General features: G+C 45.5%; 2 protein-coding genes and 2 long non-coding RNA genes across 12 annotated transcripts in view; 1 reads left to right on the top strand and 3 right to left on the bottom strand.

Moving 5' to 3' along the window:
- Positions 1 to 7,134, bottom strand: part of LOC141100182 (uncharacterized) — a 7,161-nt gene extending 27 nt beyond the window's left edge. The window contains exons 1-4 of one of the 4 annotated variants that reach the window (XM_073588481.1): positions 2,392 to 5,020; positions 2,219 to 2,313; positions 500 to 525; positions 1 to 104 (exon numbers count right to left, since the gene is read on the bottom strand). The exon at positions 1 to 104 is cut by the window's left edge and continues 27 nt beyond it. In XM_073588481.1, the coding sequence (XP_073444582.1) occupies positions 2,825 to 4,663 (1,839 nt within the window). In that variant the 5' untranslated portion in view covers positions 4,664 to 5,020 and the 3' untranslated portion in view covers positions 1 to 104; positions 500 to 525; positions 2,219 to 2,313; positions 2,392 to 2,824. Of the gene's footprint in view, positions 2,314 to 2,391; positions 5,021 to 7,045 lie in introns of those variants that run through there. The other 3 variants (XR_012234624.1, XM_073588480.1, XM_073588479.1) reach the window with 3 other exon arrangements.
- A 19,698-nt stretch (positions 7,135 to 26,832) lies between these two features.
- Positions 26,833 to 121,117, bottom strand: LOC141100188 (uncharacterized). Of its 6 annotated transcripts, none has more exons than XM_073588496.1 (8): positions 121,003 to 121,117; positions 102,893 to 103,005; positions 99,732 to 99,920; positions 99,523 to 99,646; positions 96,183 to 96,280; positions 95,984 to 96,086; positions 83,526 to 84,551; positions 26,833 to 29,262 (listed from the first exon to the last, which is right to left on the bottom strand). In XM_073588496.1, exons 2-8 carry the CDS (start codon positions 102,962 to 102,964, stop codon positions 29,165 to 29,167), a joined length of 1,710 nt encoding a protein of 569 aa, XP_073444597.1. In that variant the 5' UTR covers positions 102,965 to 103,005; positions 121,003 to 121,117; the 3' UTR covers positions 26,833 to 29,164. The 6 variants fall into 6 exon arrangements, with proteins under 6 accessions (XP_073444597.1, XP_073444599.1, XP_073444598.1 ...); XM_073588498.1 differs by having other exon boundaries at positions 83,526 to 84,548; XM_073588497.1 differs by having other exon boundaries at positions 120,998 to 121,111.
- Positions 121,118 to 135,426: 14,309 nt separating this feature from the next.
- Positions 135,427 to 138,064, bottom strand: LOC141100210 (uncharacterized). The gene is made up of 4 exons (XR_012234637.1): positions 137,893 to 138,064; positions 137,720 to 137,814; positions 135,974 to 135,999; positions 135,427 to 135,597 (listed from the first exon to the last, which is right to left on the bottom strand). It is a non-coding gene; the product is annotated as an uncharacterized lncRNA (long non-coding RNA).
- On the top strand, positions 138,032 to 140,666 carry LOC141100213 (uncharacterized). The gene is made up of 3 exons (XR_012234641.1): positions 138,032 to 138,300; positions 140,186 to 140,325; positions 140,416 to 140,666. It is a non-coding gene; the product is annotated as an uncharacterized lncRNA (long non-coding RNA).
- Positions 140,667 to 144,179: the final 3,513 nt, after the last annotated feature.

Raw genomic sequence — 144,179 nt, 5'->3', positions numbered from 1 at the left:
AGCACAGAGCGGTGCTAGCTTCTCCGGCGCATGAGCAAATGCGACGTGGAGTCTCCCAAGTTCTGAAAGTAGTAGTTGAGTTGGCCATTGAGCTTCTCCCGCAGCTGTAAAGGAAATGGAGGAAGACATTAATGGCGCACACATGGTCCGAGCCCGGCTGCCATGGCTCTAATACATCACAGTTTATGAGTGTGGCATTATGTCACCATGCATGACATCACCATTAGTCACCACGGTCATGTGATGTGAAAGCGCGCTATTAAAGGTCAGGGAGTCCAAGCGCATGCGGAGGACAAGCTTTGGCTTTTCCGGTTCTCGTCCTTACATGTCAAGCATCCCAGTAGCACCAGGCAGCACAGACTTAGAATGGGGCCTATCGTGGCATCCGGTAAGTGGCGGCAGAATGTGCAGCGACTAATAGGGGACAAGTCCTATAATTGGAGCATATACCAAGCCCCCGAATACCACACGCATGTGTGACTGTGACTGCGGCTCTTACCTCTTGGTGTAGCCGACTTTTATTCTCTTCCAGAAGGTGATCGATGGAGGAATACGGCATCCAAACCAAAGGAGACAAGGCGGACAGAGGCCATGGTGCAAAGTATACAGGATGGAAAAGATTAAAAATCATGGTAGCTTGCCTTTAAAAACAGTGCCTCCTTAGTCTACAGGTTGTGTCAGATATTACAGATGAGCTCCAAAGAGAATGTTTTCCAAATTCTGTACGGGTCTTTTACAATTGTGCCTCATGTAGATAATGTATGTATGTGTTATAAGGGACAATGTAACACAAGCTTTTTTCTGCTGTGTGATACAAGTCAACAATCGTGAGTCTCCAAACTCCGTCTGATGCCGGATTCCAGACCGCTGACCTTTATCCTATAGCCCACGTGGTCCTTACCAGCTACGGGTCTCCTGATCCAAACACGCTAGCCTCATATGTACAGTATTAGATGAGACTGTTCAGTTTGTACACAAGTGGATTTTGGGGCAGCAAAGTGGCTCAGTGGCTAGCATGCAGTGGCTCAGTGGTTACCCTTGCAGAACTGAGGTCCTGGATTCAAATCGCAACAAGGACAACACCTGCAAGCAGTTTGTATGTTCTCTGTTTTCTATCACACTCCACAGACATCCCGATAGGGAATGTAGATAGTGTGCCCCGATAGAATCAGCAATGACATCAGTAAAGCTGGGGAATTAATGGTGCTATATGGGGGGGGATGAGGAACCAACCAGACCCTAATATTCCTGCCCTCCTGACCGCAGCGTGTAACTGAGACCTACTCTGGCTAAGTGAGGCTTAAAGGGAACCTGTCACATGGTTTTGGCCCTGTAAGCTGCGGCCTACGGCTATCAGGGCTTATCTACAGTATTCTATGATGCTGTAGATAAGCCCTAGATCTAACCTGAAGGAGAAGACAAACAAGTTTTATTATACTCACCTGGGTGCGGTTCGGTCTGATGGGTGTCGCAGGTCCGGGTCCACCGCCTCCCATCTCCATGCGATAACGTCCTCTTCCTTGCTTCGTGTCGCAGCTCCTGTGCAAGCGTACTTCTTTGCCCTGTTGAGGGAACAGCAAAGTACTGCATTGCGCAGGCGCCGGGAAATGTCAGAGATGTCCCGCTCCTGCGCACTGCAGTACTTTACTCTGCCCTCAACAGGGCAGAGCAGTGCGCCTGTGCCGAGGTAGAAGTAAGGAGGAGGACGTCATCGCATGAAGATGGGAGGCACCGGATAACGACACCCACCGCGCACAACCCTGCCCCACGGTGAGTATAATAAAACTTGTTTTTCTTCTGTTTCAGGTTAGAGCGTGGGCTTATCTACAGGCTTATAGAATGCTGTAGATAAGCCCTGAAAGGCAGTGGCCGCAGCTTATAGAGCCAAAAAAAGACGTGACAGGTTCTCTTTAACAAGTTGGATCAGTGATGTTTCTGCCCATTGCCATTTCCTGCGGTGCCTTTAATACATTCTCAACCACTGAGGTGCATGTACGTTACAGGCGAGGAGCGGGTGTACGGAGCGGCTCAAGATCAGGGACAGACGCTAAAGAGATGCTTCCATCCTCCATCTGGCCATGTATGGAGCATACGCTGGGGTCTAAGGCTCAGGCACAATGTACTCATCTCCGCCCCACACCACGAGCTGTCAGCCCTGCACCCCACACCACGATCAGTCCTGCACCCCACACCATGAGCCATCAGACCTCAGTCTCACCTGCTATGTTCGGGAATATGTGCAAGAGCGTCGTACGACTGGCTGTTGTGTCCCAAATCCAGGTGATACTTGAAGGTACAAGTACCCAAAGTCGCCTACAATCAGGAGACATCTGGTCACTCACCAAAAAATATCATAGATACATAGAGACGAGAGCTTGTACATGGCATTACCTGACTTTTCAGGTCGTCCGCAGTCTCCAAAATAGCCAATGTGGCTAATTGAATCAGCAGGTCTTTCCAACCCACAACTTCCAGGAGACGCAGCACCTGGGAATAAAGGCAACAGCTTGCTAGAGGCAGAATACGGATCATACGGCAGAGTGGCAAATGGTGGAGACACAGAAATGCGCGCTAATGAATGTGCGCCTTCTGCTCCTTAGGGTTCACGTTGCAGATTGTGGTGCAGATTTTTGCAAGCAGATTTGGCTAAATTTACCTGCGGATTTAGTGCGTATTAGCCTGCGGTTTGACACCTGTAATGGAGCAGGTGTGAAACCGCTGTGGATTCCGCACAAAGAAGTGACATGTTGCAAATTTTAAACCACAGCAAATCGACGCGGAAAAACACATAACATATGTAGTGCGCTTTTCATTTTTCAAAGACTTAAATGGTACTGTACAACGCAGCAGAAACTGTTGCGGATCCGCAGGGCCAAATCCGCAGCAGAATCCGCAATGTGTGCACACACCCTAAATGTGCACCGAGAGGCAGAAATGTGTGCTCTGGAATGCGTGGACACACAGCATCTGGGAATAATGGCAACAGCTTACTATAGGTAGAATATGGATCATATGGCAGAGTGGCAAACGGTGGAGAGGCAGAAATGTGCGGAGATGCTGCACCTGTGAAAAGCGTGCCCAGCACCTGTGAAATGCGCACATGCTGCACCTGTGAAAAGCGCGCCCAGCACCTGTGAAATGCGCAGACGCTGCACCTGTGAAAAGCGCGCCCAGCACCTGTGAAATGCGCAGATGCTGCACCTGTGAAAAGCGCGCCCAGCGCATGTGAAATATGCGCCCAGCACCTGTGAAATATGCGCCAAGCACCTGTGAAATGCGCAGATGCTGCACCTGTGAAAAGCACGCCCAGCACCTGTGAAATGCGCAGACGCTGCACCTGTGAAAAGCGTGCCCAGCACCTGTGAAATGCGCAGACGCTGCACCAGTGAAAAGCGCACCCAGCACATGTGAAATTTGCACCCAGCACCTGTGAAATATGCGCCAAGCACCTGTGAAATATGCACCCAGCACCTGTGAAATATGCGCCAAGCACCTGTGAAATGCGCAGACGCTGCACCTGTGAAAAGCGCAGACGCTGCACCTGTGAAATGCGCAGACGCTGCACCTGTGAAAAGCGTGCCCAGCACCTGTGAAATGCGCAGACGCTGCACCTGTGAAAAGCGCACCCAGCACATGTGAAATATGCACCCAGCACCTGTGAAATATGCGCCAAGCACCTGTGAAATATGCACCCAGCACCTGTGAAATGCGCAGACGCTGAACCTGTGAAAGGCGCGCCCACCACCTGTGAAATGCGCAAGACGCTGCACCTGTGAAAAGCGCGCCCAGCACCTGTGAAATGCGCAGACGCTGCACCTGTGAAATGCGCTCCCAGCACCTGTGAAATGCGCAGACACTGCACCTGTGAAAAGCGCGCCCAGCACCTGTGAAATGCGCAGACGCTGCACCTGAGAAAAGCGCGCCCAGCACCTGTGAAATGCGCAGACGCTGCACCTGTGAAAGGCGCGCCCAGCACCTGTAAAATGCGCAAGACGCTGCACCTGTGAATAGCGCGCCCAGCACCTGTGAAATGCGCAGACGCTGCACCTGTGAAAAGCACGCCCAGCACATGTGAAATATGCACCCAGCACCTGTGAAATATGCGCCAAGCACCTGTGAAATGCGCAGATGCTGCACCTGTGAAAAGCGCGCCCAGCACCTGTGAAATGCGCAGACGCTGCACCTGTGAAAAGCGCGCCCAACACCTGTGAAATGCGCAGATGCTGCACCTGTGAAAAGCGCGCCCAGCGCATGTGAAATATGCACCCAGCACCTGTGAAATATGCGCCAAGCACCTGTGAAATGCGCAGATGCTGCACCTGTGAAAAGCACGCCCAGCACCTGTGAAATGCGCAGACGCTGCACCTGTGAAAAGCGTGCCCAGCACCTGTGAAATGCGCAGACGCTGCACCAGTGAAAAGCGCACCCAGCACATGTGAAATATGCACCCAGCACCTGTGAAATATGCGCCAAGCACCTGTGAAATATGCACCCAGCACCTGTGAAATATGCGCCAAGCACCTGTGAAATGCGCAGACGCTGCACCTGTGAAAAGCGCAGACGCTGCACCTGTGAAATGAGCAGACGCTGCACCTGTGAAAAGCATGCCCAGCACCTGTGAAATGCGCAGACGCTGCACCTGTGAAAAGCGCACCCAGCACATGTGAAATATGCACCCAGCACCTGTGAAATATGCGCCAAGCACCTGTGAAATATGCACCCAGCACCTGTGAAATGCGCAGACGCTGCACCTGTGAAAGGCGCGCCCAGCACCTGTGAAATGCGCAAGACGCTGCACCTGTGAAAAGCGCGCCCAGCACCTGTGAAATGCGCAGACGCTGCACCTGTGAAATGCGCTCCCAGCACCTGTGAAATGCGCAGACACTGCACCTGTGAAAAGCGCGCCCAGCACCTGTGAAATGCGCAGACGCTGCACCTGAGAAAAGCGCGCCCAGCACCTGTGAAATGCGCAGACGCTGCACCTGTGAAAGGCGCGCCCAGCACCTGTAAAATGCGCAAGACGCTGCACCTGTGAATAGCGCGCCCAGCACCTGTGAAATGCGCAGACGCTGCACCTGTGAAAAGCACGTCCAGCACCTGTGAAATATGCACCCAGCACCTGTGAAATATGCGCCAAGCACCTGTGAAATGCGCAGATGCTGCACCTGTGAAAAGCGCGCCCAGCACCTGTGAAATGCGCAGACGCTGCACCTGTGAAAAGCACGCCCAGCACATGTGAAATATGCACCCAGCACCTGTGAAATATGCGCCAAGCACCTGTGAAATGCGCAGATGCTGCACCTGTGAAAAGCGCTCCCAGCACCTGTGAAATGCGCAGACACTGCACCTGTGAAAAGCGTGCCCAGCACCTGTGAAATGCGCAGACGCTGCACCTGTGAAAAGCGCACCCAGCACCTGTGAAATGCGCAGACGCTGCACCTGTGAAAAGCGCACCCAGCACCTGTGAAATGCGCAGACGCTGCACCTGTGAAAAGCGCGCCCAGCACCTGTGAAATGCGCAGACGCTGCACCTGTGAAAAGCACGCCCAGCACCTGTGAAATGCGCAGACGCTGCACCTGTGAAAAGCACGCCCAGCACCTGTGAAATGCGCAGACGCTGCACCTGTGAATAGCGCGCCCAGCACCTGTGAAATGCGCAGACGCTGCGCCTGTGAAAAGCACGCCCAGCACCTGTGAAATATGCACCCAGCACCTGTGAAATATGCGCCAAGCACCTGTGAAATGCGCAGATGCTGCACCTGTGAAAAGCGCGCCCAGCACCTGTGAAATGCGCAGACGCTGCACCTGTGAAAAGCACGCCCAGCACCTGTGAAATGCGCAGACGCTGCACCTGTGAAAAGCACGCCCAGCACATGTGAAATATGCACCCAGCACCTGTGAAATATGCGCCAAGCACCTGTGAAATGCGCAGATGCTGCACCTGTGAAAAGCGCTCCCAGCACCTGTGAAATGCGCAGACACTGCACCTGTGAAAAGCGTGCCCAGCACCTGTGAAATGCGCAGACGCTGCACCTGTGAAAAGCGCACCCAGCACCTGTGAAATGCGCAGACGCTGCACCTGTGAAAAGCGCACCCAGCACCTGTGAAATGCGCAGACGCTGCACCTGTGAAAAGCGCGCCCAGCACCTGTGAAATGCGCAGACGCTGCACCTGTGAAAAGCACGCCCAGCACCTGTGAAATGCGCAGACGCTGCACCTGTGAAAAGCACGCCCAGCACCTGTGAAATGCGCAGACGCTGCACCTGTGAATAGCGCGCCCAGCACCTGTGAAATGCGCAGACGCTGCACCTGTGAAAAGCACGCCCAGCACCTGTGAAATATGCACCCAGCACCTGTGAAATATGCGCCAAGCACCTGTGAAATGCGCAGATGCTGCACCTGTGAAAAGCGCGCCCAGCACCTGTGAAATGCGCAGACGCTGCACCTGTGAAAAGCACGCCCAGCACCTGTGAAATGCGCAGACGCTGCACCTGTGAAAAGCACGCCCAGCACCTGTGAAATGCGCAGACGCTGCACCTGTGAATAGCGCGCCCAGCACCTGTGAAATGCGCAGACGCTGCACCTGTGAAAAGCACGCCCAGCACCTGTGAAATATGCACCCAGCACCTGTGAAATATGCGCCAAGCACCTGTGAAATGCGCAGATGCTGCACCTGTGAAAAGCGCGCCCAGCACCTGTGAAATGCGCAGACACTGCACCTGTGAAAAGCGCGCCCAGCACCTGTGAAATGCGCAGACACTGCACCTGTGAAAAGCGTGCCCAGCACCTGTGAAATGCGCAGACGCTGCACCTGTGAAATGCGCAGACACTGCACCTGTGAAAAGCGCACCCAGCACCTGTGAAATGCGCAGACGCTGCACCTGTGAAAAGCGCGCCCAGCACCTGTGAAATGCGCAGACGCTGCACCGCTGCACCTGTGAAAAGCAGACGCTGCACCTGTGAAAAGCACGCCCAGAACCTGTGAAATGCAGACGCTGCACCTGTGAAATGCAGACGCTGCACCTGTGAAAAGCGCGCCCAGCACCTGTGAAATGCGCGGCGAGAAGTAAAATTTGTGCTCATGAATGCGCGCTGCCCCTTCTGCGCGCTCTTGAATGCGCGACTTACACCTTCCCAGCCTGCCCCAGGATCTGGATGTGAGCGCTCTCATAAATGCACCGCCCTCACTGCTGTGGTAAACCAATCAGCGCTGCAGCCATGATGAACCAATCACAACTACAGCTCACAAACACTGCCACCCCCCGACACGCCCACTACACAACTAAACTGCAAAACAAATACTCGCTGCCGGACACTCCATGCTTCCCACATGGCAGTATACTACTTCCGGCTTTGAAGCCTGTGGTGGCTCCGCCCCTTCCCCAATACTTCTCCATGGCAACGTTTAGTCTGTTTTTTACCAAGCCAAAGTCACGTTCCTCTACCTGAGATTTCATTCAGCGTGCTATGTAGTAAATGGCTGAGGACCGGGCTATAGATATATATAAAGATATATATGAGATAGAGAGAGATGTAGAGATATATATCTACTAGATGGTGGCCCGATTCTAACGCATTGAGTATTCTAGAATATGGCCAGCGGGAGACTGACATTCAAAAGATGGTCCAGGACGATCCACCACGATCGGCGATCTCACAGCGGGGGCCTGGTCGCTACTGGGTGTCACACTGAGGCTAAGTACCCACGCTACAGAAATGCTATGGAAATTTCCGAATTTCCGCAACTCCCGCCGCAGGAAAAACGCATGCGAATACTAATGTGTTTTCCCGCTGAAAACATGCGATTTGAACATAGGCGTAGCTAGGGTTTTGGTTCAGGGCGGGCGAAACTTCTGAGTGGGCCCCTAACCAGAGAACCTCAGCAGATGACCGCGCTGTTGCCAAAAATAATAATAATCTTTATTTTTATATAACGCTAACATATTTACAGTTTTGCACACATTATCATCACTGTCCCCAATGGGGCTCACAATCTAAATTCCCTATCAGTATGTCTTTGGAATGTGGGAGGAAACCGGAGAACCCGGAGGAAACCCAAACAAACTCCTTGCAGATGTTGTCCTTAGTGGGATTTGAACCCAGGACTCAAGCGCTGCAAGGCTGCAGTGCTAACCACTGAGCCACCGTGCTGCCCATATATAATTATTATTATTATTATAATCGCCGCAATAATGGAAAAGAGAGTGTCACATGACGCTCCCTCTCCAATCATTATCCACTTCCTCTGACACACTGCGGGTGCGCAATGACGTCACTTCATCACGTCCCCGCTGTATGCCGGTCTGACTGCAGCACAGCTCCTGACATCAGAGCAGAGCTGCCGCCGAAATCAGCGTGGGAGCGAGGAGGAGAGGCGAGTATAGTTTTTTTTTTATTTATATAGTGAGTCCTGGTTGCATGATTATGATACCCCGTATGGGGGGGCAGCATGATACCCTGTATGATGGGGGGCAGCATGATACCCCGTATGATGGGGGTAGTATGATACCCCTCATGAGGGGGGGCAGCATGATACCCCATATAAGGGAGGGCAGCATGATACCCCATGATGGGGGCAGCATGATACCCTATGAGGGGGGCTGCATTATATTCTGAAGGGACTACATTATATTCTTTGGGGGGGCTGTATTATACCATATGAAGGGGGCTACATTATAGAGAAAGAAAGAACAGAGAGGGAGGAAAAAAACAGAGAGAGAAAGAGAGGAAAGAATAGAGAAAGAAAGAACAGAGAAAGAAAGAAATAACAGAGAAAGAAAGATTAGAGCGAAAGAAAGAGGGGAAAGAAAGAACAGAGAGAGAAAGGAAGAGGGGAAAGAAAGAACAGAAAGAAAGAGAGAGAAAGAAAAAAAAGATTAGAGAGAGGGAGAAAGAGCACAGAGAGAAAGAGAGGAGAGAAAGGAGAGAAAGAAATAACAGAGAAAGAAAGATTAGAGCGAATGAAAGGGGAAAGAAAGAACAGAGCGAAAGAAAGAACAGAGAGAGAGAAAGGAAGAGGGGAAAGAACAGAAAGAAAGAAGAGAGAGAAAGAAAAAAAAGATTAGAGAGAAGGAGAAAGAACACAGAGAGAAAGAAAGAACAGAGAGAGAAAGAGGAAAGAAAGAACAGAGAAAGAAAGAACAGAGAGAAAGAAAGAAATAACAGAGACAGAAAGAACAGAGGGAAAGAAAGATTAGAGAGAGAAAGAAAGATTAGAGAGAAAGAAAGAGGGGAAAGAAAACAGAGTGAAAGAAAGAACAGAGAAAGAAAAAAGATTAGAGAGAGGGAGAAAGGTCAGAGAGAGAAAGAAAGAACAGAGAAAGAAAGAACTGAGAGAGAGAAAGAAGAAAAGATTAGAGAGAGGGAGAAAGAAAGAACAGAGAGAAACAGAGAGAAAGAAAGATTCTATAAAGATACTATAGCAGCCCAGCTCCCATTGTAGTGCCCACCTGAGCCTCCCGATGCAGGACATATCATGATCTGCTCACATGGCCGACATCCCGAGTCCAAGGCGATCCCGCTGTCTGCGCTGTCGGAGGACACGGTGATGGATCTGAAGCATTCCTTGAAGTGCCTCCATGGTTCCGTCACAATCTCCTCACGAAATTACCTCATTTCCTGTCAGCTTCCAGCACGTCACTTCCGGTGGAACGTCACATGCAAATTTTAAAGTGCTCCTCGGGGCTCTGCTGTGTACGCCTGTGTCCGCGGGAAAAGTAAGCTCCCGACCGGGGCAGACTCTCTCTCAAAATCGAGACGGTTGGGAGCTATGAATGCTTTCCACCATACACCTTTTACACGCATAGCTCTGCACACCTCATACACACAAACGGTTCTGCTTTCTATGCTTCGTACACACACGGCTCCACTCAGTACACACATGGCTTCACTCTGTAGACCTTGTACACATGCGGCTCTGCTCCGTACACCTTGTACACACGCAGTCACGTTTTGTACACCTTGTACACATGCGGCTTTGCTCCATACACCTCCTACACATGTAGTTCCGCTCTGTATACCTCGTACACACGCGGCTCCGATTCGCACACCTCGTAAACACGCAGCTCCGCTCCATACACCTCGTACACACGCGGCTCCGATCCGCACACCTCGTACACACACGGCTCTGCTACATGCACCCTGTAAAACCCCTCCTGACCCCACACATAAACTTCTCCTCATCCAGCGCACCATGTCAACCAGCACAGCAGGGTCCTGCATAGTGCATACAGTCAGTGAGGCCCGTGATCATGTGACCTCGACTCCTCCCCTCCTGTGACCTCATCACAGGTCCTGTGGCCGAGAAGAGAACATAGCGGCAGAGAGCAGGGAGATGATCGATTCTCCCTGCTCTGCTGCAGATACAGTTTACAGTAGCGTAAATCCAGGTGGGCCTCCTCAGAGCGCGGGGCTCGGGGCCACCGCCCCCTCGGCGCCCCCCCGGTAGCTACGCTACTGGATTTGCAGCATTGCTTGGAATGTGATTGACAGGTTGGTCACACTTGTCCAATAAAAAGAAGGCGAGCAGCATCCCGTCCAGGTGAAAAATCGTGTCAAGATTTATTCTGCCAGTGAAAAAATACAACGTTTCGGCCATATTGTGGCCTTTTTCAAGTACCACAATATGGCCGAAACGTTGTATTTTTTCACTGGCAGAATAAATCTTTGACACGATTTTTCACCTGGATGGGATGCTGCTCTCCTTCTTTTTATTGGACATTTGTGTTCACTTGGGTTCGTGAACTTGGAGCTTGCATCCATAATGCTCCTGATGTGCTGTCGGCTGTCTTTTGCTGTATTAGGTTGGTCACACTATGCAGCATCAATAGTAAAAGATTTAATGTAAAAAATAATTTAAAAAAAGGTTATTCTCACCTTCCGACGGCCCCCGATCTCCTCTCCACGCTCTCGGCATCTTCCGGTCCAGGTAATGCTTTGCGCGAAGGAACGGAGATGACGTCACTCTCACGAGAGCGCGACTTCATCAGAGGTCTTTCGCGCAAAGCATTACTGGGACCGGAAGATGCCGGGCACGTGGGGAGAGGAGGGAAAAAGTTCGGTGGCCATCAGAAGGTGAGTATATCACTATTTTTTAGTTTAATGCTATTTTTTACAGGTTTATGGTACCCAGGGCCTGGAGGAGAGTCTCCTCCATCCGCATATTGAGCACTGCGCCAGTTATCTCCCCGGCTGCGTTGCCGCTTACCTCCATGCGGCAGGAGATTACCCACGGCAACCGTCGGGAGATCAGCGGCTAGAGCCGCAGATCTCCCGACGGTAGCGGTGGCATGCGTCGTTCGAATTCCGCGCCAATTCGCGACCGGACTGCGCCCAATCAGTGACGCAGGGTTTCCGTTACAAACAGACAGGCAGACAGAATTAGACAATTATATAGTAGATTGCAGTGCATGTGTCATGCATTCGTTGTTTGCATATATTTTGGCCCTTACATACAGAGTGCTGCTGTTCTCTTTGTACATTGTGCAGTCACTGCAGCTGAGCGTTTTAAAGCCGAGCAGCTGCTGCACTGAGGGACCCTTGTCATGAGGAAATGAACTTAATTCCTCCCAGCTGCCTCCGACCGTCAATCATAGTGGTGGGGCAGGCTTCAGAACATAGTGAGTGGCTGGACCCCAAAACTGACTGACAACCGGCTCAACGTAATACATTTATCCCTATAAGACCTGAAAGTTTGAATCACCCCCCCTTTTGCCTCATTCAAAATAAAACAATAATGCAAAAAATAATACAAATATTTAGTGATAACTCAGAATAGCCCAATCTATCAAAATGTAAAAAGAATTAATCCGATCGATAAACAGCGTAATGAGAAAAAAAATCATAACGACAGAATTACGTTTTTTGGTAGCCGCAACATTAAAATAAAATGCAATAACAGGCGATCAAAACATGGTATCTACCCCAAAATGGTATCAATAAAAAACAGCTAGGTGCGCAAAGCATAAGTCTCAGCCAGCCCCAGGTAACGAAAAATGTTAACATTTCGGGCCTTGGAAAATGGCAACTTTTTTTGTGACAAATTTTGAATTTTTTTCCCCACTACTTAGGCTAGGTTCACATTTGTGGTTGAGTCCGCAGCATAGCATCCGCATTCCCAAATGCATGCAAACGCATTTTTACACTGTATTTTTTATCCACATCATCTTACGCATAACATTAAAAAAAGCAGCATTTATATGCGTGTGTATGCATTTTTGTATGCATTTGCGTTTTTTATGCGCAAGTGTTAGAAATGTCCAATTTCTTCCAGTAGCTTTTCCTTGACATCAGACACCCAGTAGGCGTGTCTCATGGGATTTCAAAATATATATATATATATATATATATATATATATATATATATACACACATATACACACACTGCACTGAGGAAATCCTCGTCTTTGGCTGCTGTATCTACCTGCATGATGGATCTTGACCTGGATTGCTTCCTAGAAGATCTGGATTTACAATTGAAGTTGGCTGCGGTCTTTGCTTGTCAAGAACACAGAAGAAGAGAAAGACTGAGAAGACGTCGTCGCTATTGGCAACACCCCATCCTTAAATTCCGAGAGAGCCGTGGAGCCTACCACTCCTTGTACACCAAGCTGCAGCAAAACCTGGAGAAGTTTTTTGACTACACGAGGATGTCGCAGCTGAGCTTCCATGAGTTGCTGCTACGTGTCCAAGGAACCATCGCCAGGCAGGACACACTGCTCCGGTGAGCAATTCCTGCTGAGACACATGAGCCAGACGACCCTGGGAAGATTCTTCTCCACTGGACTGCTCCTACTCTTCATCACTGCCAGGTACCTGTAAAGAAATTGAATGATTTAACACATGTGGAGTATTGCCAGTCAATACATACCAATCAGTAAAGCGAATGTGATTACATAACCTTTGTCCGGTCCACCCTGGGAAGAAGTCTGTTTTTTACTTGAGGACATGGTTGAAGAGCAGGCAGCAGCCAAGTGAAACACTACAGAATATTGAAAAAAAAAAAGAAGAAAGATTAAGCTTGTAAAGATCAAAAAACAATGTAGACCCCAAAAAAAGAAAAACAATACTTACATTACAGGCAGTAGTCCAACACCACAGCAGTCAGCACAGGCCAGGGACAGATGTCAGCAACAGGAGGCAACCACAGCACCAGGAGGCGACCACAGGAAAACCGCTGCACCAGGAGACACCCGCTGCACCAGAGAGAACCGGCCAGTCTACAAGGAACAGAAAAGGCATTCAGAGAGACAGACATTTCCAAAGCTTCTATACCTACATAGACAGTCTTGTCCTCACCACGACAGAAAGCTGCACGAGTAGCCAACCACTGTACCAGGCCAAGCCACACGTCTAAAATTAAACGCTTTATCAATTTTACCACACGCAGAATGGTATAAATGCCCCCCCAACAAGAAATTCATGAGTTGCTGGTTTTTGTTCATTCTGTCTCCCTAAAATTGGAATAAAAAGTGATCAAAAAAGTCACATGCCCGAAAATTGTACCAATTAAAACGTCAACTTGCCCTGCAAAAAACAAGACCTCACATGACTCTGTGGGCCAAAATAAGGAAAAATTATAGCTCTCAAAATATGGTAATGCGAAAACTATTTTTTCCAATAAAAAGCATCTTTTAGCATGTGACAGATGCCAAACATAAAAACCCGCTATAAATAGCAAATCAAACCCCCTTTTATCACCCCCTTTGTTAAGGAAAAATAATAAAATAAAAAAAAGTATTTATTTCCATTTTCCCATTTTGGTTAGGTTTGGGGCTAAAGTTAGGGTTAGGGTTGGAGCTAGAGTTAGGGTTAGGGTTTGGATTAGGGTTTGGATTAGGGTTGTGATTAGGGTTGAAATTAGGGTTAGGGATTAGGATTAGGGGTGTGTTAGGGTTAGGTTTGTGGTTAGGGTTATGGTTAGGGCTGGGATTAGGGTTAGGGTTGGAGTTATAATTGGGGGTTTCCACTGTTTAGGTACATCAGGGGCTTTCCAAACAAGATATGGCATCCGATCTCAATTCCAGCCAATTGTAATCTTTTTAGAGTAGTGTAATTAGAAATCTGTAGTTTGAAAGATGGAATTTGAAAGATGGCAGACCACGTCTGGTCAGACTCATGCCTTTGAATATATGTGCACCTAAGGGCTCACAGCTGTGAGGGGATGTGGGCGTGTTTGGTCAGACCACATGTTCATCGTTAAGCAAGGTCATAAAAAGGGGGAGAGGGGTTTCACTGACCACTCGGAGATATGCATGGAAAAGACAAGAGGAATGGAATACATTATGGATACCAAATGATGGGTAAGCAGAACATACCACAGAAAGCAAATGCAATTACATGGACAATCAGGAGCCAGAAAAAGCTGTATGAGTGTATAGGTGTGTAGATGAGTGTATATGACTGTATAGGAGTGTATATGAGTGTATGTGTGTTTTTAGATATGTATAGGTGTGTATAGGAGTCTATAGGTGTGTATATGAGTGTATAAGTGTGTATAGGAGTGTATATGTGTGTATACTGTATATATTACTGGCTGAAATCTTAGGCCTGGACAATGTTTCTAGGGTCTTTCACGCATTTCTGTTTGAAGCAATGATGTAGCTTCCTATTACATTAGGTAACGTCAGTGCGTAGGACTGACAAGATGTCATCGCAACATCCAGCAGTTGCCCCCCAGACCATGTTGTATTGGAGGGCAGCAAGGAGCATTCTGGAATAGAAGGTGAGAAGGACTAGTTAAAGACTCCCGAAAATAGCTTTTCTAGTGCAAATGCAGAATTTTTCTTCTTTTGTTCATGTTCTCCATCCATGAGATATGGTCCTGTCTTCTGTGTCTATAACTAAATAGTCATATTATGCAAGTGGGTGTGGTTCAAAACTCCTCTCACAAGGATCGTCCCAGGTTGCACTAACAAGTCCGATTTTAGGGAGCAGAGGAGGCTCAGGAGTGGAGAGATGCATTAACAAATGAAAAACGCCAGATGCTGGAGAACAGTGATGTATACACCAGGTAAGAAATTAAAATAGTTTACGGTAAATGATAGGTTCTCTTTAAAGAGAATCATTATGAAAAGTCGTAGTTACTCACCGGTTAACCTCCCAAAGGGGAGGGCCGCATATTGGAAATGCTGAACTGACCCATCTAACTGAACCGCCGCTCTGAGGAAGCGCTGATGAGCTGCATGAATGGGTATATGGTAGTAAGCATCTTTTAAATCTAACACTACCATAACGCAATTTTTAAACAGCATTTTTATTGATTAATTAATTGTCTCCATTTTAAACGGGCGTATGACCAGGAATTCGTTGAGGGACTTAAGATTTATTATAGTCCTAAATGAGCCGTCTGGCTTGCGGACCAGGAACAGAGGGGAGTAGAAACCTTTTCCCCTTTCTCCTTCTGGAACCATAGTTAGGACCTTCTTGCGGCAAAGATCATGAACCTCGGCCTCCAGGTCAGCTTGTTCTGATGTGGAAGTCCTGAGCGGGGTGACCTTAAAACGATCTTAGGGGACCCGGGTGAACTCTAGTCATAGACCCGCAGCTATCACCCCCAGTATCCAGCTACTACAAGAAATCCTAGACCAGGCTGGGTAGAAGGCAGCTAGTCTCCCCCCTACCGGAGCAGCTAGTCATTGGGGCGGCTTTTTAGTGTCACGGGCTGGACCTTCCTGGCGCCCCCCACCTCCGAACATGAAACCTGTACCTCTCCTTTTCTTGTCATCCCATCTGCCCTGGTCCCTGGACGGCCTTCTACGGAAATATCCTTTCCTAGTAAAGGGACGTCTATAAGAAGGGTTTGGCAGACTGGGGAACTTCTTTTTATCATCCCCGGCCTTCTCTAAAAGTTCATCCAAAACGGGGCCAAACAGATATTCCCCCTCGCATGGAATGGAGCAGAGTCGTGACCTGGCCTGGATATCTCCTGGCCAGCATTTTAACCAGAGAGCCCTTCGTGCTGCGTTAGATAAACTTACGGTCCTCGTCGCCATTCTCGCAGAGTCTGCTGAGGCATCAGCCAAAAAAGCGGCAGCACTTTGGATGATTGGTAGGGTTTTCCGGATGGATGCTCTTGAGGCTCCGTCCTACAGTTGGGAATCCAGTTGATCTAGCCAGACCATCATGGATCTGGCCGTACATGAGGCAGCTATCGCTGGTCTTAAAGCGCCTGCTGACATCTCCCATGTTCCCTTTAGAAAGGAATCCGCTTTCTTATCCAGCGGGTCTTTTAAGGAGGCCATGTCATTGAATGGTATGGAGGATTTTTTGGAGGCGTTGGCTACTGCCGCGTCCAGCTTAGGGGCCTTATCCCATCTGTTTACCACTGGATCATCGAACGGGTACCTCCGCTTGAAGGCAGGTGGCAAGGAGCCCCTTTTTTCAGGACTTTTCCATTCCCTATCTATCAGGCTCTGGACTTTGTCATTTAAAGGAAAGGCCCTGCGCTTTCTGGGATCTAGACCCCGAACATCACGTCCTGTGCGGAAAGTTCTGGTTTTGCGTTTGCTACCCCCATGGTGGACCTTATTGCTTTAACCAGCCTATCCATTTGATCTAAGGGGAAGCAGAATTGGCTTGAGTCTTCCTCTGAAGAAGACGAAGTGGAGGCCGGGGAATCTGAGGAGTCATCGTTCCTAGGGGCGGCTGAGGACTCCGTACCCGAGAGACTAATTTCTCTTCCTTTAGAAGAATCCCTATTAGATAGGGCCTTCATTTCCGACCTGATAATTTCCCTCAGGCTTGTGGTGAAGTCCGGAGTTTGTTCCGCTACCTGTATGGACGGGGGAGAGTGTAAGGGCCTGTCAATCTACCCCTGGGCTCTCGTCCCTATCCAACCCCTACCGTTTGTCGCACACATGGCTGACACAACTTTTTAGGGTGGCCGTCTGGCAAGGCGCAACTACAGAGGGCACATTCCCTGTGCTTCTGTTTTCCCGTAGCTTTGCTCCCCTGCGAAAAAAACATAAGGGAACACTGCATCAGGGTACATTCACGGAGATCTCTTACCCATGCAGATGAGGCAGGTACCGGATCACGGAGGGTCCTTTATCCTGGAGGAACTTCTGTGGCTCTGTTCGCGCGGACGTTTCTGCTTTTTTTGCTGGCCACTCGCATGAGGCTTCACCGTGGCCTGTTTCTGTGGGCGCTCCTGCACCTCGTACTGCTGCTCTATGGGGGCTTCTGTCGTCTCCATTGCTGGGCCTTCAGAATCACCCCAGCAGCGTCACCTCCTGTCTTTTAAGGCCTCCCAGCCGGGTCAGCAAGGTTCTGGCGTGGCACCCCCCCTGGGACCCCCCGCGACCTCCCCCCCACCTGTACCGGCCACCCCCTCCCCACCCCGGGCACCGCGCGCCACCGTGCACCCGCGGCGCGCACTGGAAAGCCGGCCGGCACCCGACTTCCGGTTTCGGCGTTCCCGGCCCCGCCCCTTCCGCCGCGTCACTTCCGCCACTCATCAGAGCCCGTGGGAGCGCACGGAAGGAGCCGGCACGGCGCCCCCGGCTCCGGTATACCCGCCGCCCCACGCGCGCCGACCTGCCACCGCCGCCCGAATAGGAGAGGGGGACCGGACCCCCGGGGGAGAACGCACCAGGAGGGGCCCAGGGCATACATACCTGGTGCCCGCAACATGGAGGCGGCTGTCCACCGGACTCTGTGCTCCACCTGCTCCGACCACTGCCGTGGCGACCTACCCGGCCCCACCATGGCGCTTCCAGGGACCCGAGCGTAGGAGAACCCCCCGCTACCTGGGTCGGTCAGCCGGCCTGGAAATCCCTCGACGACTCCATGATGGACGATCTGAAGGAAGTCCCGTCCTCTAGGAACAGGAAACCAACTGATGCGTGGGAGAGGTGCCGCCTTTTTGTATCTGTAGGTTTCCTGTTCCTAAAGGGCGGATCCCCTCTCTCAGGTGGTGCTGTCATGGACGACCGAAGAAAAAATGGCTTATTTAAATCAGGTTTCTACAAAGCTATGTTTCCTTTTTAGCCAAGAAGCTATATCTTTACAAAAAGCCCTTAAGTTTAGTATGGCCATAATTGTACCAACTTGGAGAATTATTTTTGCCCAGTCATATTTACTGCACAAAAAAAAAAACACATTTTCTCCTCACTTGAAATTTTATTTTCCATTTTTTTTCCTTTACCAAATAATGAACTGCAAACTGGGAATGATACCATAGTTTGCAGATTATAAGATGCACCAGATTCTAAGACACACCCCAAATTTTGAGGAGAAAAGTAGGAAAAAAACTTTTTTAATAAAATGGTGGTACCTCTTATAATCTATCCGTCTTATTGCTTACTGGGGGTGGTGGCCAGCGCTGGTTTTAGGCAAAGTAGGACCCTAGGCAAAGTTTAAAATGGGGCCCCAAATGCTAACATATTGCACATCACACAGAAGCATTTCGGTTGCAGTTACATGCGCTGAGTTCAGGCCGCTAAATGAGTGTGATCGACAATATTGAAATCGTCCAACGCTTGTTTCCCGGCCTCTTTACACCGTCTGAGAAAGAATGATGGGGACAGAACAATCACTATTAGATCAATCTGTCTCCATACAAAATCATGTTGTTATCAGCAGCACATCTACAGTTTACACCGCCGATGTGCTGCTGAGAACAATGATTTTTGTTCCAGCATAAACAATCCAATCACTCGATGAATAGGCAAGCATTTTGCATGTTTAGTATAATACACCCATAGTCCTCCATATATTATAAAGTGCACGACAGTGCTCCATATTGTAAAATGCACACCCCATAGTCCTCCATATAATATAATATGCCCCATAGTCCTCCATATAGTATAATACACTCCCTATAGTCCTCCATATATTAAAATACACTGCTCAGTCCTCCACATAGTATAATACACTCCTCATAGTGCTCCGTATAGTATAATGCACCGCCATAGTCATCCATGCAGTACAATTCACTTCCCATAGTATAATGCACCGCATAGTTCTTCATATAGGATAATGTATTCCCCATAGTCCTTGATACAGTATAATGCAGCCCACATATAGTATAATGCAGCCACATCACGAAGTATAATGCAACCATCCCGCAGAGTATAATGCAACCACCCCACAGAGTATAATGTAACTCCCCATGAAATATAATGCAGCCCCCCTCATATAGTATAATGTAGCCCCCTTCATAGAGTATGATGCAATCACCCTTCATAGAATATAATAAATATAATACAGCCCCCCATAGAATATAATGCAGCCCCGAATAAAATACAGTTCACCGCCCCATAGAATATAATGTAGCCCCATCCAAGAGTATGATGCAATCCTCCCTCATAAAATCTAATAGAGCCCCCCATAGAATATAATACAGCCCACCACCCCATAGAATATAATGTAGCCCCTCATAGAATATAATGTAGCCCCCCACATAGTATATAACACAGCCTCCCCCATAGAGTATAATATACCCCCAATAGTATATAACACTGCCCACATAGTATATAACACAGCCTCATAGTATATAACATAGCCCCATAGCCCACATAGTATATACCACAGCCACATAGTATATAGAACAGACCACATGGTATATAGCACAGACCACATGGTATATAGCACAGCCCACATGGTATATAGCACAGCCCACATGGTATATAGCACAGCCCACATGGTATATAGCACAGCCCACATATAGTATATAGCACAGCTCACATGGTATATAGCACAGCCCACATGGTATATAGCACAGCCCACATGGTATATAGCACAGCCCACATGGTATATAGCACAGCCCACATGGTATATAGCACAGCCCACATCTCCCCCCCCCCCAGAATGGCCCCACAGTCCACTACTCATTGTTATATTTTAAAAAAACAACACACTCCTCACCTCTCCTCATGCCCGCGCTGCTCCCGACTCCTGTCTCAGCGGCTGCGCTGCCTGGCACACGTCATCGCGCACCCGCCGTGTCAGAGGCAGAGCGGGGAATGATGGGAGAGGAAGCGCCAGCTGACACTCTCTCCTCCATCTATGCTTTGAACTGTACCGGCAGACGCCAGTATAGTTCAATGCGGCTGGGGGAGACGGCGTTAGGGGTAGGCGGGCCCCCCGCCTCACAGGGGCCCCATAGTGGCTGCAAGATGTGCTTCTAGCTGGTGAACCCAGGGTGAGCGGGGGCCCCAGGCAGCTGCCAGGTCTGCCTGCCCCTAACGCCGACCCTGGTGGTGGCTGCGGTGAAGCGGAATCCCAGGGTTGCTGCTGGATGAGGCAAGAGTGGTGCGCTGCTGCTGGCTGGGATGAGGGGGTGTTGCGATATCCGCTGCTGGGGGTAAAAATGGCTGTGGTGCGGGGGGCTTTGACGGCATTTTGTGAAAGCCCGGAGCCGCCTGCACATCCATTACGGTGATGCGGTAGCCCCCGGGAAAATGGCCGCCAGGGGCGGCGCATGCACATATTGAGATCTCGGCAATGAGATCTCGGGTGTCGAGATCTCAATCTGAGCATGCGTCGCCCCGAGCTACCATTTTCTCCGAGGCCACTGCATCGCAGTAATGGATGTGCGGGGAGCTCAAGGCTTTCACAAAATTCCGGCAGAGCCCCCCGCACCACAGAGCACCGCAGCCATTTTCACCCGCAGCTACGCACATTGGAACATCCCCTCATTCCAGCCTGCAGCAACGTACCACTCTTGCCTCCTCCAGCAGCAACCCTGGGACCCTGCTCCACCGTGGCTGGTAAGGTATATCTGCATTATAAGACGCACTACCATTTTCCCCTCCAAATTTGGGGAGAAAAAAGTGGGTCTTATAATTCGGAAAATACGGTATGTTTCAAAATTACAACTCTTCATATATAAAACAAGCCCTCATATGGCTGTGTAATGAAAAATATATATATATATATATAAAAATCGCTAGGTCTTGATGGAGTAAAATAATCTGTCACATTGATAGAGTTCTCACAAGTCTACTACTTTGTGACAACATACAGTTTTAGACTCATTGATTCTATGCTTAGCTAAAGAAAACAATTTGAGCTGCACCACAGAAGACCGTTGCTTCAAATCCGATGATGGATCCAAGGAGTATCGTTTCTCCTTATGGAAACTGACATGTCTGGCATACTAGTGTGAGGAGACCATGCAATGCTCCTCTGGTAATGCATATTACCTCTAAAGAGAGGAAGAAAACTAGAACTCTACTGTCACCTATTGGAAGTAGCAATCCTAAAAGTCATTATTGACCCTTTAACGAGCCTTGTCGTATGACTTAGGATGCAAGCCAAACCAATTATATATTGGTAATGCATTTATACTTTGGGCTTTAAAAGTTGCGTAAAAATGAATAGTCACTACAATGTAAAAAAAATACAATACTCCACTCTACTCCCGCAGTGAGCATTTTGAAGTGCTGCACTGCAAGGGGGTGAAGAGCAAGAAGAGACATAAGGGGGTTACCTCCTGCTCCCTGTCTGGAACCACATAGCGGGGCAGCAGGGTTGCCAGGGGGAAGACTTACTGACTTGGACCCACTGCACCATGTGACTGTCAGGAGAAGTGGGGGAAGAGAAGAGGCGGTGGACCGGAAGCAGAGCAGGATGAGGGCTCGAAAGCAGAGTGCGCCAGAGCAGCACGCGCCACAGCGTGAGCAGGCTGCAGCACCGCATACCAGAAGAGAGGATTCCCGGTCAGAGTACTGAGACCGAATGACGTGATATAGATAGCGTTGCCTGTGAGTCCTCCTTTCAGCATCACCCTGAGAGGGGACTGCAAAGACTTAACCCCCGGAGTTCCCAGTTTCCAGGAGAGGAGAGACTACAAGTGCCGCTGTTGACGGTGCCTACGTTGGAGAAGGCGACCCTTCAATCAAGGCTTCATCGGACTGATAAGTTGCAAGAATACCCGTTTAACCATTTTTGTTCTGCTTGACTGTTTGATAACTCTGCTTAGCTTTAGTATATCGTTAAATCACCTTCACGCTTTCAGTTTAACCCCCACTGCTTCTCCCTGCGAGGAGATACTGTCCCTTGTAAATAAACCCTTTAACTTTTGGTCTGTTTCTGATCCGTGGTGAGATCATCAGCACCTGCACATTATTACAGCACCTAGCATCTAGTGACATTATTGCACCCTCAATGTTGAGACGTCAGACGTCAAAGGACAATGAAGAAGGAAGATGAGTAAGGTGGCGCTCTCTATTTCATTATTACTTTCAATTTTATCGGCATCCAGGATGCTGATACAGCGTTGGGGGGGATGCGGCTCCTGCACTGGCACCAGGCCTCAGCAGCTGCATGGTCTGCCATCGTTGCCTGTATGCCAGTGGAGCACAGTGAGCAGCGCTATTCTATTAATTGAGAATATTATTTGGTATTCTATTCTGAGGGATGTATTGTGTTTATCACTATAATATATATAAAGGGCACAGTGCATGGCAATGCTACAACTAAAAACTGGAAGGCAGGCACTACAGTGATGAGATGGGCAATACTCCAAACATACAGGGAATCAAACCGAATGACATTCTGAAGAAGGAAAATATGGCATGTATAGGGATAAAAGAGCCCTGACCAATATATGTGGTATGTTAAGAAATAACAGAGTTTTATTAGCAGCAAGAACAGACCATAAAAACAATTAAAATGTATCCACTTTTGGATAATCTATGAGTGTGACAATCAGTAGATCCGACACTTATAGTGAGGTAGAGGATCCCACCTTCCTTTATTTATTTTCCTCAAGTTATACTGAACTGCCACGCACACACCCCAGGACAAAAAATTAACCAGCGTCCACCGTTACTGAACTAATATGGAAATAATAATTTTGAGGCCCTAATGTTTGGAAGTCAGGAAGGAGAGGGCTCCAGTTCTTCCAGAACTTAAGGTGATCTTATCATACCAGGCCAACATTTCCCCCAGAGAAATCCTTCAAACCACAAAGAAATGAAGGTCGCAAAACTGGTGCCGTGTGTGTTACAGAAGGGCAGATACGCAAGGACACCACTTATCAATGCGACTCCTGACAATTCTGACAAACCTGGCCTGTGTGTAAAAGAATGCTTCAAATTGTACCACACATGCACTCATGCATGTCAACCTGATGTTCTGACAAACCTGGCCTGTGTGTAAAAGAATGCTTCAAATTGTACCACACATGCACTCATGCATGTCAACCTGATGTTCACTACACAACTTGCGTATACCAACCTGATGCATTGTACTCTACTCACGTATGACAACCTAATGCACTTTCTGTCACTTACATATGACACGGCATTATAAAATTTACATACCAGGAATCACTAGATCAGTTCCACATGGGGGTCACTTGTTTGTTTTCCACTGTTTAGGCACATCAGTGGCTCTCCAATCGCAACATGACATCCGCAGACCATTCCATTAAAGTCTGCATTCCTAAAAGTCACTCTTTCCCTTCTAAGCCCTGCCGTGAGCCCAAACGGTAGTTTTCCCCCAAATAAGGGGTATCGGCATACTCAGGAGAAATTGCATAACATTTTGCGGTCCATTTTTTCTGGTTACCCTTGCAAAAATATTAAGGCTAAATGAAAAAAAATTTTGATTTTTTTTTTATTTTCATGACTAAATTATAAACTTCTGGGAAGCACCTGGGAGTTCAAGGTGCTAGGTACACATCCCGATAAGTTCCTTAAAGGGCTCTAGTTTAAAAAAGTGGGGTCACTTGGGGGGTGTTTCCACTATTCAGGCACATCAGGGGCTCTCTAAATACGACATGGCATCCACTCTCGATTCCAGCCAATTTGGAGTTCAAAAAGAAAAACTGTGCTACTTCCCTTCCGAGCCCTACTGTGCGCCCAAACTGTAGTTTTCCCCCACATATGGGGTATTGGCATGCTCAGGAGAAATTGCACAGCAAATTTTGGGGTTAATTTACCTGTTACCCTTCCGAAAATTACAAATTGGGTCTAAAGTAAAATCTTTTAAAAGGTTAAATGTTCATTTTTTTGCCTTCCACATTGCTTCAGTTCCTGTGAAGCACTTGTAGGGCTAATAAACTTCTTGTGGTTTATAGCAACTTGAGGGGTGGAGTTTTTAGAATGGTGTCAATTTGGGGTATTTTCTGTCATATGTAGCCCTCAAAGTCACTTTACATGGGATGTGTTCCCTTAAAAAAATGGTTTTGCAAATTTTGTTGGAAAAATTGCACCAAAAAAAGTTTCACAAATAGTGCTGATTTAAAATTCCAACCTCTCCAAAACTGAACTTCTGCTCCCGCTGTCTACTAACCTCCCTAAATCTGACATTTCCCTCTCCGTGGGTGGCACCAGAATAACACCCCGGCAGCAGGCGCAATGTCTGGGTGTTACGTTTGACATCAATCTCTCCTTCACATCCCATGTAAAATCTCTTGCCGCTTACACCTAAAGAACATCTCTAGAATCCGCCCTTTTCTCACCATGGAAACAGCAAAAATCCTCACTGTCGCCTTGATCCAATCCCGTCTGGACTACTGAAACGCTCTATTAATTGGCCTCCCCCTCACTTGACATTCCCCTCTCCAGTCTATTCTTAATGCAGCAGCCAGGCTCGTCCATCTACCTATTCGGTATTCAGACGCATCCGCTCTTCGCCAGTCGTTACACTGGCAGCCCATTTATTATAGGATCCAATTCAAAGTACTTGTTCTCACCCACAAAGCTCTCAATAGTGCAGCCCCCTTACATCTCCTCCCTCATTTCTGTCTATCGGCCTAACCGACCTATCAGGATCCTGACAGCGCCGGCGTACAGCCTCCGCTGAGCAGGGACTCACCCGCACTGTAGGGACCCCTGGGGACCAGAATAGCCAGAAAGTATAGGTGAACAGGACCTTAGGGATGAAGTTTACTAAGCCGGCACGGGACCTACGGTCATGTGACTGCAAGGGGGCGGGGCTTAGCGTCCTGCTTTCACAGAAGACAGCAAACACAGTCAGGCAAAACGGAGGTCGTTCACAGTACGGACAGCGAGGTACAGAAGGGGTAAACAGACGGGAGGTCAGACAAAGCCAAAGGTTATACACAAGAGGGCGACGCGGTACCAAGGGGACGAGCAGAGAGAAGTCGGGTCACAAGCAGAGAGTCATACACGAGAGATAGCGCAGTAAAAGAGGGACAGGCAGAACTCGTAACAGGGACAGAGCCAAATCAAAACCAAGCAAGCACGCAAGATACCAGGCACAAGGCACACGTACGCACAAGGTCAACTAACTCAGCCGAGGGCAGGAGTATAACTGACACCGGAGCTAGGTCCAGTGAGCATTAAATAGCTGCCCTCTGCCAGGGAGAGGCGGAATAATTAACCCCCAATCAAACCAGGACGGGCCAAAGCGAAACCCCGTCCTGGATCATGACACGACCGCTGCGCTCTGCAAATGACTTTCGACTAACCTCTGCACTAATCCGTACCTCCCACTCCAGACTCCAAGACTTATCCCGCGCAGCGCCAATTTATTTATATAGCGCCGCGGAATATGTTGGCGCTATATAAATAAAATAATAATTATTATTATTAAAAATTGTGAAGGTTTCCAAATTTTCGCAAAATTTCCCATTTTTTGACACAAATAAACACCAGTCATATCGAATAACTTTTACCACTATTATGAAGAACAATATGTCACAAAAAACATTCTCAGAATCAGTGGGATACGTTGAAGCGTTCCAGATTTATTACCTCATGAAGTGGCACTGGTCAGAATTGTAAATTTGGCCTGGTCTTGAGGGTGAAAACGGGCTTGGAAAGTAAAGAGGTTAACAAAAACAGCAATTATGACATTGATTTTAATATTTTTGTTAGCAGGGTTCTCAAGTAAATCATTATTTATTGTTAAAAGATGAGATTTGGGCTTTTTTAGTTTTACATTTTTGGAACAATTAGAAAAACATGTATTTTTTTGTCCATTTCATGGCGACATGGAAGGGTCAATAATGCACTGTACTAACTATAGGTAGTACAGGGCATTATTGAATTTTTCAGTGTTTGAGTGAGAGGTACTAAAGATATCCTATTAGATAAAAGGTGGAGATGGAGAGGGACTGATTGAAGACATCCTTTTGTCTCCTTTCTTGTCCATCACACTATATGCACAAAAGAAGCAGCTGTTGTTGGTCTATGCATGTGATGTAGACATAGGGCTGAATGCCTCTTTTAGTGCCTAAATCTGATTATGTCCTATCAACAGAGGGACTGTAGGCTGTACACTTGAGAGAGACAGAGACCCACATTGCTGGCTGACGTAATCATAGATCACCACGGGAGGAGTTGGGTCACTTCATAGCTCACCAGAAGACCAAGAAGGACACATCCCATAGCTGAACAAGGGATTGGAAGGGGAATAATGCAGAGAAGTCTGAAAGCATACAACTCTTTTAAACCCTTCACAACACATGATGTACATTTATGTCATATGTTGTATCCTTGATTTTGATGCATGCTGGTAAACTGAGCCCTCATCTTTCCTGGCTTATGATCATCTACCTCTAACGGTCACGCTGTTATAATGTCCAGGCCGTTGTCAATCTGTGACGTCGGCATTTCACATGCGCCGTCAGTTCAGGGAGTAAAAAAAAAAAAAAAACCCTTACACAGCCCCAGATCCCAACAAATGAAAATGTTATGGGTGTCGGAAAATGGCGGCAAAATATATCAATTGGATTTTTTTTTTAAACAACATGCTAAATTTGTTTTTGAACCAATTACCAACAATGTATAGATTTTTTTTTAAATGTATGTAATCATATCAAGAGGTCAATTTTACCATATACTAAACATGGAAAATAAAACCAAATTTGTGCAATTGGACATTTTTTGCAATTTCAAGGCACGTGGAATTTCTTTTCTTGAAAGTACATTATGTGCTAGAATGAATGGTGTCATTCAAAAGTACAACTCGTCCCATAGAAAACAAGCCCTCATACGGTTAGGTGGGCAGAAAAATAAACAAGTTATGGCTCTGGGAAGGAGGGGAGAAAAAAACGCTAAATTGGGAGTCATGAAGGGGTTCATATAAAATAGCAACAATTGTTAATAATTATATATTTTTTTAATACAGATTTTTGATAAACCAGACCAGCTTTTTCAAACTTGCAGAGATAAATAACACAGAGCCTGCAGGACAATATTATATTTTCACAATATAATAGTCTCCTCATCTTTCACTGCTCTCAGTAGCATAGCTACTGGGATAGGTAGAGGGGGTGGTCACGTCAGGCTCTTCGCTCTGAGGGGGCCCACCTGGAGCTACACAGTTACATTCTGCGGCAGGGCGACACGATCTCCCTGTTTTGCCACTTGGCCGCTATGGAACCCTTGGGCAGGAAGGGTTAGACGGTGCCAGCAGTGGGCCCCCTACACTGTGGAGGAGGAGGAGCGCCGAGAGATGGCTGCTCTGGCATGAGGCTCCTGAGTTTTTTCTCCTTTTAATTGTTAATTCTCCCTTTGGTTCACTCACCATTGCGTAGCTACAGGATTCGGCAGAGCTGGGAGTAGTGTGGAGACTGCGATCAGCTAGGACCGGTGTCTTTCTGTCCTCGTGGAGCTCCGTGCCTGGATCCAGCTGGGAGAGAGTGAAGCTGCTGGCTGCCTGCCAACTTTCCTACAACTTGTACCCATTTCCAGCAAGCAGATGATCCCAGGATAGGAAACCTGGTGGAGTGTGCGGTGCTGGAGTTGTTCTGGAGATCTTGTGGTCCATGTGGAGCTGTAGGGCTACAGGATTCGGCAGAGCTGGGAGTAGTGTGGAGACTGCGACCAGCTGGGACCGGTGTCTTTCTGTCCTCGTGGAGCTCCGTGCCTGGTTTCAGCTGGGAGAGAGTGAAGCTGCTGGCTGCCTGCCAACTTTCCTACAACTTGTACCCATTTCCAGCAAGCAGATGATCCCGGGATAGGAAAACTGGTGGAGTGTGCGGTGCTGGAGATGTTCTGGAGATCTTGTGGTCCAGGTGGAGCTGAAGGGGTGAGCTGGGCAGGTTTGGACTGACTGTTGGCGTGTCCCCTGATGTCCCTGTCTTGTTGCACCCATGCCCTCCCCCCCAGCAGTGCTGGGAGCACCCTTTATGGAAAGTTGTACATTTAACTCTGCTGAGCTGTGACTGTTAAGTCTTTATAGCTGCAAGCTGAGTGTAGTCATGGCCACTGCACTCTGTAAGCCTACTCTTGTGATTTCAAGGGACGATTTATTATTCTGGAATCATCCGCAATTTCTCATGGACTCCCCTTCTTGGAGCATGATTGCTAATTCAACAATTGAGTACATAAAATCCATTACTTCTGTGAAACCTGTGGAGGTGTACTGCAAGAGAGGCAGGAGAGGAGGCGTCCTGGCACGCCTTCGGAGGAGAGGGTTCAGAACAGCTCTTCCTTCACTCCACTTGGCTAATGTCCGTTCCTTATCCAACAAAATGGAGGATCTGAGCTTACTTTGTAACATGAGATCTGATATGGCCAATTCAGCTGCTCTTTGTTTTACTGAGACCTGGTTGAATGAGAACATCCCTGATTGTAGTCTGGATCTACCTGGTTTTGTTATCTACAGAGCTGACCATGATTGTGTAGCTTCAGGTAAACAAAGGGGGGGTGGGGTATGTCTCTACATCAACACTATCTGGTGCTGTGATGTTAACATACTGGGAAAAGGTGGCTCTCAAGATCTAGAGTACCTTGCACTCAATTGTAGACCATTTTACTCTCCAAGAGAGTTTTCATCTATGGTTCTGGTTGCAGTATATATTCCCCCTCAAGCATCTGTTAAAGCTGCTATTGGTGAATTATCTTGCAAAATATCAGAATGGGAGAAAGGATCTCCAGAAGCATTTGTGATCGTAATGGGGGACTTTAACAAAGGAAAACTCAACCTGGATCTCCCCAAATTTACTCAACATATAAACTGCTTCACGAGAGAGAACAATACGCTTGATCACTGCTATACAGTCATAAAAGGGGCCTACAGGGCAGTGAGGAGAGCAGCAGTGGGTTTTTCAGATCATTGTCTAATTCATTTCATTCCAGCCTACAGGCAAAGGTTGAAAACATACAAACCTACAGTTTATACAAAGAAGACATGGTCTGAGGAGGCAAAATTGCAACTACAAGCATGCTTTGAATGCACGGACTGGGAGGTATTCCAGGAAACATGCTTGGGTCTGGATGAATGGGTTGATGCAGTGTCCTCATATATCCGTTTTTGTGAAGACACGTTTATTCCATCCAAATCTGTCCACTTTCGGGGAAACAACAAGCCGTGGTTTACAAATAAAGTCAGGTTGATCTGTAAGAGAAAAGAGGAGGCTTATAAAGCAGGCGATATTACTGAATTCAAGAAACTTAGGAACTCGCTATCTAAAGAGATCAAGTTAGCCAAACACGAGTATGAAAAGATTCTGGAGGAAAGGTTCTCATCAAAAGATACTAGATCTGCATGGAGAGGATTAAGAGAGGTCACCAATTATAAAAGCCACCCCACTATAGTGAACCCCAGCAGAAGTCTGGCAGCAGAGTTAAATTAATTCTACTGCAGAGTTGAGGCAAGCTCTACACACAGTGGCTATTCATCTCTAAGCTCCTCAGTCTGTTCATATAAAGATCATTCATTGTGCAACACCCAAGTAGTGATCTCCGAGGCAGAGGTGATACGCATCCTGAAGGGACTTAAGGTCAAAAAGGCACCTGACCCTGATGGTGTATCTCCAATGTGTCTGAAAGTATGTGCTACCCAGCTTGCCCCTATACTGACAAATATATACAATGTGTCACTGAAAGAGTGCGTTGTACCTCAGTGTTGGAAAAGTTCCACAATTATCCCTGTCCCCAAGAAAGTGGGATCCTCCGAGCTGAACGACTATAGACCAGTAGCACTCACATCTGTAGCTATGAAAGTCTTCGAAAGAATTATGATGTCCCACCTGATAAAATTCACGCAGAAGCTATGGGACCCGCTTCAGTTTGCCTATAAGGAGAATCGTTCGGCAAACGACACTGTCAATCTGGCACTGAAGTACATTTTGGATCATACAGATGAACTGCACTTATATGTCCGGATTCTTTTCATGGACTTTAGCTCAGCGTTCAATACCATTGATCCAAATTTACTTCATAAGAAAATGGTAGCTCTTGGAGTCCCTCTCAACTTATGCTTGTGGATTTATAACTTCCTGACAGCCAGGATACAGAGTGTAAAAGTTGGACTATTCACTTCGGACACCTTGGTCACAAACATCGGGGCACCTCAGGGGTGTGTTTTGTCCCCGTTACTGTTTTCTCTCTATACGAATGATTGCATCTCTTCAGCAGACTCAGTAAAAATCTTGAAATTTGCCGATGATGACATGACACTGATTGGTCTCATCAGGGGAAATGCTGAAGACTTGTATCGGAGTGAGGTGAAAAGAATATGTGACTGGTGTAAAGCCAATAATCTTGTACTCAACACTAAAAAAACTGCTGAGATGGTTGTGGATTTTAGGAAAGATCAACATGAGATACTTCCAATCTACATCCATGACGAAGTGGTTCTTAGGGTCACAGAGACCAAATTCCTTGGTGTTATCATCTCTCATGATCTTAAATGGGGGAAAAACGTGGATGCTGTTATAAGAAAAGCACAACAGAGGATGTTCTTCCTGCGTCAGCTGAAAAGATATGGTTTGTCTAAGAATCTGCTGATCTTATTCTTTAATGCTGTCATCAGATCTGTGATTTGTTCCTCTCTGATAGTCTGGTATGGGGGAGCCACTGCGCATGACAAACTCCGCTTACAAAGGACTTTCAGAACAGCAGAGAGAATTATAGGTTCCCCCCTGCCTAAAATCCAGGATCTTTATGATAAGAGTATTCGATCCCGCGCATTGAAAATTTCATCCGATCCCTCTCACCCGGGACACTCCTCATTCCAACTACTCCCTTCAGGACGTCGCTTCAGAGTCCCCAAATGCAGCACCAACCGCCATATGAACAGCTTCTATCCACTCTCTATTCAACAATTAAATCGTCATGTGTAGACTATATACTGTATCTGTCTTGTTGGATGTTACTTGTTGTATCTGTTGTTATATATTATGTTGCCTCTTTGCCACAAAGAATTCCTTGTATATATGTAATATGTACTTGGCGATAATAAATTTGATTGATTGATTGATTGAACAGTCATCACAAGTTCAATTGTATTGGCTGGATGCCGATACAGCTGACCGCACTGATGAGACTGGGAGCGTTACACTTCCTCTCCCGTCATACCCCTCACGGCTTCTGACGTCCCTGACGCAGACACTGACAGGGGTCATGATGATGTCACTACTACCATATTAGTCTCCTCTATGGGGGGCTGAATTATACAATATAGAGTCTGTCTATAGGGAATGCATTACACAATATAGAGTCTGCCTATTGGGGGCTGCATTATACAATGTAGAGTCTGTTCTTTGGGAGTGCATTATACTATATAGAGTTTGCCTATGGGGGGCTGCATTATAATATATGGAGGCAGTATATTATACTATATGGAGTCCTATGTGGGGTGCATTATACTATATGGAGGCTATCTTGGGGGCCATCATACAGTGTGGGGATTACAGTGAAGGGGCCATCATACAGTGTTGGAGCCATCAAACAGTTTGGGCATACTAAGGGGTCAGTATACATACAGTGAGGGGGTATTAGACGGTGTATAAGAGAGCATCATACTGTGTGCAGGAGGAGACTCGGGACATTATTAAATGTAAATTGGGCACTTATCTTTATATGGTAACTCAGGTAACTGTGACTGTCAGGGGCACACAGAGAGCATTATTACTTTCTAGGGGACAAAATATGGGCACTGTTTTCCAAGGCACTTGCATCCGGCATTACTATATTCTAGAGGGATGCTTTAGAATTCAGAGGTTACACATAACCACACAGAAGGTGCAGTAATAGGGTCACACACGGCAGCAGCGGCTCAGTATTGGGGTATCAGTAGGATGAGGGGTTTGTGCAGTTTACGAATAGATGGTGACGATGCTGAAAATATGAGACGTGAAATGTCTTTGTTGGAATCTCTGCAGTTGAGTCCTGGCTGGAGAAGTTGTCATGTCGGTCTGGGCCAGATGGAAAAGTGTAAAAAGTAAATGATTCCATCAGAAAGAATGTCCTCTGTAAGTCACCATCTATAACTGTACTGTTATCTCTCACACACGTGGTCAAAATTGTTGGTACCCCTCGTTTAATGACAGACAAACCCACAATGGTCACAGAAATAACTTGAATCTGACAAAAGAATAAATTAAAAAAAAAATCTACAAAAAGGAACAAATGCAATGTCAGACAATGCTTTTCGATCATGCTTCCACAGAATTTAAAAAAAAATTAAACTAATGAAATAGGCCTGGACAGAAATGATGGTACCCCTGAAAATAATGTGACAAAAGGGACATGCTAAATCAAGGTGTGTCCACTTATTAGCATCACAGGTGTCTACAATCTTGGAATCAGTGAGAGGGCCTGTATAGAGGTCTGCAGACACTCACTGTGCTGTTTGGTGACATGGTGACATTTGGAGACCCACTCAGAAGTTTCGCACCCCAAACCAAAACAAGAGCTACGCCTCTGACTGCTCTATGTTATTCTCCTGGTAGATCTGAGCACATGTTGACTGGAAAGGTCCCTGCAAATATTAAAAGGTTCTCTTTTAAAGAGACACATTAAATATAATGTAGACTAAAACACTAGCCTGAAAGAAATGGAGACATAGAGACAGCAGCCACAAGATGTTAACGTGATATAGCAAGAGGAAATATCAGGATGCAAAAACTAGGGGACAAATACCACCACCATGTCACGCGTAATATTGGTTTTGACTGAAGTGTTCCATTAACCCCTTTCTGCCATCAAACATATTATGCCGTCCATGTGCCCTGGGACTTAATCCCCAGGGATGGAATAGTACGTCACAGCGATCAGGTGAGCGCCGCTCATCGCGGCCGGGTGTCAGCTGATTATCACAGCTGACATCTGGCACAATGTGTCAGGGGCGGTCACGGACCGCCCCCGACACGTTAACCCCTTGCACACCGCGATCAAACATGATCGTGGTGTACCGGGGGTTAAAGGGAAGCATCGGCAGGGAGGGGGCTCCCTCCGTGCTTCCCTGAGCCCCCCACAGCAGCGCAATGTGCAGCACTGCTGCGGGGGGCTCCATCCCTGCAGGTCCCCGAATCTAAGATGGCGACGGGGACCTTCGGGGGCCTGCAGGGAGCTGGCTTCCTCATGCCTGCAAAGCGCAGGCAAGGAGGAAGCCTTGTGCAGTGCCTGTGACAGATCGCTGATCTGTCACAGTGATCTGTGATGTGACATATCAGCGATCTGTCCCAGGACAGTGATGTCCCACCTGGGACAATGTAATAAAGTTAAAAAAAAAAAAAAGTGGAAAAAATGATTAAAAAAAAATAAAAAATAAATAAATCGCTAAATAAATAAAAAAAAAAAATATTCCCTAATAAATTCATTTTTTTGGAAATAAAAAAAAAAACAATAAATAAACACATATTTGGTATCGCCGCGTCCGTAACGACCCGCCCTATAAAACTGTCCCATTAGTTAACCCCTTTAGTGAACCCCTTAAAAATAAAAAACGAAGCAAAAAATAATGATTTACTGTCATACTGCCGAACAAAAAGTGCAATAACGCACGATCAAAAAGACGGATATAAATATGCATGGTACCGCTGAAAACGTCATCTTGTCCCGCAAAAAACGAGCCACCATACAGCATCATCAGTGAAAAAATAAAAAAAGTTATAGCTCGCAGATTAAAGCGATGCAAAAATAATTTTTTATATAAAATTGTTTTCATTGCATAAAAGCGCCAAAACATAAAAAGACATAAATGAGGTATCGCTGTAACCGTACTGACCCGAAGAATAAAATGGCTTTATCAATTTTACCGCAGGTGGAACGGTGTAAACGCACCCCCCAAAAGAAATTCATGAAACGCTGGTTTTTGTTCATCCTGCGTCTCAAAAATCGGAATAAAAAGCGATCAAAAGATGTCACGTGATACCAATAAAAGTGTCAACTCGTCCCGCAAAAAATAAGACCTCACATGACTCAGTGGGTCAAAATATGGAAAAATTATAGCTCTCAATATGTGGTGATGCAAAAACTATGAAAAAGCGTCTTTTAGCGTGTGACAGCTGCCAAAAATAAAAACTGCCATAAATAGTAAATCAAACCCCCCGTTATCACCCCCTTAGTTAGGGAAAAATAATAAAATAAAAAAAATGTAGTTATTTCCATTTTCCATTAGGGCTAGGGTTAGGGCTGAGATTAGGGTTAGGGGTGTTTTGGGGATAGGGTTGGAGTTGGAATTGGGGGGTTTCCACTGTTTGGGCACATCAGGTGCTCTCCAAATGCAACATGGCGTCTGATCTGAATTCCAGCCAATTCTGCATTGAAAAAGTCAAATGGTGCTCCTTCCCTACCAAGCTCTGCCATGCGCCCAAACAGTGTTTTACCCCCACATATAGGGTATCAGCGTACTCAGGACATATTGCAAAACAACTTTTGGGGTCCAATTTCTCCTGTTACCCTTAGTAAAATAAAAAATTGGGGGCAAAAATATCATTTTTGTGGAAAAAAATGATTTTTTTATTTTCACGCCCGCGCGTTATAAACTTCTGTGAAGCACTTGGGGGTTCAAAGTGCTCACCACACATCTGGATAAGTTCCGTGGGGGGTCTAGTTTCCAAAATGAGGTCACTTGTGGGGAGTTTCAATAGTTTAGGTACATCAGAGGCTCTCCAAACGCTCATGACACCCGCAGATCATTCTATCAAAGTCTGCATTCCAAAACGTCACTACTTCCCTTCTGAGCCCCGACGTGTGCCCATACAGTAGTTTTCTCCCACATAAGAGGTATCAGCGTACTCAGGACAAATTGGACAACAACTTTTGGGGTCCAATTTCTCCTGTTACCCTTGGGAAAATAAAAAAATTGGGGACAAAATGATCATGTTTGTGGAAAAAATATGATTTTTTTATTTTCATGCCCGGGCATTATAAACTTCTGTGAAGCCCTTGGGGGTTCAAAGTGCTCAACACACATCTAGATAAGTTCGTTAGAGGGTCTAGTTTCCAAAATGGTGTCACTTATGGGGGGTTTCCACTGTTTAAGTATATTCGGAGGAAAGGGCCGCACCTATAATGAGTCATGTTGAGACACCTGCTGAAGCGGCAGGCAGCAGGGGGCGGCATTATATGCTCCTCTACCTGCAGCACCTACCATTTAGCCTCTGAGTCTGCACGCTGTTATGAATGGGTCACCGAGGAGGAACAACAAAAAGCTAAGTCCCAGAAAACCAGAGAGGTTGGTAACTCTGCAGATTGCAGATCCCTGATTTTAACCACACAACTAACAGTAGCAGTGGAGCGTTCCTACGATGTTCCTAGACTCCTCGTGACCGCCGTAGGGCTACATAAACCTAAAGCAAGAAAAGGGAGAACTAACTTCCCCAGAGCAGACCCCAAAGGAATAGACAGCCCCCACACATGTATTGACGGTGAAGCAAGATGAAAACAAACACAGGCAGGAAAATAGGCTGAGCAAACGATGGGGCCCAACTAACTATAAAGAACAGGAAAGGAAAGACACTGTCTGCAATCTGCCAAAAAAACCTACAAAATAATGTCCTACACTTCTGATAACAAAATTAACGCTGAAGTCACTAGACTTCTCCCACTACATTAGCACTCTGGCCTGTTTTTGCTCTGTCTCAGAATATTTCAATCTAAAAAGGGACTAAAAAGCAAATTTGCAAATACAGATAAATAAGAGTGGAAATTCAGCACAGCCCAGCCGGGGCAGGCTGAACACACAAAAAACTGAATAGACCAACAAAATCAAGTGTGAACATTAGCAAAAACACTTAGCTTTGAGAAGGCTGGAACAGAGCTGAAAACCAAGACCTGAGCAGCCTGAAGCAATCACCAGCACTGACTAAGGGCGTCGGCAGCCTTAAATCCAATCTAAGTTTCCTGAGGTCCAATTGTCATCATCACCATCAGGTGGTAGATCTCCACTGACCAAATCAGCCTCACCACCTCCTGTCACCACCAGAGTGAGTCTGGAAGGCGAACTCACCACTGGTGGACCAGAGAATGAACTCACAACAGCACACTGTGCGGTCCTGCAAGAGGCTGTAATTGATGATAACAGGAAGGAAGTAGTAAGTCAGGGCCCCCTGATCATGTGACCCCTGACTCCTCCCCTCCTGTGACCTCACCACAGGTCCTGTGCGCACAGAGCAGCCATATATAAGGAGTGTGGCTTTGCAGGTGGAGGTAGGTGCCAGAGGCCCCATTATTCTCTATGTGGAGTGTGGGTGGAGGTCGGTGCTGGACGCTCCATTATTCTCTATGTGGAGTGCAGGTGGAGGTTGGTGCTGGAGGCTCCATTATTCTCTATGTGGAGTGCAGGTGGAGGTCGGTGCTGGAGGCCCCATTATTCTCTGTGTGGAGTGAGGGTGGAGGTCGGTGCTGGAGGCCCCATTATTCTCTATGTGGAATGCGGGTGGAGGTAGGGGCTGGAAGCCCCATTATTCTCTATGTGGAGTGTGGCTCTGCGGGTGGAGGTAGGTGCTGGAGGCTCCATTATTCTCTATGTGGAGTGGGCTATGCGGGTGGAGGTCGGTGCTGGAGGCTCCATTATTCTCTATGTGGAGTGCGGGTGGAGGTCGGTGCTGGAGGCTCCATTATTCTCTATGTGGAGTGCGGGTGGAGGTCGGTGCTGGAGGCCCCATTAATCTCTGTGTGGAGTGTGGCTATGCGGGTGGAGGTCGGTGCTGGAGGCTCCATTATTCTCTATGTGGAGTGCAGGTGGAGGTCGGTGCTGGAGGCCCCATTATTCTCTGTGTGGAGTGAGGGTGGAGGTCGGTGCTGGAGGCCCCATTATTCTCTATGTGGAATGCGGGTGGAGGTAGGGGCTGGAAGCCCCATTATTCTCTATGTGGAGTGTGGCTCTGCGGGTGGAAGTAGGTGCTGGAGGCTCCATTATTCTCTATGTGGAGTGGGCTATGCGGGTGGAGGTCGGTGCTGGAGGCTCCATTATTCTCTATGTGGAGTGCGGGTGGAGGTCGGTGCTGGAGGCTCCATTATTCTCTATGTGGAGTGCGGGTGGAGGTCGGTGCTGGAGGCCCCATTAATCTCTGTGTGGAGTGTGGCTATGCGGGTGGAGGTCGGTGCTGGAGGCTCCATTATTCTCTATGTGGAGTGCGGGTGGAGGTCGGTGCTGGAGACCCCATTATTCTCTATGTGGAGTGTGGCTCTGCGGGTAGAGGTAGGTGCTGGAGATTACCCATTACTGGGCACAGGTGGCAGTAACCTTTTCAGAGCTGAGACTATCTTGGAGCTTTTTAGTTGTCACTTTCTAAGAATAGCATTTTGTTCCTTTTCCTCTGATAGATGCATATGACCCAAGTTTTGAAAACAGGCAGTAACGAAACACATATTGCAATGTCCCTTTCCTGTCCCCACACACAGTATAATGTTCCCACAGTATCACCATCCCCCACACGCAGTAAAATGTTCCTCACTACCGTCACCCCCGCACACAGTATAATATTCCCACAGTACTGCCATCCCCCACACAGTATAATGTTCCCCTAGTACCGCCATCCCCCCATACACAGTATAATGTTCCCCCAGTACCGCCATCCCCCCACATACAGTATAATGTTCCCCCAGTAGCACCATCCCCCACACGCAGTATAATGTTCCCCACTACCGTCACCCCCCCACACAGTATAATGTACCGCCATCCCCCCTATACACAGTATAATGTTCCCCCCAGTACCCAGTATCAGCCCTTGGTTTATGCAGGACTCTGCTTTCTGAGCTGGTTCTCATCGTCCTGGATGAGGTGACGTTTATGTGTGGGGTCAGGGAGGGTTTACAGTGTGGATGTAGCAGAGCCGTGTGAGCGAGGTGTACGGAGCAGAGCCATGTGTGTACGAGGTGTACGGAGCAGAGCTACGAGTGTGTGAGTTGTGCGGAGCCGCACGTGTACGAGGTGTACGGAGCAGAGTCGCACATGTGTGTATGAAGCGGCGCCGCGTGTGTGAGGTGTATGGAGCGGAATCGCATGTGTACAAGGTTTATGGACTGGAGCCATTTGTGTACAAAGTTTACAGAGCGTGGCCACGTGCCTATAAGGTGTACGGAGCAGAGACGCATGTGTACGAGGTTTACGGAGTGGAGCCATGTGTGTACTGAGTGGAGCCGTGTGTGTGCGAGGTGTACAGAACTGAGCCGTGTGTACGAGGCATAAAAAGCAGAACCGTGTGTGCATGATGTATGCGGAGCCATACGTGTACAAGGTGTATGGTGGGGAGCATTCATATTTCCCAGCGGGACAGTCCCGATTTTGAGAGAGATACTGCGCCGGCTGGGAGCTTACTTTTCCCGCGGACACAGGAGTAAACAGCAGAGCCCCAAGGAGCACTTTAAAATTCGCACGTGACGTTTCACCGGAAGTGACGTGCTAGAAGCTGACCATGGAGGCACTTCAGGGAATGCTTCAGATCCATCACCGTGTCTTCCTCCAACAGCATGGAGAGCAGGATCGCCTTGAACTCGGGGATGCCGGCCATGTGAGCGGATCATGATATGTCCTGCATCGGGAGGCTCAGGTGGGCACTACAGTGCTGCTATAGTATCTTTATAGAATCTTTCTTTCTCTGTTTCTTTATCTCTCTAATCTTTTTTTCTCTCTCTCTCTCTCTGTTATTTCTTCTTTCTTTTCTTTCTTCTTTCTTTCCCCTCTTTCTTTCTCTCTCTTCTTTCTTTCCCCTCTTTCTTTCTCTGTTCTTTCTTTCTCTCTCTGTTTTCTTTTTTCTCTCTGTTCTTTCCTTTCCTCAGTACCAGTCAGCGTGCCCACAGTACCAGTAGAATAAGGGGGGTAGGAAACTTGGTGGCACTGGTCACTTTGAGCCTCTCATACTTTTTATTGGTGTATAATCATATGCCCTGAGCACCCCTTACAGAGGGCCAGCCCCAGACAACAGGGTACAAACAAATCACTATTACCATCAGTCCAAGTGGACAATTATATACGTAAAGGTAATGATGTCCCTGTGCCAAGCAGTGCGGAGGATCAGAATACACTGAGGAGACCAGAGCCGCGGGGTTTGGGGAGAAGTATTATATGGGGCCCATTACACTGTATGAAGTAATATAACGTGCCCATTTTGTTGTATGAAGTAGTATATGGTTCCCATTATACTGTATGCAGTAATATATGGGGCCCATAATACTATATGGAGCATTATGTGGGGATAAGGGATGACTTTCAGTTTGTTGTGGATCTGACCGCTGGGACCCCCATGATCCTAGGAAACGTAGCTTTGAAGAGCACCATGTAAATGGAGCTGTGGTCAATCATACGCACTGTGGTGCCATTCACATGTGGCTCTTCAAATAACTCCTTAAAGAGAGTGATATGGGGACGACAAAGTATAGCAAAAATTCACTGATCGGGGTGAGGAGTGCTATAGTTTGTGGGCTGATGGGATTTGTGTGGCAGGGCTGCATTTTTGTCCCAGTCTGGCCCTGTGCCAGGCCTACCATTGCCATTATTGACCCTTGTTCTGGATACTTCTGTGTTGTTCTTGTATGTGTGTGTAATGCCGCTGACATCCTTGTGTTTGGACACCTTTTTTTTCTATTTATCTAAATCAAAATGTCCACTACTATACTCAGTTTTACAGGATAGATATGAAAATTTACTTTGTGTGCGAGGGGGGGGGGGGGCGTCATTTTGCTGTTCGCCTCAGGCAGCAGAGAGGCTAGGTTCACCCCTGTTCGGGGCTCTCCAAAGGCAACATGACACCCGCAGAGCATTCCATCAAAGTCTGCATTCCAAAACGTCACTACTTCCATTCCGAGCCCTGACATGTGCCCATACAGTAGTTTTCTCCCACATTTGGGGTATCAGCGTACTCAGGACAAATTGGACAACAACTTTTGGGGTCCAATTTCTCCTGGTACCCTTGGGAAAATAAAAAAATGGGGACTAAAAGATCATGTTTGTTGAAAAAATACGATTTTTTTATTTTCACGCCCGGTCGATATAAACTTCTGTGAAGCACTGAGGGGTTCAAAGTGCTCACCACCCACCTAGATAAGTTCCTTAGGGGGTCTAGTTTCCAAAATGGGGTCACTCGTGGGGGGTTTCCACTGTTTAGGTACATCAGGGGCTCGCCAAAAGCAACATGACACCCGCAGACGATTCCATCAAAGTCTGCATTCCAAAACGTCACTACTTCCCTTCCGAGCCCCGACGTGTGCCCATACAGTAGTTTTCTCCCACATATGGGGTATCAGCGTACTCAGGACAAATTGGACAAGAACTTTTGGGGTCCAATTTCTACTGGTACCCTTGGGAAAATAAAAAAATTGGTGACTAAAAGATCATGTTTGTGGAAAAAATACGATTTTTTTATTTTCACGCCCGGGCGATATAAACTTCTGTGAAGCACTGGGGGGTTCAAAGTGCGCACCACACATCTAGATAAGTTCCTTGGGGGGTCTAGTTTCCAAAATGGTCTAATTTGTGGGGGGTTTCCACTGTTTTGGTACATCAGGGGCTTTCCAAACGCGACATGGTGTCCGATCTCAATTCCAGCCAAAAACGTCAAATGGCGCTACTTCCCTTCTGAGCTCTGCCATGCGCCCAAATAGTCGTTTACACCCACATATGGGGTATCAGCGTACTCAGGACAAAATGAACAATACCTTTTAGGGTCCTGTTACCCTTGGGAAAATAAAAATTGGGGTGAAAAGATCATTTTTGTGGAAAAATATGATTTTTTAATTGTACCGCTGTACGTTATAAACTTCTGTGAAGCCCTTGTTGGTTCAAAGTTCTCACGGCGCTCCTTCCCTTCTGAGCTCTGCCATGCGCCGAAACAGTGGTTCCCCCCCCACATATCAGGTATCAGCGTACTCAGGACAAACTGCACAATAACTTTTGCAGTCCAACTTCTCCTGTTACCCTTGGTAAAAGAAAAAAAATTGAACCTGAAGTATTTTTTTTGTGAAAAAAAGTTAAATGTTCATTTTTTTTTTAAATATTCAAAAAATTCCTGTGAAGCACTTGAAGGGTTAATAAACTTCTTGAATGTGGTTTTGAGCACCTTAAGGGGTGCAGGTTTTAGAATGGTGTCACTTTTGGGTATTTTCTATCATATAGACCCCTCAAAGTGGCTTCAAATGTGATGTGGTCCGTAAAAATAAAATGGTGTTGCAAAAATGAGAAATCGCTGGTCAACTTTTAACCCTTATAACTTCCAAAGAAAATAAATTTGGGTTCCAAAATTGTGCTGATGTAAAGTAAACATGTGGGAAATGTTACTTATTAAGTTTTTTGTGTGCCGTATCTCTGTGATTTAAAGGCATAAAAATTCAAAGTTGGAAAATTGCGAAATTTTCAAAATTTTCGCCAAATTTCCGTTTTTTTTCACAAATGAACGCAAGTTATATGAATTAAATTTTACCACGAGCATGAAGTACAATATGTCACGAGAAAACAATGTCAGAATAACCAGGATCCATGGAAGCGTTCCAGAGTTATTACCTCATAAACGGACAGTGGTCAGAATTGTAAAAATTGGCCCGGTCATGAACGTGCAAACCACCCTTGGGGGTTAAGGGAGTTAATATCTTTAGGCAAATGATGAAGAATTTGGTGAGGAGACAAAAACTGCTTTGTGTATGAGCACCATTTAAAATATTCTCAATAAAAGATGAGGAGATGCAATGCTTCAAGAAATCACTCTTCATATTCTATTGGCAGCAAGTCCGATACGTTTCACCCTTACATTAATATCACATAACAGATTGTGGCCATTTTATTTTAGGGTTAATAATTTGTGTTTGTCAGCATACAAAATGAAAAACCAACTACTGGTGTAACAAAGAGAACCAGAATAATGGGAATGTGTATATAAGCACTAAAATAGACGCAAAATATATATAAAATAAGCCTTTATTAAAATTATGGCCAGACAACAACAACGGCAATATATGAAACAACGCATAAAAAATGGCAAAAAACCGCATAATACATAAATGGTTAAGTGTCTGTACTTGTAATAATATCACCACTATAGAATAGAAAGTGTTAAATGAGTCATATATAATGATCCCTATATATAGCAACCAAAAAGCATTGTAGGCACAATAAAACCAAAAATATAAAGGTCAATAGTGAAAAATAATATATACGCAGGATTAGTGAAAAACTAATATATATACGTGTTACATATATAAAAGTGATTAGTGTGCACCAAAAAAAAAAAAAAAATATATATAAAATTTTTTTATATGTGTATAAACAAATGATGGTAAAAAGAAAAAGGAAAAAAAAAAAAAATATATAATGTGTGCCAAAAGGTAGCTATATAAAAGCTTATCATGAAAAGCGCTATATGGCAGAAATAAATCAGGGACAGAAGCCAGACAGCACATGCGCTGAACAATGGTAAAAAGGCCACAAAAAACACCATGAAAAGCGCTATATGGCAGAAATGGGCCAAAACCATAAGCAAGACAGCACATGCGCTAAACAATGCCGCATAAGTAAAATGGGCCACATTAAGTTATGCCTAATGTACCTGGCAATGGCTAATGAAGCGCTTGCACAGAAAATGTGTGCCCAAACTATGCAGCCCTATACAGCACAATGCACTGCTTGGAGGACAAATGCTGAGGTAATAATCAGAATAATGAGCTACAAGGGCACACCGCAGTGGGACGCCCATGCAGCAAAAACTGTCCTGAAAATATAACGCAATATAGCACGATTGGTTACCTAGAGAGTGAATGACCAGAGAGTGGTGAAGGCGGTGTGCCAAAAAGAACGCGCCCCGACGCGCGTTTCGGAAAAACTCCTTCGTCAGGGGGATGGTAATGCCTCAGTTAGAGGATCTATTTATAGTCCATATAGTCAGGTGTATAAGGCAAAATGGCGCGTGCGCAGTCAGCGTCACCAGAGACATAGAAGGCAGAAGGCGTCATGCAATTAATCACCGCACAGTAGTGCATATAGACAGATGCATAAAGACGCCAATGCCTTAAATTTCTACCAGGACGTCAGACAGCGACGCGCACAGCTATACACACAACCTGAATATATGATTAAACGTTTATATCACATATATAACATATGTATATTTACTACAGAGACAATGATACTAGCCAATTGCTAATGCAACATACGGACATAACTCTATATACATGGCATAATAATATAAAGAAGACATATAATCAACACATGAAAACCACATACAAAAAAGTGATAATAAACTATGTGCAATCAATAAAAATATTAATCAAATACAAAATGAAAAATGAATAGGCCATGTATATATATACAATTATATACAATCAAGATATCTCATTATAGAAAATAAATGCATAATGTGAAAACCAGTACATGCAATTAAGATATAGAAAAATCATTCCATATGAATTTGTGATACATAATTAAGATACATATATATATATAGAAAAATTATTTTGTATAAATTAGTAATACATATTATCAAAAAAATACGCCATATAATTACATATACTATATATTTATTAACCGATGTAAAGAAAAAATATCTTCTCTTGTAGTTGTCAAGGTGTCCATGTGTATACACAAGAAATTCCCTTGTAGTTTCAATATATACATATATAATTATTTTCATAAATGGTCCATAAAATTCATTCAGCAGACAAATAGCTGGAAAGATAAAAAAACATTTAATTATAAAAAAGGTATAAAAGACAAACTTTCATTGAGACCCAGCGGGGACACAGTACGAAGTGTCCAAATCCACTGGGTCTCAAGTTGAGCAAGCTTTTTACTGATGTTCCCACCTCTAATCCCACCAACAATCATGTCTATCCCAGCAACCCTAAGTAAGGAAGAATCACTGTTATGATAGATTTTAAAGTGTTTCGGCAGTGTTTTCAATGATGAAATATCCTCGATATCCTTGGCTGCTTTTATGCCTAAAACGTGCTCACGGACCCTCACCTTGAGTTGTCGGGTGGTTAGCCCAACACAGATGAGCGAACATGGGCACGTGGCATAGTATACTACCGCTGTGGAAGAACATGTAATGTTTTTGGTGATGGAAAAGGTACGAGAATTATCAGAATTACTAATCTATCATAACAGTGATTCTTCCTTACTTAGGGTTGCTGGGATAGACATGATTGTTGGTGGGATTAGAGGTGGGAACATCAGTAAAAAGCTTGCTCAACTTGAGACCCAGTGGATTTGGACACTTCGTACTGTGTCCCCACTGGGTCTTAATGAAAGTTTGTCTTTTATACCTTTTTTATAATTAAATGTTTTTTATCTTTCCAGCTATTTGTCTGCTGAATGAATTTTATGGACCATTTATGAAAATAATTATATATGTATATATTGAAACTACAAGGGAATTTCTTGTGTATACACATGGACACCTTGACAACTACAAGAGAAGATATTTTTTCTTTACATCGGTTAATAAATATATAGTATATGTAATTAAATGGCGTATTTTTTTGATAATATGTATTACTAATTTATACAAAATAATTTTTCTATATATATATGTATCTTAATTATGTATCACAAATTCATATGGAATGATTTTTCTATATCTTAATTGCATGTACTGGTTTTCACATTATGCATTTATTTTCTATAATGAGATATCTTGATTGTATATAATTGTATATATATACATGGCCTATTCCTTTTTCATTTTGTATTTGATTAATATTTTTATTGATTGCACATAGTTTATTATCACTTTTTTGCATGTGGTTTTCATGTGTTGATTATATGTCTTCTTTATATTATTATGCCATGTATATAGAGTTATGTCCGTATGTTGCATTAGCAATTGGCTAGTATCATTGTCTCTGTAGTAAATATACATATGTTATATATGTGATATAAACGTTTAATCATATATTCAGGCTGTGTGTATAGCTGTGCGCGTCGCTGTCTGACGTCCTGGTAGAAATTTAAGGCATTGGCGTCTTTATGCATCTGTCTATATGCACTACTGTGCGGTGATTAATTGCATGACGCCTTCTGCCTTCTATGTCTCTGGTGACGCTGACTGCGCACGCGCCATTTTGCCTTATACACCTGACTATATGGACTATAAATAGATCCTCTAACTGAGGCATTACCATCCCCCTGACGAAGGAGTTTTTCCGAAACGTGCGTCGGGGCGCGTTCTTTTTGGCACTCCGCCTTCACCACTCTCTGGTCATTCACTCTCTAGGTAACCAATCGTGCTATATTGCATTATATTTTCAGGACAGTTTTTGCTGCATGGGCGTCCCACTGCGGTGTGCCCTTGTAGCTCATTATTCTGATTATTACCTCAGCATTTGTCCTCCAAGCAGTGCATTGTGCTGTATAGGGCTGCATAGTTTGGGCACACATTTTCTGTGCAAGCGCTTCATTAGCCATTGCCAGGTACATTAGGCATAACTTAATGTGGCCCATTTTACTTATGCGGCATTGTTTAGCGCATGTGCTGTCTTGCTTATGGTTTTGGCCCATTTCTGCCATATTGCGCTTTTCATGGTGTTTTTTGTGGCCTTTTTACCATTGTTCAGCGCATGTGCTGTCTGGCTTCTGTCCCTGATTTATTTCTGCCATATAGCGCTTTTCATGATAAGCTTTTATATAGCTACCTTTTGGCACACATTATATATATATTTTTTTTTTTTTTTCCTTTTTCTTTTTACCATGATTTGTTTATACACATATAAAAAATTTTTATATATTTTTTTTTTTTTTGGTGCACACTAATCACTTTTATATATGTAACACGTATATATATTAGTTTTTCACTAATCCTGCGTATATATTATTTTTCACTATTGACCTTTATATTTTTGGTTTTATTGTGCCTACAATGCTTTTTGGTTGCTATATATAGGGATCATTATATATGACTCATTTAACACTTTCTATTCTATAGTGGTGATATTATTACAAGTACAGACACTTAACCATTTATGTATTATGCGGTTTTTTGCCATTTTTTATACGTTGTTTCATATATTGCCGTTGTTGTTGTCTGGCCATAATTTTAATAAAGGCTTATTTTATATATATTTTGCCTCTATTTTAGTGCTTATATACACATTCCCATTATTCTGGTTCTCTTTGTTACACCAGTAGTTGGTTTTTTCATACATACCGGATGGTCTGCCATCCATTCTTTGGAAGAAACACATTGGTCAATTATTAATTTATTAATTTTTAATTTTTATTTGGCTGTATAATTATCTATATTATATATCTTTGTTGTTTCTTTTTTGCTCTTTTCAGCATACAAAATGCCAGATTAAACCGGATCAAACGGGTTGAAACTTGGCGAATGAGAAATGTGACCTGCCTGTGGCTGCACGGATGACATCACAATGATGATGACATCACAATGATGATGATGATTCCAGTAGCAGCACAGTGACCATTAGAACCATTAGTGTTTTTCCTCAGCAGCTTTGTGAGGAAAGATCGCGCTGCGGCTAGCTTGCTACTAGTGCTTGCTACTTGCGATTTTTTTTGTCTCTTTTCTACTAGCGCCTTGTTGATGTCTATGACTCAACATGTGGTGTTGTAGAAGAAGAAAAAAACAAACAACATCTTCAAAAGGAGAGAGTAATAGTGGAGAGAAGGAAACACCAACAGGTCCTGACATAGAGGATCCAGAGGAAGGATGTAGCCATCAGGTGAGCAAACCTGAAACTACTATTCATCTACCGAAAAGACACTCCCTTCTTCAAGGACTGCAGAACCAGTGGAGAAGGTTAGTAGGATCCATAAGGAAGATGGAAGCCTCCACAATAAAAAGAGGAAGGCAACTGTTGGGAAACCAGAATTTAAGAGACACCCCCGAAAATCAGAGTGGATCTTGCGAATGGGAAGTAGAAGACCATAGTGCACCTGTTGAAAACCCAACAATAAAAAATGCAACAGAGGAAAAATCAATTGAAAAACCTGTTGTGTGTAATGAAGAAAAAGCAACAGTGACGCACCAAGGTGGCATAAAAAGACCCTACACAGAGAGCAGATCCAGCATTACATCTGATGAACAATATCTAGTGTCAATGAAAAAAGCAAAACTAGATACTGAACATTCTCATACAAAGACCTCAGAAGAAGGAGAAATAGCCACGGTGCCATTAACAGTGGACAAATTCACTTTTCATCATGTTCTTGGATCAGGTTGCAGTGGGGTGGTGATGCTGGCAACAGAGTCCATTCAAAAAGAGCGTGTTGCCGTAAAAGCAATTGTTAAAAAAGAAGCTATGCAATGGAAAGAAGAAGTAATAGCAGAAAGCAAAATCCTGCAGATGACTCACAAGAGCATCTTTTTAGTTCACGGCTATGGAGCTTTTCATACTAATACCTACCTCTACTATGTCATGGAGCTAGTCACTGGCGGGACCCTCCTTGACGTGGTTGAAGAGAGAGCACCGCTAAGCCTCTGCATCGTACAATTTCTAGTGGCGGAGATAGTGTGTGGAATACAATTCCTCCACTCCAACGGCATCATTCATGGAGATCTGAAATACGAAAACATCCTGTTAACCAGCCAAGGCCACATTAAAATTACAGATTTTGGATTGTCATCCATAATGACAAAAGAAGGAGACTTTGATGGGACCACTGCACTGGAAAAAATAATTGGCGAACCATATCTTGCTGAAGAAGACTGGTCTAGTTTAGGCATAATTATCAATGGTTTGGTCGCCATCCCAGGACCTCTAGGGATGTTCACAACAATCATTGACATGATCGATGACCGAGAAACATTTGAATACTTTAACCCTACAATTGTAGACTTGGTACTGGGTCTGTTTTGTAACGACAAGTCTCCGAGGTTAGGAATAGAAGGAAACATACGTGAGCATGACTTTTTCACTTCAATTAATTGGGAAGAAGTAGAATCTGGGAAAATGACATCACCACTAAAGATCAGTACTCAAGATGCTACTGATGAGCATGTGACAAGTGAGACACCTGTACCACACAGTAAGGAGAAGGAGGATCCATTCCTTTTGGAACACCAGCAGTTCTTTCAGAAAATCTCATTTGTTTGTCCTGCTTGGAGAGCACACTACCACACTGCTCCAATGCACCCAGATGATTCACCTGCTGCCCCTCCATTACCTGACCAGCTAAGCTAAGAGACTGAACTTCCTGGATATTGTGGAGGACTGCTCACAGGCCCATCAAAAAGCAGCTATAAAGCCTGAGCACAAGATCTACGCAAGCTGTATGTTCACCACTCTAAACACAGTTATGTGTACCAGTTATAGAATAAATAGTTTTGTAACTTTCAAAGTTTGAACTTAATTTTTTAAAATAGCTCCTTTTCGTTCCGACTTTAGTAAACTTATTTGGGCTGCAGGTTGTGCACCCCTGATTTAGACTGATATTAGTTACTTTATTTTTCAAAATAATAGCGGTCAAATTTGATCAGGCCCGGATTGAGCATCTGCCGAGGCGGCCAGATGCCCGATGGTCCGGCAGGTCCCCACCACAAAGTGGCCCTCCGGCCCTTTAAATCTTCTGTGTGAAGGACCTATGTACGCCCGCTGTTTAGTTGCACGCGCCAACAAGGGCTATATATATATGTGTATAATATATATATATATATTATATATATATATATATATATACACATCCTGCAGTGTCACCTAGATATAACGTATATACACATCAGTAGCAGTATCGCCTGTATAATGTACAGTATATAGACTGCTGAATATCTAATATATTAAGCTTAATGTGTGTGTATATATGTGTATGTATGTCTGGGATTGGCATCCGCACCGTCACAGCTGCAGCCGCAAAATTTGGCACAGTCACACGTCTGGACCCCGAGAGCGTCATAGGCTATGTTGTGAGGTGAAATCTTAACCACGTGCGTTCCAATTCACCAAACAATTTTGCCCCTATCTACATAATGGGGAAAAAGTGAAAGGAAAAGTGTTGGAGGCAAATTGACTGCCAGATGTGAAAAAGGGGGACTTAAAGGATGAGAGCGATGGCGCCAAAGAGAACATACCGTACAGTTGCTAAGGTGGGGCCCTGACATGGGATACTCACCACACACGGGGATATGAACACACACAAAATGCGCCACAAACTACCACGTGCTTCAACACATATACCACCCTCAGCACACATTTCACCACACATACCACCAACCTCGCCACATAAAAGTCAAAAAACAAAAGTCGCCACTCAAAACTCGCCACGCTGTCCCAGAGCTGTTTAAAAGATGAAAAATGAGCTGTGATTGGTTGCCATCAGCAAGTTTTCTTTGTAGACAGTTGTGGTAACTGAGGCCTATTATTCTTATCATTTCTATGGTGTTATCGTCCTTCTGTAAAGCTGGAAATAACACAATTTATTACCGTGCCAACACAGACCACCCTCTGACACAGACTGCAGGGGGAGCCCAGTATCACACAAGATAGGATTAGATACACGGTTCAGCAGTCATTATCACACAGGAGAGGATTAGATACATAGCTCAGCAGACAGTATCACACAGGAGAGGATAAGACACACGGCTCAGCAGTCAGTATCACACAGGATAGGGTTAGATACACAGCTAAGCAGACTGTATCACACAGGATAAGATTAGATACACAGCTCAGCAGTCAGTATCACACAGGACAGGATTAGATACACAGCTCAGCAGTCAGTATCACACAGGATAGGATTAGATACACAGCTCAGCAGGCAGTATCACACAGGATAGGATTAGATACATAGCTCAGCAGACAGTATCACACAGGAGAGGAGTAGACACGGCTCAGCAGTCAGTATCACACAGGATAGGGTTAGATACACAGCTGAGCAGACTGTATCATACAGGATAGGATTAGATACACAGCTCAGCAGTCAGTATCACACAGGATAGGATTAGATACACAGCTCATCAGTCAGTATCACACAGGACAGGAATAGATACACGGCTCAGCAGACAGTATCATATAGGATAGGATTAGATACGCAGCTCAGCAGACAGTATCACACAGAATGGGATTAGATACATGGCTCAGCAGTCAGTATCACACAGGATAGGATTAGATGCACGGTTTTTATGAGCAATATAATCATTATTATTTGTTATAACTAACCACAGTTGTTTACTATGCCCAGGCTCTTCAGCTAGTACATTATATAGGTGATACTGTGATTATATACAGCAGTAGCAGCCAGCAGTCTATATACAGTACATTATATAGACAATACTGCTACAGATGTATACTCATTATATATAGGTGATACTGCTGTGTATATATCTATGTATTGCTACAGATGTATACTCATTATATATAGGTGATACTGCTGTGTATATATGTAATGGAACTGGAATTGAGGTTTGTTGAATGCAGTGAAGAGCAGGAGGCAGAGAAGGGGTTAACAGTGTTTACTTTAAACAGGTTAATTGCGTACAAGGAATACTCTGCGCAGGGAGATGAAAACAACCACGTAATGCACAGGAACACGAAGCACAACAGAATTTGCACAAAAACGCAATATTCGGAGGAAAAAGGGGTGTATGAGAGAGGCAACTTATCGGTTGAAGTTCTTGTTGGGGAGAGGTTGGAATAGCTCCCGCAGGCGTCGCAATCCATGGACAAAGTCTCTGGCTCTGCTGCGCAGGAACGAAATGCACTGTCTCCTGACCGTGCCGAGGTATCCGAGCTTGCTTGCCTTGGAAACAGTCCCTTTTGTTGGTTGCTCTGGAGTGTCGCAGAACACGGGGAGCACACAGGTTGATAGGCCGCGGGATGTACAAACCTCTCATGGGCCAGCTAAGATCGGAAGGATTAAGATTGTCTTTTCCAATGCACGATGTATATCGGACCGATGCGGGAACACCTGGGGTCAGTGAAGTAAGTACGTCCTGAGAGACTGAGTCTTTCTGCAAGGTATTGGCGTATGTGGGGTTCGTCATCGGAGTAGTGGGGAGGGAGTTAACCTTCACCCTTCTCCATTGTCACCTTCCTGCCAAATCTCTTGTTTTCCCGTGCTCAGTCCTTTTATCTCCCCCACGCCCCCTTCGGTCAGGTGCTCAGGTCCGTTCCACCCAGACCAATCGCCCCCCCCGGCAACAGTGGTGACAGTTCTGTTAGTTCCGGCCCTAAAAAGCATATAGAATCGCCGACTCTATTGTGGCTCATCTTCTTACATATATACACAGCAGTAACACCTATTTATCATGTATACAGTATTTGCAGTATCACCTGTATAATGTATAGACTACTGGCACTGAGTAGGGAGTTCCTGGAGATGTGCCGTTATGTAACCTGGCAGTGCGGCTCTATGTGTGGCCGCTGAAGATGCGATTTTCTATGCTCGTACCAATAGAGCACGGCAGTAATAGAGGAGGGGTGATTCATTTCTGTCATGTGCTCTTTGCTCCTTTCTGGGGGGGCAGAGAATGGCTGGGAGCTTATGTTCCCGGGGATGCTAGATTTCTCCCACCCAGTCAGTGTGTGCTGAAGTGTTGTGGAGTGGGAAAACTGTTGCTCATAGCAACCAATCACAGCTCAGCTTTCACTTTTAACCCCTTTCTGAGATCTGACTTACTATCCTGTCCAGGTGACCCGGGCGCGTATGACCATGGACAGGATAGTACGTCATACCGATCAGCCACAGGTGAACGCAGCCGGGTGTCAGCTGATTATCAAAGCTGACACCCAGCACTAAGCGCCAGGAGCGGTCACGGACCACTCCCGGCTCTTTAACCCCGTAACACTGCGATCAAACATGATCGCAGCATTCCGGAAACAGGCAGATGGGCTTTCAGCTCTGACAACCCCTCTGCCTTTGGACCAGAGATCCTGCAGCATGACACAGGGTCCCAATCGCTGTCATGGAGACCTGATGTCGTCATGATGACATCTGGGTCTCCAGACCTGAGAGACTTCCTGACATACGCAGTGAAGTCTCTCAGGTTAGTGTAAAATCCCTGCAGCGATTACAGCTTCTATAGCATGCAGATCTGCATGCTATAGAAGCGAGCAGCTGGTGTAAAAGTAAGAATTAAATATAAAAGATTTTTTTAAATAATTGTAAAAATATTTAAAAAAATAATTAAAATTAATAATTAAAAAAAAATCAATATTTATTCTATAAATAAATATTTGAATAAAAAAAATCTGAACAATAAAAGTACACATATTTGGTATCCCCGCATCCATAATGATCCGCCCTACAAAACTGTCCCACTAATTAACCCCTTTAGTGAACCCCATAAAAAAAAAGACAAAAAACAATGCTTTTCCATCATACCGCCAAACAAAAAGTGGAATAACACGTGATCAAAAAGACGGCTATAAATAATCATGGTACCACTAAAAACGTCATCTTGTCCCGCAACAAACAAGCCACCACACAGTTCCATCACTGGAAAAATAAAAAAGTTATAGCTCTCAGAATAAAGTGATGGAAAAATAATTATTTTTTTATCTAAAATAGTTTTTATTGTATATAAACGCCAAAACATAAAAAAAATATAAATGAGGTATAGCTGTAATCGCACTGACCTGAAGAATAAAAACGCTTTATCGATTTTACCACACGCAGAACGGTATAAATGCCCCCCCCAACAAGAAATTCATGAGTTGCTCGTTTTTGTTCATTCTGTCTCCCTAAAATTGGAATAAAAAGTGATCAAAAAAGTCACGTGCCCGAAAATTGTACCAATTAAAACGTCAACTTGCCCTGCAAAAAACAAGACCTCACATGACTCTGTGGGCCAAAATAAGGAAAAATTATAGCTCTCAAAATATGGTAATGCGAAAACTATTTTTTCCAATAAAAAGCATCTTTTAGCATGTGACAGATGCCAAACATAAAAACCCGCTATAAATAGCAAATCAAACCCCCTTTTATCACCCCCTTTGTTAAGGAAAAATAATAAAATAAAAAAAAATATTTATTTCCATTTTCCCATTTGGGTTAGGTTTGGGGCTAAAGTTAGGGTTAGGGTTGGAACTAGAGTTGGGGTTAGGGTTTGGATTAGTGTTTGGATTAGGGTTGGGATTAGGGTTGAAATTAGGGTTAGGGATTAGGGTTAGGGGTGTGTTAGGGTTAGGTTTGTGGTTAGGGTTACGGTTAGGGCTGGAATTAGGGTTAGGGTTGGAGTTATAATTGGGGGTTTCCACTGTTTAGGTACATCAGGGGCTTTCCAAACAAGATATGGCATCCGATCTCAATTCCAGCCAATTGTAATCTTTTTAGAGTAGTGTAATTAGAAATCTGTAGTTTGAAAGATGGAATTTGAAAGATGGCAGACCACGTCTGGTCAGACTCATGCCTTTGAATATATGTGCACCTAAGGGCTCACAGCAGTGAGGGGATGTGGGCGTGTTTGGTCAGACCACATGTTCATCGTTAAGCAAGGTCATAAAAAGGGGGAGAGGGGTTTCACTGACCACTCGGAGATATGCATGGAAAAGACAAGAGGAATGGAATACATTATGGATACCAAATGATGGGTAAGCAGAACATACCACAGAAAGCAAATGCAATTACATGGACAATCAGGAGCCGGAAAAAGCTGTATGAGTGTATAGGTGTGTAGATGAGTGTATGTGTGTTTATAGATATGTATAGGTGTGTATAGGAGTGTATAGGTGTGTATAGGAGTGTATAGGTGTGTATAGGATTGTATATGTGTGTATATATATTACTGGCTGAAATCTTAGGCCTGGACAATGTTTCTAGGGTCTTTCACGCATTTCTACTTGAAGCAATGATGTAGCTTCCTATTACATTAGGTCACGTCAGTGTGTAGGACTGACAAGATGTCATCGCAACATCCAGCAGTTGCCCCCCAGACCATGTTGTATTGGAGGGCAGCAAGCAGCATTCTGGAATAGAAGGTGAGAAGGACTAGTTAAAGACTCCCGAAAATAGCTTTTCTAGTGCAAATGCAGAATTTTTTTTCTTTTGTTCATGTTCTCCATCCATGAGATGTGGTCCTGTCTTCTGTGTCTATAACTAAATAGTCATATTATGCAAGTGGGTGTGGTTCAAAACTCCTCACACGAGGATCGTCCCAGGTTGCACTTACAAGTCCGATTTTAGGGAGCAGAGGAGGCTCAGGAGTGGAGAGATGCATTAACAAATGAAAAACGCCAGATGCTGGAGAACAGTGATGTATACACCAGGTAAGAAATTAAAATAGTTTACGGTAAATGATAGGTTCTCTTTAAAGAGAATCATTATGAAAAAAATGGCTTGTTTAAATCAGGTTTCTACAAAGCTATGTTTTCTTTTTAGCCAAGAAGCTATATCTTTACAAAAAGCCCTTAAGTTTAGTATGGCCATAATTGTACCAACTTGGAGAATTATTTTTGCCCAGTCATATTTACTGCACAAAAAAAACACATTTTCTCCTCACTTGAAATTTTCATTTCCATTTTTTTTCCTTTACCAAATAATGTACTGCAAACTGGGAATGATACCATATTTTGCAGATTATAAGATGCACCAGATTCTAAGACACACCCCAAATTTTGAGGAGAAAAGTAGGAAAAAAACTTTTTTAATAAAATGGTGGTACCTCTTATAATCTATCCGTCTTATTGCTTACTGGGGGTGGTGGCCAGCACTGGTTTTAGGCAAAGTAGGACCCTAGGCAAAGTTTAAAATGGGGCCCCAAATGCTAACATATTGCACATCACACAGAAGCATTTCGGTTGCAGTTACATGCGCTGAGTTCAGGCCGCTAAATGAGTGTGATCGACAATATTGAAATCGTTCAACGCTTGTTTCCCGGCCTCTTTACACCGTCTGAGAAAGAATGATGGGGTCAGAACAATCACTATTAGATCAATCTGTCTCCATACAAAATCATGTTATCAGCAGCACATCTACAGTTTACACCGCCGATGTGCTGCTGAGAACAATGATTTTTGTTCCAGCATAAACAATCCAATCACTCGATGAATAGGTAAGCATTTTGCTTGATTAGTATAATACACCCCATAGTCCTCCATATATTATAAAGTGCACCACAGTCCTCCATATTGTAAAATGCACACCCCATAGTCCTCCATATAATATAATATGCCCCATAGTCCTCCATATAGTATAATACAATCCCTATAGTCCTCCATATATTAAAATACACTCCTCAGTCCTCCATATATTAAAATACACTGCTCAGTCCTCCACATAGTATAATACACTCCTCATAGTGCTCCGTATAGTATAATGCACCGCCATAGTCATCCATGCAGTACAATTCACTTCCCATAGTATAATGCACCCCATAGTTCTTCATATAGTATAATGTAATCCCCATAGTCCTCGATAAAGTATAATGCAGCCCACATATAGTATAATGCAGCCACCTCACAAAGTATAATGTAAGTCCCCATGGAATATAATGCAGCCCCCCCTCATATAGTATACTGTAGCCCCTTCATAGAGTATGATGCAATCACCCTTCACAGAATATAATAAATACTAGCAGAAGAGCCTGGCACTGCCCGGGCATAGTAACTAACTGTGGTTAGTTATAACAAATTATAATTATCCTCCATCCCATAGTCCCGTGCCAATATACCCATCATACATATTCTTCATCCCATAGTCCCGTGCCCATATACCTATCATACATATACTTCATCCCATAGTCCCATGCCCATATACCCATCATACATATTCGCCATCCCATAGTCCCGTGCCCATATACCCATCATACATATCCGCCATCCCATAGTCCCATGCCCATATACCCATCATACATATCCTCCATCCCATAGTCCCGTGCTCATATGCCCATCATACATATCCTCCATCCCATAGTCCCGTGCCCATATACCCATCATACATATCCACCATCCCCTAGGCCCCTGCCCATATACCCATCATACATATCCTCCATCCCATAGTCCCGTGCCCATATACCCATCATACATATTCGCCATCCCATAGTCCCATGCCCATATACCCATCATACATATTCTTGATCCCATAGTCCCATGCCCATATACCCATCATACATATTCGCCATCCCATAGTCGAGTGCCCAAATACCATCACACATCCTTCATCTCATAGTCCCATGCCCATATACCCATCATATATATCCTCCATCCCATAATCCCGTGCCCATATACCCATCATACATATCCTCCATCCCATAGTCCAGTGCCCATATACCCGTCATACATATCCTCCATCCCATAGTCCAGTGCCCATATACCCATCACATATCCTCCATCCCATGGTCAACCATTATGACATCATAATGAGCGGCGGGGCTTGCAACCAATGATGACATCAGCGTCGCCATGGCAACCATTATGACATCATAACGAGGGGCGGGGCTTGACGCGCACACACTTTTTCGCCAGTATGTAGATGGGGGCATTATGACATCATAATGAGGGGCGGGGCTTGACGCGCACACACTTTTTCCCCAGTATGTAGACAGGGGCAAAATTGTTGGGTGAATTGGAACGCGCGGGGTTAAAATTTCACCTCACAACATAGCTTAGGACGCTCTTGGGGTCCAGACGTGTAACTGTGCCAAATTTTGTGGCTGTAGCTGCGACGGTGCGGATGTCCGGGATAGGCATACACACACACACATATACATACACACACACACACACACACACACACACTTAAGCTTTATATATTCGATAATACAGCCCCCCATAGAATATAATGTAGCCCCGAATAAAATACAGCTCACCTCCCCATAGAATATAATGAAGCCCCATCAAAGGGTATGATGCAATCCTCCCTCATAAAATCTAATAGAGCCCCCCATAGAATATAATGTAGCCGCCCATAGAATATAATACAGCCCACCTCCCCATAGAATATAATGTAGCCCCCCATAGTATATAACACAGCCTCCCCCCATAGAATACAATATACCCTCCATAGTATATAACACAGCCTCCCCCCAGAATATAATATACCCCCCAATAGTATATAACACAGCCTCATAGTATATAACATAGCCCCACAGCCCACATAGTATATAGCACAGCCCACATAGCATATAGCACAGCCCACATAGTATATAGCACAGCCCACATAGCATATAGCACAGCCCACATAGCATATAGCACAGCCCACATATAGTATATAGCACAGCCCACATGGTATATATCACAGCCCACATGGTATATAGCACAGCCCACATGGTATATAGCACAGCCCACAGCTCCCCCCCCCCCCAGAATGGCCCCACAGTCCACTACTCATTGTTATATTTAAAAAAAAACACAACACACTCCTCACCTCTCATGACCGCGCTGCTCCCGACTCCTGTCTCAGCGGCTGTGCTGCCTGGCACACGTCATCGCGCACCTGCCGTGTCAGAGGCAGAGTGCGGAATGATGGGAGAAAAAGCGCCAGCTGACACTGTCTCCTCCATCTATGCTTTGAACTGTACCGGCAGACGCCAGTATAGTTCAATGCGGCTGGGGGAGTCAGCATTAGGGGTAGGCGGGTCCCCCGCCTCACGGGGCCCCATAGTGGCTGCATGATGTGCTGCTAGCTGGGGGCCCCAGGGGGAGCGGGGACCCCAGGCAGCTGCCTGGTCTGCCTGCCCTGGTGGTGGCTGCGGTGAAGCGGAATCCCAGGGTTGCTGCTGGATCAGGCAAGAGTGGTGCGCTGCTGCAGGCTCATGACCGCGCTTCAAATGTTTTTTGAAGCAGACAGATAAGGGGGACAGTCATGCTGACTAGTGCATCATCTGCACTGGCCATCCGCGTGGAGTCAACGAAGGCACGCAAAACTTGGCAGATGTCCCTCATAGTGGCCCACTCAGTGGTGGTGAAGTGTGTCCGGCGCACAGTGCGACTTGTTTGTGCCTGATGCAGCTGGTACTCCATTACTGCTGCCTGCTGCTCACACAACCACTCCAACATATGTAACGTTGAATTCCACCTGGTGGGGAGGTCACATATGATGCGATGTTCTGGCAGGCGGAATCGGCGTTGCAGAGATGCAATGCGCAATCTTGCCATGCTTGAATGCCGCCTGTGAGCACACTCTAGGCGAACCTTGTGCAGCAGGGCATCAAGATCCGGATAGTCCCTCAGAAAGCTCTGAACGACCAAATTGAGCACGTGTGCCAGACATGGTATGTGAGTGAGGTTGCCTAGGCCCAGAGCTGCCACTAGATTTCGACCATTATCACTCACTACCAAACCTGGCTGCAGATTCGCTGGCCCAAACCACACATCGCTCTCCTGCTTGATGGCATTCCAGAGCTCCTGTGCTGTGTGGCTCCGATTCCCCAAAGAAATTAATTTAAGGACGGCCTGTTGACGTTTGGCCACACCTGTGCTCATATCTGGCCTAACAGGCTCATGCAGTGCTGATTCCAAGGAACTAGAGTAGGAGGAGGACCCAATATGTACAGACTGCATTCCCGCAATCCTTGGAGTTGGCAGAATACGTACAGAGCCACTCTCCAGATCTGTACCCGACTCCACAACATTGACCCAATGGGCAGTGAGGGAAAGGTATCGTCCCTGTCCATGGCTACTGGTCCACGCATCGGTGGTCAGGTGGACCTTGCTACTGACGGCATTTACTAGCGCATTTTTAATTTTTCCTTCTACATGCTTTTGCAGGGCAGGGACTGCTTGCCTGCTGAAATAAAAGCGGCTGGGCACATTGTATTGTGGAACTGCCAATGACATCAAGTTCCGGAAGGTGTCAGTCTCCACCAGCCTGAATGACAGCATCTCAAGGGCCAGTAGTTTGGCAATGCCGGCATTCAGAGCCAGTGCTCGGGGATGGTTTGCCGAGTATGGCCGCTTTTTATCCCATGCCTGTGCTACCGATTGCTGGTGAGTGGCCTGGGAGTGTGCTGATGACTGAGAACGTGGTTCAGTGGGTGGAATTTCACTGGGTCTCTGGACAACAGTGGCAGAGGTTCTTCAATGGCGTTCCAGTGAGGAAGCCGAACCAGCTGTGTGTGAGCTGGAGGAAGAGGCCCCAACACGAGCTGAAGAGGTGGTAGGTGCTGCTGAAGGTTGGCCTACATCTTCAGTGTGTCTGTGTAACTCCACCTCGTGCTTGGTACGCACATGTTTCCACATATTTGTGGTATTGAGGTTGCTCACATTTTTCCGTCGTTTAACTTTCTGATGACACAGCTTGCATTTGACAAAGCAAATGTCATCTGCAACTGTCAAAAAAAGACCACGCACTGCAAGTCCTGGGAGCGCCCGTTTTCTGTTTTGGTAGAGGATTGCTCCTGACGGGTGCCAAAGTGGAGGCTACAGGCAACCAAGTCTGCCCCCGCCCTCTCCCTCCTCTTTTGGCCGTTCGGGGAATCTCTTCCTCAGAGCTGCTCCCACCACCATCCTGTTCCTGACGCCATGATGGGTCAAGGACCTCATCATCTCCACTCCCCTCTTCAAGCAGCGGCTGGTCCTGGGTTGTCTCGCCAGCACCGTACGCACCAGAAATTGGCAACTGAGTCTCATCATCATCAGATGAGCACTGAGGTGTGCTGACAATAGGCACTGGCCCACCCGCCTCTTCAGATTCAGAGGGACAGAGCAGTTGCGCATCACTGCATACTCCCTCTTCTTCAAGCTCTAGAATGCTGCTTGGCTGGCCACCTCTTTCCAAGCCAACAGATTCTGAGAACAGAAGTAAAGATTGAGATGGCTCCTGTCCAGGGCTCCCAGACTGCCTGGGCAATTTGGCAGGTGTGAAGAGACAGATGGTTGCTCTTCAGTGCTCTGGCCCTGGGAGGATGCGGAAGTCATTGAAGTGGATGCGTTAGCTGCCATTCATCCGACAACGGCTTCAATTTGTTCGTCACGCAGCAGTGGGGTACGGCGAGGTCCTACAAAGCTGCGCATGAAGGACTGTTGCCTGGTAAAAGTGGGGGATGCCGGGTCACTGGTGGCCGCAGCAGACACCGAATCCCAACGTCCTCTCCCTGCTGAAACTCCACGGCCACAACCACGTGCCTTACTCCCTGCCTTCTTCATCTTGGTAGACTGATAAAGATAGGCAGAAAAGTAAAAAAGGGGGGGCTTAGTGTTCTTATTCCTGAACACCTGCTAACCAGTATAAGAAACACTAATTTGGCTAAGAGTGTGTGTACTACACTTTAATATAATCTAATATGGCCTACACAACTCTAAAGTGGAGTGTTTGGTGAACTTTATTTCCTTTTTTTTTGGGGGGGGGGGAAATAAAAGGATGTGACCAAAGTTTGAAAGCTATAGTATCACAAACTTTTTGGAGCGATTTCAATGCACGAAGCTAACCTACAATGCAATTGATGAGGCTCCAAAAAATAGGGTGATACTAGTCTGGCTGGCCCTGAAGGGCACAAGCCAGCAAAAAGGCTCCTCTATCTAATCCTATATAGTGTTTGCAACCAACCAATGACAATGGATGCGGATGGAAGCACACTAATATAGGAGCAAAAATCTGGACAAATTAGCTGCAAAAAAAGGACTATGTATGAGGCAGTGACGCACGCTGAGCAGACTACAACCAGCGGTGGCTGTAGAACACACTGCAACGTGAGCTGCACTCACACACAGAGAGACCTATCAGACAGCCAAAAACAGTGCAGAGAAATGGGCTATAGCACTGAAAGGCTGCTGAAAGGCTCCGCTGTCCACTCCTTTAGTGTTTGCAACCAACGTATATGGATACATATGGAAGCACACTATACAGGAGAAAAAAAAAGCAGCAATAACAGAAAAATGTGTATGAGGCAGAGACACACGCTGGGCGGCCTACAGGCAGACGTGCCTGCAGGACACACTACACAGCGTGGGTCTGCACTCACACAGCCCTTGCAGACAGCTATTAAAACAGCGCTGCTGGGCTAAAAAAATGCTACAGTGGTGGATTATGTAGCCTGGGTAGAGCAATAGATATGTTTGATGATCGCTATTTCTAACTGTCCCTCACAGTCTTCAACAGCAGCCTGTCCCTAACTGAATTCACAGCAGAGTGAACCCGAAATGGTGGCTGCTGCGGTTTTTATAGTGCATCATGACATCATTTCAGCAGCCAATCACAGCCATGCCAGTAGTTAACATGCCTACATGCCTAACAGGATGTGCCCACACTTCTGAGGATCCCCATTGGCTGAATCAAATCGAGCGGGCTCCTAGCATTATGGGAACTTCCGATTCCGGTATTAGATATGAAAAAAGTATCGGAACTAAGTATCGGAATTCCGATACAGCGAATATCGGCCGATACCCGATACTTGCGGTATCGGAATGCTCAACACTACTCAACACATGTATTTTAAGATGTGTGGGCTTTGGGTGGACATCGACCCACTGAGCTGGTTGTTCCACTATACGACAGGCAAAACAAGAGGTGGAAAATTGCATGATTTGTTTCACAGAGTGACACTAGTAACAAAACATTTAATTTTGCAAAATTGTCTTGCCAAAACACTTCCAGGGATGAAGGAGATAGGGGCAGGGCTGCTTTCTGTCTTGAATTTGGAAAAAAAAGAGGCAGAAAGACAGAAAGATAAAATGACGGAAGTTTTTCAAAAAGTGGAGAGTATTCATGGAATCGTTTCTGTCTACTGGAGAAATACAGGAGATAATGGTGTCTTTTATTAACTCAGATTGGTACATGTTAGAAGATTTAAGTGGTAATTTGGGTTAAATGTGTCATTTAGTAAATATATCAGAAAGGATAGATACAGAAATTGGCTGGTCAGAGTATAGCCACTTTGAGCGAGTAGATTTGTGGACATATGGGGTTAAGTTATTGTTGTTTGAGCAATATTGTTTCTGATTGACCTAATCTTATATATACGCTTAGATTGTATAAGGTGTCCTTTATCCTATGGCACTGTATACATTGGTCAATATGCTGTATTTGTCAAAAATCCAATAAAAAAGATGTTTAAAAAAAAAAAAACTTCATCAGGGGGGAATTTGGATCTTATCTGTATTTGGTCGTGATCTGGTAAAGAGATATTTGCGGTTGAGAATCTAAAAGAACCACCAAAAAGATTTTCCTGGGGGGAAGGGATCATGTCAGATTTCTGAAAAATTATCAGCTATCCTAGAGAGATCAGGATTTTCAGAGTTATTTGTAGGTGTTCTCTGAGGAACGGTGCAATGGGAGCCATGATTAGAAAATCGTGTTAAGGAATGATACAGAGGTTTTGTTTTCTGATCAACACCACTACCTCTGCCATAATGTTTATAAATGTGTGAGGTGCTGATGAAAGTCCGAATGGTAGTGTGTTAAATTGGAAGTGTAGGGTCTGGTGTCTCTGCATGGCTGCAAACCTCAGGAATTTCTGATATGTTAGATGGATGAGACTGTGGTAATAGGAGTCTTGCAAATCAGTGGTTGCCATAACAAAGTTTTTCCCTATTAAGGTGATTGTAGAGTTTATGGATTCCATCTTGTATCTCGTGTAGGAAATGATTTAGAATTATCCTGTAAGTTGCATTCGGTTTAGTTATAAGGACAGAAAAGAATAATGAACTTTTCTCTAGCAACCTTCCACGACAGCATAGGAGGTTGTCTCCATGCCCTAATGGGGGACAGGAAGTATGAGAGGTTAAAAAGGTCCCACCCACCTCCCTCTCACCAGTGTCTTTCATGTCCCCCATGGGGCATCGAGAGGTTCAGTATGCTGTGTGGCCGGCTGCTGCAGCGTACCTGGAATTTCTTAAGCCGGGCAGTGGTGGTCGGTGGTGCTGCCTCCCCTCCTCCGTGCTGCTCCCGTCTTCTTAGAACACGGGACCGTAACTGGCCCACCCGCGCTCTCCCATAGGGAGTAAAGTGGGCCAGTGATCCCCGACCGGAGGCCTCCCGCAGCTCTCCGGTCTCTTCTCCTCCTGCTGCGCGCTGTGCGGTGACACGGAAGTGACGTCACGCGCGGTCACTTCCGGGGTATGTCTGATGACTTCCTATCATGGCGGCCCCCATTCAGCTGCCGGTGCGTGGAGCTCACCAGCACCAGCTGTGCCTGCTCGTGGAGGAGGGGGAAAAAATGAAAAGCTGCGCTGAGGGCGGGGTTAACCCCTTATTAACCCGCCGGAAGACGCCGACAGGTAAGACGAAATCCCCTGTCAGCATGGACGGTTCTTCCTGCCCTGCGTCTGCAGAGCCCAGCGCTGCCCCAACCACAGTGAGTGTTACCTGGGGTGGGTCCTAGTGGTGCGGTCCTAGGATAAAGGTCCTCAGAAATGCTTCTCCCCCTTTTTTTATAGGGAGAAAAGTCTGCCCACAAAAGCACCAATACCACCAGCAAGTCGGACACGTGCTATATGCAGTGCAAAACTTCCCTCAAATTGGGCGAAAAAACTGTGTCAGGCTTGCACAGATAGGGTGGTTAGGGCTGAGCACCCGTCACTAATTGACGAGATCTGCAGCCTGGTTACTCATCAGGTCCAGACCTCTCTGGCTGCTCTGTCTCCCCCACCACCACCACCTCCTCCTCAGATTGTAGGCTCCCCATCCCCAAAAAAACGAAAAATACAAATAGAGGACTCGGAATCCATATCAGAGAGGTCACATAATTCAGGCTCCGAGAATTGGGAACCGGGAACTTCCAAATAAGCTGAAACTAGGAGATACCTCCTTTCTGCGGAATATGTGGAAGAGCTGGTCAGTGCTGTGCGGGCCACCATGGGCCTAGAGGACGAACCAGTTACTCAGCACAGGACCGCATGTTCAGAGGATTTGAGGGACCCAGACAAACAGGTTTCCCAGTTCATAAGAGCATAGTAGACATGATCTCTCAGGAATGGGAGTACCCAGAGAAGCGCTAGTCAGCCCCGTCGGAGCTCAGGCATAGATTCCCCTTGGAAGGAGAGGAGTTTAAATGGGACATCCCGAAGGTTGATGTCCAGGTGGCAAGAGTGGTGAAAAAGACGGTCCTTCCATTTGATGATGTGTCCCAGCTTAGAGACCCGATGGACTGTAAGGCAGAAAGCCTCCTAAGAAAGGCCTGGGAAACTTCTGCCTTCTCCCTAAAATCAGGAATGGCGTCCACATGTATCTCTAGGTCTCTCTTCCAATGGACAGAGGAACTAGATAGTCATATTTCCCGGGGAACCTCAAGAGGTGACCTCCTTAACTCCCTTCCCATACTACAGAGAGCTACAGGCTTCTTGGCCGATGCATCAATGGAGATGATCCGCTCTTCCGCCAGAGCCATGGTCCAGTCCAATTCCGCAAGACGGGCCCTTTGGCTTAAAACGTGGAGCGGGGATGTGACTTCCAAGGTTAAACTCTGCTCTTTACCCTTCAAGGGTGAACAGGTCTTTGGCCCAGCCTTAGATTAAAGTCTTGAAAAGGCCATAGATAAGAAGAAGGTGCTTCCTGAGCAGAGGACCACAAAAAAGCGGCTTTTTCGAGCCCCCCCCGAATCAGCCATCCCAGCCGAGAGGCAAGGGAAAGACGGGAAGATGGAGTTATGCTAAAGGGAGAGGCAGGAACATCCTGGTCCCCCAGCAGCAGCAGCAACAGCCACAAGAAAAACAATGACTCGACCCCGGTGGGGGGGAAAGCTTCCGAGGTTTATTCACTCTTGGCAGATGATTTCCAACAGCCCCTGGGTCCTCAACATGATCAGGGAGGGCCTGCTGCTAGAACTCAAATCCTTCCCCCCGCAGGGTATAAGAGTTACCTCCCTACCACCTCAGGAGACTCCAGCACTAAAAACCGGCATCCAGCTCCTGCTTCAATCAAACGCCATCTCTCCCGTCCCTGTGGAGGAACGGGGAGGGGGGCATTATTCCAGACTGTTCCTAGTGAGAAAACCCACAGGAGAGGCAAGGATAATAAATCTGAAGGGCCTCAATTGGCACATTGTATATCACAGATTCAAGATGGAGTCGGTGAAGACCGCCATTCCTCTGATAGGGCCGTCTCACTTCATGGCAACCATAGACTTAAAGGATGCCTATTTTCACATCCCCATACATCCTCACAGGAAGTATCTGAGCTTTGCGATCCGCCAGGGTACAGAAGTCAGGCACTATCAGTACAACGTGCTTCCCTTTGGGATATCCTCTGCCCCACAAGTATTTTTCCAAGATTATGGCAGAAGCTGTGTCCCACATCAGAGGGCAGGGCATATGCATTGTGCCCTACCTGGACGACCTGCTGATAATAGGAGCCTCCTACCAGATCCTGGAAAGCCAGGTGACTCAAACCCTGAGTATTCTTCAATCATTGGGGTGGATCCCAAATATAAAAAAGTCACAGATCCAACCGTCCCAGGAGATAAAATTCTTAGGTATCCTCCTAGATTCAAGAAAACAAATGATCTTCCTCCCAGAGGAACATCAAAGGTCCATAATATCAAGGATCTCAAGTTTCAGGGAACAAAGGTCCCCAACCCTCAGATCAGCCATGTCTATACTAGGGTCAATGACCTCCTGCATCCAGTCAGTGCCTTGGGCGCAGGCCCACTCCAGAATACTCCAGTCCCACATCTTGGGGAGCTGGAACGGAGATCATACCTGCCTGAACAGAAGAGTCAAGACCCCAGGAAAGGTGAAAGCTTCACTGGTATGGTGGATGGACCACAAGAATCTGTGCAAGGGAATCAAGTGGACCCAGATTCCCCTGGTCACAGTAACATCAGATGCCAGCAAAAAAGGCTGGGGAGCTGTGGTGTCCCGACAACCATTCCAGGGGTTGTGGAGCCAGAAAATGAGTGCAAAATCGTCAAACTTCAGGGAGCTGAAAGCCGTGGAGGAAGCTCTTCTGGCAGCAAGACACCTGGTCCAGGGCCATCATATCAGAGTCTATTCGGACAACATAGCAACAGTGGCCCATCTCAGACACTAGGGCGGAACGAGATTCAGCAGCCTAGAGGGCCTTTCAGGTCGAATATTTTGCTGGGCCGAAAGACACCTCCGTTCTCTAACGGCAGTCCACCTAAAGGGTACCTCCAATCTTCAAGCAGATTTCTTGAGCAGAAAGTGCATCCAGCCTGGAGAGTGGAGCCTAAACCAAAGAATCTTTAATATTTCAGAGGCTGGTCAACAGGTGGTGTCTTCCAGAGGTGGATCTACTGGCCTCAAGAGAAAATGCCCAAGTGAGAGACTACTTCTCCCTGAACCCCAGAGACAGATCCCTGGGGGTAGATGCCTTCGCACACAGGTGGAGGTTTCGTCTGGCTTATGCCTTCCCACCAGTTCCAATCCTTGCCGCAACCATGAGGAAAATCCGGGAGGATCAGACCCAAACCATTCTGGTAGCCCTGCTATGGCCAAAGAGGAGCTGGTACTAATTATGGAGCTACAGGTAGATGGGCCATTCCACCTACCCCTGGAGGACGACCTTCTCTTGCAGGGCCCTCTACATCACCCAAACCTCTGGGGAATGAAGTTAGTGGCCTGGTTACTGAGACCCAGATCCTGAGGGCCAGGGGGCTATCAGAGGCAGTAATAAAAACCCTCCAGAAATCTCAGAAACCGGTCACCATTTTATAACAAAATATGGAAAAAGTTTTCCTCATGGTGTCTGCCAGATTTGCCTGACCCAGAAAACCCTAACATTTCCTGTATCCTAGATTTCCTACAGAGGGGGCTTGAGCTAGGTCTAACCCAGCACGCTTAAAGTTCAGGTATCAGCATTAAGTTCCATGTTCGACTGTGACTTGCCCACAGGTGGATAAAAAGATTCATCTATTCAAAAGATTCATCAGATTCATCTATTCTATTCATCTATGATTCTATGATTCTATGACCTCGGCAAGGCGAATAGGAGAGCTCCAAGCTCTCAATCAGGGAACCCTTCCTAACAGTTAGGGACTATTCCATAGTTCTTTCCCTTGATCCGTCGTTCCTACCAAAGGTTGTGTCTGATTTCCGTAGATCGCAGGAAATAATTCTTCCCTCGTTTTGTCAAAACCCAGTGAACCCTAAGGAAAAGGTGTTTCATACGCTGGACGTGAGGTGCATAATTCTCTACTACTTAGAGTGTACCAAACCCTATAGAATTGACCACAACCATATTTCTGGTCCAAACAAGGGAAAGGTGGTAGCAAAAAACACCATTGCCAATTGGATTAAGAAAGCCATCTCCGAAGCATACCTGGCGCAGAACATCACTCCCCCTACGGGGATCAAAGCACATTCAACACAATCTACCTCTACCTCATGGTCTGAAAGGGCAGGTGCATCTTCAGATTTGTAAAGCAGCAACCTGGTCCTCCTTACATACTTTCACTAAACACTACAGGTTGGACCTTGTGTCCAACAAGGATCTAGTCTTTGGCCGAAAAGTTCTTCAGGCCATTGTCCCCCCTAGTGCAGTATAGATTGCTATGCCTCCTATGCTGTCGTGGAAGGTTGCTAGAGAAAATAGAATTAGACTTACCGGTAATTCGGTTTCTAGAAACCTTCCACGACACCACCATTTCCCTCCCTGCATTCTTGGACAAAATTCTGAGAATCCTAAGGTAACCGGTGCTATGGTAATCAGTTATGTCACTGGTGAGAGGGAGGTGGGTGGGACCTTTTAACCTCTCGTACTTCCTGTCCCCCATTAGGGCGTGGAGACAACCTCCTATGCTGTCGTGGAAGGTTTCTAGTAACCGAATTACCGGTAAGTCTAATTCTGTTTTCTCTATTCTATTTCTGGCACAGGGGAAATCAACCCTGATACCTGCAGGTCCCTGAGACCTGACATCAGAGTTTTATGGAGCTTCTGAGATTGAAAAGAAGTTACTTTTTTGCTTTGCCAGGGGTAGGAGGAGAATTCGATCTTTATCCAATCTGAAGGAATCTAGAACCCATTGATTTGAAGTAATCATCTGCCAAGGGGTAAAAAAAAAAAAATGAGATTCTGTCTTTTTTTGGTGTCATTGGTTATCTTGGTGCTGGCTTTGAAAACTGTTTCTGCCCCTTCCTCCTTTGGGGTAACACAAACGTCCCGTTTTTCTCTTTCCTTTATATTGAGGAGGTTGGTTCTGTGGTGGACGAAAAAGGCTTTCTCCAGAAAATGTTTGGTTCAGGTAACAATTTTTTTTTTTTGCTTCTGATGCCTTTTCTAGTAATTCGTCGAGGCCTGGACTGAGCACATTCTCCTTGGAAGGAAATAGAGCAAAGCTTGGACTTGGAGATTATATCTCCATTCCACATCTTCAATCAAAGTGCCCATCTTGTTGAATTTGACAATACTGATGACCTAGTGTACTACAAATATAAAAATGGCTATTATGAGTCCATATTGAAATATACATAATGCATTCAGACAATTACATAGCAGAATTTCTGGTCAAACATTTAGATAGACAGACAATGCTCACACTGACACAATCTTGAGAACTGCTTGTTTATTAACTTCACAAACAGTTCTGAGTTTCTATATGTTTGTTGTTTGTTATTGTAAAACATTAAGGTTTACTTAACCTCTGTCTGAGGTGGTTTTATCTAAATCCTTGTGGCTTTTATATTATACCTAGCTGAAGAGCCCGGTGTTGCCTGGTCATAGTAACCAACTGTGGTTAGTTATAACAAATTATAATGATTATATTGCACATAAAAACCATGCATCTAATCCTATCCTGTGTGATACTGACTGCTGAGCCGTGTATCTAATCCTATTCTGTGATACTGTCTGCTGAGCCGTGTATCTAATACTATTCTGTGTGCTGAGCTGCGTATCTAATCCTATCCTGTGTGATACTGTCTGCTGAGCCATGTATCTATTTCTATCCTGTGATACTGACTGCTGAGCTGTGTATCTAATCCTATCCTGTGTGGTACTGACTGCTGAGCCGTGTATCTAATCCTATCCTGTGTGATACTGGGCTCCCCATGCAGTCTGTGTCAGAGGGTGGTCTGTGTTGGCACGGTAATAAATTGTGTTATTTCCAGCTTTACAGAAGGACAATAACACCATAGAAAAGATAATAATAGGCTCAGTTACCACAACTGTCTACAAAGAAAACTTGCTGATAGCAACCAATCACAGCTCATTTTTCATCTTTTAAACAGTTCTGGGACAGCGTGGCGAGTTTTTGAGTGGCGACTTTTATGTGTCGAGGTTGGTGTATGTGTGGTGAAATGTGTGCTGAGGGTGGTATATGTGTTGAAGCACGTGGTAGTGTGTGGCGCATTTTGTGTGTGTGTTCATATCCCCGTGTGTGGTGAGTATCCCATGTCAGGGCCCCACCTTAGCAACTGTACGGTATATACTCTTTGGCACCATCGCTCTCATTCTTTAAGTCCCCCTTGTTCACATCTGGCAGCTGTCAATTTGCCTCCAACACTTTTCCTTTCACTTTTTCCCCATTATGTAGATAGGGGCAAAATTGTTTGGTGAATTGGAATGTGCGGGTTTAAAATTTCGCCTCACAACATAGCCTATGACGCTCTTGGGGTCCAGACATGTGACTGTGCCAAATTTTGTGGCTGTAGCTGCGTCGGTGCAGATGCCAGTCCCGGACATACATACATATATACACACCCACATTGAGCTTTATATACTGTATTAGATATTTTGGAAAAGTAAAATGGCTGCTCATGCCAAAACATATGTACACACATAGAAGCCAAGCAACACCCCATTTGCTTTCAAGTGTAAAAGCATAAAAAAAATGTAGAATAAAGTTATAAAAAAAAGAAATGCAACAAAGATCCTATTATGAGACCCCAAACAATACCTACCTTGCAAGACGGAGCAAAAATCCAGAAAGTGTTGGAAAATCCACAAAATAGCGCAGTAGCGTCTCAGACAGGGTTGCTGAGGCAAAGCAAGCAGGTAAAATCCACGTACAATGCACTAGTGATTCGCACGGGAACGCTGCAGGAATACCGTATAGTACAATCCCCAGCGCTCGGGAGCAATTGGATGGGAGTGCTAATACGCTGTCTTTTATGACAAGGTCGCAGTAGTGGCCACCAATTGGAGCTGAAGGGGCATTGTAAAATACGTCGCCCAATCAGAGAATGAGAGCGCAGCAGTGGCCACCAATCGGTGCAGAGGGGCGTGGAAAAGGTAACGCTGAAGCACGCCTATTCGAGGTCTGAATCGTCAGAATAGATGCTGTGCGGACAAGGTCCCAACGACCACCGAGGTCGTTATACAGATCGCTGATCGTTGCTGCGTCGTTGAGATCGGCCTGTTTGGTAGCTTACTAGTGACCATGTAGCGACGCACCAATGATCCTTGCCAGGTCATAGCGTTGTCGGGATCGTTGGTGCGTCGCTATGTGTAACGGGACCCTTACTGCCCATTGTCTGATGATTCCATGGTATGTTTCACCTTGAACGCTGGCCACTTGAAGGGCAGAATGAAACTAGAGTTACACATAAGTGTAAATTACTATATTAGGCTATGTGCACATGGTGCAGATTCTGCTGCGGATCCGCAGTGTTTCAGGAGCTGCAGGTCCGCAGCAGATTTAGGTGCGTTGTACAGTACCGTTGTTTTCAATGGTAAACTGAAAAACGCTGTGCAGATGCTGCGGGTTCAAATCCGCAGCATGTCAATTCTTTGTGTGGATTCCGCTGCGGTTTCACACCTTCTCCATTGCAGAGGTGTGAAACCGCAGGGCTAAACCGCAGGCTAATCCGCAGGTCTTTTGACCTGAGATTTTACCTGCGGATATTTACAAATCCGCAGGACCAAAGTCTACGTGTGCACACAGCCTTAGACCAGAGAAGCAAGACAGAAGCAAAAACTTGGATACCTGTAGTGTACAGTGTGGTGATACCTACATAATTGGGGACGCCCGTGCAGTATTGTGAATTTCTCAGGGGTTCTCTGACTTGGTGTTGCTTCTCTGATATTCCAGACGGATGATGTTTAAAAGCCTCTTGGTGATGATGTGAGTATACTGTATATAGTTAATCTTTATATATACATAATCATTATCGAAGTACATGTATCAAAGTACTATTGGCAGTTATAACATGGATGAATGTGACACACATCTCTATTCTCTTCATACAGGTAACCAGCTTTTCCAATCTCTGCTCTGAATCCACTCCTGTGTCTCCATTTAATGTCAGCAAGCAGTTAATCCTGAATGCTATCTCTGTGTTTTCAACTCTGCAAGCTTATATCTGGTAACCAGCTTTTCCAATCTCTGCTCTGAATCCACTCCTGTGTCTCCATTCAATGTCAGCAAGCAGTTAATCCTGAATGCTATCTCTGTGTTTTCAACTCTGCAAGCTTATATCTGGTAACCAGCTTTTCCAATCTCTGCTCTGAATCCACTCCTGTGTCTCCATTCAATGTCAGCAAGCAGTTAATCCTGAATGCTATCTCTGTGTTTTCAACTCTGCAAGCTTATATCTGGTAACCAGCTTTTCCAATCTCTGCTCTGAATCCACTCCTGTGTCTCCATTCAATGTCAGCAAGCAGTTAATCCTGAATGCTATCTCTGTGTTTTCAACTCTGCAAGCTTATATCTGGTAACCAGCTTTTCCAATCTCTGCTCTGAATCCACTCCTGTGTCTCCATTCAATGTCAGCAAGCAGTTAATCCTGAATGCTATCTCTGTGTTTTCAACTCTGCAAGCTTATATCTGGTAACCAGCTTTTCCAATCTCTGCTCTGAATCCACTCCTGTGTCTCCATTCAATGTCAGCAAGCAGTTAATCCTGAATGCTATCTCTGTGTTTTCAACTCTGCAAGCTTATATCTGGTATATAGTTTTTTCAACTTACTCTGCTTGTCCCCTTATGTTGTGAGGTCAAGAAACTTTTCAAAGTGCTTTATGATCCATGTAGTGCTGGACGTGTTTATTTGACCACAACATTTTATTGGGTCCTGGTGTCTCAATTTAGTGTGATTGATTAACGAGAAGAGAGAGCCAACAAAAAAAAACAAAAAAAAAAAAACTTAGCCTTAACCTCCTATATATTCAGACCTAGCTAGGGGGAGCATTTATGCACATGTAATCGAAGTACATGTATCAAAGTACTATTGGCAGTTATAATATGGCAGTTAGACAGGGCAGGAGACAAGTAAGACATTTATAAACATCTACTCCCTGTACATTTGGAGTACAACAAATATATACCATTTGCATTTGTGTAATTTTAATCCTGGCCGCTGCATTCACACACATCCACTGCCCTGGCATTAACTCTCTACACTCCATCCATATCGGCCCCTCACTCCTTTCCTCTCCTATGTATAGCACTCACGCTCTTTTCACATTGTTAAATTGCACAGATCCAGTCAGTCCCACCATTCAACATCAGAGACGCTCTCACAAATCACTTAACCATCTGCTCACTCTTTCTATCCTCCTCCTAGTCGCAGGAGACATTGCTCCCAACCCTGGTCCCCCATGTTATAGAAAGTCAAACCCCCCAACTGCTACACTTAGAAACCCCTCTAATCTGATTAATATTCCCTGCCTGCCATCTGTCTCTCTTAATTGTGCACTTTGGAATTCTCGCTCAGTGTGTAACAAACTCTCCTTCATCCATGACTTCTTCCTTTCTAATTCTCTTAACCTCCTGGCACTTACTGAAACCTGGATCCAGCAGTCAGACACTACCGCTGCTGCTGCTCTTTCATACGGGGGGCTACACTTCTCTCATACCCCAAGATCAGACAATAGAGCAGGTGGAGGCGTTGGTCTGCTCCTATCATCAAAATGTACCTTTCAGGTTATCACTCAAGTACCCTCACTTGTCTTCCCTTCTTTTGAGGTCCATGCCGTCAGACTCTACACCCCATCTCCATGCGAGTGGCGGTGGTGTATCGTCCTCCCGGCCCCTCCCATCAGTTCCTGGATCATTTTGCCTCTTGGCTTCCACATTTTCTCTCCTGTGACATCCCTACCCTCATCATGGGAGATTTCAACATCCCCATTGCTCTTCCCCTCTCCCCATCTGCTACTCACCTTTTATCTCTAACCTCCTCATTTGGCCTTTCGCAGCTTACTAATTCTCCAACGCATGAAGACGGAAACTCCCTCGACTTGGTCTTCTCTCGGCTTTGTGCAGTGGATGATTTTGCAAACTCCCCTCTCCCGCTCTCTGACCACAATCTTCTTTCATTTTCTATAAAGAACTGCCAGGCTGCTCAGGTCACCCCCACTGTCCAGACTTATAGAAACATACAGGCCATTAACACCCAGAAACTTATGAAGAACTTGCAGTCTTCATTGGCCCCTATCTCCTCCCTCTCATGTCCTGATTCTGCATTGAAGCATTACAATGAAACACTTCAAAGTGCCCTGGATGAATTTGCACCCCCTATAAATAGAACACCACAACACAGACGGCGACAACCCTGGCACACGGTGCAAACACGTTTCCTGCAGCGGTGCTCCAGGTGCGCCGAACTTCTGTGGAGAAAATCCAATCTACACGAAGATTTCATCCATTTTAAGTTAATGCTTAGAACATACAACACTGCCCTTCACCTGTCCAAACAAACCTATTTCAACACCCTCATCACCTCACTGTCCAATAACCCGAAACGTCTCTTTGACACTTTTCATTCTCTACTCAATCCAAGAGTACAGGCCCCAACCACAGAGCTCAGAGCTGACGATCTGGCCAATTACTTCAAAGAAAAAATCGACCAGATTCGACAGGAAATTATCTCCCAATCACCTCATACCATGACCTGTCCTCCCTCCCCCACTGCATCTAGCTCACTCTCTGATTTTGAACCAGTCACAGAAGAAGAAGTAAGCAGGCTCCTTGCATCTTCTCGCCCAACTACTTGCACCAGTGACCCATTTCCGTCACATCTCCTCCAGTCCCTTTCCCCTGCTGTCACCCCTCACCTAACTAAAATATTTAACCTCTCTCTCTCTTCTGGTATTTTTCCCTCCTCATTTAAGCATGCCATCATACATCCACTACTTAAAAAACCATCCCTCGACCAAAACTGTGCCGCTAACTATAGACCTGTCTCTAATCTTCCCTTCATCTCTAAACTCCTGGAACGCCTGGTCCACTCCCGTCTTATCCGCTATCTCTCAGAAAACTCTGTTCTCGACCCTCTCCAATCCGGTTTCCGCTCTTTACACTCCACTGAAACTGCCCTCACTAAAGTCTCTAATGATCTGCTAACAGCTAAATCAAATGATCATTACTCCATGCTAATTCTCTTGGATCTCTCTGCAGCATTCGACACTGTGGATCATCAGCTCCTCCTCACTATGCTCCATTCCATTGGCCTCAAGGACACCGTTCTCTCCTGGTTCTCCTCCTATCTCTGACCGCTCCTTTACTGTATCTTTTGCCGGTTCCTCCTCCTCTCACCTTCCCCTTACTGTTGGGGTCCCCCAAGGATCGGTTCTAGGCCCCCTCCTCTTCTCCTTGTACACTGCCCCTATTGGTCAAACAATCAGTAGATTTGGGTTCCAGTACCATCTCTATGCTGATGACACCCAATTATACGCTTCTTCTCCTGACATCACGCCAGCCTTTCTAGAAAACACCGGCGATTGTCTAAACGCTGTGTCTAATATCATGTCCTCACTATATCTGAAACTGAACCTGTCAAAAACTGAACTCCTGCTGTTTCCTCCCTCTACTAATGTACCTATACCCGACATTGCTATTTCTGTGGGTGGCTCCACTATTACTCCCCAGCAACAGGCCCGCTGTCTTGGGGTCATACTTGATTCCGAGCTTTCCTTTGCCCCCCACATTCGATCACTGGCTCGCTCTTGTCATCTGCACCTCAAAAACATTCCTAGAATTCGACCTTTTCTTACTTTTGACTCTGCAAAAACTCTTACTGTTTCTCTTAATCATTCTCGCCTCGACTATTGTAACTCTCTTCTAATCGGTCTCCCTCTTACCAAACTCTCCCCTCTCCAATCTGTCTTGCATGCTGCAGCCAGGATCATATTCCTCACCAATCGTTACACCGATGCCTCTACCTTGTGCCAGTCATTACACTGGCTACCCATCCACTCCAGAATTCAGTATAAACTTATTACCCTCACCCACAAAGCCCTCCATGGCTCAGCACCACCCTACATCTTCTCCCTTGTTTCAGTATACCACCCTACCCGCGCCCTCCGTTCTGCTGATGACCTGAGGTTAGTATCCTCAATAGTCAGAACCTCCCACTCCCGTCTCCAAGACTTTACACGTGCCGCGCCAATTCTTTGGAATGCACTTCCCAGGTCAATACGATTAGTCCCCAATCCCCACAATTTTAAGCGTGCCCTGAAAACACATTTATTCAGACTGGCCTATCGCCTCAACACATTAACCTAATCTATCCCTGTGTGGCACAGCCAAAAGTCTTACCATAACCAGATTTCCCGCATCATGTTCCCACATGCTGTATGCATCCATTAGCCCTTTGTGTCTGTACTGTCACACACTTAACATTATGGCTGGTCCATACAATCAGGGCAACTGTTACCACCCACCTTTCGTGTCTACCTCTTTCCTCATAGACTGTAAGCTTGCGAGCAGGGCCCTCATTCCTCTTGGTATTTGTTATAATCTACTGTGATTATTGCTATGCTGTAATGTCTATTGTCTGTACAAATCCCCTCTGAAATGTAAAGTGCTGCGGAATATGTCGGCGCTATAAAAATAAAATTTATTATTATTAATCATTATATGCATGCAATCTTTATATAACCTTTGCATCTTAAAATATACAAAAGTGTATGCAATCATACTATTCCTTTAATTTTGTACTTTGAAATAAAATTGCGTTATATCGCAAGTAGTAGCCTTCTTTAAAGCCATAGCCGAACCTTAGTGCTAAAAACTTGGCAATACACCTAGGCATCTGCTGGGAATACTGTTGCTTTTTGAAGGAGAGGAAGAGATGCAGGGTCACTTATATAAGTGCTGTGACACTATGTGAGGACATCCATGGGATGTGACTCCTCCCATAAGTCTTGAAGGTGCCAGGATTGCGCCGAGGTCCAGCAGCTACTTGTGGTGAGCTTTCCCGATTCCTGCATCGGAAGCCTGAATTTGCCATGCTTTCCACTGTGGAATGCAACTGGCAGTGACTATGACCATGCATGACCATCTGCTAAGTGCCCACGTTGCAGAAATGCTGCAGAAATGTCCATAGCATTTCCACAACTCCCTGCCACGGGTAAAACACATTCGAAATTCGCATGGGTTTTTAGCTTGCAGAATGCTAGCGCTTTCCTAAGCGATTTGAAGCATTGCTTGGAAAAGTGATTGACAGGTTGGTCACACTTGTCAAGCATAGCGCTTGACAAATGTGACCAATGTTTTACTATTGATCCTGCTATGCAGCATCAATAGTAAAAGATAGAATGTTAAAAATAAAAAATATGGTTAATCTCACCTTCTGACGGCCCCCGATGTCCATAGCTGCGCTCCCGGTATGTTCCAAGGGATGCTTTGAACGAAGGACCTTTGTAACGTCACACTCGCGAGACCACTACATCATCTCAGGTGATTCACGCAATGCATCCCAGGGAACGAAAGATGCCGCCAGCACCGCTGAGAGCCGGGAGGACTCCGGGGGCCATCAGAGGGTAAGTACAGTCATATGTTAAAGTTTGGGTACCCCTATTAATGTTAACCTTTTTTCTTTATAACAATTTTGGTTTTTGCAACAGCTATTTCAGTTTCATATATCTAATAACTGATGGACTCAGTTATATTTCTGGATTCAAATGTGGTTTATTGTACTAACAGAAAATGTGCAATCTGCATTTTAACAAAATTTGACCGGTGCAAAAGTATGGGTACCCTTATCATTTTCTTGATTTGAACACTCCTAACTACTTTTTACTGACTCCCTGAAGCACTAAATTGGTTTTGTAACCTCATTGAGCTTTGAACTTCATAGCCAGGTGTATCAAATCATGAGAAAAGGTATTTAAGGTGGCCACTTGCAAGTAGTTCTCCTATTTGATTCTCCTATGAAGAGTGGCATCATGGGCTCCTCAAAACAACTCTCAAATGATCTGAAAACAAAGATAATTCAACATAGCTTTTCAGGGGAAGGATACAAAAAGTTGTCTCAGAGATTTAACCTGTCCGTTTCCACTGTGAGGAACAAATTAAGGAAACGGAAGAGAACAGGTACAGTTCTTGTTAAGCCCAGAAGTGGCAGGCCAAGAAAAATATCAGAAAGGCAGAGAAGAAGAATGGTGAGAACAGTCAAGGACAATCCACAGACCACCTCCAAAGACCTGCAGCATCATCTTGCTGCAGATGGTGTCACTGTGCATCGGTCAACAATACAGCGCACTTTGCACAAGGAGAAGCTGTATGGGAGAGTGATGCGAAAGAAGCCTTTTCTGCAAGCACACCACAAACAGAGTCGCCTGAGGTATGCAAAAGCACATTTGGACAAGCCAGTTACATTTTGGAAGAAGGTCCTGTGGACTGATGAAACAAAGATTGAGTTGTTTGGTCATACAAAAAGGCGTTATGCATGGAGGCTAAAAAACACAGCATACCAAGAAAAACACTTGCTACCCACAGTAAAATTTGGTGGAGGTTCCATCATGCTTTGGGGCTGTGTGGCCAATGCCAGCACCAGGAATCTAGTTAAAGTTGAGGGTCGCATGGATTCAACTGAGTATCAGCAGATTCTTGACAATAATGTGCAAGAATCAGTGACGAAGTTGAAGTTATGCAGGGGATGGATATTTCAGCAAGACAATGATCCAAAACACCACTCCAAATCTACTCAGGCATTCATGCAGCGGAACAGTTACAATGTTCTGGAATGGCCATCCCAGTCCCCAGACCTGAATATCATTGAACATCTGTGGGATGATTTGAAACGGGCTATCCATGCTCGGCGACCATCAAACTTAACTGAACTGGAATTGTTTTGTAAACAGGAATGGTCACAAATACCTTCATCCAGGACCAGGAACTCATTAATAGCTACAGGAAGCGACTAGAGGCTGTTATTTTTGCAAAAGGAGGATCTACGAAATATTAATGTCACTTTTATGTTGCGGTGCCCATACTTTTGCACCGGTCAAATTTTGTAAAAATGCAGATTGCACATTTTCTGTTAGTACAATAAACTTAATTTGAATCCAGAAATATAACTGAGTCCATCAGTTATTAGATATATGAAACTGAAATAGCTGTTGCAAAAAACAAAATTGTTATAAAGAAAAAAGGTTAACATTAATAGGGGTGCCCAAACTTTAACATATGACTGTATATCACTATTTTTTATTTTAATTCTATTTTTTACAGGAATATGGTACCCAGGGCATGGAGGAGAGTCTATGTGTACAGCATAAGAACCCTCAAGCTGATGTCTCACATTCCCATCGTAAATCCTAATTTTTGTGACTGAACCGCTGAGGATGGACCAGGTCAAGAATAAGACTGTCAGCAGCTTATTAAGCTTCACCCTGGAGATCATCTATCTGTTGACTGGAGAGGTGAGCAATATAGGGCACTCACATCAAGCAGCTTTCATATTTTCTCTCTGTTTCTTGCATAGATATAGGATTGGAGAGGTAAGCGATACTGGGAATGTGCATAGTGATACTTTTTAGAGTTCCCCTACATTCACAGGAATACACGGTAGCAAGGCAGACCTCTGAAGACTGTACCAGCTGTCTTTGCGTGTCAGAACAATGGAGCAGAATCCCCATCACTTTGCCTACACCACTTACTGAGGCAAGTGCAAAACAATGATCAGAAGATCCTGGACCTCACCAACAAGATGATTGAGCTGCTGACTGGAGAGGTGAGCGCTGCTGGGAATACTGGGGCATTATACAGTAACACAAGGGATGATGTGTCTGGGTGATGACTGTATCATTGTGTGTCAGGTTCCTATAAGGTGTCAGGATGTCACTGTCCATTTCTCCATGGAGGAGTGGGAGTATATAGAAGGACACATGGATCTGTACAAGGACGTCATGATGGAGGACCACCAGCCCCCAACATCTCTTCGTAAGAGACATTGAAGAAAAATCCCTTTTAGGGGCCTTTTTGTGATCCTCCTGGTAGTTGGCATCATTATAAGGATTGGAATAAGGAGCCATGAATGCAAGGATGGGAATAAGGAGCAATGCATGCAAGGATGGGGATGAGGAACCAAGCATGCATACCAGGATGGGGATTATGGGACAATGCATACCCGGCTTATACTAGAGTCAATACGCTTTTCCAGTTTTTGTGGCAAAATTAGGTGCCTCGGCTTATACTCGGATCGGTTTATACAAGAGTATACCGTATATAGTAAGTTGCTTTCCAGATAGTAGATCATGCATACATTAAGTCTAAACTAATGCTCCTATTGATCCAGGGAGCTAGTCTGATTGCCGTATGTGGAGTCGGGAAGGAATTTTTTTTCCCCAAAGTGAAGCTTACTGTTTGCCACATGGGTTTTTTTTGCCTTCCTCTGGATCAACATGTTAGGGCAGGTTAGGATAGGATATGGGTTGAACTAGATGGACTTAAAGTCTCCCTTCAACCTTAATAACTATTTTATTATTTTTATATGTTTGTTTACTTCACTATGAACTGTGCATATAATTTTGTCTGATTTTACAGGATTATTTTCTTGGTTCTGTCTATTTTTGTATGTGATCACTTGTATATTTGTACTGCACAGTAATACTTTATATGTTTTTTTCCAGCAAGGTTCGAAAAAGACCCAGTCCGGGTCGACACATTACCTATACCTAAGCTACTGTAATGCCCATCACCATCAACTATTCACTGTGGTGTAAATACTTGTATAATAAAAAACAAAAAATTATTTTGCAACAATCCATACACTGGCAAGGCATTCTTAAGTCATGTTATCCAGAAATGCTACACTAAAAATAATCTTAGTAATTGTAGAACCAAGAGGATTATCTATAAAGCTAGGTGTGCATGTGGCAAGGCACATGTAGGAAAAACTTTACAGAAAAATGGTGGCGCAACACATTGGGGACAGCAATAACGGTCATGATACATCCACTGCAAAACACATCAACGGTATGTATGGTGGCGACACTTCACTCTTGTTGTTTACTTGGATCAATTTGTGCAGATCTCCTAAAAGTGGGTGCAAATATGACAGACTCCTTCCCAAAAGGAAGAGTAAATAGATCTATGGACTACAAACCTGCAGCCCCTAGGGGCTCAATGAACAGCTGAACATCAGCTGTTTTGTGTAATTTCCTTCCTGTTTCCCTTCCCTCCCCGATTCCCCTTTGTCCCTATTTTTTCCTATTTCGTGCCTTTTTACCATTTTTTTTTTCAGGCCGTCAATTAGGTTTTATAGTCAGGTTGTTTTACCCGGTATGAACAATGTTACTTGACAATGTATCTCTCCATTTGAGGTTTTTTCATATCACATCCCAACTGTGAGGTTTAACATGTGATCTAACATAGCTAGGAATGGATTTACTTCCATGTTCATTGCAACCACTTCACTAGTGAGTGGTGTCTCAATGCAGCAGGCATAGAGGTGACTTGGGGGTCATTTAATAGTAGCACCACTCTTGGGTACTGCCCTTGTCAGGGCAGGAGTCTATGAATGGGGCACGACAGGGGATATTAAGGTCATCTGATTACCTTCTCCCCTTCCTCCAGCGCTTTCTTTTATGGTCTACATCCGCTACAAAGGATACTGATGAGACCTTTCCGATTTTTTACTTGCACTGTTGTCGCCATGGGCACTTTAATACTCATTGCACAGAAATGTTGTATATATATTAGCACCTTTTATTTTAACATTCCACTTCTACACGTTATGTGCGTGTTCATGAGCATGGCTTTTTTTAGTAACATTTATTAAAAGGGTAAGTTTTATTTGTACTCTCGTTGCTTGATATATAGTATATTGAAATGTACTTAAACATGTCCTGCATCGGGAATGTGTCTAATTAGTTATATAAGTATTGGACGCTGCACTCCACCAGGTAACCAACTACTAGAGTACCATGTTATCATAGGACGTAACTTGCCAATATAGGACAATCCCTTTATAACCAATCCACTGGCTATATCAGGAGCTGTAAAAGACCTGTTAGAATGGACAGGTATCTGCACATGCATACCACTGTTACATTCAATGTCTATTAGCCTTCTAAAGAGCTGTTTTCCATTTAGAACAACTCTCTCTTTAAAACACTTTAAACATTAAAAGGGCTATCTTAGACAACTAATAAAGATATTCTGTTTGTAAAAAGCATTTCCCTTGTCTATGAGCGGTTACAAACAAGCTCAAACATATTTAAACAGAGCTGCAATATCTGTCCATGGACATGAGAGCCACTGTTGCGGGAAAGCAAGCAGACGGTTTTATTACCTGAAACAAAGATCTTCTGCCAAATATTGCAGTATAAAGTTCAAGATCTTAAAAACTTCTAGGATTAGAAAGGATGGAAGGATGATATCCATACTGTGCCAGTTTTTATAGAAGAGCAATCATCTCCATCCATTGACTGTAGACCACTATCGGAGGTATGCACCTGCTTGAAATTGCACATTGTTTCTTGCTGTTAAGAAAGTATATCATAATTTGCATTTCAGGGAATCCATATGATTATAATAATTTTTATTTTTATATAGCGCTAGCATATTCCGCAGCGCTTTACAGTTTGCACACATTATCATCTAAATTCCCTATCAGTATGTCTTTGGAGTGTGGGAGGAAACTGGAGAACCCGGAGGAAACCCACGCAAACACGGGGAGAACACACAAACTCCTTGCAGATGTTGTCCTTGGTGGGATTCGAACCCAGGACTCCAGCGCTGCAAGGCTGCAGTACTAACCACTGAGCCACCGTGCTACCCATATATAATTATTATTATTATATGTACAGTGGGGCAAAAAAGTATTTAGTCAGTCAGCAATAGTGCAAGTTCCACCACTTAAAAAGATGAGAGGCGTCTGTAATTTACATCATAGGTAGACCTCAACTATGGGAGACAAACTGAGAAAAAAAAATCCAGAAAATCACATTGTCTGTTTTTTTTTCATTTTATTTGCATATTATGGTGGAAAATAAGTATTTGGTCAGAAACAAGCAATCAAGATTTCTGGCTCTCACAGACCTGTAACTTCTTCTTTAAGAGTCTCCTCTTTCCTCCACTCATTACCTGTAGTAATGGCACCTGTTTAAACTTGTTATCAGTATAAAAAGACACCTGTGCACATCCTCAAACAGTCTGACTCCAAACTCCACTATGGTGAAGACCAAAGAGCTGTCAAAGAACACCAGAAACAAAATTGTAGCCCTGCACCAGGCTGGGAAGACTGAATCTGCAATAGCCAACCAGCTTGGAGTGAAGAAATCAACTGTGGGAGCAATAATTAGAAAATGGAAGACATACAAGACCACTGATAATCTCCCTCGATCTGGTGCTCCACGCAAAATCCCACCCCGTGGGGTCAGAATGATCACAAGAACGGTGAGCAAAAATCCCAGAACCACGCGGGGGGACCTAGTGAATGAACTGCAGAGAGATGGGACCAATGTAACAAGGCCTACCATAAGTAACACACTACGCCACCATGGACTCAGATCCTGCAGTGCCAGACGTGTCCCACTGCTTAAGCCTGTACATGTCCGGGCCCGTCTGAAGTTTGCTAGAGAGCATTTGGATGATCCAGAGGAGTTTTGGGAGAATGTCCTATGGTCTGATGAAACCAAACTTGAACTGTTTGGTAGAAACACAACTTGTCGTGTTTGGAGGAAAAAGAATACTGAGTTGCATCCATCAAACACCATACCTACTGTAAAGCATGGTGGTGGAAACATCATGCTTTGGGGCTGTTTCTCTGCAAAGGGGCCAGGACGACTGATCCGGGTACATGAAAGAATGAATGGGGCCATGTATCGTGAGATTTTGAGTGAAAACCTCCTTCCATCAGCAAGGGCATTGATGATGAAACGTGGCTGGGTCTTTCAACATGACAATGATCCAAAGCACACCGCCAGGGCAACGAAGGAGTGGCTTCGTAAGAAGCATTTCAAGGTCCTGGAGTGGCCTAGCCAGTCTCCAGATCTCAACCCTGTAGAAAACCTTTGGAGGGAGTTGAAAGTCCGTGTTGCCAAGCTAAAAGCCAAAAACATCACTGCTCTAGAGGAGATCTGCATGGAGGAATGGGCCAATATACCAACAACAGTGTGTGGCAACCTTGTGAAGACTTACAGAAAACGTTTGACCTCTGTCATTGCCAACAAAGGATATATCACAAAGTATTGAGATGAAATTTTGTTTCTGACCAAATACTTATTTTCCACCATAATATGCAAATAAAATGAAAAAAAATACTGACAATGTGATTTTCTGGATTTTTTTTTCTCAGTTTGTCTCCCATAGTTGAGGTCTACCTATGACGTAAATTACAGACGCCTCTCATCTTTTTAAGTGGTGGAACTTGCACTATTGCTGACTGACTAAATACTTTTTTTCCCCACTGTATATAATATGATTAATTTTCAAGTAACGCTATGATCCCATCTCACGTTATCTACTTGTCATCTGTGATTTTCTTGATGTAGAATAAGTTCTGACAGTTGTGTATAACATTTGCCACAGTCAGAACATGATAGCGGGTGCTCACCTAAATGACTTTCCTGATGTTTGAGGAATGTCAATCTCTTTGCAAACAGTTTACCACACAGTGGACATGAGAATTGCTCCCCAGTGTGAATTGTGCAATGTTCTGAAAGACTTGATTTTCGTGTAAAACCCTTCCCACATTCAGAACACACAAATGGCTTCTTTCCCGTGTGACTCCTTTGGTGATTAATGAGAGTAGATTTATGTTTAAAGCTTTTCCCACAAACAGAACATGGGAAAGGCCTCTCCGCTTTATGAATAACTTGATGTTCAAAAAGACTTGATTTCCTAGAAAAACACTTTCCACATTCTGGACAAGAGAATGGCCTCTCTCCTGTGTGGCGTCTTTGATGGTTAGTGAGTACAGACTTCTGACTAAAACCTCTCCCACATTCTTTGCACAAAAATGGCTTCTCTCCTGTGTGGATTCGCAGGTGTTTCTCAAGCTGTGATCTCAATGTAAAGGGTTTTTTGCACTCTGGACAAGTAAAAATGTTCTTTCCCGTATGAAGTCTCTGGTGATTGCTTAGATGGCCTTTCTGGGTAAAACATTTTCCACATTCCAAACAAGGAAATGATTTTACCCCTTTGTGACTTCTGTAATGTTTATTAAGGTGGGACTTCTGGCTAAAACATCTTCCACATTCCGAACATTCAAAAGGATCTACACTTGTGTGGATTTGTTGGTGGTTTAGAAAGGTTGCTTGAGTTGAAAAACATTTTTTACATGAAGAACACGTGTATGGTTTCTCTTCCAAGTGGATTTGCTGATGGTCATGAAATTGATCAATGGTAGAAAAAGAATTCCCACATTTATCACAAGTAAAAATATTAACGCTTTTATCAACTGAATGTGGGTTATGAAAAGATTGTGTGTGTACGTGAGGATGAGAGGATTTTTCTTCCCTGTGACATACCAGGGAGCAATCGGAGCTACACGTTTTTTTAAGTGTGCAATCTTGTGTTTCAAAGCTTGGAGAAAAAAGGAGATGTTCCTCTGAACTAGTCCTTATTATGGTTCCATCTGCTGGGAGAACAATAAAAACATTAATGTCTATAGGACGTAATCAATACCAGAGTTCAACAGCATTCATTTTAAAGAGAACCTCCAAAAATAAAAGTTTTCAATGTTTAGCTCCATGGTAGGTGGTTATATTATAGTACTGTAGAAGAAATAAATGTAACAAGTATCAAAGTCACATTATGAATTATATGTTACACAAGTCAGAAAATGTCTTAGTAGGTGGAAGGAGGCCGAGAGCTAACGATTCACCCCATTTAAAGTAGAGAAAGTATTCTAAGGACATTCTCTGGTAGAAATTTTGTTAACCCCTTTCCTACATTGGACGTAATATTCCGTCCATGTGACCTGGGACCTAAGTCCCAAGGACGGAATATTACGTCACACGCGATCAGCGGCGCTCACAGGGGGAGCACAGCTGATCGCGGGCGGGTGTCAGCTGATTATCACAGCTGACAACCAGCACTGTGTGTCAGGGGCGGTCACGGACCGCCCCCGGCACATTAACCCCTGGCACACTGCAATCAAACATGAACGCAGTGTACCGGGGGCATAGGAGAGAAGCGCGCAGGGAGGGGGCTCCATTCGTGCTTCCCTGCAACCCCCGGAGCGACGCGATGTGCTGCGTCGCTCCGAGTGTCCTCCTCCCTGCAGACCCCCAGATCCAATATGGCCGCAGGGGTCTTTGGGGTCTTGCAGGGAGGCGTCTTCCTCACTGCCTGCTGAGAGCAGGCAGGCAGAAGCCTGCAGCAGCGCCTGTCAGATCGCCGATCTGACACAGCGCTGTTCTAAGTGTCAGATCGGCGATCTGACAAAAGACAGTGATGCCCCCCCCCAGACAATATAATAAAGTAAAAGGAAAAAAACACGTGTAAAAATAAATTAAAAAAAAAAAAAAAAATATTCCCTAATAAACTCTTTTTTTTCTAAATAGAAAAACCCAAAACAATAAAAGTACACATATTTAGTACCACCGCGTCCATAACGACCCGCCCTATAAAACTATCCCACTAGTTAACCCATTTAGTGAACCCCTAAAAAAAAAAAAGAAACAAACAATGCTTTATTATCATACCGCCGAACAAAAAGACGGATATGAATAACCATGGTACTGCTAAAAACGGCATCTTGTCCCACAAAAAAAAAGCTGCCATACAGTATCATCAGCGAAAAAATAAAAGTTATAGCTCGCAGAATAAAGCGATGCAAAAATAATTATTTTTTATATAAAATAGTTTTTATTGCATAACAGCGACAAAACGTAAAAAAACGACATAAATGAGGTATCGTTGTAATCGTACTGACCTGAAGAATAAAACCCCTTTATCAATTTTACCACACGCGGAATGGTGTAAACGCACCCCCCAAAAGAAATTCTTGAAATGCTGGTTTTTGTTCATTCTGCGTCCCAAAAATCGGAATAAAAAGCGATCAAAAAATGTCACGTGCCCGAAAATGGTACCAATAAAAACGTCAACTCGTCCCGCAAAAAATAAAACCTCACATGACTCTGTGGTTCCAGATACGGAAAAATTATAGCTCTCAAAATGTGGTGATGCAAAAACTTTTTACAATAAAAAGCGTCTTTTAGTGTGCGAAAGCCGCCAAACATAAAAACCGCCATAAATAGTAAATCAAACCCCCCGTTATCACCCCCTTAGTTAGGGAAAAATAATAAAATTAAAAAAAAAGTATTTATTTCCATTTTCCCATTAGGGTTAGGGCTAGGGCTGAGATTAGGGTTAGGGGTGTGTTGGGGTTAGGGTTGGAGTTAGAATTGGGGGGTTTCCACTGTTTAGGTACATCAGGTGCTCTCCGAACGTGACATGGCGCCCGATCTCAATTCCAGCCAATTTTGCGTTGAAAACGTCAAAAGGCGCTCCTTCCCTTCTGAGCTCTGCCATGCGCCGAAACAGTGGTTCCCCCCAACATATCAGGTGTCAGCCTACTCAGGACAAATTGCACAATAACTTTTGCAGTCCAATTTCTCCTGTTACCCTTGGTAAAATAAAAAAAATTGGGCCTGAAATAAATTTTTTTTGTGAAAAAAAGTTAAAATGTTCATTTTTTTAAACATTCAATTTTTTAAAAAAAAACACATGTTATATCAATAAAATGTTACCACTGACATGAAGTACAATATGTCACGAGAAAACAATGTCAGAATCACCGGGATCCATGGAAGCGTTCCAGAGTTATTACCTCATAAAGGGACAGTGGTCAGAATTGTAAAAAATTGGCCCGGTCATGAATGTGCAAACCACCCTTGGGGGTGAAGGGGTTAATATCAATATTTTGATACAATAATGCAAATTTAGCATTGCTCACGATGCTGAACTCTGTATAACCCCACTCACATCACTGTGGAAGCATTCTGTATATACTGTACATTGATAGAAAGCAGCCAACGAGTGGTGTGTGTGTGGGGGAATTACACAGAGCAATTGACTAGGATGCACGAAACACCTAGTCCTACACCTAATCTACTACTCAAATATTAACCCCTTTCCGACTGCTGACGGGATACATCAGCGGTCAGTGTCCCCTGCTTTGAGGTGAGCTCCGGTGGCGAGTCCACCTCAAAGCCACGACATGTCAGCTGTTATAAACAGCTGACATGTGCCCCCAATAGGCACGAGCGGAATCGCGATCCGCCCGCACCTATTATATTAACTAGTTAAATCCCACTGTCAAACACTGACAACGGGCATTTAACTACCGCTTCCGGCCGCTGGGCCGGAAATGAGCGCATCCCCGACCCCCGTCACATGAGCGGGGGTCAGCAACGCGTTACCTTGACATCCAGAGGTCTCAGAGATCTCTATGGTTGTTGCCGGTACAATGCTATAAGTGCCACCCCATATGTAGCAGAGCCGATCAAGTACAAGTATGGCATGCTTCTAGCCTCCCATGGAGGCTATTTAAGCATGCCAATAGTAAAAAAAAAAAAAACAACTAAAAGTTCAAATCACCCCCTTTTCGCCCCAATCAAAATAAAATAAAAACAAAAACACAAATCACACATACATAAATTTGGCATCGCCGCGTTCAGAATCACCCGATCTATCAATAAAAAAAAAAGGATTAACCCGATCGCTGAACAGCGTAGCGAGAAAAAAATTCAAAACGCCAGAATTAAAATGCAATAACAGGTAATCAAAAGAACGTATTTGCACAAAAGTGGTATCATTAAAAACGTCAGCCTGGCACGCAAAAAATAAGCCCTCACCCGACCCCAGAGGATGAAAAATGGAGACGCTACGGGTCTCGGAAAATTGTGCTTTTTTTTAACCAACATTGGAATTTTTTTTTCACCACTCAGATAAAAGAGAACCTAGACATGTTTGGTGTCTATGAACTCGTAATGACCTGGAGAATCATAATGATAGCATTTTAGTGAACCTAAAACTGACCTAGCAAAAACCCAAGCAAAAAACAAGTTTGGGATTGCACTTTTTTTTTTTGCAATTTCACCGCACTTGGAATTTTTTACCCGTTTTCGAGTACACGGCATGGTAGAAACTGGTGTCGTTCAAAAGTTCAACTCGTCCCACAAAAAAATAAGCCCTCACATGGCCATATTGATGGAAAAATAAAAAAGTTATGGCTCTGGAAAGAAGTGGAGCGAAAAACGGAAAATCGAAAAAAGCTCCGGTCATTAAGGGGTTAATTGTATTGAAACAGTAACACAAAGCTCAGTAAGTGACTCCTCACTGGAATTGGGGGTATTTTCCCAGATATCATGCTGCTCTCCGATTACATAGCAAAACCTGCTGACTTCTCTTTATCCCCTTAGTGACGGAGCCAATTTTGTCTTTAATCCCTTTCTGACATTTGACGTACTATCCCGTCCATGGGCCCTGGGGGGAGCGCAGCTGATCGTGGCCGGGTGTCAGCTGATTATCACAGCTGACACCCGGCACTATGTGCCAGGAGCGATCACGGACCGCTCTCGGCACATTAACCCCCGGCACACAGCGATCAAACATGATCGCAGTGTACCGGGGGCATAGGGAAGAATCACTCAGGGAGGGGGCTCCGTGCGTGCTTCCCTGAGCCCCTTGGAACAACGCGATGTGCTTGCGTTGTTCCGAGGGCCTCCTTCCTGCAGGCTCCTGGATCCAAGATGGCCGCGGGGGCCTTCCGGGTCCTGAAGGGAGGCGGCTTTCCCAGTACCTGCTGCTATAAATAGTAAACCAAATCCCCCCTTTATCATAGAATCATAGAATCGTAGAGTTGGAAGGGACCTCCTGGGCCATCTGGTCCAACCCCCTGCTCAAAGCAGGATTCGCTAAATCATCCCAGTCAGATGTCTGTCCAGCCTCTGTTTGAAGACTTCCATTGAAGGAGAACTCACCACTTCTCGTGGCAGCCTGTTCCACTCATTGATCACTCTAACTGGCAAAAAGTTTTTTCTAATATCTAATCTGTCTCCTCCCATTCAGTTTCATCCCATTGCTTCTAGTCTTTCCTTGTGCAAATGAGAATAAAGTTGATCCTTCTACAATGTGACAGCCCTTTAGATATTTGTAGACAGCTATTAAGTCTCCTCTCAGTCTTCTCTTTTGCAAACTAAACATTCCCAAATCCTGCAACCTTTCCTCATAAGACAGGGTTTGCAGACCAGTCACCATTCTGGTCGCTCTTTTCTGAACTTGCTCCAGTTTGTTGATGTCTTTTTTAAAATGTGGTGCCCAAAACTGGACACAATATTCCAGATGAGGTCTGACCAAAGAGGAGTAGAGGGAAATAATGACTTCACGTGATCTAGACTGTATGCTTCTGTTAATACATCCTAGAATTGCATTTGCCTTTTTTGCTGCTGCATCACACTGTTGACTCATTCAGTTTGTGATCTACTAGTATACCCAAGTCTTTTTCACATGTGCTGTCACTTAGCCCTATTCCTCCCATTCTGTATATGCTTTTTTCATTTTTATTGCCCAGATGTAGTACTTTGCATTTCTCCCTGTTAAAAACCATTTTGTTAGTTGCTGCCCACTTCTCCAGTTTATTTATATCTTTTTGAATCCTCGCTCTCTCTTCTCTAGTATTAGCTATCCCTCCTAGCTTTGTGTCATCAGCAAATTTAATCAGTTTACCCTCAATTCCTTCATCTAAATCGTTGATAAAGATGTTGAACAATACAGGGCCCAGGACAGAGCCCTGTGGTACCCCACTTGAGACATTCTTCCAACTGGATGTGCAGCCATTTACGACCACTCTTTGGGTCCGATCACTAAGCCAGTTATGAATCCACCTAACAGTTGCCTTGTCCATTCCATACTTAGTCATTTTTTCAATAAGGATTGTATGAGATACTTTGTCAAATGCTTTGCTGAAGTCAAGATATACTATATCTACAGCATTTCCTTGATCCACCCAATCAGTGATTCCGTCATAGAAGGAAATTAAGTTAGTCTGACATGACTTATTAGTTACAAACCCATGCTGACTCTGTTTAATCACTTCATTCTTATCCAGGTACTGACATACATGTTGTTTAATAATTTGTTCAAAGATCTTTCCTGGTATAGAAGTCAGACTCACCGGCCTATAGTTGCCTGGGTCCACCTTCTTCCCCTTTTTGAAGATAGGAACAACATTTGCTCTTCTCCAGTCTTCTGGCACTTCTCCTGTTCTCCAAGAATTTTCAAAGATTATGGAGAGGGGTTCAAAAATTTCTTCTGCTATCTCCTTCAGTACTCTGGGGTGTAATTCATCTGGACCTGGAGACTTGAATTCATTTAGGTTAGCTAAGTGTTTCCTCACTATCTTTCTGTTTATAGATATCCTGGATTCTTCTATTCCCTTAATAGGACAGTGAGGAACAGTTGATGTTACATTTCCTTTCTGAGAGAAAACAGATGCAAAATAGGAATTTAAAAGTTCAGCCTTCTCAACATCCTGTCTTATCATTTCATCATTTTCATCCTGTAAAAATCCTATAGCATCTTTGACTTTTCTTTTACTTTTGACATATCCCCAAAATCCTTTATTATTGCTTTTGACATCTCTTGCAAGCCTCAATTCATTTTCAGCTTTAGTTAATCTGATTTGTGCCCTGCAGCATTATATTCTTCTTTAGATATGCCTCCCTCTTTCCATTTTATAAACATTTTTTTCTTCCTTTTTAGCATGTGCTTAAGTTCTGTGTTCATCCATCCTGGTTTCCTTAAATGCTTCCTATTCTTCCCTCTTTTCGGAATTGTTAACAACTGTGCTTTGAGAATTTCATTTTTCAAGATTTCCCATCCTTCCTGGACATTTTTGTCTTTAAGGATATCCAGCCATTGGATCCCTCCAATTCTCTTTCTGAATCCCTTAAAATCTGCCTTTCTGAAATCTAACCTTGACGTCTGAGTCTTCACAGGTCTTCCGCCTCTAGTTATCCAAAATTCTAAAATAGCATGGTCGCTACCTCCTAGGGTCCCAGCCACTTTTACCTCCTCAACCATTTCCTCCCTGTTTATAAGGATTAGATCACCCCCCTTAGTTAGGGAAAAATAATAAAAAATTTTTAAAAAGTACCGTATTTTTCACTTTGTAAGACATACTTTCTTCCCCCAAATTTGGGGGAAAAGCGTGTGCGTCTAACAAAGCGGACATGCCTTACCATAGGCCATGATCAGGGGGTGTCCGGCGGTTGCTGGCCGATGCTGCGGGTGTCTACGGTGCCCAGCGATGCTGCGTGTGTGCCCGGGGCTCTGCCGACGTTGTGGGACAGGCCAGAGCCCCAGCATTTCCACGGTTCCCCTGTGTGTGCGTTGGCTCCGATAAAGAAAATGGCCTCTGGCGCTTGCGCAGATGGGATCTCGGGACCCAGCTCTCAAAAGAGGAGATCTGAAACCTCATCTCTTGAGAGCTGGGTCCCGAGATCCCATCTGCGCAAGCGATGGCGGCCATTTTTTTACCGGAACCATGGCACACAGGGGAACCGTGAAAATGCCGGGGCTCTGGCCTGTCGCACAATGTTGGCAGAGCCCCGGGCAGCGCCGGGCACACACACAGCACCGCTGGGCACTGGAGACACCCGCAACACCGTCCAGCAACCGCCGGACACCTGGAGAGACCCGGCAGCAGTGGCACACATCGGAGCCCCCCCTCATCCCTGAATGCGGCCTGCAGCATCACTCCACTCCTGCCTCTTCCAGGAGTGAGCCTGGGACCCCGCTACACCGCAGTCACCAACCCCGGTAAGCAATAAAATGCAAGGATAAGAAGCACCACCATTTTATTAAAAAAAAAAATCTTATTTTTCTCCTTAAAATTTGTGGTGCGTCTTATAATCCGGAGCATCTTATAAAGCGAAGAATACGGTATTTATTTCCATTTTCCCATTAGAGTTAGGGCTAGGGTTAGGGTTGAGATTAGGGTTAGGGGTGTGTTGGGGTTAGGGTTGGAGTTGAGATGCGACATGGCATCTGATCTCAATTCCATCCAATTCTGCGTTGAAAAAGGTCAAACGGTGCTCCTTCCCTTCCAAGCTCTGCCATGCGCCCAAACAGTGGACAGTCTGATGATAAATGGGCTACTGGAACAAACCGTTCAGGGGCAAGACAAGAAAACCTCGATCTGATGAAATGCGACTGCAATAGCAGACCAAATGAGAGAGGATACATGAATCGTATGAGGAAACTCTGGATGGATATAAGACCTGCATGTCCACTAACTGAGAAACAACAAGTCACCCGTTTCAATATCATAAAGATCCTTTATGCGGATGATGTGTTACTGTTCCTAGGAAATGCACAGGAGTCTGAGGATTGCTATGCACAGCATTACTAAATTTGGGACTATTTCAGGACTATCCATTAATTGGGACAAGTCTTGGGCTTGGATGTGGCAGTTGACCCAGCGATTCCTTTACGGGTGGTTACTGAGTGTAAATTTTTGTGCATTGTGATTTCGGCCAAGATAGAGGAGTTGGCCGAAATCACGAACAACGAACTGACCAGAGCATTATCTGACTTGGATCATGCTACTATTACCCCATATAAAACACACAGACTTCGGTTTGTTCACAGTCATCATCCCTCAATGCAAAGAGTTCACAAACATTGGTCCCTCTTGACCAAGGCCTACCGAAACATCAACACTTTCAAGCATTTACCATTGATGTGTAGACCACAGAACATTAAGGACAAATTAGTAAGGGCAGACTTGGGGTCACAAAGACAGAAACAAACATTAACTCGCACACTGACAGGACAAAGGAGGACCAGCACTTTTCCATGTTTAAACTGCATGAGTTGCAACAAGGATTTCTATACCTGTGAATCAAACTTTGTTATTTACATTATCAAATGTCCATGTGGATTACTGTACGAGGGGGAGACCACCCAAGCCAAAGAAGTAAAGCATAATGTGACTCAAATAAGATTCCAGGTCATAGACAAAGTCCATAGACCGAGGAGGGGTGGAAACCGTATCCAGCTACTCAGACAGTGTGAAACATGCTGGATTTATACCTTAGATACACTTAGCCCAAAGGGACTCAATCGTGAAATTGATTGGCTGGCCTAATACAATATTATCTTTTCTCCATAGACCCATTGAATATTTTCATACGTTGTTACTGCATCAATCACAAACAGGATGGTTACTGAGCTTACATATTTGGGCATTGTGATTTTGGCCAAGATAGAGGACTATATGAGCGGCTCAATTTGACTCCTTTGCTTGTGAGATTACAGCAGAAGACTGGGGCCTGGAAGAGACTGTTCTTGTCGATTGCGGGTAGAGCTAATTTGATTAAAATGATATTCATGCCTCAATTCCTCTACATGCTTCAAAATGCTCTGGTGTGGTTGGAACAAAATAAATTTTATAGGATCAACTCTCTTTTTAGGGATCTGATCTGGAAAGGTGGAAGGACACGCATTAAACTGGAACATCTGCAAAGATCGAAAAACAAGGGAGGCTTAGCGGTCCCTAACCCATGGATCTATTATGTAGCGTCCCAATGCCAGCATGTGGTGGGTTGGGGAGAATCTAGACAAAGTACATCAGCTGGGAAGGGTCGATTGTTAGCCAGCTTAGAGGCAGGTAGGTTTAGACTGAACCCTAAAAAATTTCCAACTATAGCTATGATGGGGAAAATCTGGCAGAAAATCAAGCAGTAGAGAGTTATAACAGAGTTTACATGTTACGCGCCAATCTGGTTCGACCCTAAAATGGTAAAGCTGATGCGATTGAGAGGGTTTGGTCAGTGGAGGCGTATAGGCATTTGGTTCGTATAGCAGCTGCTTGATGGTGGTGTACTCAAGACGTTTGAAATGCTCAGGAAGGAGTTTCCTTTGAGCCCGAATTTATTTTTCCAGTATCTGCAGCTGAGACACACTCTCAACAACCAGTTTGGGGTGTCGCATGTGGTTCTGCAACCAGACAGTTTACTGAATCTCATAGGACCTCAGAACAACACGAGGGGATTCATTACATAAATCTACAGGGGTCTGCTGGAAACATTCCTAGTACGGCACCCGTTAACAATGAGAGATAAATGGGTGGCAGTCCTGGGTTCGATTTCAGAGTCTCAGTGGGAGTCCATATTGCAGTATATTTCCAAGGTGTCTATGAGTGAGGCCAGAAGGGTGTCGCAGCTGTACTTAGTCTATAGAATGTACAGGACTCCAGTGTGGATGATGACGGCAGGACTGAGAGGGGACTCAAAATGCCCAAGATGCTCTGATGAGGGGGCTGATCTCTTACATATGATGTGATCATGTCCTCGCCTTCAGCCTTTCTGGGTGAAAGTCCTTAATTTGATCCAGGAGGTGAAGGGGTGAATATTCCGCGTACTCTGTTGGCCTGCATACTGGGATGTGTGGAAGATATTGCTACTGATGAATGGGGGAGATTGGCTATAGCCAGGTTTTTGTATGCTGCTAGAAAACTTATCGTGGTGCATTGGTTGGATGAAAAAACGCCAGTTAAACAAGAATTTGTGAACAGAATAAACTTTATTATCTTAATGGAAAGAAATATATATACACTGCTCAAAAAAAATAAAGGGAACACTTAAACAACAGAATATAACTCCAAGTAAATCAAACTGTCCACTTAGGAAGCAACACTTATTGACAATTTCACATGCTGTTGTGCAAATGGAATAGACAACAGATGGAAATTATGGGCAATTATCAAGACACCCTCAATAAAGGATGGGTTCTGCAGGTGGGGCCCACAGACCACAACTCAGTACCAATGCTTTCTGGCTGATGTTTTGGTCACTTTTGAATGTTGGTTGTGCTTTCACACTCATGGTAACATGAGATGGACTCTACAAACAACACAAGTGGCTCAGGTAGTGCAGCTCATCCAGGATGGCACATCAATGCGACCCGTGGCAAGAAGGTTTGCTGCGTCTGTCAGCGTAGTGTCCAGAGGCTGGAGGCGCTACCAGGAGACAGGCCAGTACACCAGGAGACGTGGAGGGGGCCGTAGGAGGGCAACAATCCAGCAGCAGGACTGCTACCTCCACCTTTGTGCAAGGAGGAAGGAGCACTGCCAGAGCCCTGCAAAATGACCTCCAGCAGACTACAAATGTGCATGTGTCTGCACAAACTGTTAGAAATTGACTCCATAAGGATGGTCTGAGGGCCCGACGTCCACAGATGGGGGTAGTGCGAACAGCACAACACCGTGCAGGACGCTTGGCATTTGCCACAGAACACCAGGATTGGCAAATTCACCACTGGCGCCCTGTGCTCTTCAAAGATGAAAGCAGGTTCACACTGAGCACATGTGACAGACGTGAAAGAGTCTGGAGACGCCGTAGTGAGCAATCTGCTGCCTGCAACATCCTCAGCATGACCGGTTTGGCAGTGGGTCAGTAATTGTGTGGGGTGGCATTTCTTTGGTGGGCCGCACAGCCCTCCATGTGCTCGCCAGAGGTAGCCTGACTGCCATTAGGTACCGAGATGAGATCCTCAGACCCCTTGTGAGACCATATGCTGGTGCGGTTGGCCCTGGGTTCCTTCTAATGCAGGACAATGCTAGACCTCATGTGGCTGGAGTGTGTCAGCAGTTCCTGCAAGATGAAGGCATTGAAGCTATGGACTGGCCCGCCCGTTCCCCAGACTTGAATCCGATTGAGCACATCTGGGACATCATGTCTCGCTCCATCCACAGACGTCACGTTGCACCACAGACTGTCCATAACGCTAACAGTCCTGTTATTAGACCCAACTGTTGGTCTAATAGCAGGACTAAAATGGCTTCGAGGAGGGCCAATGTTAGCCCCCCCTCCCGCCTGGGTTAATATGGAGACCACTGTACCTTAAATTGTCACTAGCAAAGTCCGTTGTGACCTTTTCAGTATGGCAAAAATTTGAGGTCAAATTTATAGTTTTCATTTTTCGTTTGCGGTAGGACAGAGAATGTCAACAATGAGCGCCATGGTACAGTGCACACAACGTTTACAAGCGATTACATACCTGCACTGCCATTTGTAGAAATGTCCTCTGCACAATACTGATTATCAGTCAGTTTTGTCTCATTTTCTTCTGCTGTAGCTTTAACATCACCAAGAAGTTCACCCTAACAGCAAAAATGAATAATGGTGAAGAACATCCTTACAGACCACGTTGTGTAGCAAGAATAGCCTTGTCATACCTATGTGACAACGCTATGTACCTGCTGATCCACAGTGATAGTGGGATTTTCTTGCACACAACCCTGCAAATACAATGGACTTAGACATCTCTCTGGAGAATTTCTTTTATTTGATTGATCTGAAAAAAACAAAAACAAAGAAAAAATCAAAACACAGTGACAGAATACAATATGGGGGAGTTAAAGTTAGGAGGACACCAACAAAGCTATTCTCTCTTTTATAATCTATTAAAAGGGATTGTCCACATTTGGGTACATTGTTTTTATATTGAAATAGATGTATTTTGGGTTGGAATTAATTTTTGCATTTGGGTTTAATGAAAAAGGAGCAAAGATTACACTTTATAGGCTCTTTGATTTGCTACACATTCAACGTCAAAGTGGTCTGTGGTCATAAAATAGCTAGAAATGAGCTCAGAATAATACAGGTAAAAAAGTTACAAACACTCCAGTCATAGTGAGCTCACTGACAGGTTCTCAGTTTACTCAATCTGCAAACAACAAAATACAATGCAACACTAAGAATATTGAAGCAAAACGGTGTAAAATTTTTAATGAAACCCAGTTAGAAAAATTATTTTTAGCCAAAAATACATGCAGTTACGTAAAAAACAGGGATCTTTGTGTGTACTCGCCATAAAATCCTTTTCTCCAAGCCAATCATTGTGGGACACAGGACCATGGGTGTTATGCTGTTGCCACTAGGAGGACACTAAGTAAATACTAAGAAATTAACTCCTCCTCCGCAGTATACACCCTCTGCTGGTTCTACCCTGAACCAGTTCGGTGCCAAAGCAGTAGGAGCTCATAAATGGCAAACAAAGATGCAACATGTCAAAAACAAGGAACAACCACAAGCCAACAGGCTAACAGGGTGGGTGCTGTGTCCCCCAATGATTGGCTCGGAGAAAATGATTTTACGGTGAGTACACACAAAAATCCCTGTTTCTCCTTCGCCTCATTGCGGGAAACAGGACCATGGGACATCCTAAAGCAGTCCCTGGGTGGGAAAAAGCACGACAGCTGAAACCTTGTGTATCAAACAATTAAATCTGGTCTACAGATGTGATATTGCCGATTGCAGAATTCATCTGCCAAGGGCCGCATCTGAAGAAGCTTGAGAATTAATGTTGTAATGCTTAACAAACGTGTGAAGGCTGGACCAAGGCGCAGCCTTGCAAAACTTGCTCTGCTGACGCCTGATGCCGAATGGCCCAGGAAGCCCCCACTGACCGAGTGGAGTGTGCCTTAATCCTCGCCGGGATAGGCTGACCTCTGACACGGTAAGCCTCTTGGATCTGGCTAGTGTAGCTTTAGAAGTAGGTAGGCCCTTTCTGTGTCCCTCCGGAAGCACGAAGAGGGAAGCCAATTTGCGGAAAGACGCTGTTCTGGAAATGTATTTCCTGAGTGCCCTCACCAAATCCAAAGTATGGAGAGCTTTCTCAGTACGATGGACCAGAGCTGGGCAGAACGAAGGCAAAACTATGTCCTCATTCAGATGGAAAGAAGAAATGACTTTGGGCAAGAAAGACGGAGACGTCCTCAAGACCACCTTGTCCTGGTGGAAAACTAGAAATGGAGGTTTGCAAGACAAAGCCGCCAATTACGAAACCCGCCTGATGGATGTTACTGCCACAAGAAAAGCAACTTTCCAAGAAAGAAGATTAAGTGATGCATCCTGCAGGGGTTCAAAGGGGGCCTTTCCCAAGGCTCCAATGGCATCTTGTAGTTCGGGACAAGATGCGACACTCCCTGTATGAAGGTCTTAACCTGCGATTTGGCAGCTATCCTTCGCTGGAACAGGACGGATAGGGATGAAATTTGACATTTGAGAGAAGCCAGAGCCAGGCCTGAATCTAATCCTGCTTGACGAAACTCCAAAATGGAAGGGATAGAAAACCCAAGGGGGAACATCCGCCGGTTTTGCACCACGAGAAAAAGGCTTTCCAGATGCGATGGTAAATGCGCATGGATGTAGGCTTCCGAGCGTTAATCATGTGGAAGTTACTTGCTGCGAGAAACCGGCCTGGGCTAGGATCCATGATTCAATGGCTATGCCGTTAAACTCAGAACTCTCGAGTTTTGGAGGTAAATCAGCCCCTGACAGAGAAGGTCTGGGCGGTCTGGTAACCGCCAGGGGGCGTCGGCGACTAGTTGCAATAGTTCCGCGTACCACGCTCGGCGTGGCCAGCCTGGTGCAACGAGAATCACTGGGATTCCTTCCGCCTTGATCTTCCGGAAGACCCTTGGAATTAGCGGAAGCGGCGGAAAAATGTAAGGGAGGCAAAACTGATGCCACGGAAGCACCAGGGGATCCGACCCGATGGCTAATGGGTCGCGGGACCGAGCTACGAATGCCGGAACTTTGGCATTTAGCCTGGAGGCCATGAGGTCCAAATCCGGAGTTCCCCAGCGCTAACAAATCTGCTGAAAAACTTCCAGATGAAGGGTCCACTCTCCCGAGGCCAGGCCCTGACGGTTGAGAAAATCTGCCGCCTAGATCTTTACCCCGGGGATATGAACTGCAGAGATGACTGAGTGGTTTGTCTCGGCCCATTACAGAATGTGTGCTACCTCAAGCATCACCCTGCTTCGAGTGCCCCCCTGACAATTGATGTACACCACCGCCGTGGCGTTGTCCGACTGCATCCGAATGGGATGACCGGCCAGAAGTTAATGGAATCGCTGAAGGGCTAGCCTGATTGCCCGAATCTCAAGAACATTGATGGGGAGACGCGATTCCTGGATGGACCAGAGTCCCTGAGCCGTGTAGTGACAGAAGGTCGCTCCCCAACCGAGAAGACTGGCGTCGGTGGTCACCACCAGCCAGTGGACTGGAAAAAAGGACCTTCCCTGATCCAATGAGGATGTCGACGTCCACCACCTGAGAGACCGCCTGATCTGGGGTGACAGGCAAAACTGGCGGTCCAGGGAGGCTGGATTTCTGTCCCAAGCTGACAGCAATGCCTGCTGCAGAGAACGGAGATGTAATTGGGCAAACCGTACTGCCTCGATCGTCGCTACCATTTTCCCCAGGACCTGCATGCCGAACCGCAGGGAGTGGGGGCAGGCAAGAGAAAGCTTCCGGGCCCCCCCCGGATCAGCACCGAGATCTTTTCTGGAGGGTGAATTACCAACAGTCATAATATAATGAAGTCGGGGTCTGAAGCCAGACGCTAGTGCCTCCTACAGACACTAAGCAAGAATTGGTTCAGGATAGAGCCAGCAGAGGGTGTATACTGCGGAGGAGGAGTAAATTTCTTTATGTATTTGCCTAGTGGCAGCAGCATAACACCTATGGTCCTGTGTCCTCCAATGAGGCGAAGGAGAAAGAAAAATATGTCCCCAAAGATCTTCTTACCTGGTGATTTTGGGGGCTTTTGGTCCTCCATCATGATGTTTTTATACAGGTCTGCATGTCCTTCTATATAATCCCACTCCTCCATGGAGAAATGGACAGTGACATCCTGACTCCTTATAGGAACCTGACACACAATGATATAGTCATCACCCAGATACATCATCCCTTGTGTTACTGTATAATGCACCAGTATTCCCAGCAGCGCTCACCTCTCCGGTCAGCAGCTCAATCATCTTGTTGGTGAGGTCCAGGATCTTCTGATCATTGTATCTCTCAGGTAAAATGGGGTGAGGTGGAGGCTCGATGATGGGGCTGTGGCTCCTGCTCAATCCTTCGGACTTAGGAATACTGCAGGCTGTCACAACGTCACCAGTAATCTTTTTAATTACCACACATTCCTGCAAGTATGAAAACAAGAATAATCACCACTAAACACAATGTGCAACGGATCTAGACTATGGTCGGCCTTGAATATCTTTATTTAGTAAAGACAAAAATGGACAAAAGATAATACGCAAGTGTTGCAGAATATGATAGGGCTATATAAGCATACAAGCTAGTAATAAATAATAATATAATGCATCCAAAGAACTAATTTTCTTCATAAATGAAGCCTAGAGATACTAAAAGGTGCCCATACACTTCAAATAACTTATCCATTTATCTCAAATTCATTTTCTGAAGGAGCCACATGAAATCCTGACTGTAGAGGAAGGCAGAAGTTAATTCTGCACATTATTATTATTTATACGTTTATCATTCAATATTGAGCAGAATTAAGTGTGCTGAGCAGCAGCTACTATTAAAACATGTTATATAGTAGGGCTTCTTTTAACAGGGTCTCTTATCTGTAGCATCTAACCACCAAAATCTAATCTACTGCTTTTTATAAAGTTTATAAATCATACCGTTCCATTACTTAGCCCATTTAATAAGTATAGATGTACCTTGATCAACAGCTTGGGGTTTCCACACAGCATGATCATCACACAGCTCCATCCACACTCAGTATGATGTTCACACAACCAATCCACTCTACTCCAACACACGATGTCCCCACAAAGCCCCACACACAGTACTATGGCCCCTCATCCCCTCAAAAAAAAAAAAAAAAATGGCCCATTACACAATGTGACGAATATGGGCGATATAATTTCATGTCCATCGACTGCATCATCTCCGGTCCAAGAATATAGACCTCCTTCAAAATATGAGGCTGAGACAGTACACCTGGCTGAACAAGTGGTCCAGTTTCAAAAGCTCCAAGTGGAAAAACCCACACCCCTAGCAGCTTAGCTAGGACCAAGGCCTTTCTGGCAGAATGAATCCCTGATGGGAGCCCAAGCTGCTTAACTGATTCAAACCCCCCCTCCCAAACGTATGGGAGCCATAATTTCATAAGGAGTTATGGAGTTATCATATGTCCTAGTCATATACCGGTTACATTTTCTAGATCTCGGGAATGGCAAGAACACCTGCTGGGGCCTCAGCCAGTTTTAGCACCCACGGGTGGGGCAATATGTAAAATGGCTAGTAGAAGCAAGGAAGCAAAGAACTGTTTGGTATCGAAATCCAACGGTGGACCGGACAAATCAGATGGCACCAAAACCGCCTCCCTATGACTTTCTGTTGAGAAGTTAGGATCCATCGTAGGTTTTGGAGTTAAAGCTACCAGACCCAAAGAGGGGGAAACTAGGACCATCGTGGGGGCGGGGTTACTGACCAATAGGTTTATTGCTAGTGCAAGGCAGTGGCCCGCTGCAGGCTCTCCATGCATTTGCTGTGAATGTCACATAGCCGCGACACATGCAGCTGTGGCGCCGAACAGCTGATTATAGGGAGTGCTCCAGGTATCCGATGCAGCTATTCAGTAAGCACTATAGACATTCGGATACCCACTTATCCGAAGATATTCAAACCTACTCATCTCCATTCTTACCCTTTATGTCAATACTGAATGAACAACACTTGTTAAGTATTATAAAAAAAGGTTACATGCCTCTATAGAGAAAAATAGCCAGAGATTACTCCAAGACATCGAAACGTCCAGGGGACCCTACAGGACTGCTGCAAATACATCATGGCTCCATCACGAAGGGCACAGATCTATCATTCTACAGGAAACAACCTAGGGGACCTCGGTCCGGGTTGGAATAAAACAGATTTGCTCCACTGACCCCCGCTGAACTATGGAGATGTTCGGAGAAGCCAGGTTGAGACCCTCGGGTCAACTGGCTTTGTACCTCAACGGATTGTCGTCTTCCTAAGCTTGTTGTTACCTCCTCTATGTGTGCGTGCCACAGGTGGGATAGTCGACCCAGGGAGCTCTGAAGTAACAGCTACCATTATCCCGGCAAGTCAGCGGAAGGGTGATATTTTGTAATGTGCACCATCTTGGGTTATTTTGCTGGGACCGTTCTACGTGTTATCTGCCTGTTTCGTGGTTCAATAAAGTATTGCCACAACGTTTTACACTCACTCTGTGTTATCTGAATAGTGTTATGCCCATGTTAAAGGGAGAGAGGGCATTCGGCAGCACGATCACTGGCCAATGCGGTTTCGGCTAGCAGACCTGGATGAGCGCTGACCCCCAATGTCTCCACAGCCGTGTTCACATATACCATAAATATTGTTTATTTTCTGTAGCTATCCACACCAAATTACTCAATAACAATCTTCTCTGATTTTTGCTGCTTTTTTCTGCCTTTTCTGCCTTGATGTATTTTTGGTGCAGAGGCAAAGCCGCATTTTTAATATTTTTTACAGTACAGAAAAGTATTGATTCTGCACTTAATAAAGTTACTGCTGTTTTTTTAGATGCATTTTTTTAGGCTCCACATAGAAGCCTCCAGAGAAAAAATAGAACCAAATCCACACATGTCAGCACCATCTCTAGACACACAGTGGGAACAGATTTCATGAAATATTTGCTTGAACAGTTAAACACAGCAAGACTTCTGTGCAAAAAAAAAAAGCAACTGAAAAAATGCAGTATTTGTCCAAGAAAAGGGGATGTGATTTCTTGAAATCTGCACCCTCGGTGCATCCAAAGATGCTGCTGAACTCTGATTTTGTTGATGTTTTTTCTTTATAGGCGTCTATGTGTAGCCTGAAAAAATGCAAAGAAAAATGAATGCTGTTGCATTTTTAACTGCAGAATCAAAACTCTTCTGTAGTATTAAAAAAGCAATTAGTCTGCGGGATGCACTGGAATAGTAAGAGAGCCACATGTGCCCTGCGCGTCACTCTTTGCCAGGGTCTGCATAAGATAAGTGGCTAATCCCATCAAAGTTAGATTCAAATGACTTTCATTCAATCCATACTGGGGCCACAACACAGGTGGAATGGGAATGTCCCATTGTCCTCTCACCTCTCCGGTTAGCAGGTAGATCATCTTGAGGGTGAGGGTTAATATCTCCTCAGACAAGTGACTTCCACCCATGTCTTTCCTGAATGGTTATAAAGAAATGTACACCATATGACCTAATGAAAGGGGAGAAAGTAAGAAGAATGATAAAGATTATACGAGTAAAACAGTATTTGAAGGTAAATGACTAACAGGACAACAGCCTGGAATATAGGCGCCAGACATACACAGCAAACTAAAGTCTGCTTCCCCTGTGTTATACTCCTAGACATCATCCCCGGACTGTAATGTCAGAAGAGACACCAATCTCTGATCCTTCTGATTAATGATAACTTTACATGGTATGGAACTGAACTCCACTCCTCCTGTATTATCACAACAGACAGGACACCACAGTCTACCCTCCTGTATAACAACAGACAGGACACCACAGTCTGCTCCTCCTGTATAACAACAGACAGGACACCACAGTCTGCTCCTCCTGTATAACAACAGACAGGACACCACAGTCTGCTCCTTCTGTATAACAGACAGGACACCACAGTCTGCTCCTCCTGTATAACAACAGACAGGACACCACAGTCTGCTCCTCCTGTATAACAACAGACAGGACACCACAGTCTGCTCCTCCTGTATAATAACAGACAGGACACCACAGTCTACTCCTCCTGTATAATAATAACAGACAGGACAACACAGTCTGCTACTCCTGTATAATAACAGACAGGACACCAGTCTACCCTCCTGTATAACAACAGACAGGACACCACAGTCTGCTCCTCCTGTATAATAATAATAACAGACAGGACACAACAGTCTGCTCCTTCTGTATAATAATAACAACAGACAGGACACCACAGTCTGCTCCTCCTGTATAATAACAACAGACACCACAGTCTGCTCCTCCTGTATAATAACAGACAGGACACCACAGTCTGCTCCTCCTGTATAACAACAGACAGGACACCACAGTCTGCTCCTCCTGTATAACAACAGACAGGACACCACAGTCTGCTCTTCCTGTATAACAACAGACAGGACACCACAGTCTGCTCCTCCTGTATAACAACAGACAGGACACCACAGTCTGCTCCTCCTGTATAATAACAGACAGGACACCACAGTCTGCTCCTCCTGTATAATAATAACAGACAGGCCACCACAGTCTGCTCCTCCTGTATAACAGACAGGACACCACAGTCTACCCTCCTGTATAACAACAGACAAGACACCACAGTCTGCTCCTCCTGTATAACAACAGACAGGACACCACAGTCTGCTCCTCCTGTATAATAACAGACAGGACACCACAGTCTGCTCCTCCTGTATAATAACAGACAGGACACCACAGTCTGCTCCTCCTGTATAATAATAACAGACAGGACACCACAGTCTGCTCCTCCTGTATAATAATTACAGACAGGACACCACAGTCTACCCTCCTGTATAACAACAGACAGGACACCACAGTCTGCTCTTCCTGTATAACAGACAGGACACCACAGTCTGCTCCTCCTGTCTAACAGACAGGACACCACAGTCTGCTCCTACTGTATAACAACAGACAGGACACCACAGTCTGCTCCTCCTGTATAACAGACAGGACACCACAGTCAGCTCCTCCTATATAATAACAGACAGGACACCACAGTCTGCTCCTACTGTATAATAACAGACAGGACACCACAGTCTGCTCCTACTGTATAATAACAGACAGGACACCAGTCTACCCTCCTGTATAACAACAGACAGGACACCACAATCTACTCCTCCTGTATAATAACAGACAGGACACCACAGTCTGCTCCCCCTGTATAATAATAGACAGGACACCACAGTCTGCTCCTCCTGTATAATAATAACAGAAAGGACACCACAGTCTGCTCCTCCTGTCTAATAATAACAGACAGGACACAACAGTCTGCGCCTCCTGTATAATAACAACAGACAGGACACCACAGTCTACTCCTCCTGTTTAATAAAACACAGGACACCACAGTCTGCTACTCCTGTATAATAACAGACAGGACACCACAGTCTGCTCCTCCTGTCTAGTAATAACAGACAGGACACCACAGTCTGCTCCTCCTGTTTAATAATAACAGACAGGACACCACAGTCTGCTCCTCCTGTTTAATAACAGACAGGACACCACAGTCTACTCCTCCTGTATAATAACAGACAGGACACCTCAGTCTGCTCCTCCTGTATAACAATAACAGACAGGACACCACAGTCTGCTCCTCCTGTATAACAATAACAGACAGGACACCACAGTCTGCTCCTCCTGTCTAATAATAACAGATAGGACACCATAGTCTGCTCCTCCTTTATAATAATAAGACAAGACACCACAGTCTGCTCCCCCTGTATAATAATAACAGACAGGACACCACAGTCTGCTCCCCCTGTATAATAATAACAACAGACAGGACACCACAGTCTGCTCCTCCTGTATAATAAAATCAGACAGGACACCACAGTCTGCTCCTCCTGTATAACAATAACAGACAGGACACCACAGTCTGCTCCTCCAGTATAACAATAACAGACAGGACACCACAGTCTGCTCCTCCTGTCTAATAATAACAGACAGGACACCATAGTCTGCTCATGCTGTATAATAAGACAAGACACCACAGTCTGCTCCTCCTGTATAATAATAACAGACAGGACACCACAGTCTGCTCCTCCTGTATTATAATAATAATAATAACAGACAGGACACCACAGTCTGCTCCTTCTGTATAATAACAACAGACACCACAGTCTTCTCCTCCTGTATAATAACAGACAGGACACCACAGTCTGCTACTCCTGTATAACAATAACAGACAGGACACCACAGTCTGCTCCTCCTGTCTAATAAAAACAGACAGGACACCACATTCTGCTCCTCCTGTCTAATAATAACAGACAGGACACCACAGTCTGCTCCCCCTGTATAATAATAAGACAAGACACCACAGTCTGCCCTTCCTGTATAATAATAACAGACAGGACACCACAGTCTGCTCCTCCTGTATAATAACAACAGACACCACAGTCTGCTCCTCCTGTATAATAAAAGACAGGACACCACTGTCTGCTCCTCCTGTCTAATAATAACAACAGACAGGACACCACAGTCTGCTCCTCCTGTATAATAATAATAACAGACAGGACACCACAGTCTGCTCCTCCTGTATAATAATAACAGACACGACACCACAGTCTGCTCCTCCTGTATAATAACAACAGACAGGACACCACAGTCTGCTGTTCCTGTATAATAACAACAGACAGGACACCACAGTCTGCTCCCCCTGTATAATAATAACAGACAGGACACCACAGTCTGCTCCTCCTGTATAATAACAGACAGGACACCACAGTCTGCTCCTCCTGTATAATAATAACAACAACAACAGACAGGACACAACAGTCTGCTCCTCCTGTATAATAATAACAACAACAGACAGGACACAACAGTCTGCTCCTCCTGTATAATAATAACAACAGACAGGACACCACAGTTTGCTCCTCCTGTATAATAATAACAGACAGGACACCACAGTCTGATCCCCCTGTATAACAATAACAGACAGGACACCACAGTCTGCTCCTCCTGTATAATAATAACAGACAGGACACCACAGTCTGCTCCTCCTGTATAATAATAACAGACAGGACACCACAGTCTGCTCCTCCTGCATAATAATAACAGACAGGACACCACAGTCTGCTCCTCCTGCATAATAACAGACAAGACACCACGGTCTGCTCCTCCTGTATAACAATAACAGACAGGACACCACAGTCTGCTCCTCCTGTATAATAACAACAGACAGGACACCACAGTCTGCTCCTCCTGTATAATAACAACAGACAGGACACCACAGTCTGCTCCCCCTGTATAACAATAACAGACAGGACACCACAGTCTGCTCCTCCTGTATAATAACAACAGACAGGACATCACAGTCTGATCGTCCTGTATAATAACAGACAGGACACCACAGTCTGCTCCTCCTGTATAATAACAATAACAGACAGGACACCACAGTCTGCTCCTCCTGTATAATAATAACAACATCAGACAGGACACCACAGTCTGCTCCTCCTGTCTAATAATAATAACAGACAGGACACCACAGTCTGCTCCTCCTGTAAAATAACAACAGACAGGACAGCACATTCTGCTCCTCCTGTATAAAAATAACAGACAGGACACCACAGTCTGCTCCTCCTGTATAATAATAACAGACAGGACACCACAGTCTGCTCCTCCTGTATAACAATAACAGACAGGACACCACAGTCTGCTCCTCCTGTATAATAATAAGACAAGACACCACAGTCTGCTCCTCCTGTATAATAATAACAGACAGGACACCACAGTCTGCTCCTCCTGTATAACAATAACAGACAGGACACCACAGTCTGCTCCTCCTGTATAATAATAACAGACAGGACACCACAGTCTGCTCCTCCTGTATAATAATAAGACAAGACACCACAGTCTGCTCCTCCTGTATAATAATAACAGACAGGACACCACAGTCTTCTCCTCCTGTATAACAATAACAGACAGGACACCACAGTCTGCTCCTCCTGTCTAATAATAACAGACAGGACACCACAGTCTGCTCATCCTGTCTAATAATCAGACAGGACACCACAGTCTGCTCCTCTTGTCTAATAATAATAACAGACAGGACACCAGTCTGCTCCTTGTGTAAAATAACAACAGACAGGACAGCACATTCTGCTCCTCCTGTATAATAATAACAGATAGTACACCACAGTTTGCTCCTCCTGTACAATAATAACAGACAGGACACCACAGTCTGCTCCTCCTGTCTAATAATAACAGACAGGACACCATAGTCTGCTCCTCCTGTATAATAATAAGACAAGACTCCACAGTCTGCTCCTCCTGTATAATAATAACAGACAGGACACCACAGTCTGCTCCTCCTGTATAATAATAACAGACAGGACACCACAGTCTGCTCCTCCTGTATAACAATAACAGACAGGACACCACAGTCTGCTCCTGCTGTATAACAATAACAGACAGGACACCACAGTCTGCTTTTCCTGTCTAATAATAACAGACAGGACACCACAATCTGCTCCTCCTGTCTAATAATAACAGACAGGACACCATAGTCTGCTCCTCCTGTATAATAATAAGACAAGACACCACAGTCTGCTCCCCCTGTATAATAATAACACAAGACACCACAGTCTGCCCCTCCTGTATAATAATAACAGACAGGACACCACAGTCTGCTCCTCCTGTATTATAATAATAACAGACAGGACACCACAGTCTGCTCCTCCTGTATAATAATAACAGACAGGACACCACAGTCTGTTCCTCCTGTATAAAAACAACAGACAGGACACCACAGTCTGCTCCTCCTGTATAATAATAACAGACAGGTCACCACAGTCTAATCCTCCTGTATAATAATAACAGAAAGGACACCACAGTCTGCTCTTCCTGTATAACAACAACAGACAGGACACCACAGTCTGCTCCCCCTGTATAATAATAACACAAGACACCACAGTCTGCCCCTCCTGTATTATAATAATAACAGACAGGACACCACAGTCTGCTCCTCCTGTATTATAATAATAACAGACAGGACACCACAGTCTGCTCTTCCTGTATAACAATAACAGACAGGACAACACAGTCTGCTCCTCCTGTATAATAATAATAACAGACAGGACACCACAGTCTGCTCCTCCTGTCTAATAATAATAACAGACATGACACCACAGTCTGCTCCTCCTGTAAAATAACAACAGACAGGACACCAAAGTTTGCTCCTCCTGTTTAATAATAGACAGGATACCACAGTCTACTCCTTCTGTATAATAATAATACCAGACAGGACACCACAATCTGCTCCTCCTGTATAATAATAATACCAGACAGGACACAACAGTCTGCTCCTCCTGTATAATAATAATACCAGGCAGGACACCACAGTCTGATCCTCCTGTATAATAATAATACCAGACAGGACACTACAGTCTGCTCCTTCTGTAAAATAATAACAGACAGGACACCACAGTCTGCTCCTCCTGTATAATAACAGACAGGACACCACAGTCTACTCCTCCTGTATTATCACAACAGACAGGACACCACAGTCTGCTCCTCCTGTATAATAATAATAACAGACAGGACACTACAGTCTGCTCCTCCTGTATAATAATAACAGACAGGACACCACAGTCTGCAACTCCTGTATAATAATAACAGACAAGACACCACAGTCTGCTCCTCCTGTCTAATAATAACAGACAGGACACCACAGTCTGCTCCTCCTGTATAATAATAATAACAGACAGGACACCACAGTCTGCTCCTCCTGTCTAATAATAATGACAGGACACCACAGTCTGCTCCTCCTGTCTAATAATAATGACAGGACACCACAGTCTGCTCCTCCTGTCTAATAATAACAACAGACAGGACACCCCAGTCTGCTCCTCCTGTATAATAATAATAACAGACAGGACACCACAGTCTGCTCCTCCTGTCTAATAATAATAACAGACAGGACACCACAGTCTGCTCCTCCTGTATAATAACAACAGACAGGACACCACAGTCTACTCCTCCTGTATAACAACAGACAGGACACCCCAGTCTACTCCTCCTGTATAATAACAGACAGGACACCCCAGTCTGCTCCTCCTGTATAATAATAATAACAACAACAGACAGGACACCACAGTCTGCTCCTCCTGTATAATAATAACAGACAGGACACCACAGTCTGCTCCTCCTGTATAATAACAGACAGGACACCACAGACTGCTCCTCCTGTATAATAACAACAGACAGGACACCACAGTCTACTCCTCCTGTATAATAATAACAGACAGGACACCACAGTCTGCTCCTCCTGTATAATAATAACAGACAGGACACCACAGTCTGCTCCTCCTGTATAATAACAGACAGGACACCACAGTCTGCTCCAACCGTATAATAAAAGACAGGACACCACAGTCTGCTCCTCCTGTATAATAACAACAGACAGGACACCACAGTCTACTCCTTCTGTATAATAACAACAGACAGGACACCACAGTCTACTCCTCCTGTATAATAACAACAGACAGGACACCACAGTCTCTTCCTCCTGTATAATAACAGACAGGACACCAGTCTGCTCCTCCTGTATAATAACAACAGACAGGACACCACAGTCTGCTCCAACTGTATAAAAACAGACAGGACACCAAAGTCTGCTCCACCTGTATAACAGACAGGACACCACAGTCTGCTCCTCCTGTATAATAATAATAATAATAATAATAATAATAATAACAGACAGGACACCACAGTCTGCTCCTCCTGTATAATAACAACAGACAGGACACCACAGTCTGCTCCTCCAGTATTATCACAACAGACAGGACACCACAGTCTACTCCTCCTGTATAATAATAATAACAGACAGGACACCACAGTCTGATCCTCCTGCATAATAATAACAGACAGGACACCACAGTCTGCTCCTCCTGTATAATAATAACAGACAGGACACCACAGTCTGCTCCTCCTGTATAATAACAACAGACAGGACACCCCAGTCTGCTCCCCCTGTATAATAATAATAACAACAGACAGGACACCACAGTCTGCTCCCCCTGTATAATAATAACAGACAGGACACCACAGTCTGCTCCTCCTGTATAATAACAACAGATAGAACACCACAGTCTACTCCTCCTGTATAATAACAACAGATAGAACACCACAGTCTACTCCTCCTGTATAACAACAGACAGGACACCACAGTCTACTCCTCCTGTATAACAACAGACAGGACACCACAGTCTACTCCTCCTGTATAATAACAAAAGACAGGACACCACAGTCTACTCCTCCTGTATAATAACAAACAGGACACCACAGTCTGCTCCTCCTGTATAATAACAGACAGGACACCACAGATTGCTCCTCCTGTATAATAATAATTCCAGACAGGACACCACAGTCTGCTCCTCCTGTATGATAATAACAGACAGGACACCACAGTCTGCTCCTCCTGTATAATAATAATTCCAGACAGGACACCACAGTCTGCTCCTCCTGAATAATAACAACAGACAGGACACCACAGTCTGCTCCTCCTGTATAATCTCAACAGACAGGACATCACAGTCTGCTCCAACTGTATAATAATAAAAGACAGGACACCACAGTCTGCTCCTCCTGTATAATAACAACAGACAGGACACCACAGTCTGCTCCTCCTGTATAATCTCAACAGACAGGACACCACAGTCTGCTCCAACTGTATAACAACTACAGACAGGACACCACAGTCTGCTCCTCCTGTATAATAACAGACAGGACCCCACAGTCTGCTCCTCCTGTATAACAGACAGGACACCACAGTCTGCTCCTTCTGTATAATAATAACAGACAGGACACCACAGTCTGCTCCTCCTGTATAATAATAAGACAGGACACCACAGTCTGCTCCTCCTGTATAATAACAACAGACAGGACACCACAGTCTGCTCCTCCTGTATTATCACAACAGACAGGACAACACAGTCTACTCCTCCTGTATAATAACAACAGACAGGACACCACAGTCTGCTCCTCGTGTATAATAATGACAGACAGGACACCACAGTCTGCTCCTCCTGTATAATAATAACAGACAGGACACCACAGTCTGCTCCAGCTGTATAATAGACAGGACACCACAGTCTGCTCCAGCTGTATAATAACAGACAGGACACCACAGTCTGCTCCTCCTGTATAATAACAGACAGGACACCACAGTCTACTCCTCCTGTATAATAACAACAGACAGGACACCACAGTCTGCTCCTCCTGTATAATAACAACAGACAGGACACTACAGTCTGCTCCTCCTGTATAATAACAACAGACAGGACACCACAGTCTGCTCCAACTGTATAACAAGAACAGACAGGGCACCACAGTCTGCTCCACCTGTATAATAACAGACAAAACACCACAGTCTGCTCCTCCTGTATAATAATAATAAGACAGGACACCACAGTCTGCTCCTCCTGTATAATAACAACAGACAGGACACCACAGTCTGCTCCTCCTGTATAATAATAACAGACAGGACACCACAGTCTGCTCCTCCTGTATAATAACAACAGACAGGACACCACAGTCTGCTCCTCCTGTATAATAATAACAGACAGGACACCACAGTCTGCTCCTCCTGTATAATAATAACAGACAGGACACCACAGTCTGCTCCTCCTGTATAATAACAGACAGGACACCACAGTCTGCTCCTCCTGTATAATAACAGACAGGACACCACAGTCTGCTCCTCCTGTATAATAACAGACAGGACACCACAGTCTGCTCCTCCTGTATAATAACAGACAGGACACCACAGTCTGCTCCAACTGTATAATAACAGACAGGACACGACAGTCTGCTCCAAGTGTATAATAACAACAGACAGGACACCACAGTCTACTCCTCCTGTATAATAACAACAGACAGGACACCACAGTCTACTACTCCTGTATAATAACAACAGACAGGACACCACAGTCTGCTCCTCCTGTATAATACCAGACAGGACACCACAGTCTGCTCCTCCTGTATAATAACAACAGACAGGACACCACAGTCTGCTCCAACTGTATAACAACAGACAGGACACCAAAGTCTGCTCCTCCTGTATAATAACAACAGACAGGACACCACAGTCGGCTCCTCCTGTATAATAATAATAATAATAATAATAATAATAATAATAACAACAGACAGGACACCACAGTCTGCTCCTCCTGTATAATAATAACAGACAGGACACCACAGTCTGCTCCTCCTGCATAATAATAATAACAGACAGGACACCACAGTCTGCTCCTCCTGTATAATAATAATAATAATAATAATAATAATAATAACAGACAGGATACCACAGTCTGCTCCTCCTGTATAATAATAACAGACAGGACACCACAGTCTGCTCCTCCTGTATTATCACAATAGACAGGACACCACAGTCTACTCCTCCTGTATAATAACAGACAGGACACCCCAGTCTGCTCCTCCTGTATAATAATAATAATAACAACAGACAGGACACCACAGTCTGCTCCTCCTGTATAACAGACAGGACACCACAGTCTACTCCTCCTGTATAATAACAACAGACAGGACACCCCAGTCTGCTCCTCCTGTATAATAATAATAATAACAACAGACAGGACACCACAGTCTGCTCCTCCTGTATAATAATAACAGACAGGACACCACAGTCTACTCCTCCTGTATAAAAACAACAGACAGGACACCACAGATTGCTCCTCCTGTATGATAATAATTCCAGACAGGACACCACAGTCTGTTCCTCCTGAACAATAATAACAACAGACAGGACACCACAATGTGCTCCTCCTGTATAACAACAACAGACAGGACACCACAGTCTGCTCCTCCTGTATAATCTCAAAAGACAGGACACCACAGTCTGCTCCAACTGTATAATAACTACAGACAGGACACCACAGTCTGCTCCAACTGTATAATAACTACAGACAGAACACCACAGTCTGCTCCAAATGTATCATCACAACAGACATGACACCACAGTCTGCTCCTCCTGTATAACAGACAGGACACCACAGTCTGCTCCTCCTGTATAATAATAACAGACAGGACACCTCAGTCTGCTCCTCCTGTATAATAATAACAGACAGGACACCACAGTCTGCTCCTCCTGTATAATAATAACAGACAGGACACCACAGTCTGCTCCTCCTGTATTATCACAACAGACAGGACACCACAGTCTACTCCTCCTGTCTAATAACAACAGACACGACACCACAGTCTGCTCCTCCTGTATAATAACAACAGACAGGACACCACAGTCTGCTCCTCCTGTATAATAACAGACAGGACACCAGTCTGCTCCTCCTGTATAATAACAACAGACAGGACACCACAGTCTGCTCCAACTGTATAATAACAGACAGGGCACCACAGTCTGCTCCACCTGTATAATAACAGATAAAACACCACAGTCTGCTCCTCCTGTATAATAATAATAACAGACAGGACACCACAGTCTGCTGCTCCTGTATAATAACAATAATAACAACAAACAGGACACCTCAGTCTGCTCTTCCTGTATAATAATAACAGACAGGACACCACAGTCTGCTCCTTCTGTACAATAATAACAGACAGGACACCACAGTCTGCTCCTCCTGTATAATAATAATAATAACAGACAGCACACCACAGTCTGCTCCTCCTGTATGATGATAATAATAATAATAATAATAATAACAACAACAACAACAAACAGGACACCACAGTCTGCTCCTCCTGTATAATAATAATAATAATAATAACAACAACAACAAACAGGACACCTCAGTCTGCTCCTCCTGTATAATAATAACAGACAGGACACCACAGTCTGCTGCAACTGTATTATCACAACAGACAGGACACCACAGTCTGCTCCTCCTGTATAATAATAATAATAATAATAATAACAACAAACAGGACACCTCAGTCTGCTCCTCCTGTATAATAATAACAGACAGGACACCACAGTCTGCTCCTTCTGTATAATAATAACAGACAGGACACCACAGTCTGCTCCTCCTGTATAATAATAATAATAATAATAATAATAATAATAATAATAATAATAATAATAATAACAGACAGGACACCACAGTCTGCACCTCCTGTATAATAATAATACCAGACAGGACACCACAGTCTGCTCCTCCTGTATAATAACAGACAGGACACCACAGTCTGCTCCTCCTGTATAATAACAGACAGGACACCACAGTCTGCTCCTCCTGTATAATAACAGACAGGACACCAGTCTGCTCCTCCTGTATAATAACAACAGACAGGACACCACAGTCTGCTCCCCCTGTATAATAACAGACAGGACACCACAGTCTGCTCCTCCTATATAATAACAACAGACAGGACACCACAGTCTGTTCCTCCTGTATAATAACAACAGACTGGACACCACAGTCTGCTCCTCCTGTATAATAACAGACAGGACACCACAGTCTGCTCCTCCTGTATAATAATAACAACAGACAGGAAACCACAGACTGCTCCTCCTGTATAATAATAATAAGACAAGACACCACAGTCTGCTCCTCCTGTATAATAATAACAGACAGGACACCACAGTCTGCTCCTCCTGTATAATAATAAAAATAATAATAACAGACAGGACACCACAGTCTGCTCCTCCTGTATAATAATAACAGACAGGACACCACAGTCTGCTCCTCCTGTATAATAATAACAGACAGGACACCACAGTCTGCTCCTCCTGTATTATCATGACAGGACACCACAGTCTACTCCTCCTGTATAATAACAGACAGGACACCACAGTCTGCTCCTCCTGTATAATAATAACAGATAGGACACCACAGTCTGCTCCTCCTGTATAATACTAATAACAGACAGTACACCACAGTCTACTACTCCTGTATAATAATAATAGACAGGACACCACAGTCTGCTCCTCCTGTCTAATAATAACAGACAGGACACCACAGTCTACTCCTCCTGTATAATACTAATAACAGACAGTACACCACAGTCTACTACTCCTGTATAATAACAGACAGGACACCACAGTCTACTCCTCCTGTATAATAACAGACAGGACACCACAGTCTGCTCCTCCTGTATAATAACAACAGACAGGACACCACAGTCTGCTCCTCCTGTATAATAACAACAGACAGGACACCAGTCTACTCCTCCTGTATAATACTAATAACAGACAGGACACCACAGTCTACTCCTCCTGTATAATAATAATAACAGACAGGACACCACAGTCTGCTCCTCCTGTATAATAATAATAACAGACAGGACACCACAGTCTGCTCCTCCTGTATAACAACAGACAGGACACCACAGTCTGCTCCTCCTGTATAACAGACAGGACACCACAGTCTGCTCCTCCTGTATAACAACAGACAGGACACCAGTCTGCTCCTCCTGTATAATAACAACAGACAGGACACCACAGTCTGCTCCCCCTGTATAATAACAGACAGGACACCACAGTCTGCTCCTCCTATATAATAACAACAGACAGGACACCACAGTCTGTTCCTCCTGTATAATAACAACAGACAGGACACCACAGTCTGCTCCTCCTGTATAATAACAGACAGGACACCACAGTCTGCTCCTCCTGTATAATAATAACAGACAGGACACCACAGTCTGCTCCTCCTGTATTATCATGACAGGACACCACAGTCTACTCCTCCTGTATAATAACAGACAGGACACCACAGTCTGCTCCTCCTGTATAATAATAACAGATAGGACACCACAGTCTGCTCCTCCTGTCTAATAATAACAGACAGGACACCACAGTCTACTCCTCTTGTATAATAACAGATAGGACACCACAGTCTGCTCCTCCTGTATAATAATAATAGACAGGACACCACAGTCTGCTCCTCCTGTCTAATAATAACAGACAGGACACCACAGTCTACTCCTCCTGTATAATACTAATAACAGACAGGACACCACAGTCTGCTCCTCCTGTATAATAACAGACAGGACACCACAGTCTGCTCCTCCTGTATAATAATAACAGACAGGACACCACAGTCTGCTCCTCCTGTATAATAATAACAGACAGGACACCACAGTCTGCTCCTCCTGTATAATAATAACAGACAGGACACCACAGTCTGCTCCTCCTGTATAATAACAACAGACAGGACACCAGTCTACTCCTCCTGTATAATACTAATAACAGACAGGACACCACAGTCTACTCCTCCTGTATAACAACAGACAGGACACCACAGTCTGCTCCTCTTGTATAATAACAACAGACAGGACACCACAGTCTGCTCCTCCTGTATAATAACAGACAGGACTCCACAGTCTGCTTCTCCTGTATAATAATAACAGACAGGACACCACAGTCTGCTCCTTCTGTATAACAATAACAGACGGGACACCACAGTCTGCTCCTCCTGTATAATAATAATAATAATAATAATAATAATAATAATAATAATAATAATAAACAGTTCACCACAGTCTGCTCTTCCTGTATAATAATAATAACAGACAGGACACCACAGTCTGATCCACCTGTATAATAACAGACAGGACACCACAGTCTGCTCCCCCTGTATAATAATAACAGACAGGACAGCACAGTCTGCTCCCCCTGTATAATAATAACAGACAGGACACCACAGTCTTCTCCTCCTGTATAATAATAACAGACAGGACACCACAGTCTACTCCTCCTGTATAATAATAACAGACAGGACACCACAGTCTGCTCCTCCTGTATAATAATAACAGACAGGACACCACAGTCTGCTCCTCCTGTATAATAATAACAGACAGGACACCACAGTCTCCTCCTCCTTTCTAATAATAACGGACAGGACACCACAGTCTGCTCCTCCTGTCTAAAAATAACAGACAGGACACCACAGTCTGCTCCTCCTGAATAATAACAGACAGGACACCACAGTCTGCTCCTCCTGTATAATAACAACAGACAGGACACCACAGTCTGCTCCTCCTGTATAATAACAACAGACAGGACACCACAGTCTGCTCCTCCTGTATAATAATAACAGACAGGACACCACAGTCTACTCCTCCTGTATAATAATAATACCAGACAGGACACCACAGTCTGCTCCTCCTGTATAATAACAGAAAGGACACCACAGTCTGCTCCTCCTGTATAATAACAGACAGGACACCACAGTCTGCTCCTCCTGTATAATAACAGACAGGACACCAGTCTGCTCCTCCTGTATAATAACAACAGACAGGACACCACAGTCTGCTCCCCCTGTATAATAACAGACAGGACACCACAGTCTGCTCCTCCTATATAATAACAACAGACAGGACACCATAGTCTGTTCCTCCTGTGTAATAACAACAGACAGGACACCACAGTCTGCTCCTCCTGTATAATAACAGACAGGACACCACAGTCTGCTCCTCCTGTATAATAATAACAACAGACAGGAAACCACAGACTGCTCCTCCTGTATAATAATAATAAGACAAGACACCACAGTCTGCTCCTCCTGTATAATAATAACAGACAGGACACCACAGTCTGATCCTCCTGTATAATAATAACAACAGACAGGACACCACAGTCGGCTCCTCCTGTATAATAATAACAGACAGGACACCACAGTCTGCTCCTCCAGTATTATCACAACAGACAGAACACCACAGTCTACTCCTCCTGTATAATAATAAAAATAATAATAACAGACAGGACACCACAGTCTGCTCCTCCTGTATAATAATAACAGACAGGACACCACAGTCTGCTCCTCCTGGATTATCATAACAGACAGGACACCACAGTCTACTCCTCCTGTATAATAACAGACAGGACACCACAGTCTGCTCCTCCTGTATAATAACAGACAGGACACCACAGTCCGCTCCTCCTGTCTAATAATAACAGACAGGACACCACAGTCTACTCCTCCTGTATAATAACAGACAGGACACCACAGTCTGCTCCTCCTGTATAATAATAACAGACAGGACACCACAGTCTGCTCCTCCTGTCTAATAATAACAGACAGGACACCACAGTCTACTCCTCCTGTATAATACTAATAACAGACAGGACACCACAGTCTACTACTCCTGTATAATAACAACAGACAGGACACCACAGTCTGCTCCTCCTGTATAATAATAACAGACAGGACACCACAGTCTGCTCCTCCTGTATAATAATAACAGACAGGACACCACAGTCTGCTCCTCCTGTATAAAAACAACAGACAAGACACCAGTCTACTCCTCCTGTATAATACTAATAACAGACAGGACACCACAGTCTGCTCCCCCTGTATAATAATAACAACAGACAGGACAGCACAGTCTGCTCCCCCTGTATAATAATAACAGACAGGACACCACAGTCTGATTCACCTGTATAATAATAACAGACAGGACACCACAGTCTGCTCCTCCTGTATAATAATAACAGACAGGACACCACAGTCTCCTCCTCCTTTCTAATAATAACAGACAGGACACCACAGTCTGCTCCTCCTGTCTAAAAATAACAGACAGGACACCACAGTCTGCTCCTCCTGAATAATAACAGACATGACACCACAGTCTGCTCCTCCTGTATAACAGACATGACACCACAGTCTGCTCCTCCTGTATAATAATAACAGACAGGACACAACAGTCTGCTCCTCCTGTATATTAACAGACAGGACACCACAGTCTGCTCCTCCTGTATAATAATAACAGACAGGACACAACAGTCTGCTCCTCCTGTCTAATAATAACAGACAGGACACCACAGTCTGCTCCTCCTGTATAATAACAGACAGGACACCACAGTCTGCTCCTCCTGTATAATAATAACAGACAGGACACAACAGTCTGCTCCTCCTGTATAATAATAACAGACAGGACACAACAGTCTGCTCCTCCTGTATAATAACATACGGGACACCAAAGTCTGCTCCTCCTGTATAATAATAACTAACGTAACAATGACAGGACACCACAGTCTGCTCCTCCTGTATTATAATAACAATAACAGACAGAACACCACAGTCTGTTCCTCCTGTATAATAATAACAACAGACAGGACACCACAGTCTGCTCTTCCTGTATAATAACATACGGGACACCACAGTCTGCTCATCCTGTATAATAATAACAGACAGGACACCACAGTCTGCTCCTCCTGTATAATAATAACAGGCAGGACAGCACAGTCTGCTCCTCCTGTATAACAATAACAGACAGGACAGCACAGTCTGCTCCTCCTTAATAATAATAATAATAATAATAAACAGTTGACCACAGTCTGATCTTCCTGTATAATAATATTAACAGACAGGACACCACAGTCTGCTCCACCTGTATAATAACAGACAGGACACCACAGTCTGCTCCTCCTGTATAATAATAACAGACAGGACACCACAGTCTGCTCCTCCTGTATAACAATAACAGACAGGACACTACAGTCTGCTCCTCCCGTATAATAATAACAGAAAGGACACCACAGTCTGCTCCTCCTGTATAATAATAATAATAATAATAATAATAATAATAACAACAACAACAACAACAGACAGGACACCACAGTCTGCTCCTCCTGTATCATAATAGCAGACAGGACACCACAGTCTGCTCCTCCTGTATAACAATAACAGACAGGACACTACAGTCTGCTCCTCCCGTATAATAATAACAGAAAGGACACCACAGTCTGCTCCTCCTGTATAATAATAATGACAGGACACTACAGTCTGCTCCTCCTGTATAATAATAATGACAGGACACCACAGTCTGCTCCTGCTGTATAATAATAACAACAACAGACAGGACACCACAGTCTGCTCCTCCTGTATAATAATAACAGACAGGACACCACAGTCTGCTCCTCCTGTATAACAATAACAGACAGGACACTACAGTCTGCTCCTCCCGTATAATAATAACAGAAAGGACACCACAGTCTGCTCCTCCTGTATAATAATAATGACAGGACACTACAGTCTGCTCCTCCTGTATAATAATAATGACAGGACACCACAGTCTGCTCCTGCTGTATAATAATAACAACAACAGACAGGACACCACAGTCTGCTCCTCCTGTATAATAATAACAGACAGGACACCACAGTCTACTCCTCCTGTATAATAATAACATACAGGACACCACAGTCTGCTCCTCCTGTATAATAATAACATACAGGACACCACAGTCTGCTCCTCCTGTATAATAATAACAGACAGGACACCACAGTCTGCTCCTCCTGAATAATAACAGACACAACACCACAGTCTGCTCCTACTGTATAATAATAACAGACAGGACACCACAGTCTGCTCCTCCTGTATAATAATAATAACAGACAGGACACCACAGTCTGCTCCTCCTGTATAATAATACCAGACAGGACACCACAGTCTGCTCCTCCTGTAGTACCAGTATGTAGGATAGGTCAGTGCTGTTACCAAGGGCTCCATTGTGTTCATGTGTATTTAATACAAAATACCTTACTTCTGCCAGTAACATCAATGTCTCCGCGTCACCTCTAACCCGGAAGTTATCATGCACACCCTTTGTGTCCTACCCTACCGGGAGGCGAGTAATTGTTTCGCAGTTTAGTTGTGTAGTGGGCGTGTCAGGGGGGGGTGGCAGTGTTTGTGAGCTGCAGCGCTGATTGGTTTACCACGGCAGTGAGGGCGGTGCATTTATGAGCGCACTCACATCCAGATCCTGGGGCAGGCTGGGAAGGTGTAAGTCGCGTATTCCAGAGCGCGCAGAAGGTGGGAGGCGGGGGCGCGCATTCGTGAGCTCGCATTTTTCACGGACGCGGCGCATTTCACAGGTGCAGCGTCTGCGCTTTTCACAGGTGCAGCGTCTGCATTTCACAGGTCCAGCGTCTGCGCTTTTCACCGTTGCAGCGTCTGCGCATTTCACAGGTGCTGGGCGTGCTTTTCACAGGTGCAGCGTCTGCGCATTTCACAGGTGCTGGGTGCGCTTTTCACAGGTGCAGCGTCTGCGCATTTCACAGGTGCTGGGCGCGCTTTTCACAGGTGCAGCATCTGCATTTCACAGGTGTTGGGCGCGCTTTTCACTGGTGCAGCGTCTGCGCATTTCACAGGTGCTGGGCACGCTTTTCACTGGTGCAGCGTCTGCGCATTTCACAGGTGCAGGGCGCGCTTTTCACTGGTGCAGCGTCTGCGCATTTCACAGGTGCTGGGTGCGCTTTTCACAGGTGCAGCGTCTGCGCATTTCACAGGTGCTGGGCGCGCTTTTCACAGGTGCAGCATCTGCATTTCACAGGTGTTGGGCGCGCTTTTCACTGGTGCAGCGTCTGCGCATTTCACAGGTGCTGGGTGCGCTTTTCACAGGTGCAGCGTCTGCGCATTTCACAGGTGCTGGGCGCGCTTTTCACAGGTGCAGCATCTGCATTTCACAGGTGCTGGGCACGCTTTTCACTGGTGCAGCGTCTGCGCATTTCACAGGTGCTGGGCGCGCTTTTCACTGGTGCAGCGTCTGCGCATTTCACAGGTGCTGGGCGCGCTTTTCACTGGTGCAGCGTCTGCGCATTTCACAGGTGCTGGGTGCGCTTTTCACAGGTGCAGCGTCTGCGCATTTCACAGGTGCTGGGCGCGCTTTTCACAGGTGCAGCATCTGCATTTCACAGGTGTTGGGCGCGCTTTTCACTGGTGCAGCGTCTGCGCATTTCACAGGTGCTGGGCACGCTTTTCACTTGTGCAGCGTCTGCGCATTTCACAGGTGCTGGGCGCGCTTTTCACTGGTGCAGCGTCTGCGCATTTCACAGGTGCTGGGCACGCTTTTCACAGGTGCAGCGTCTGCGCATTTCATAGGTGCAGCGTCTGCACGTATTTTACAGGTGCTGGGCGCGCTTTTCACATGTGCTGGGCGCATATTTCACAGGTGCAGCGTCTGCGCATTTCACAGGTGCTGGGCGCGCTTTTCACAGGTGCAGCGTCTGCGCATTTCACAGGTGCTGGGCGCGCTTTTCACAGGTGCAGCATCTGCATTTCACAGGTGTTGGGCGCGCTTTTCACCGGTGCAGCGTCTGCGCATTTCACAGGTGCTGGGCGCGCTTTTCACAGGTGCAGCGTCTGCATTTCACAGGTCCAGCGTCTGCGCTTTTCACAGGTGCAGCGTCTGCATTTCACAGGTGCTGGGCGCGCTTTTCACAGATGCAGCGTCTGCGCATTTCACAGGTGCTGGGCACGCTTTTCACTGGTGCAGCGTCTGCAAATTTCACAGGTGCTGGGCGCGCTTTTCACTGGTGCAGCGTCTGCGCATTTCACAGGTGCTGGGCGCGCTTTTCACAGGTGCAGCGTCTGCATTTCACAGGTCCAGCGTCTGCGCTTTTCACAGGTGCAGCGTCTGCGCTTTTCACAGGTGCAGCGTCTGCGCATTTCACAGGTGCTGGGCGCGCTTTTCACTGGTGCAGCGTCTGCGCATTTCACAGGTGCTGGGCACGCTTTTCATATGTGCAGCGTCTGCGCATTTCACAGGTGCAGCGTCTGCACGTATTTCACAGGTGCTGGGCGCGCTTTTCACATGTGCTGGGCGCATATTTCACAGGTGCTGGGCGCGCTTTTCACAGGTGCAGCGTCTGCATTTCACAGGTGCAGCATCTGCGCATTTCACAGGTGCTGGGCGCGCTTTTCACATGTGCTGGGCGCATATTTCACAGGTGCTGGGCGCGCTTTTCACAGGTGCAGCGTCTGCTTTTCACAGGTGCAGCGTCTGCGCATTTCACTGGTGCTGGGCGCGCTTTTCACAGGTGCAGCATCTGCATTTCATAGGTGTTGGGCGGGCTTTTCACCGGTGCAGCGTCTGCGCATTTCACAGGTGCTGGGCGCGCTTTTCACAGGTGCAGCGTCTGCATTTCACAGGTCCAGCGTCTGCGCTTTTCACAGGTGCAGCGTCTGCATTTCACAGGTGCTGGGCGCGCTTTTCACTGGTGCAGCGTCTGCGCATTTCACAGGTGCTGGGCGCGCTTTTCACAGGTCCAGCGTCTGCATTTCACAGGTCCAGCGTCTGCGCTTTTCACAGGTGCAGCGTCTGCATTTCACAGGTGCTGGGCGCGCATTTCACAGGTGCAGCGTCTGCGCATTTCACAGGTGCTGGGCGCGCTTTTCACTGTTGCAGCGTCTGCGCATTTCACAGGTGCTGGGCACGCTTTTCACAGGTGCAGCGTCTGCGCATTTCACAGGTGCAGCGTCTGCACGTATTTCACAGGTGCTGGGCGCGCTTTTCACATGTGCTGGGCGCATATTTCACAGGTGCTGGGCGAGCTTTTCACAGGTGCAGCGTCTGCGCATTTCACAGGTGCAGCGTCTCCGCATTTCACAGGTGCAGCGTCTGCGCTATTCACAGGTGCAGCGTCTGCGCATTTCACAGGTGCAGCGTCTGCGCATTTCACAGGTGCAGCGTCTACGCTATTCACAGGTGCAGCGTCTGCGCATTTCACAGGTGCTGGGCGCGCTTTTCACAGGTGCAGCGTCTGCGCATTTCACAGGTGCTGGGCGCGCTTTTCACAGGTGCAGCATCTGCATTTCACAGGTGTTGGGCGCGCTTTTCACCGGTGCAGCGTCTGCGCATTTCACAGGTGCTGGGCGCGCTTTTCACAGGTGCAGTGTCTGCATTTCACAGGTCCAGCGTCTGCGCTTTTCACAGGTGCAGCGTCTGCATTTCACAGGTGCTGGGCGCGCTTTTCACAGGTGCAGCGTCTGCGCATTTCACAGGTGCTGGGCACGCTTTTCACTGGTGCAGCGTCTGCGCATTTCACAGGTGCTGGGCGCGCTTTTCACTGGTGCAGCGTCTGCGCATTTCACAGCGCTTTTCACAGGTGCAGCGTCTGCATTTCACAGGTCCAGCGTCTGCGCTTTTCACAGGTGCAGCGTCTGCATTTCACAGGTGCTGGGCGCGCATTTCACAGGTGCAGCGTCTGCGCATTTCACAGGTGCTGGGCGCGCTTTTCACTGGTGCAGCTTCTGCGCATTTCACAGGTGCTGGGCACGCTTTTCACAGGTGCAGCATCTGCGCATTTCACAGGTGCAGCGTCTGCACGTATTTCACAGGTGCTGGGCGCGCTTTTCACCGGTGCAGCGTCTGCGCATTTCACAGGTGCTGGGCGCGCTTTTCACTGGTGCAGCGTCTGCGCATTTCACAGGTGCTGGGCGCGCTTTTCACAGGTGCAGCGTCTGCGCATTTCACAGGTGCAGCGTCTGCACGTATTTCACAGGTGCTGGGCGCGCTTTTCACATGTGCTGGGCGCATATTTCACAGGTGCTGGGCGCGCTTTTCACAGGTGCAGCGTCTGCATTTCACAGGTGCAGCGTCTGCGCATTTCACAGGTGCTGGGCGCGCTTTTCACAGGTGCAGCGTCTGCGCATTTCACAGGTGCTGGGCGCGCTTTTCACAGGTGCAGCATCTGCATTTCACAGGTGTTGGGCGCGCTTTTCACCGGTGCAGCGTCTGCGCATTTCACAGGTGCTGGGCGCGCTTTTCACAGGTGCAGCGTCTGCATTTCACAGGTCCAGCGTCTGCGCTTTTCACAGGTGCAGCGTCTGCATTTCACAGGTGCTGGGCGCGCTTTTCACAGGTGCAGCGTCTGCGCTTTTCACTGGTGCAGCGTCTGCGCATTTCACAGGTGCTGGGCGCGCTTTTCACAGGTGCAGCGTCTGCGCATTTCACAGGTGCTGGGCACGCTTTTCACAGGTGCAGCGTCTGCATTTCACAGGTCCAGCGTCTGCGCTTTTCACAGGTGCAGCGTCTGCATTTCACAGGTGCTGGGCGCGCATTTCACAGGTGCAGCATCTGCGCATTTCACAGGTGCTGGGCGCGCTTTTCACTGGTGCAGCGTCTGCATTTCACAGGTGCTGGGCGCTCTTTTCACAGGTGCAGCGTCTGCATTTCACAGGTGGTGGGCGCGCTTTTCACAGGTGCAGTGTCTGCATTTCACGGGTGCTGGGCGCGCTTTTCACAGTTGTAGCGTCTGTACATTTCACAGGTGCTGTGTGCGCTTTTCACAGGTGCAGCGTCTGCGCATTTCACAGGTGCTGGGCGCATATTTCACAGGTGCTGGGCACGCTTTTCACAGGTGCAGCGTCAGCATTTCACAGTGGCTTGGCGCGCTTTTCACACTTGCAGCGTTTGCATTTCACAGGTGCTGGGCGCGCTTTTCACAGGTGTAGCGTCTGCACATTTCACAGGTGCTGTGTGCGCTTTTCACAGGTGCAGCGTCTGCGCATTTCACAGGTGCTGGGCGCATATTTCACAGGTGCTGGGCACGCTTTTCACAGGTGCAGCATCTGCATTTCACAGTGGCTTGGCGCGCTTTTCACACTTGCAGCGTCTGCATTTCACCGGTGCTGGGCGCGCTTTTCACAGGTGCAGCGTCTGCGCATTTCACAGGTGCTGGGCGCGCTTTTCACAGGTGCAGCGTCTGCTCATTTCACAGGTGCGGGGCGCGCTTTTTACAGGTGCTGGGCGCATATTTCACAGGTGCTGGGCGCGCTTTTCACAGGTGCAGCGTCTGCGCTTTTCACATGTTCTAGGAGCGCTTTTCACAGGTGCAGCATCTGCGCATTTCACAGATGCTGGGCGCACTTTTCACAGGTGCAGCGTCTGCACATTTCACAGGTGCTGGGCGCGCTTTTCACAGGTGCAGCGTCTGCGCTTTTCACAGGTGCTGGGCGCGCTTTTCACAGGTGCAGCGTCTGCGCTTTTCACAGGTGCTGGGCGCGCTTTTCACTGGTGCAGCGTCTCCGCATGTTTCTGCCTCTCCGTTTGCCACTCTGCCATATGATCCATATTCTACCTATAGTAAGCTGTTGCCATTATTCCCAGATGCTGCGTGTCCATGCATTCCGGAGCACGCATTTCTGCCTCTTGCTGCACATTTAGGGTGTGTGCACACGTTGCGGATTCTGTTGCGGATCCGCAGCAGTTTCTGCTGCGTTGTACAGTACCATTTAAGTCTTTGGAAAATGAAAAGCGCACTGCATACGTTATGTATTTTTCTGCATCGATTTGCTGTGGTTTAAAATTTGCAGCAGGTCACTTCTTTGTGTGGAATCTACAGCGGTTTCACACCTGCTCCATTACAGGTGTCAAACCGCAGGCTAATCCGCACTGAATCCACAGGTAAAACGCAGGTCATTTGACCTGCAGATTTAGCCAAATCTGCGTGCAAAAATCTGTATCACAATCTGCAACGTGAACCCTAAGGAGCAGAAGTCGCTCATTCATGAGCGCGCATTTCTGTGTCTCCACCATTTGCCACTCTGCCGTATGATCCGTATTCTGCCTCTAGCAAGCTGTTGCCTTTATTCCCAGGTGCTGCGTCTCCTGGAAGGTGTGGGTTGGAAAGAGCTGCTGATTCAATTAGCCACATTGGCTATTTTGGAGACTGCGGACGACCTGAAAAGTCAGGTAATGCCATGTACAAGCTCTCGTCTCTATGTATCTATGATATTTTTTGGTGAGTGACCAGATGTCTCCTGATTGTAGGCGACTTTGAGGACTCGTACCTTCAAGTATCACCTGGATTTGGGACAGAACAGCCAGTCGTACGACACTCTCGCGCATATTCCCGAACATAGCAGGTGAGACTGAGGTCCGCTGGCTCGTGGTGTGGGGCGAAGGTCTGATGGCTCATGGTGTGGGGTGCAGGGCTGACAGCTCGTGGTGTGGGGCGGAGATGAGTACGTTGTGCCTGAGCCTTAGACCCAAGCGTCTGCTCCATACATGGCCAGATGGAGGATGGAAGCAGCTCTTTCGCGTCTGTCCCTGATCATGACCCGCTCCTCGCCTGTAACGTACATGCACCTCAGTGGTTGGGAAGATATTGGCTCTGCAGCTCCGTGGTTTGATTGGCTGCCAGGCTGCAATTGTCCTGACGCTGTTTGGTTTATCAGGGCAGCGAAGGTGCGCATTCAGGAGCACAGTCCGTCATTACGGACTCGTGCACCTGTGATATCTACTGGGGTTCATCTGTATACTCTGGGTCTGTTGTACCTGCGCTATACACTGTAGTGGCTGTAACTCCATGCTTTGCCACACTCGTATTAGACAAAAGAAAAACAAGAAGCCATGTGACTGAAAGATTTATTTATTTTTATTATAGAGATGGATCCCGCAGCCAGTAATGACGTCCAGCAGCAGCAGTTACAGGTTAGGCTAAGTGCACACGTACCGGAACTCTCGCGGATCAAGCGATCTGTAGCATACATAGTGAACATAGTGTTTGACGAGTGTGACCAACTTTTTACTACTGAGGCCGCCTATGCGGCATCAGTAGTAAAAGATAGAATGTAAAAAAAAATAAAAAATGGTGTTAATTCTTACCTTCCGACGTCCCGCGCAGGCGTTCCCAGTAATCCTTTGCGAAAATGCCCGCGATGACGTCCGTTCTCGCGGGATCGCGAAGTCTCGCGGTGATTCGCGATGACGTCGCGATCCCGCGAGAACAGACGCCATCGCGGGCATTTTCGCAAAGGATTACTGGGAACGGGAGCGTGGAGAGAGGCGGGAAGGCTGCGCGGGACATCGGAAGGTGAGAATAACAATATTTTTTAATTTAAATTCTATTTTTTACAGGGATATGGTACCCAAAGCCCGGAGGACAGTCTCCTCTCCTCCGGACCGTGGGTACCATCCGCAAATGTTCTGCTTACTTTAAGCATGGTGTGCACAGCCACATGCGGGAAGAACGCGGAACAATGCATTCCTATGGGTGCGGGATCGCCGCGATTCCGCAAATTAATGAGCATGCTGCGTTTTTTACCGCGAAGCGATTCCGCTGCGGTAAAAACCGCAGCATTAGCACAGCATTGCGGAATCCCATAGGAATGCATGGGATGCTTATTTTTTGCGTTTTCGCGGCAAAATCGCGCAGTTAAAACCGCCGCGGAAACGCAAAAAAAAGCCACGTGTGAACTCAGCCTTAATATACACATCATTTATCATAGATATGTTTCCATGGGTTGACTTTAATTAAGATGCATATTTGCCAAAAGGTTTTTTTTTTCAAAGAATTTCCCCAACTTCCCCTATTAACAAACATATTTATATTTTTGAAATTTTTTTTCCCTCCAAGGCCTTAATCAGACTAGTGCTTTACCCGCCAATTATGGCCATGCTCAGTGCAGGCAAAATCACCAGCCAAAATCCTGCGCTAGATAGATCACACGTGCTCAAAGCGGCGGATGTGCTGGTACTACGATTATCTTGTGCTGCAATTCTGGCCTAATCACCGCAAACACCACGGCTGTAGGCCAGCAATGTTTCGGTATGGAACAGGGAGGGCTGCTGCTCCTGGAGGATGACGCCACCACACTTGCTGCTCACGAGCATCTGCGGGGCCTTTACATGTTGGAAAATCGGTGCAACTAGCATCAATTATTCAGCATATTGAAATCAAATCTTTGCTCATGCTGCCGAGTCGTGTGACCATTGACACATTCAATCATCGCTCTGAGCAGCGATCATCGGAGCGATTGTTGCATGTCTAAAGTCCCCATTATACATGCTGAACATTGTATGAAAGTGTGTTATCTTCTATATTGTCCCATGAAAACATAACATTTATAAAGATGTGAGGGGTGTACTCAGTTTTGTGAAATACTGTATATAGTTTGTATAGATTAGGAGGGAGATGAACACCGCAGCAAGTAACTGTCAGGCCGCCGTAACTTGGTGATGTGATACCCATTGCATTACTTAACCTTTTCTCTCCCTTCTGCAATACCATCTTGCAGGATATTCTACCAAGCGGCTATGATTATCACGTAGAGTCCTTCAAGGAAGGTGAGAATGAAGGCTGGTTCCATGCAAAGGTTAGAGCAAACATTTTTGCAAAAGAAGCTGAAGAATGGCTTCAGAGATTTCATCAGTCATCACATACTGATTTACGAGTTTCACAGACTTTCAAGGACAACACAGTTAAAGTTGTTTTTAGGGTTAGTTTCATTCCTTAAACTGAACATGTAATAATTCTTAAGAATTACTGAAATAATGCAAATGTCTTTGTCCTTTACAGAAGGTATTCCGTTGCCACAACAATACAAGAGCAAACTTCCTCAGCAAAACAATGTCATAAAAAGCACACAAATTGTGGAGCAACGTTGTCAATCACAGTGAGAAATATGGCTATGAAACGGCAACTAAAATACGTTTTCTCCTGAAAACCTAAACCTATTCTCTGTACATTTCAGTAACATTTGTCTTGCATTCCAGGAGTAAGGATAAGCTGCTCTCCACACATCCATGTGTCATCTGCATCAATCATGAACATAACCATGCTATCTATGCAGCTGATGCTCTACGCTTCAGGCGACCAAGTCCAGAAGTTGAAGAGGTGTTTTGAATCCTTTTTGCTAAGGGACATTCACCATCTACAGCTCTACGAAGTTATAAATTTGATTTGCAAGAGCAGTTTGGAGACCAAGCTTTTCTTGTACTTTCAGATAGGTCCAAATGCCCTGATATATCTTGGTGTTACCAACGCTATTACAGTACTTTTCAAAGACAGTATGGACCACCAGATGGACTTGAAATGATCTCCAGGCTGAAGATGTTTATTCACACCTATAATAACTCATGTGGGTCTGTCTGTGCCAAGGTGGAATTGGAGGAAGACAAGGAACTGATAATAGCCATATGTTCACCATTAATGCAACGTGTACATAAATACTTGCCAGCATCAGGTGAAATTGCATTTATGGATTCATCAGGATCAATGGACAGACATAACAGTCGAATATTTATTCTACTTGCTCCTAGTGTCGCAGGGGCATTGCCGCTGGCAATCCTGGTCATGTTTTCTGAAACAAGTTATTATCACCCGTGCGCTAAAGCTACTGCAGTCTATTTTACCTGCGGATGCATTTTATGGTCGCGGTATTGAGCACGGTCCGGGGATAATTATCACAGATGATAGCCACAGTGAAAGAAATAGCTTGAAGACAGATTTTCAGACTCACGGTTACTGCTATGCAAATTCCATGTAGTCCAGGCGTTTTGGAGATACATATGGGATTCTACCAATCATGTTCAGAAAGTAGACAGGCAAGAGATATATACCTTGTTCAAGAAACTGGTAAATGAACAAAGTCAACTACAGTTTGACATTATTTTCACAGAGGTTATATCTAGTCCTATATTGCAAAAATATCAGAATGTACTGAAATATTTAAAGAAAATGAGAGAGCGAGCAGAGGAGTGGGCAATGTGCCACAGAGCGACACTGCTAACAAGGGGTCACGACACTAACAACTACAGTGAAGCCAACATAGGGGTGCTAAAAGAGAAAGTGCTGATGCGTATAAAAGCTTTCAATATTGTCCAGTTATTTGATTTTCTGACAACACGATTCATGACATATTTTGAACAGAGGATCATCACTGTTCTCGGTAACAGAACTGTAAATTTCAGTCGCTCACGTTATTTCATTCCAGAATTCAAAATTGACAATTTGTTGGTTACACACATTTCTGAGGACACATATAGTGTGAAACATTTAACATCTGGCCATGAATATGCTGTAAACATGTTGACCGACACATGTTTCTGTCCGATAGGATCCAATGGGGCTCCCTGCAAACATCAATTTGCTGCAGCAACAAAATTCAACATTTCTACTTCCCAGTTTCTCCCACTTACAGATGCATGTGGTAAGCTTACACTGCATAAGATCTTGGCGGACTCCATAGATGTTCCAGAAGGCTGATATGATAACTTGCACGGAAGCAGAGGAGTTCCAGAAGGCTGGCAGGATAAACTGCAAGGAAATACTTCTACAGATGCCCTATCACAACAAGACGAATACACTGTCACGGTAGATGAATTAGGCCTGAAGGAAGAAGCTTCTTGTGCAGAGAAAACTGTGGCAAGAACTGGGACAGATGAGAATAATGATCGCAACAGGAACCTGAAGGACATGTGCCAGGTTTTGGAAGAAAAATTAGCTGAAAGAGAAGATATTTTTGGGCCCGGTGTGGATGCATTATATAAGAATTTTTTGTCAGTAGAGAAGCGAGATGACGCTCTACTTTCTGCCCTCCACACTTTTGGAAAATCAAATGGTCCTCCTGCTTTTCGTACTTCAAGGAGAATTCCTGTGCAACCCACAGCAGTGGCGAGGAGGACTACATACTTAGGTGGTCATCACGTACAGCAAACCGGTCGTCCTGCAAAAAGGACATTAGTTGCAGAACATGGGTACTGCATCTCAAAAAAATCTGTGCCAGATTGGGTAATGCCTGTTTGTAAATTGCAGCATGCAGCCCCACACAGTCTCTCTCACTGCGTGGAGAATGTTAAAATGATAGGGAAAAAGCATTAGAAGACTTAGGCTAACAAGTTTTCTTAAAGACTGTCCTTTTTTGTTTAATTCAGATGTAGCAAGTATAATGCTCCTGGATACTGGCTAGGACAGTGTTAAATACCTTATCTGCCTTCCTGTCCCAGTAATCACCCTCCAAAGTAGGGTTCCTCTCAGGACTGCAGCTGACACATCTCCAGCTATACTGTGTTACATTAGTCTTCTGTGTGTAGAGAAATACAGACTCCCACTCCCCCCTTCAATGACTTCTCCTACTGTCCTCGGAGGGTGAGGGCCATGTGACCACTCAGAGTCTCCACTCAGAGACACAGAACTTAGCAAAACTAGGAGAGCTCATCATTTGCAGTCTGAGAGGAACCCTACTGCTGATGGAGGAAGCCAGATAAGGGATTTAACAGTGTCCTAGCCAGTGTTCAGGAGCATTACACCGAAGCTTGCTAAATGTGAAGGAAAAATGTTTTAGGCTAGCTTCAGACTAGCGTTTCCGGGCGCAGCGCAGGGCCTCTGTGCAGCTCCGCCCCCTCCGGTCAATTCTAGGGTCGCACATCGCTGCATGCGATCTGCACACCCTATCTTTAGCATAGGGTGCGCAGACCATGCTCTAGGATGATTGTGAGTGCGCTGCGCGCTTTTGACGGTGCACAGAGCGCGCCAAAATGCAACATGTTGCATTTTGGCGCGCTCAGCGCACCGTCAAAAGGGAGCAGTGCACTCACAATCATCCTAGTCCTAGCGCATGGTCTGCGCACCCTATGCTAAAGATAGGGTGTGCAGATCGCATGCAGCGATGTGTGACCCTAGGAGGAGCTGACCAGAGGGGCCGGGGGCGGAGCTGCACGGAGGCCCTGCGCTGCGCCTGGAAACGCTAGTCTGAAGCTAGCCTTACTCTTTAAAATTCCACCATTATTGCTTATTGTTCACACAGACACAGGCTCTTTCTGATGGGTGCTTGTTGCCTAATGTATATAAAGCATGTCACGGTTGGCACATGTAATATGAAAATGTTTACAAATTTAACAAAGCGTTAAAATACATTTTTTATTAAAGTCACTTTGGGAAAATAGGTGTGGTGTTGGCGGAGGGACAGGAAAAGTGATTTCTGTGTGGCCTGTCAGCATGGAAATGCGATGGCAAATTCAGTAGCCAGCAAAATGAATGTGATTGCAGGAAATCTCGTCCCCATGCTGCGATAATTTTTCCTACAAAATCAATGCGGAAGTTGATATGCACAGCACCACACGGGTGGGAGGGCTCTACAGAATGGTGGCTCCACAGCGTCACAGGCAGGAGCCGCCGTGTGCAGACATTTATCTTGGCCAACATCCATGTCGCCAGGTCACTGTTTCATTTGTGACACATCAGTCAGCAGCGTCACCGCCTCACCGGGAGCCTCCACAAGTAATTAGGGGGCAGATGACTGCCGCAACCTCCACACACCTTCGAAACGCCAGTTAGGTTACGGCAGTGGGCGGTATGGGGGTGCACAGTGTGGGGGTGACACTATAATACTCCGACTCCTCACTTTCCCGTTAAAGCGGTTGTCCATGACTTTAAAGGCCCTAACAAATAAGTGGGTAGCGCCCCCAGCGTTAGAAACTATCCAGGGACCATGATTATGGTCATTTTTTACAGATGTATGGGCACAAAAAATCAAATTTGGATAATTGCAAAATTTCTAAATGTATTGGCAACTTTCTGGTTTGTTTCAGAAATTAAAGCAAGGCATAGCAAACAAATTTTAACACTATCATTAAGTACAATATGTCACACAAAAGCAATCTCAGAATCAGCGGGATCCATTGAGGCGCCAGACTCCTCAAAAGGGACAGTGGTTAGAAATGTAAAAATTGGCTTGGTCATAAAGCTCAAAATTGGCGTGGTCAATAAGGGGTTAACAATAACCCATGTTTAGCACTGGTTACACCCGCCATCTTGGCTGTTAGGTCTTCCCTGGTGTCGGTTGGAGCTGCTCAATCAACGACACCCACAGCACAGCGGTGTCACCGGAGCTGTGTCCACGGTCGGGTACTGCACGTCTGTCGGCGGAGCTGTGCAGCGCAGGGACTGACAAGTTCCAGCCAACACCTAATAGCCGCAGGTGCCGGTGTCGCACCCCCCATTGATCACACACACAGATGACCTATTCTAAGGAGAGACTGTCAATATCACAGTCCTGGACAACCCCTTTAATGAAAGCTCATGCCCACCATGGCAGCCCCTCCAACGCTGCTGCAGCTCAGCTCATCGTCGACCGTACCAATGACATCTGGACACGAGATGCTTGAGGACGAGGACCACGAGCCGCTCGTGTTTATATCGTGGCAGTTGTGTTCATGCAAGAATGATATGTTTAGATTTACTGCTAGCAAACAGCTACAAGAATACGTTACTTACTCTACGCCAGCTGGACCCACCGTTATCACACAGTTCTAAAAAGTAGGCAGGGCTTAGTGGGAAGGGCAGAGTCTGCTAGGGTTTTAATTACTATAAGCCATAAACTTGATGTAACTTACCGTATATACTCCTATATAAGCTGACAACCCTAATTTTGCCACAAAAAACTGGGAAAACTTATTGTCTTGTGTATAAGCCTAGGGTGGAAAATGCAGCAGCTACTGGTAAATTACAAAAATAAAAATAGATACCAATAAAAGAAAAATTAATTGAGACATCATCATTAGGTTCAATGTTTTTGAATATCCATATTGAATCAGGAGCCCCATAAAATGCTCCATACAAAATATAATGCTGCCCAAAGGTTAATAATGGGCCCCTTAGATGCTCTATAGAATAATATGCCCCATATAATGCTCCATAAAGGTTATGGCTCCATAAGATGCTCCATAGAATATGCCCCATATGCTACCCCATAGAATATGCCCCCATAGAATATGCCCCCATATGCTGCCCCATAGAATATGCCCCCATATGCTGCCCCATATATTATGCCCGCATATGCTGCTGCTGCTGCCAAAAAAAAAAATGCCATACCTCCTGCTCAGGACTCAGCACATGACATATTCACCTGTCCCCCGGTCCATCGCTGCTCACCACCGTCTGCGCGTCCTCTGTCAGTGACTGTTCAGCCAGCAGAGGGCGCGGCGCGCACTAACCACGTCACCGCGCCCCCTGCTGGCTAAACATCACGGACACAGGAAGCAGCAGACGGCGGTGAGCAGCGTGGGAACGAGGACAGATGAATATCACTTTACTCACCCGTCCTGGAACGTCTCTGCAGCCTCACTTCTCCACTGCCTCCCTTCCTGCCTTCAGCGGTCACGTGATACAGCTCATTACCACTCATGAATATGTGCATATTCATGAGTTTAATGAGCGGTACCACGTGACCGCTGAAGGCAGACAGTGGAAAAGCGAGGGGGCTGCAGAGAGTGCCATGGGGGGTGAGTATGATCTGTGACACCCCTGCCGAACCCCAGGTATATGACGTGTATAAGCCGAGAGGGGGACTTTCAGCACAAAAAAATGGGCTGAAAATCTCGGCTTATACGCGAGTATATACGGTATCTAACGCTGAGGACACAGCCCATTACCGAGAAACCAGTAACTCCGGATTGCAAAAACATAGAAAATATTAAATTTTATTATACAAAAAATGACTAAACACAGGTATAAAGGGTAAAACCATGAAGCACAGAGCGGCGCTAGTTTCTCCGGCGCATGAGCAGATGTGACGTGGAGTCTCCCAAGTTCTGAAAGTAGTAGTTGAGTTTGCCATTGAGCGTCTCCCGCAGCTGTAAAGGAAATGGAGGAAGACATTAATGGCGCACACATGGTCCGAGCCCGGCTGCCATGGCTCTAATACATCACAGTTTATGAGTGTGGCATTATGTCACCATGCATGACATCACCATTAGTCACCATGGTCATGTGATGTCAGGGAGTCCAAGCACATGCGGAGGACAAGCTTTGGCTTTTCCGGTTCTCGTCCTTGCATGTCAATCATCCCAGTAGCACCAGGCAGCACAGACTTAGAATGGGGCCTATCGTGGCATCCGGTAAGTGGCGGCAGAATGTGCAGTGACTAATGGGGGACAAGTCCTATAATTGGAGCATATACCAAGCCCCCCGAATACCACACGCATGTGTGACGGTGACTGCGGCTCTTACCACTTGGTGTAGCCGACTTTTATTCTCTTCCAGAAGGTGATCGATGGAGGAATACGGCATCCAAACCAAAGGAGACAAGGCGGACAGAGGCCACGGTGCGAAGTACACAGGATGGAAAAGATTAAAAATCATGATAGCTTGCCTTTAAAAACAGTGCCTCCTTAGTCTACAGGTTGTGTAAGATATTACAGATGAGCTCCAAAGAGAATGTTTTCCAAATTCTGTACGACCCCTTTTACAATTGTGCCTCTTGTAGATAATGTATGTATGTGTTATAAGGGACAATGTAAAACAAGCTTTTTTCTGCTGTGTGATACAAGTCAACAATCGTGAGTCTCCAAACTCCGTCTGATGCCGGATTCCAGACCGCTGACCTTTATCCTATAGCCCACGTGGTCCTTACCAGCTACGGGTCTCCTGATCCAAATACGCTAGCCTCATATGTACAGTATTAGATGAGACTGTTCAGTTTGTACACAAGTGGATTTTGGGGCAGAAAAGTGGCTCAGTAGCTAGCATGCAGTGGCTCAGTGGTTACCATTGCAGAACTGAGGTCCTGGATTCAAATCGCAACAAGGACAACACCTGCAAGCAGTTTGTATGTTCTCTGTTTTCTATCACACTCCACAGACATCCCGATAGGGAATGTAGATAGTGTGCCCCGATAGGATCAGCAATGACATCAGTAAAGCAGGGGAATTAATGGTGCTATATGGGGGGGGATGAGGAACCAACCAGACCCTAATATTCCTGCCCTCCTGACCGCAGCGTGTAACTGGGACCTACTCTGGCTAAGTGAGGGTTAAAGGGAACCTGTCACATGGTTTTGGCCCTGTAAGCTGCGGCCTACGGCTATCAGGGCTTATCTACAGTATTCTATGATGCTGTAGATAAGCCCCAGATCTAACCTGAAGGAGAAGACAAACAAGTTTTATTATACTCACCCGGGTGCGTTTTGGTCCGATGGGCGTCGCAGGTCCGGGTCCACCGCCTCCCATCTCCATGCGATAACGTCCTCTTCCTTGCTTCATGTCGCAGCTACTGCGCAGGCGTACTTCTTTGCCCTGTTGAGAGCACAGCAAAGTACTGCATTGCGCAGGCGCCGGGAAATGTCAGAGATGTCCCGCTCCTATGCACTGCAGTACTTTACTCTGCCCTCAACAGGGCAGAGCAGTGCGCCTGTGCCGAGGTAGAAGTAAGGAGGAGGACGTCATCGCATGAAGATGGGAGGCACCAGATCACGACACCCACCGCGCACAACCCTGCCCCACGGTGAGTATAATAAAACTTGTTTTTCTTCTGTTTCAGGTTAGAGCGTGGGCTTATCTACAGGCTTATAGAATGCTGTAGATAAGCCCTGAAAGGCAGTGGCCGCAGCTTACAGAGCCAAAACGACGTGACAGGTTATCTTTAACAAGTTGGATCAGTGATGTTTCTGCCCATTGCCTTTTCCTGCGGTGCCTTTAATACATTCTCAACCACTGAGGTGCATGTACGTTACAGGCGAGGAGCGGGTGTACGGAGCGGCTCAAGATCAGGGACAGACGCTAAAGAGATGCTTCCGTCCTCCATCTGGCCATGTATGGAGCATACGCTGGGGTCTAAGGCTCAGGCACAATGTACTCATCTCCGCCCCACACCACGAGCTGTCAGCCCTGCACCCCACACCACGCTCAGTCCTGCACCCCACACCATGAGCCATCAGACCTCCGCCCCGCACCACGAGCCAGCGGACCTCAGTCTCACCTGCTATGTTCGGGAATATGTGCAAGAGCGTCGTACGACTGGCTGTTGTGTCCCAAATCCAGGTGATACTTGAAGGTACGAGTCCTCAAAGTCGCCTACAAACAGGAGACATCTGGTCACTCACCAAAAAATATCATAGATACATAGAGACGAGAGCTTGTACATGGCATTACCTGACTTTTCAGGTCGTCCGCAGTCTCCAAAATAGCCAATGTGGCTAATTGAATCAGCAGCTCTTTCCAACCCACAACTTCCAGGAGATGCAGCACCTGGGAATAAAGGCAACAGCTTGCTAGAGGCAGAATACGGATCATACGGCAGAGTGGCAAATGGTGGAGACACAGAAATGCGCGCTAATGAATGTGCGCCTTCTGCTCCTTAGGCCTCTTTCACACTTCAGTTTTTTGCCATCAGTCAAAATCCGCAAAATCACACTGGGCATGCCCAGAAAAAAAAATACTTTTCCAGACAGTCCCAAAACTATATAAGGTGGGCTAATTGGGCCCAGACATGCAGTGTCAGCCAGCAAGCCTGCCAGACAGACACCCACCAAGCCTGCCAGGACCAGCTCACCTACAAGTGTGAGTATACCTATTTATGACATTTCTGTGTGTGCGTGTGTATGGCCTGCTAGTGTGTGGTCTGCGAGTGTTAAATTTTTTTTTTTTTTTTTTTTCCATACTTTTTTTTTCTGTTGCTTGTGTACTGCATTTTATTTTCATACAACTGTAATATTGTATTTTGTGCTGTGATTGTGTGGTGTAAGGCCAGTTTCATATTTGCACTTTATAGCGCAGCGATAACCTGCACACGTCCACCACTAATCCCCGCCCCATCCGGTCACTTCTGCCTACTACCGCACATGAACGCTTGCGATCTGAGCACCCTGTCTTTAGCATAGGGTGCGTAGATGGTGCGCTGGCCGTATTTTACCGTGTGCTGCGCACTTTTGAAGGTGTGCCCTTGTTCGCCAAACGCAGCATGTTGCATTTTGGCGCACACGGCACACCTTAAAGTGTGCAGAACACGGTAAAATACGGCCAGCGCACCATCTGCTAAAAATAGGGTGCGCAGATCGCAAGCGTTCATGTGCGCTAGTAGGTGGGGATTAGCGGCGGCCGTGTGCAGGCCCTCGCTGCGCTATAAAGTGCAAATGTGAAACCGGCCTAACTGGTATTGTATGTGGTGTAATTGGGCCCAGACATCTACATCAAACACCAGCCTGACTGATAGGCTGGTGTTTGATGTAGGCTGGTGTTTGATGTAGATGTCTGGGCCCAACTACACCACATACAAAGTTAGGCCGGTTTCACATTTGCACTTTATAGCGCAGCGAGGGCCTGCACACGGCCACCACTAATCCCCACCTACTAACGCACATGAACGCTTGCGATCTGCGCACCCTATTTTTAGCAGATGGTGCGCTGGCCGTATTTTACCATGTTCTGCACACTTTTTAAGGTGTGCCGTGTGCGCCAAAATGCAACATGCGGCGTTTGGCGCACAAGGGCACACCTTCAAAAGTGCGCAGCACACTGTAAAATATGGCCAGCGCACCTTATGCTAAAGATAGGGTGCGCAGATCGCAAGGTTTCATGTGCGGTAGTAGGCGGGGATTAGTGGCGGACGTGTGCAGGCCATCGCTGCGCTATAAAGTGCAAATGTGAAACCGGCCTAACTGGTATTGTATGTGGTGTAAATGGGCCCAGACATCTGGCAACAGCCACACTGAAGACACCGAACCAGACATCAAACACCAGCCTGACTATCAAACTCAGCTGCAAATCTTCCACCTGCAAGAGTGTGTGTGTGTGTGTGTGGCCTGGATGTGTGTTATGCGTGTTTGTGTGGGTTTTTTTATTTTATTTTCAGATTTGCAATTGTGGTGTTGTTGTATCTGTACATTTTTTTTTATTTTTCATTTATTGTGGTATTTAAAATAAAGAGCAGAGTAGCTCCTATTTGTTGGAAAAAAATAATAATAAAAAAAAAATAAACTGTTTTGAAAAAAATCTCCTTTGTATCATTTAAAAAAAGGTAAAATTAAGTTACCATAAAGGTACATTACATTTTTGGTATACAAGTGTGGTTAAAAGTGAGAGATTGCAAGATGAAAATAATCTGGGTATACACAGCTGAGTTTTTCAGGGAATTCAAAAACATGCAAACACAGTGTGGGTATACACAAATTAAACACCTTCAATCACTGGTTACACTCTCGGTGAGAGTTTGAGGGAATACAAACACTGGTATACACAGCAATTACACACCTTCAATCACTGGTTACACTTGGTGACACCTTCAATCACTGGTTACACTTGGTGACACTTTCAGGGAATTCACATGCCAAAAAAAAGTGGGTTTACACAAAATATTACACACCTTCAATCACTGTGGTTACACTCTGTGAGATATAAGGAAATGTAGACATGCAAACACTTAAAATCATTTTCTTAATACTTGCAGATCACTTAATAATGAAGAGGCACCAAAAAACCAGCAGACACGGCCAGCCAGACCGCAGAAGGGATGATCAAAGAGAGCACAGCAGAGAGGAACGGCGAGAGCGCAGCAGACACGAACACCCAGGCCGCGGCAGAGTACAGGTAACAATTAGTTTCCCTGTAAGTATAAAGACCTGAAAGCTTATTATGATCCTTTGTATAGTAGCTTAACAATTGTCTTTATACTTGCAGATCACTTCAGCAAGCACCACCAGCCAGACCGCAGCGGAAACGGTGAGACAGGCCGCAGCGGAGATGGTCGAACAGGCTGCAGCAGAGACGACCAGCCAACCTTTATTTTCCCTGTAAGTATAAAGGCCTGAAAGCTTATTATGATCCTTTGTATAGTAGCTTAACAATTGTCTTTATACTTGCAGATCACTTCAGGAATCACCGCAGCTGCCAACGCAGCTGCACCAAACCATAATGTCTTCTCCTGAAAGCTCCCCCTCACATCAGCGAGCTGAGGTAAAAAAAAAATTTTTTTATTTAAAATATTTTTTTTTTTTTTTTTGGTTAAAAACACTATCCATGTATTATGTTTTAACAGGAAGCTGGTTCAGAGGAGCTTCCAGGAGGAGACGTGCAGGGTGGAGAGACGCAAGGTGGGGGTGCGCAGAGTGTAAGTTTAGCACATACACAGATACATAATGCTACACCCAACACAAACATTCATCACAGTGCACACACAATAACTACGCATCCATCCAAACAAATTTTTTTTTTTTTTTTCCCCCCACAGTCTTCAGAATCCGGTGCCCGCACTAGAGTGACTCCCAGGACATCCCAGGGTCGTCAAGGTGATGCATCTGTTGGTCGGCAAACGGTAAGTAACCCTATTTGGATAATTGTTTAAATGAACATCATGTGTTTGAATAGAATGTAATTTTTTGTTTTTCATCTTCACAGGTTTCACAGCGTGCTCCCCGCAGACATCTGGAGGAGGGTGTGGTCATCGATAATGATAACCTCATCCGTGAGGTGGAAAACCGGGAGCCGCTGTGGAACATGGCAAACCGTCTACACGCCAACCAACCACCCGACAGCTCTGGGATGAGGTGTGTTCCGAGGTTATTGACAACTGGGAAGAACTCCATGTGAGGGCCAGGGATTTTGTGCGTAAGTATTACAACTTTTTTTTTTTTTTTTTTTTTTTTTTTTGCTTCACAGGTGACAGGGTTATCACACGGTGGCGGTCGCTCCGGGATCGCTTCAAGAGGGACTACAACAAAGATTCAGACCCCGAGTGGATCGGTGGGACCCCAGTACAAAAACTACAAAGCCCTGGCGTTCCTGCGATCAACAATGGTGTGCAGAAGGTAAATATTCCCCAAACCATTTCTATAGTAGAAATGTTTAACCAAATTTTTTTTTTCAGCAGACTTAAATTAAATATCAATATTTGTAATATACATTTTTTTTCTCTTTTTTTAGCACCATCTGCAGCACTCGGGAGTCTGCATCAGAGTTGCGTCCCTCTGGAGTGATCCCTAGTGAGACCGCCCCCGGTGACCACATCGAGGTATCCGACCCCTCTGTACCTACCCTCTTGTCTCATCCCTCTATCCCCTCCACCAGCACTGGAGCAGCAGGGCAGACTTCATCACATGAAGCTGCTGGTGACGACTTGTTCCCTGTTCCCCACCCCTCAGACACTGCCGCAACATCTCAACCAACTTTTGGTTCTGGCCGCCAGTGTCTGAGGAGTCAGGAAAGGATGACCTTGTCTGATTGTTTGAGTCTAAACTCATCTGTTCAGCACGGTTTCCACACTTATGGACAACGGTGATCAATCAAAGTATCATGGAACTCAGAAGATACATGGAACAGATGAATTTAGAATCAAACCAGACACCGAGACATACCTTTTTTTTTCAATCTGTTGTCCGGCAAATGGAAGGTTTAAGTACTCACCAGCAGATGCGTGTGATGCAAGCCTGTCACAATGCTCTAGTGGAAGTGCTTGCTGAAGCATCCCATCCTTCCCCCATCCATCATACAGCCGTCCCTCCTCCTACCACTCCCTCTCCTTTCTCTAGTTTCCCCAATGCCCTCACCATACCCACCCCCACATGCACCTTCAATGTACCCACAAACCTTGTCTGTCCATCCACTCCCGTCCCAACCACATGTGTTAAACTCCCCCCCTCGATGTGGTCAACCCTGTTCACCCCTCCAATACTATCTCCACCCAACATTATCACACTTTGTAATGATGTTATCCAAAAAACAAAAATTACAAAAATGGTAATATATACCAGAAAAAAACTTACAAAAAAGGTTTAAGATACCAAAAATGAAAAAAAAATATACAGTTATTACAAATTGAGAAATAAACTGTTTTTTTTGTTTCAAAAAAAACTTTATTGTGTTTATTTTTTTTGCCTCTTTTTTTTGGAAATAATCAAATTACACCAGTGGTGTAAAAGGTCAACACAACACACAATGTTTCACAGTACACTGGTGTACAAGGTACAAAAAAAACACTTGGTACACAACACATGTGAACATTTCAAAATGTAAAACGCTTGGTACACAACACTTGGTAACAAAGTGTAAAACAACGCTAGGTACACAACACTTGGTAAAACTTTATGCTTGGTACCCAACAATTGGCCGTTAACAGAACTCTCCATTTGGCAGTTAAAATTCCAAACGCGCCCTCCACCACTCTGCGCGCTCTAGTTAACCGATAGTTATAGATTCTTTTCCGGTGTGTTAATCCACGACTACCGTATGGTTTGAGTAGGTGTTTAGAAAGCTGAAAAGCATCGTCGCCAACACACAAAAGGCATTGAATCATAGAATGGTAGAGTTGGAAGGGACCTCCTGGGCCATCTGGTTCAACCCCCTGCTCAAAGCAGGATTCGCTAAATCATCCCAGTTAGATGTCTGTCCAGCCTCTGGTGGGCCTGTTGTTCCAGGGAGTGGTCTTGGAGGTGGGAAGTTAAAATTGTCTCCATACAAGCGACGGCCCATGGTGGAAATCTTGAATACCTGAGAGTCATTAGAACGACCGTATGCACCGATGTCCACAGCAATGAATTTGCAGTTTGCATCCGAAATGGCCATCAGCACAATAGAAAAGTATTTCTTACAGTTGTAAAACTGAACCAGATCCCATAGGTGTCACAATCCTGATATGCTTGCCATCCACGGCACCGATGCAGTTTGGAAACTGGCAGATTTCTTGAAACTTCTCTGCAATCTCCAGCCACCTCTCCTGTGTTGGCTGTGGGATGTATTCCTCCTGTAGAGAATCCCACAATTCCCAGCAGGTCTGTTGTACAATTCCAGCAATAGTGGAAATCCCAATCCGGAACTGGAAATGGAGGGAGGTGAAGGATTCTCCAGTTGCCAGGAATCTGTTAAAAAAATGGAAAAAAAGTAAAATTAATACAAACTACAAGCCATAACATAACAATAAAAGCCTGCAGAATCTGAAACTGTTTAAAAGGTAGATAACTTACCGAAGGGTCACCATCAAACGCTCCGCTGGTGATATAGAAAACCGCATTTGTGTGTCCCTTCTCCGGATTTGTTCTCCAACACGATCCACCAATATCTCAAAGAATTCCAGCCTCATGCGCACGTAGTTGAAGAGCTTGTCCGGATTATCCCTCAATTCCAGGTACAATGTGGAAAAAACACCACGGGTGAACCTCTGCGCATTAATGGGATGAATCCACTGGCGCCGTCTCCTCATACGCAGGATTCGCAATCTTCTTTTCTCCCTCTCGATAGCAATAATTGCCAACCGATTCAAGTGAAGATCCAATTCCACACAGAAGCTGTCAATACTCGCAATAACTCCTTCCAGACTCGCACTAACTCCTTCCATCGCTGCCACTAGCTCTAAAACCTTTCAAAGAAATTGTATCACAACACCCTAGATATATTTCTCCCTAGTTTCCAGCATCCAATCACATTTGGGAGCATTCTCCAAGAGCGAATCA

This window comes from Dendrobates tinctorius, unplaced genomic scaffold (genome assembly GCF_039654945.1).
Source record: "Dendrobates tinctorius isolate UK_male_01 unplaced genomic scaffold, ASM3965494v1 ptg000103l, whole genome shotgun sequence".
NCBI classification, from domain to species: Eukaryota; Metazoa; Chordata; class Amphibia; order Anura; family Dendrobatidae; genus Dendrobates; species Dendrobates tinctorius.
The sequence above is the reverse complement of the archived record's forward strand: the minus strand, read 5'-3'. Positions and strand labels throughout refer to the sequence as shown.

Coding starts and splice junctions, on each gene's coding strand:
- LOC141100188 (XM_073588496.1), bottom strand. CDS start 102,964: ATGGGTGGAAGTCACTTGTCTGAGGAGATATTAACCCTCACCCTCAAG. Junction 99,647..99,731: donor TTGAGCTGCTGACCGGAGAG/GTGAGCGCTGCT, acceptor ATTGTGTGTCAG/GTTCCTATAAGGAGTCAGGA. Junction 96,281..99,522: donor AAAGCCCCCAAAATCACCAG/GTAAGAAGATCT, acceptor TGTTTTTTTCAG/ATCAATCAAATAAAAGAAAT.